Here is a 144,179-nt window from a genome sequence, read left to right as displayed (position 1 = left end):
AATTTTTTCCAGGCTTCTCTAAGGCTATAAAAATCATCTGTTGCATTTTTGGATCAAAAAATGACATTTTTATTTTTTACTGTAAAACATGAAAATACTAAAAGTACACAGAAGTATAAGAAGTATAATAATGAGGCACATACCAAGCGAGCGTCACTTTCAGATTGATCAGACTCACTTTCAGTTTTACTGTCCGTTTCAATTTCACTTCGCCATCACTGCTGATGAGAGGATCCTCACTATCGCTGCTCGTATCACTGACAAGAGTGTGCAACATTTGAACTGCTGAAAAACATTTTTTACAAGACACCATTTTTACTAGGCAAGCCAACAGGGGACAGGAGAAGACACGACTATACCATTGCCCATGTAATGCTCATGACTACCGCTTAGAGCAGTGTTTTTACAGCCCAAGTAATACTCAGGTCTAACACTACAGTGGCTAGGTGTCAGCGAATTTAATTCTAGGCTTATTTTCTTGATTGGAGTTTTCATTTAGAAAATTACTTTTATTTAACATTCTTTTCGACACCATTTTGTTTAGACTATGGGGCAGCCATTTTATGGTTTTAGTCACCATGTTGCAGGTCCTGGTTGCTAGGGGCGTGGCTTCTAGGGTTATGGCATTGGTGTAATTGGTGAGGGGTTAAAAGGTCATCTTGATGGCCATTTTGTATCTAAGATTGGTCCAAACTTAGTGAATCACTTTACTTGTTATTTTGATTACTAGATGTAAGCAGAATTGAAAAATAACTATTTGATAATTGTGATTTGTGATCTTAATTGTGTTAGTAGACATGCAGCTAGAAGTAAGGATGGGTTTTTTAGGCAGATATCTTGGTTGATTACAGCAGGCCTGACCTGATTCTGATTCTGATTCTCAGGCCTGATTCTGAGGAAAAAAATGAATTTAATCCATTTTGGAATAAGGCTGTAACATAACAAAATGTGGAAAAAGTGATGTGCTGTGAATACTTTCCGGATGCGCTGTATGTCACATACATGCACATGGGAGGCAGCTAAAGAGCTTGAATGATTGCAATTACATGCCAGAACAGGGGATGGTAGTGTTTGCTGATCCTTTCTCTCTTTCCTCTGCAGACCAGCCAAAGTCTAAGGACATCACTTCCATTTCCGGCCATTCCAATAAGATAATGACCCAAAACACAGTTCGAAATCTACAAGGGCATTCATGCAGAGGGAGAAGTTCAATGTTCTGGAATGGCCGTCACAGTCCCCTGACTTGAATATCATGGAAAATCTATGGGATGATTTGAAGCAGGCTGTCCATGCTCGGCAGCCATCAAATTTAACTGAACTGGAGAGATTTTGTATGGAAGAATGGTGAAAAATATCTCCATCCAGAATCCAGACACTCATCAAAGGCTATAGGAGGCGTCTCGTGGCTGTTAGTCTCAACTAAGTATTGATGTCATATCTCTGTTGGGGTGCCCACATTTATGCACCTGTCTAATTTTGTTATGATGCATATTGCATATTTTCTGTTAATCCAATAAACTTAATGTCATTGCTGAAATACTACTGTTTCCATAAGGCATGTCATATATTAAAAGGAAGTTGCTACTTTGAAAGCTCAGCCAATGATAAACAAAAATCCAAAGAATTAAGAGGGGTTCCCAAACTTTTTCATATGACTGTATATACAGTATATATATATATATATATATATATATATATATATATATATATATATATATATATATATATATATGGAGGCAAAGGTCTGTGACGTGGTTTGCATATTTGCTACAAAAAAAGAGAGGAAGTGAATCACATATCTTAAAATAATTTTTCACTCTGGAGGAAAATGATTAAACTTACAGGAACCCAATGCAATAAGGAGGGGAGGATACAGGTGGAAGAAATGATGAGGTGGGGTTTCAGAGAGTGTTGGTCATAAAGTCTTATTTATTATTTGCATTTTCTTCTTTTCAAGCCTGCATATGCTGGGTTCATGTCCAAATGTCTGTTAATGGTGTTTTCATTGGATAGCCACATTTCAGCCATTTAAATTTGTATTCGGTCAAACTTGTATGTGTGTATATCAGAGATCGTGGGACCTTTCTTCTTATGTTCTTGTGGCGAGAGTTTTTTTTTCTTTTTTTTTACAGGCTAGAAAAGAAGAACATCCATCCATCCATCCATCCATCCATTTTCCAACCCGCTGAATCCGAACACAGGGTCACGGGGGTCTGCTGGAACCAATCCCAGCCAACACAGGGCACAAGGCAGGAACCAATCCCGGGCAGGGTGCCAACCCACGGCAGGACACACACAAACACACCCACACACCAAGCACACACAAGAACATGCAAATAATAAATAAGACTTTATGACCAACAACTTCTGCTTCCTGTAAGTCTAATCATTTTCCTCTGATGATGATTCCTGGTAGGAACTGAAAGCTTAAGGATAAAAAGCTTATTTTAAGATTCCTGATTGATTTGCTCCTTTTGTGGATTTCTCTTTTTGTAGATTGTCTTAAAGCACCTTATTTCTCTCGTCTAACTATTTCCGTCATGGTTACTGAAGGGTATATATGCAGGTTCAAGTATGTCCTATGTCCTATCCCAGGAGGCAAGCGCCCTCTGCTGAAGACACCGGTTATTGAAACAAAGCTTTATCTTCTGATTCTGATATTTGGTTTATGATTTGGCTCTGACGTTCTTCCTTTCTGACTTTTGGTTTTGACCCTCGCCTTTGCCTTGACTCTCTACTTTCTCTGTTTCACTGTCCCTTTTTACAGACAGGACGCTTGCATTGATTATGTCACTCAGTGCAAAGCATCACTGGCGCCCATAATGAAAGCAAAATAATACAAAGGGGAGAACATGTTTACTTTTTAACACCATTTAAAGTGTGTCAGATTAAAAAAAACAATGAAATGATGAGATTCCTTGATCTGTAAAACCCCCAAAATGAAATGTCAATTACTTTTAAAGGCCAGGGACAACCAGTATAAAAGAAAGATAAACGCTACATCATGCCAATAGCGGTGTGGTTTCCTGTAACTCATTTTGTGAATGCTGCAGCTGTGGTTTTTCTTTTGAGAATGAGTCAGGTATTTAAGGTACGCTTTTCTCAGGATTTAGGCAAATAAGCTGTCATTTGTATCAATGAAATGGCCAACTATGGAGAAGCAGACAGTCAGTGTTGGTGCTAGACAGCTTCAGGCATTTACACGGTTCTGTTATTTTACTTCCTAATTTATGTGAAAACTCGATCCACAACAGTGGCAGTTAACAGGCAAGCGAACAGGAAATGTTCCTTACCTCAGGAAAAACAATGCCAGCAATGCGTGATCAAATTGATGACTTCCTTTTTCCTATTGTTTTCACAAACCTACAATACCTCTGAAATACAGAAGACAATTCTTCTGAAATCGAAACCTTTGCCACTTCAAAGTGGACATAGTCAGTAAGTTTTCAGGCTTTTGTTTTCACATTTGGGTCTGGTGAATCCCACTTTTAAACCAGAAGAAGACAAGTGGTATTTTTTTATTTTGCAACCATGGCAAATTAATTTATACCATAAATGTACCAAAAAAATACTTTAAAAAATATACCAAACTTATTCTTTAAATCTGAACGCATGGATCCTGATTGAAATATTAAAATTTTTATCAAAACCTTAGTTTCATATCTAGCTAATCTCAAAAGGTAGCTATCAGTGTTTTTATTGTGGAAGATGAGCATTTTGCTATAGTCAGAGAGATAATTCAAGAGAATCTCCATAATCAAGTGCACCGTATCAATGGCTCTTACATTAAAATGAGAGGTACTCAAAAAAAATCACTAAGGTACTTCTCGCGCAGTGATCACTTCATTTTCCATTATTGCTTTATCCGTCTACTGCCCGTATGGAAATGATTTGTAAAAATCAGTTTTGAACTCATCCCTAGCTTCATGTCCAAATTGAAAGCCAAGGAGAAACCTCAAAGATCACAGACCTTAATTTGTGCCTGCAGCTTCTTCCATTGATCGGACTTCCATTGATCATACTTCCGTTGATCAGACTTCCATTAATCGGATTGGCACGTCACTTTGATGATCTCTAGTCTCACACGTGAACAGTGATGGTGCAGGATAGTCACAAGCCAAAAAGAGAATCGCAAACCCAGGTACACAAGACCTTAGCTATGGAACATAACTTCTCTGGCAGAGAAGAAACCACAACTTGTGTGAAAATCTGAAAATATAGGCTGGATATATTCAGACTCAGCAATATGGACAACATTAGTTCTGAAACCAAACTTCTCAATTCAGAGTGGTCTTTCTGGAGTTTCCCCTATGGGGAAAAGTCCATTGGTGGATTTGAAGGCACTCACAAGCCCCTGGATGCTGTGCAGCCGGAGTTTGTCCTGAAAGAGTCACCTCCTTGAGATTCTAGCTACAATGAGAACAATGTCAGCTGTTTTTGTGTGGATGTATTGAATAGCTACTATAGGCAGACTTTTTGGATTTCTCAGTTCCTTCTTACACTGACATATTTTCTGTACCTTTGTCAATAAGTTATCCCAAGTTCTTCTGACCTTTGACTTTGAAGTTTCGTCTCTGCTATTTTCATTCAGAAAGAACACCCGGAGTAGTGTCAATGGGTGGAACGCCTGCCTTATTTGATTCTGAGTGGTAAAATGTTACTGGATTTTTATGTGAGTCATGGATTGCCTTTAACGAACTTCTTATCTGAACACAAGGTTACTGTTAAGAGTAACTTGGGCTAAACGTCAGTGGTCAACTTACTGACAACTTATGTTGTCTGATCTGAGACCCTGTGTTCTGGACACACAGGAAGTCAGTTGATCACTGCTTGGCAGACTTGGATTGATAGAGCACCTGCTAGAAGACCAATACTGATAGTGATGGTCAGCTGGGAATGACTTATTATTGCCTCTGGTCAGATGAATTTAACTTCCACCACCAGAAGAACCTTTACATATTGGGAATGGTCAGGGGAGTACAGAACAAATGGACTTTGTTCAAGACCTCAGTAGTGAAGACATTTGCAAGAAGCAGCAAAAGGCTGTTTGTGCCTGTCATGGCAGAAACCCTAGGGCAGTCATCCATGTGTCTAGCTGAAGAAAGTGGGCCTTCATCCATTGCTAGTAAGGGACCTTTCAGATTCTATATAGGCATGTTGATGGGGTTTGGTGAGTCCATGGAGAACAATTTTCAGATAGTCTTGAAGATGTTTGGGCAAAAAATTGGACTCTTCAGGAAGGGTAGGCTGTAGACACACTGATGATGAAAATAACCAGAAGATGGCTGCATGAGATAAGAATGAAAGTCAGAAACAAGTCAAGGCCATAAAAAGACAAACAAGGAAAAATCAGGAATCAGAAGTCAAAGTCAAAAATGGAGATCAAAGCAAATACAATACCTGACACATATCCTACTTTTAGTTGAAACTAACTATGCTGGAGTTCATGAACAAGGTGTTTTATCCACTGACGGATAAAGTATAATGGAACTGCAGCCATATTTGTGGTGTTGAATCCTATGATATAATTGAAGTGATGATCACAGTTGCTTGATACATTTAGCCACATCTCATAAACAAATACATAAAACAGAATAAAATTCACTTCAAAATGATCAATCTTATGAATGGATACTACAGGGTAAAAAATAAATGTGTGAAGTGTGTTAATTGTTACATAGATGAGATATCGCAGGCTATTTTCTGCTAAAGGTTTTACCTCTGCTGGAGGTATTGCAGATAGATGAAAGGAGCGCTGTGAGAAACTCATAAGCCCACTTTGTAGATAACAGTGCCAAAATCACAGCTTGGACTTGTGTCCAGTTCTGTCACTGAGGTTGGCAATGGTGATTAAAAAGTTCTATAATGACAAGACTGCAGGGGTGGATGAGAGTCGACTGGAAACGCAGAAAGCTTTGGCTGCTGTGGCAGTGTTTTGGCTAATGCACCTGATGTAATCTAAATTTTTGAAATTTCCAATTCTTGTTTTCTACTTTTTGTGTATTTGTGGTTTGTTTATTCCCCTTTTTAAATTTTAATATTGCTGTTGTTTTGTATTCCGCTTTTGGATGGTCCCCACCATATTGTGATGATTTTCGCATTGCCACAGCCATATTGTTTATGATTACTACTCTCGTTGTGTGTCATCATGACTTTCCTATAAGAGATTTGACTTCTGCCTGAATTAGGACTACACTCTCTTCCTAGTGTTTCTATCATACTATGGTTACAGATCCATGTTCCTATCTCTGTGCAGTCTTCTTCAGTTCCCTATTTCGTGCATCCAAGGAAGCTGAAAGACACTTCCCAGCAGACTCCAGCTTAGGGTTTTCTTGATCGATATTCCTTTCCTGTTTCAGGTATTCCATATCTCCAACTTGATCTTGTGCAGAACACAAAAGATACATGGATCCTGCCACGGAGGTGGTTTGGTCATTATTGGAGCAAATGCAAACTGAACAGCTTCAATTGCCACGTCAGCTGGGGGCTCAGGCTACTTGTGTTGACCACTGGTGTGGTGAAAATGCCAATCTGTCCCAGCAGCTCTAATCTCTACATGAACTTCCATGAAGTGGACAACAGGAAATGTTTAAGCTTGTGTGTCCAGTGTGGTAACTCCAGTCATATTGTTGTGACATGCCAGACATTGTAGACAAAAGAAAAGAATACCCAGTTGGTGTGAGTTGTGCTAAAAAGCTCCATGTGTCAAATAAATTTAATACAACAACAGTTTTATGGTGTCTACGTATCTGAAGTATACCACTGATTTATTAGCATGAATCGATTTTGGCGCTGTGGAGAACTTTATTAGCTCTGATCTTTTGCAGTAATCTATCCATCCATTGTCCAACCCGCTGAATCCGAACACAGGGTCACGGGGGTCTACTGGAGCCAATCCTAGCCAACACAGGGCACAAGGCAGGAACCAATCCCGGGCAGGGCGCCAACCCACCACGGGACACACACATTACAAAAAATCTGTTACAGTTAAAACCTTGGGTCAGCTCTCTAGATGGGGATTCCAGTCATATAGGCACAGTAGACTAAATCTACATTTATACTACAGACAGAGTATCTGCACAGAGAAGAGACTTCCCTGTAAACTATTGGAACATCAGAGCTCAAAATAATCTTGGGATATCCTTCATTTTGCATTACCTCTCTTCATTGATCTATGGAACAGAGCACTTGGGTTTACCTTGCCACCTTCCAGGTTTTCCTTGCTACCTATTTCTTACAATTTAATGAAGGCATTGCCAGAAGAATATGAACCATTGTCAGGTATTGTTAGCACACAAAAGTCACTAGAATTACCCTCACATTGTCCTTATGATTGAAAGGGTAACATTTATGTACTTTCACATGTAAAAAGTAAAGCCATGGATGAGCATGTTTGTAAAAGAAAAGCATGGACCTTGATGGAGAAGTGACATTAAGGTGTGCTTTGGCCAGTAACTTGCACTAAAAACCACACTAGGAAAAGAATTTGTCCTGCCTCAGAGTAGGATATAAGGAGCATTTACGAAGCATCGTAGTCCCATTCCCAGCAGCAAGTAGGAGGCAACATCTGAGAGTAAATGATGCCTTGACGTCCCCACACCCCAAGTCATATTTTTGGAAGTCACAATGATGTTTTCTCATGCAGTGAGGTGTCACCACAAATATAATAGTAATAATGACAATAATAGAAATAGCAATCAAAGCAGAAAGTAGGAGTTTGCATTAAGCTGCACATAATTGTTGGCACTTTGCAATATTATGAAAAATATTGTAATGAACACTGAGATGCAAAGACGGACACACACACATAACCAAGGAGAATAAAACCAGATAACAGATACTTTGATTCAACAACAAATGCTCAATTTTAATTTCATGCCTTGCACCCCATACTTGCTGCCAGCTGCCCCCCAACTCTGCTTAAAAGTAAAGCGGGTTTAGAAAATGAATGGATGAATGACTGATTAATCACCTACCCACTCTTATGAAACATCTTGTAAAGTGACAGTGTTACAGAAACTAGCCATACCTATTCGTCTGCTGTTTCTGAAGCCACCTTTTCTATTCCAGTGTCCTTAGCATCTTCCACTGTGCTGTGCCCTTCCTCTTTTGGAAATTTTATATTGTTATTCTATCAAGACAGTTTTGTGTTTTGTTTTTGGATGTTCATTATTATATGTCCATTGCCTGCCATGTAATGCCAGGGTCACGTGACAGTGTGTATCATCATGACCCACTTATAATAGACACTGGCACACAGCTGCAGGCACCCGTGTATTGGGTTTAATTTCAAAACAACAATCTCTAATAGCGTGATAGGTGTAACAGCAATAATTAGTGCAAGGAACATTCGCAACACTTTCTTTGACTTCATTTTTGGTTTTCTGAGGTGGCTTTGGTGAAAAGTCACTAGAATTACCGTCACATTGTCCTTATGGTTGTCTCTTTTTTGATTTTTGACTCCAAACCTGATTTAAGAAGGGACTTCCACCTCCCAGTCACATTCATGTCAGTGGGCAGTCATCTTCGACTCTCTGCTTCCTAGAGAAGAGGAAGGTTAAAGGTGCTTCCAAGAAGACTCTAGTGTAGGGTTTCTGGTTTAGTATGTCTTTTCTTGGTCACCTATCTCCCTCTTCATCTTGGGCAGATTGTACAGTAATTGCATTGTGAATTTCCCCTTGGGATTAATAAAGTATCTATCTATCTATCTATCTATCTATCTATCTATCTATCTATCTATCTATCTATCTATCTATCTATCTATCTATCTATCTATCTATCTATCATCTGCATGGAAACAAGGAGCAGCAGACATTTCTATAAAGGGATCCAAGAAAGTGTGTTCTTGTTACCAAAGGATTAGCTTTCCAAGAAAAGCCCATTAGCTCAACCGCACATTCTGGAAGAGCAATGGACATTCTGTCCTGGCCATGAAACAACACACGGACCCTTTGCCATTTGACAATCCGGTCTACAGTACATGTGCTTTATGGATTTCATGAAAATAACTATGTAACTTGCAGTATTTGTCTGGAGGTGGGGCCATATTTATTAAGTATCTCGTCTTTGAGTCTTAGTAGTCTTTGAGTATTAATAATTCATCAGGGTTTAACACCAATTGCCTATGTAACCGACTGTAATCCGCCTTTCCCTGCATTGTGTAAATGATTGTCACGTAGGCACGTTGGGTTAAAACACATGCTTTTATTTTCCTGTTCCAGAAAATCTTTTCAAAACAAAAGGAAAGAAATAGACAGAGCGTCACATAAACGTCTTCTCCCCTCTGCCCCTACAGCGTCCACCGCACTTCTTGCGTTTTTATTTATACAAACATATTACATATAAAACTATTTACAAAAAAATTGCTCCAATTTTCCAAAGAGAACTATTTACAATACACATAGCTTTATACAAAAAAAATCCTAATTTTATAATTATATATTCTTAACAAATGAAAATAAAAGAAAATATATATATATAGCATACCTTTTCAAAACAAAAGGAAAGAAATAGTGCATCACATAAACGTCTTCTCCCCTCTGCCTATTAAATAATAAATTAAATTGATTATAAATTATTAACACAAAGTAAATGAAATAAAAAATCAGGAAAGAAACTGAAACCACAACCTACCCCTACAGCGTCCACCGTGCTTCTGGCGTTAGAGCCAAAAACGTGGTGCATGCAGGTTGTGAGGTGTGACGCTAATTAACGCCCGTACTACAACAGATTATATTGTTGGTATACTATTAACTCTTTTGGGGAAGTTCATAACAAAAAAAAAAATTAATAAAATTATAAATAACATTTTAATTCTAAATTGGCCCTAGTGTGTGCTTGGTGTGTGGGTGTGTTTGTGTGTGTCCTGTGGTGGGTTGGCACCCTGCCCAGGATTGATTCCTGCCTTGTGCCCTGTGTTGGCTGGGATTGGCTCCAGCAGACCCCCGTGACCCTGTGTTCGGATTCAGCGGGTTGGAAAATGGATGGATGGATAAATAACATTTTACACTTTGCTTCACCTACAGTTTTACTTTTCTGACAAACCCATCTAAAATGTCTGCCATATTGATTTGAATTTTAATTTGATGGCTTTTTATCACTGTTGAGTTCTCATCGACCATATTTAAAGCCTAACCTAACCCCAGCTAAGAAGTGAATGAATGCCTGAGGAAAGATAATGAAGTTGTGGGCAAAAGAATGATGGTGATGGAGGTACAGGTAAGGAAAGAGTGGGGGAGCCTGAGATGGAGGTGGCTGGCTGGATGAAATAAAAGATTTGAAGAAAAAGGGTCTGACCAGGAAAGGGGTGCAGGACTGAGCCAAACACATTGACCCAACAAAGAAGTGGGAACAGAAGAAGAAACAGAATGCGTGAGCTGATAATGGACTGCGTCATCTGAAACAGTGTCTGGTCAGTTTTAAATACTATAAACAGACATACTGGACATGGGGAACTGCTTGAATGGCAGGATGAAGGACTCAAAGGTTCAAACTTTATCATTCTGCATATTCCTCAGGCCTAACACAAAGAAGAGAACAACAAACTAACCAGTGCAGAAATGTTTTATTACATATGTAGGGCTAAAAGGTGAGCTCTTATTTCAGTTTATCAGAATGTAACAAATTGTAGAGTGAAATGAAAGGCTAATACTGTAAATTGTATGAACAATAATGGAGTGCTGCTGAAACATTTTTCAGACCTGCCCAAACCAATACAGTGGATTCAGGAAGTATTCAGACACCTTCACTTTTTTCCCATTTTGTTATGCTGCAGCCCACTGATAAAATCATTTACAATAGAATGACAAAGCAAAAACAGGATTTTATAAATTTTTGCAATTTTATTAAAAATAAAAAATTGAAATCTCACACTGAGACAACTATTTAGACCCTTTACTCGTTACTTTATAGAAGTCCCTTTGGCAGAGATTACACTCTGGAATCTTCTTAGATGTAATGTGCCAAGCTTCACACACCTGGCCTGACATTCTTCTCTGCAGATCCTCTCAAGCTCTGTCAGGTGGGATGGAGACATCGGTGGACGGTTATTTTCAGGTTTCTTCAGAGGTGTTTGATTGGGTTCAGTTTCCTGGCTCTGGCTAGGGGGCTCTTGGACATTCTCAGAGCTGTCCCTTAGCCACTTTGGCATTGTCTTTATTTTGTGCTTAGGGTCATTGTCCTCTTGGGAGGTAAAACTACAGCCAAGTCTGTCATCCAGATTACTCTGGAGCAGGTCTTCATTAAAGATTTCTCCGTACTTGGATCCATTCAGCTTTCCTTTGACCCCATCTACTTTCTCAATCCCTACCATTTAAAAACAACCCCACAGCATGATGTTGCCACCACCATACTTCATCGTTGAAATGGTATTGTACAGGTGATGAGCGGTGCCTGGTTTCCTCCAGACATGATTCTAGTCTTGACTTCCTAAGACCAGAGGATCTTGTTTCCCATAGTCCGAGAGTCCTTTAGATGTCTTTTCACAAACTCTAAATGGGCTTCCAAGTGTTTTTAACTGAGGAGAGGCTTCTGTCTGGCCACTCTGTTATAAAACCCAGATTGGTGCAGTGTTGCAATAATGGTTGTCATTTTGGAAGTTTCTCCCTTCCTTACAGAAGTTACCTTGATTACCAGGGTGACCATCTGGTTCTTGATCACTTACAGTCATATGAAACAGTTTGGGAACCCTTCTCAGCCTGCATAATAATTTACTTTCAACAAAAAAGATAACAGTGGTATGTCTTTTATTTCCTATGAACATCTGAGTACTGGGGTGTTTTCCAAAGAAAGATTTTTAGTGAAGCAGTATTTAGTTGTATGAAATTAAATGAAATGTGAAAAATTGGCTGTGCAGAAATGTGGGTCCCCTTGTAATTTTGCTGATTTGAATGCATGTAACTGCTCAATACTGATTACTTGCAACACCAAATTGGTTGGATTAGCTCATTAAGCCTTGAACTTCATAGACAGGTGTGTCCAATCATGAAGTATAAAGGTATTTAAGGTGGTCAATTGCAAGTTGTGCTTCCCTTTGACTCTCCTCTGAAGAGTGACAGCATAGGATCCTCAAAGCAACTCTCAAAAGATCTGAAAACAAAGATTGTTCAGTATCATGGTTTAGGGGAAGGCTACAAAAAGCTATCTCAGAGGTTTAAACTGTCAGTTTCAACTATAAGGAATGGAATCAGGAAATGGAAGGCCACAGGCACAGTTGCTGTTAAACCCAGCAGGTCTGGCAGGCCAAGAAAAATACAGGAGCGGCATATGAGCAGGATTATGAGAATGGTTACAGACAACCCACAGATCACCTCCAAAGACCTGCAAGAACATCTTGCTGCAGATGGTGTATCTGTACCTCGTTCTACAATTCAGCACAATTTGCACAAAGAACATCTGTATGGCAGGGTGATGAGAAAGAAGCCCTTTCTGCACTCACGCCACAAACAGAGTCACTTGTTATATACAAATGCTCATTTAGACAAGCCAGATTCATTTTGGAACAAAGTGCTTTGCACTGATGAGACAATAATTGAGTTATTTGGTCATAACAAAAAGCGCTTTGCATGGCAGAAGAGGAACACCACATTCCAAGAAAAACACCTGCTACCTACTGTCAAATTTGGTGGAGGTTCCATCATGCTGTGTGGCTGTGTGGCCAGTTCAGGGACTGGGGCCCTTGTTAAAGTCGAGGGTCGGATGAATTCAACCCAATATCAACAAATTCTTCAGGATAATGTTCAAGCATCAGTCACAAAGTTGAAGTTACGCAGGGGTTGGATATTCCAACAAGACAATGACCCAAAACACAGTTCGAAATATACAAAGGCATTCATGCAGAGGGAGAAGTACAATGTTCTGGAATGGCCATCACAGTCCCCTGACTTGAATATCATTGAAAATCTATGGGATGATTTGAAGCAGGCTGTCCATGCTCGGCAGACATAAAATTTAACTGAACTGGAGAGATTTTGTATGGAAGAATAGTCAAAAATACCTCCATCCAGAATCCAGACACTCATCAAGGGCTATAGGAGGCGTCTCGAGGCTGTTAGGCTCAACTAAGTATTGATGTCATATCTCTGTTGAGGTGCCCACATTTATGCACCTGTCTAATTTTGTTATGATGAATATTGCATATTTTCTGTTAATTCAATAAACTTAATGTCACTACTGAAATACTACTGTTTCCATAAGGCATGTCATATACTGTATTAAAAGGAAGTTGCTACTTTGAAAGCTCAGCAAATGATAAACAAAAATCCAAAGAATTAAGAGGGGCTCCCAAACTTTTTCATATGACTGTATCTTGTCATGGCCCTTCTCTTCCAATTGCCTGTTTTGGCTTGTTATTATAAATTACTTCCATTTAAGAATTATGGAGGACACTGTGCTCTTGGGAACCTTCAATGCTGCTGAAACCTTTTTTGTGCACAATCCTGTCTTGAAGCTTTGCCGGCAATCTTTTCAATGTCATTGTTTCGGTTTTTGGTTTTCTGATACACACTGTCAACTGTGGGTCCTTCTGAAGACAGGTGTGTGCCTCTCCAAATTGTGTCCAATCTATTGAACTGACCACAGGTGCGCTCCAAAGGTTTAGAAACATCTCATGGATGATCAATAGAATGGAATAGATCCGAGTCAAATTTCAAGTGTCATGGTGATATTTCACTTTTTTATTTTAAATAAATTTGCAAATATTTCTAAAATCCTGTTTTCTCTTTGTCATTCCAGGTTCTTGAGAGTTGCTTGATGAAAGAAACAAATGAATTGAAAATGGTTTTAGAGCAAGGCTGCAACCTAACAAAATGTGAAGAAAGTGGAGGGTCGAAATACTTTTTGAATCTTCTGAAGATGGTTCACTTCTTCAAATGTCAAAACTCTGATGTGCCAAACAGTTACCTGCAAGTCTTTGGGATGTGTTAGGACATCAGAGTGTCCAGAGAAAGCCCACACACATATACAAGCTCCACATTGTCAGAGTCCAGGTGGGGATTATCTCCTGGAACTGTGAGGTAGCAAAGGTATCCACAACAAACACAATGGATGCTGTGGCATTCAATCACCCCACATTTGAAATATTTCAGTATTCTCATAACAAAGTCACTGACACAAGTTTTAAACACAGCCTGAAATGTGAAACCTGGTGACTTATAAATCAAAGCACATGAAGAAGCTCATTGTCATGCTACTTCCTAAATCCAAACTCTTGCCTATATGTGACACCACACATTCCCACCGATTTGAATTGGGTTTAATCGAGGTACTCTGGTTTTCCTCCTACATTCCAAAGACATGGATGTTAGCTTAACTGGCAACTCTCATTTTGGCTCAATGAAGGGGTGTATGTATATGGATGGTCAGATTTCCGATACTTGGGTGGTTCTTGTCTTGTTAATTATGCTGCTAGCGATACGTTCCAGCTGCCCATAACACTAAAGTTAAATTAAATGGATTCAATAAATGGACATATTGTTTTATATGACAGTGCAGAATGACATGGTGGCACAGTGATCAGTGCTGCTGTCTCACAGTCAGCTCATTTCACTCCCTGTATGTTTCAGCTTACACATTCTCCCCTTCTCTGTGTATGTTTTCCAGCCGCTCCAGTTGTCTCCTGTGTCCCAGTTATTTGCAGATCAAGTTGATGATTGACTCTGAGTTGAGTTCAACTGTTATACCAGTCACGGTATCTAAACAGGATCTGCTGGACCATAGCACAGGCAAAGTCTACCAATTCTTTCAATTCCTGCCAACCTCTCTGAATTTCCAGCTGACAAAAAGGTACTATGGGCAACTGCGAGAATTGGCATTAAGTGGAGCAGAAGGTGTTTACACATTTAAGAAACTGGGATGAGTGTCCACGTCTAAAATTCAGAGAGGGTGCTTCCAAAAACAAAAAATCTGAACTGTAGGCAAAGTCAGAACAAGAGTTTAAGGAATAGTTAACTAAAAGACATGTTGTCACCAGAACAGAGACTCTAAAAACCACAAACCAAGGTGAGATGCAGAATGCTTTTAGTCATGAACCTCAAGATATAAACTACTAAAAGCACAAGACTGAAACTTTTTGAGGGATGAATCCGTAACCTCGGATGCTGTACTGCATGGAATTAATCATACTAACATTGGGCAACACACATAGACAAAAATAAATAATTAGTTGCTTAGATGGAAAGTTAATGGAGAAAATGGGTGGACTAAGAAAAAACGAAAACCTAGAGGTATAACATTAGGGCGGAGTGGTGGCTCTGAGGCTAAGGATCTGTGCTGGTATCCAGAAGGTTGCCAGTTCGAATCCCCGTCACTGCCAAAAGAGATCCTACTCTGCTGGGCCCTTGAGCAAGGCCCTTAACCTGTAATGCCAGGGGCACTGTACAATGGCTGACCCTGCGCTCTGACCCCAAGGGGTATGCGAAAACTAACAAATTCTTAATACAAGAAATTGTATAAGGCGAAATAAAGAACAAAAAAAAACATTAGGACATATCAACAAGCCGTGCACTCACACTTTGTACAATAGTACCAGGAAATCAAAGTAGACCATTGCACACTTGTGAATTAGAAAGTATTCAGACCCCTTCACTATCCGCACACTTTATTTTGTTGTAGATTTAATTTGAAATAAATACATTTTCCATTTTTGCCTATCAATCTACTCTCAATAATTCAAATACTGAAATCTCACCTTCATGTAGATATTCAGATGCATTTCTGTGACGCTCCAAATTGTGGTCAGGTGCATCCTGTTCACTTTAATTATCTTTCAGATGCTTCTAGAACTTGATTGGAGTCCACCTGTAATAACTGAATTGATTGGACATCATTTACAAAAACACTCACCTGTGTATATAGGGTCCCACAATTGACACTGCATGTCAGGAGAAATACCAAGCCATGAAGTCCAGGGAACTCTCTGTGGACCTTCGTGATGAAATTGTGAATTGTGAAATAGATCAGGGCAAGCACATATATCCATTCATAAAACTTTGAGTGTTCCCAGGAGAACAGTGGATTCAATACTTGTGAAATGAAATAAGTTTGGAAACACCAGGACACTTTCTAGACTTGCCCACCCAGACAAAGTGATTAATCGGGTAAAAAGGGCCTTGGTCAGGGAGGTGACCAAGAACTCAATTGTCATTCAACCAGAGCTTCAGAAGTCATTTACTAAGATGGGTGAACCAGTTGGTAGGACAAGTACAGTATCTCAGCAGCACTCCATCAGCCAGGTATTTATGATTGAGTGGCTAGATCTTTCTTGTGTAAAAGGCAAATGGCAGTATAAAGGACTCTGAGAGCACGAAGCCAAGAATTACTGTAAGTCTTTGGGCAAAACTCCAAACACTATGTCTAGAGAAGATCAGGCACTGTGCATCACCGGCCTAACACCATCCCCACGGTAAAACATGGTGGTGGCAGCATTATGCTATGAGCATACTTTTTTTGCAGCAGGGACAGAGAGACCGGTCAGACTTGAGGGAAGGACAAATGCAGCCAAATACAGTGAGGTCCTTGAAGAAATCCTGCTCCAGAGGTCAAACTGCCTCAGACTGGAGTGATGGTTCAAATTTCAAAATGACAATGTCATGAATAATTCAGCCATGAAAACCCTGGAGTGGCTTCAAGACAAGTCTCTGACTGCTCTTGGGTCACCCAGCCAAGCCCAGACTTACATGACATGTAACATTTGTGGAGAGACCTGAAGATGGTAGTCTACAGAAGCATCCCATCCATTGTAACAGAGCTTGAGGGGATATGCCAGGACGACTCGGATAAACTTCCCAAATCCAGCTGTGTGAATCTTGTAGAGACCTTCCCAAGAACATTCAAAGCAGGAATTGCTGTCAAAGGGTCTTCAACAAAGTACTCCATTAAGGGCCTGCATACGTCTATAAATGAGAGATTTCAGATTCTGACTTTTAATAAACCCTGCGGTGGGCTAGCGCCCTTCCCGGGGTTTGTTTCCTGCCTTGTGCCCTGTGTTGGCTGGGATTGGCTCCAGCAGACCCCCGTGACCCTGTAGTTAGGATATAGCGGGTTGGATAATGGATGGATGGATGGATGGACATTTTATAAATTTGCAGACCTCTCTGAAAACACATTTTCACTTTGTCATTATGGGTCGTTGAGTATAGATTGATGGGCAAAAGAGGCAGCTGTATCCATTTAAAACTGAATCTACAACACAATAAAGTGTGTAGAAAATGAAGGGGTCTGAATACTTTCTGAGTCCACTTTAGTTTAATTAATCTTGAAAGGTGGACTTTCCTTTATTTTTATAGAGACAAATCAAGTGTGTAAATGATATTAAAATATCCTTTGATTTACAGTAGTCTCACAAAAAGAAGTCATCACTAACCACAAGAAGAAGACTTGCTGTCTTACAGAACTTCATGCAGAAGCTACAACTTTGATTTTCTCCTTTAATAAAAAAATAAAATACTGTATTATAATAATAACAATTAAATATTTTCACACACAACATATGACATTATAAATATGAAATAGCAATGTATCGTGCTGAACAAAGCAAAACCTAATTCTACAAACGGGTTAGGACGTCACGTCCCGTATGTACACGTCAATAAAATTACAATATCAAAACACTTTCTTTTCCCCCTTCCCATTACGCCCTGTGTGTTTGAAGCATGGCTTTATCATTTTTTTGTGAATTAAAAGTCAAGACAGATATTTTGGGTGAGTTGCTTTATGTCTAAGAACAGAAATGAGATGCTGCCCTTAATGAATCACAGTGAGGTACAGTTCACATGTATTACCATTTTCAGAATTTTTGACCAAATCTGGAGTACTGACATCAGATATGCACATCAGGTTGTGTATTTCTTAAGAAGAATTTCCTGCTTTGGCTTTTCTGAAAACCAAACACAGTTCCTCTGTCTTGCTGTCAGTTTTTCTACTGTGCGGATTTGGCAGATAAGGAAACATTATGCAGACTCATGGTGAATGATTTCCCTTACAAGTTGAGATTTAAAATATTCCATATCTGTAAAGAAATGATTCAAGCAATGAAATAATTTGTTTTATTTAATTCTGTTTTAATTGATGAAATGACGAATGTATGATTTGAGAGAGGAAGCTTACAATTACCAGAAGTGTTCAGCTAACATTTTGTGATGTTTGGAGCTCTAAATTTCAAAGTTCTGTCATCCTTTCTAAAGCCGTGGACATGTTGTCTCCTTTATAGCAGCTTGACCGATGGATCATTCCTTTTTGGTACATTTAATAAACATTCCAGTCATAGTCAAAGGTTTAATGTCACTTTTTTGGTTGTAAGAAACCTAAGATATTAACAGTAACTCTGGGCACACCACTATGTCACTTTGAGCATATCACTTTAGAAGTCCAGGATTCCTGGAGGGTAAGCATCTTCGTCATTAGTCAGTTCTATAGGCTTTGGGCTACTGGAAAGCCTGATGGAGCAGCACAGCAGTATTGGGCCTCATATGTCCAAGGATCAGGGTTCATATCCTGGCCTGATTCTTGTCTGTGTGGATTCTGCTAGTGTCCATATTTCTTTTATTATTCTGGTACTTAATTATTTTATCCCCAACCCAGGATAGATTGCCTAACATATATGAACTGGACAGAATCAGTATGTGTGAGAAAGACTTTGTCCTAGGATGGTCCCTACTCCTTTCTTATACCCGATACACCTGTAATAGGTTCTCCACAATTTCATAATTCAATATGTGGGTCCAAATATAAAAGAAGTGGTCCAATTAACTCACACGGTGGCCCAGCATCCCCTTAACTTACTATTGTCTGTTATGCCTTCTCCTGGCATATAAGAGTAGCAACAAAGGTCTTCCATCGTTGTCTGTCTTGGGTCAGTCCTCAATGGTGCCCCAGCTGCGGTTCATAGACATCAGCTCTGCCTTGACAGTATGCCACCATGAGTTCCTAGGCTGGCCTTGTTTGCATTTCTCTTCAGGGGTTCAATACATGGTAGTCTGATGATAGAACTTCCTTCGCTTCTGATGACATGAACAATCCATCAACACTGTGTTTTCATTGCAATGGTGGCCAGATTCACTAGATGGTATCATTCCAGCAGATCTTCATTAGAGATGGTTCTTGACTAGAAAATGCGCAGGATTCATCTCAGATGTTTTTGTGTGGAATATAATCATCTTGTTCAAGTCGTTCACTCTCATCCTCCAGGCATTCAGATTCATAAAGAAGGGTCCCCTCTCAATGGGGTGCTGTTTCTGCTGTTATGCTACAGAAACAGCAATAAAACGGGTTCTTGTTGGTATCTCCACCTTAGACTTTGATGTCTAACTGGGGAAAAGCAGGATCCAAAAATACACAGAGGCGAGTGTAAGGATTTGTATGAATCTTAACATTTTCTATGATTAAATGGATTCATATTATGAGTGGACTGAAATTTTGTCTTTTTATATAGCGATATGTTTGTTGTATTACAACTCTTATTGTAATGCACGCATTTGAAACTAAATCCAATTAAATTATAAATAAATAAATAAATGGAGGCCCTGTGAGGGACTGCTACCCCAATCAGAGCTGTTTCCTGCCTTGTGCCCAGTGCTGCCAGGATAGAATGTACTCATAAATGTGTTTGAATAAGATAAGCAGAGAAAAGAAATGGATAGATGAAAACACTACTAAAGTCATGGTCATGTGGATTGATGGGCACTGGCATACTTTGTTCTTATTCTGATCACACATATTATTCTCCTGTCTTTGCAGTGTACATATCGCATTGCTACAGCAGGTTCAGTTCTTGACCAGGCCCGCATTTCTCAAACATCTCAGAGTAGGTAAATTGTCCTAACAGCCTCAAAAATCTCAGAGTCATGCTAATTTGGTCCTGTTCTTAGGAGTAGTAGTTAGAAGTCAAGCAAAATTACTCCTTTTATTGGCTAACTAAAAAGATTACAATATGCAAACTTTCCAGCTTCACTTTACCTGAAGAAGGGGCCTGAGTTGCCTCGAAAGCTTGCATATTGTAATCTTTGTAGTTAGCCAATAAAAGTTCTCATTTTGCTTGACTTCTCACTACATTCATACTGGCTAACACGGTACAACCCCCTAGTACTATAGGATTAGCAGTAAAAGCATTTTATCAGTTTTCCAAATTTATGGAACTATTTCTAACTTCACCGGGATTTAGGAGAACTCATGAGCTGTCGTAATATACTAGGAGCTGCCAGATGATGGTGTTCAGGCAAAGATCAGCACATGCATTTTGGGAAAGGATGAATGTTTTGGAAATGCTGGGCAACAATGAATTTGTAAAAAGATATCGATTTGACAGAGATGGAACAATATTCGTAATAAATATTGAAAATTACATGACCACTACGTCTTGTAAGAGGCCATGGGCTACCTAATATAATGAAAGTGTCGTAACATCCATCCATCCATTATCCAACCCGCTATATCCTAACTACAGGGTCACGGGGGTCTGCTGGAGCCAATCCCAGCCAACACAGGGCGAAGGGCAGGAAACAAACCCCGGGCATTGCGCTAGCCTACCACAGAGTGTTGTAACATTACATGTAAAATGCAACTATGCCTTAGCAATTTTGTTGCATCATAGTCAACAACTTCTGTCATTTTTGCACCAAACTGGCCATTATAACATATGAATTAATATGCAGATTCATATGTTTTCCCACCTCTTCATGTGAGGTAATGTTAAAGCAAGCTGAGTTTGTGAAAATCGGCCTGTAAATAGATCATTGCCCCAAGCGTGAATGAGCACCATATGTGAATCACAAGTAGCATCACAGGTGATCATGGATGCAAACTGTATCGTAATAACTAGCATATTACCTTGAAGAGAAACAGGGCAGAATGTGTGATAGACTGTGAAATGTCACCCAGGTACGCTGAGCTCTGCAATCAAATAACCCCAAGAACATTGGCGTTACACTTCACAAGTCCAGAAAGACTCGAGAAGACAGGTGGAAGCTCCCGGGGCACTGGCTAAATACAGCCTTGCAGAAGATCAGAGGGGAGCACAGAGAGAGGCATGGCACTCGACTCTAGAAGATGATTGAGAATACTTGAAGAGTGAATGTGAGTTCAGAAACAGAGTAGGAATAGCCGTGGCGAGTCTCAGTAACTGTTACTTTACGAGGCATTTCCCGATGACATAACAGTGGAAGCTGATTAAAGAGTACATCTAAGGATCATTCATTGTTAAATAAACACACGCCTTATAGGACTAAACTCCCATCCAGTGCGTGTGTGTCAGGGTTGCCATTTTTGTACTTGTTACACCATGTTGTTGTGAAGTGGCAACGATTATGCACAGCTTTGTGCAATATACTACCTTATTAAGTTTTCCTTCTTTTTCTTCTATTTTGAATATTATTGCTATTATTATTATTATGATTATTATTATCTTTGTGGTGAAGATAAACTACATATGAAGAAATGATAAAACGTTATCATGAGTGGCAATTTGCAGCTCAGGGTGCCATAAAATTGAGATGTCATTCATTCTCAAACACGGCCCTCTACTCTTTGCTGGGGTTGAGTGTAGGGCACTTCATCACTATTTCTCATGTTCTACTCTGGGTTAGGACAAATTCTTATCCTAGTCAGACTTTTAGTAATTCTGAGATGTTTGATAAATACGTCAATTGGTCACTGTCTGTGTTGAACTTCACATTTGTCCCTTCTCCATAGCTTCGCTTCCTGCACTTATCGAAAGTAAAGTTGATAGGAGACTCTAAGATGGCCTGGCTGACATAGTTGTGTTCTGTCTGCTGTGGGCTCCTGCTTAACACCAACTTTCAGTGAAAAAAGCAGGTTTGAAAAATTGAGTAATAAATACCCCTTGGCTTCACATTAGCACATATAGCCAATGGTACAACAGAATCTCTGGCTGTTTTTAGTCTTCATTGTAATTTACAAAATGGTAAAACTAAAATATGCAGAAATGATTTGAAAGTTCTCTGTTATTTTTGGTTTAATGATTGGGGGGGATTCTCTCCAAATCAGTTCCATAACCTGGGCCATAATGAGGCAGAACCATTTAATGTGGTAGTGTGTACGAGGTAGGAGCAGCCCTGGACAGGAAAGAAATGGACGTGAGTGACAGGCTACACTCACATCCACTGGACCAATTTTAAAATGATCAATCATTATAACGTAAGAGCAATTCTGTGACATGGGAGGAAAGAGAAGTACACAGTGGGAGAAAACTAAGTGGCCCATGGGGAGAACATGTAGAACGAACCTGCGTGTCTCGAGCTCTGAGGCAGTACCTCTAATCTTTGTGTTACTTATATTTATACAATATCATAACATTATTAAAATAATAGAGTCCAGTGTCATGGGGGGCCGAAACTTATACTGGCAGCACAGAGAGCAGGAACTGGAATAGCTGACAAAAACTTTGGGGACAAATGCAAACTCTTCAAAGGTAGTGATAAATGATAAAACAAGAAATCCATGAAGATTATAGTATAATATAATACATGGATCAGCCACGACATTAAAACAACCTGCTTAATATTGTGTAGACCTCCCTCGTGCCACCAAAACAGCTCTGACCTATTGAGGCATTGTCTCCACAAGACCTCAGAAGGTGTCTTGTCATATTTGGCACCAAATCATAAGCAGCAGGTCCTTAAAGTCCTATAAGTTGCGAGGTGGACTTGTTTTTCTAGCACATCCCACAGATGCACAATTGGACTGAGTCCTTGGAATTTGGAGGCCACATCAATACCTTGAACTCATTTTCATGCTCCTAAAACAATTCCATCTATCCATCCATCCATTTTCTAACCCGCTGAATCCGAACACAGGGTCACGGGGGTCTGCTGGAGCCAATCCCAGCCAACACAGGGCACAAGGCAGGAAACAATCCTGGGCAGGGTGCCAACCCACCGCAGGACACACACACAAACACACCCACACACCAAGCACACACTAAGGCCAATTTAGAAATTGCCAATCCACCTAACCTGCATGACTTTGGACTGTGGGAGGAAACCAGAGCGCCCGGAGGAAACTCACGCAGATACGGGGAGAACATGCAAACTCCACGTAGGGAGGACCCGGGAAGCGAACCCAGGTCTCCTAACTACGAGGCAGCAGCGCTACCACTGCGCCACCGTGCTGCCCCTTCCTGAATTCCTGAATATTTTTTTCAGTGTGGTAGGACACATTATCCTATTGAAACAGGCCACTGGAAACAGGGAATACCATTGCCTTGAAAGGGAGTACGTGGTCTGCAACAGTCTTTAGGTAGGTGGTATTTGTCAAAACTTCATCTACATGAATGCCTGGAACCAAGATTCCTCAGATCAGGCCAACTTCTTCCATTGCTCCATGATCCAGTTCTGACACTCACTCACATGGCCGTTGCAGGAGCTTTTGGTGGTCGACAGGGGTCAGTATGGGTACTCTGACTGGTCTGCGGCTACACAGCCCCATATGCAACAAGCTGTGAAGCACTGTGTGTTCTGAGACCTTTCTCTCATGGCCAGCTTTAAGTCTTTAAGCAGTTTGTGCTGCTCTAGATCTTCTGTGGGATCATACGAGACGGGTAAGCCTTCACTCACCAAGTGCATCAGTGAGCCTTGGTTGCCCGTGACCCTGTTGCCAGTTCACCAGTTGTCCTTCCCTGGACCACTTTTGGTAGGTACTAACCACTGCATACCAGGAACATCTCTCATCACCTGCTGTTCTGGGCATAGTCTGGCACAGTCATTTAGCCATCACAATTTGGCCCTTGTGAAAGTTGCTCAGATTATTATTCTTGCCAATTTTAAGGCTTCCAACACCTTTAAGCAGTGACTGTTCACTTGCTGCCTAATATATCCCATCCTTGACAGGTGCCATTGTAGCGAGATAATCAATGCTTTTCACATCACCTGTCAGTGGTTTTAATATTGTGGCTGACTGGTGTATAATATAATATAATATAATATAATATAATATAATATAATATAATATAATATAATATAATATAATATAATATCCACCCATCCATTATCAAGCTCACTTAATGTAGTTCAGTACACTTGAACCAGCTCTGTAAGGAATACCAGTTAATTATAACCTGATACATTGCAAAATGCAGTGCAATAAGTACGTAAGTATAAGTACAAGACTATCAGGTTGGAAAAAGGATGGATGGCTATGCATATGTGTCTACAGACCGACTCCCGCAGGGTGGCACAGTGATTAGCACTGTTTTCTTTTTATCTTCAATGACCCAGATTACTTTCCCAGCTTCGTCACTCCTTCTGCCCATTTCTTTCCTTCTCCTATCATGAGGGTATGGTGTAGTGACTAAGCTTTGGACTTCAATCCCAGAGGTCTGAGCACATACTATAAAAATGGTTTACAAAGCCTTAAATAATCTCCCTTGTCCCATATTTTGGAATGTTTGTCTCCTTACACTCCAAGTCATAACCTTAGATCTTCAAATGAAGGTCTGCTTACTGTATAATTCCAAGAGCCAACCTGAAAAGAAGCAGTGAGGCGGCTTTTTTGCTGTTATACACCTAAAATCTGGAATACTGTACCAATAGAAATTCACCAGACTAATACTGTAGCACAATTTTAAAAAACTGCTAAAAGCCCATTATTTTAAAATGGCTTTTTCATAGCAACATTTTAGTTGTATTCCTGTTAGTCCATACGGGCACTGAATTATCGTTTTCCTCTAGTTTCTGCAATTCCCTACTAATCTGCACTATTCTCTGCTGTCTTTTCTGGTTCTTCTGTGGTGGTGGTACCATGCTGCCCCTTGTGTTTATGGATTGACTGGCGGTTGTCCCAAATGTCTACATGACCATCATCATCTTCAATTTCTTCCATGTGAAGCCTGAAAACAATAAGGACTGATTTAGACCGTCTACGTTAGGTAGAATGTCCAGTGGGGCCTTGGAACCCCTGCAGATTTTGTTTTTTTTCCAGCCTAACTGTAGTTTTTTTAATTGTTGTTTTTTTGTTTTTTCTGTCCCTCTGGCCATTCAACCGTACCTTTTTCTTTGTTATATACTTAATCTTATTCATGTTTTATATTAACTTTTTTTTATTTCATTTTGTAAAGCACTTTGAGCTACATTATTTGTATGAAAACGTGCTAGATAAATAAATGTCGTTGTTGTGGGTTCAGATCCTGCTACTGACAATGTGTGACCTGCCTGTGATCCAGTTGATATAATCAAAGAAATGCAAACCATTGTATCTCAAATGTTGGAAGTCACCTTGGATAAAATATCACAGTGAGATTGATTGGAGACTGGTGTGAGTGTGATTGGGTCCTGCCATATCCCCAGTGCTTTTGGGGTAGCCTCCCTGTGAGCACTGAGACCCTGAATTGGATTTAGCAAGTAAAAAAATTAAAGGGGGAAAAAAAATGCACATTAAGTTTGCAGTACATATTTGTTAGTTAATGTAAAGTACCTTCATGAAGTTCAGGCCAAGTTCGAATTAAAATCCAAATCAATTATAACAAGAACTGAAAAGACAAGTCACCAACCGAATAAGGAGGCTATTTCTCCATAAGCTGTGCAATTTCTTGATTTAAACAATAAATGAACAGATGAGATGCTTCACAGAGAATTAAAGCATAATGATAGTTAAAGTTGCCTAATGACACGTCATTTTATTTTCTGTGTGTGTTAGACATGAGAGAGTTTCAGAGCTGACTGTTGTATATCTTTGCTATGTCACCATATTCTGTACTAGCAATAACTTCATAATAAATCTTTATTTTTTTAATCAATATGTTAATTTCTTTCTATGCTTGTAATGGGTAACTTATACGCATATTTGGGAACAGAGTAAGAATTATTTGGGTGATAATCAGTTCTTGACATCAGCATTTTTTATCTTTGAGATAAGAGACCACAAACCATCCTTTAAACTGCACAGGTCAAAATTACTAGGGAAGAGTGAAGCACCAACAAAGAAAAGCGACAAAATCTCTCATCGGTGCCACCATCAAATTTGGTTATTCACCCAAGTTTCCTTCCTATGTTACGTTTGACACAGCTAGTGGGGTTCCGAGATTTTAGAAATGTGGTTTGTGATTAAGTGATGGAGTTTTTCAATTGCCCAAAATGATGTGTAGGATTTTGTGAATTTCCTTGTAGTTTCCTTAGCTAGGACATCGGCCCCTATATATATCCAAGAGGTAACCAGTCTAGATCATCACTGACCTTCAGACAAGACGTGCTGCTCACCTCGAGGAGAAGACTCCAGTAACCATGTTCAAGCTACTCGTGTGCTCCTTCCTTATGATGCTGCTGCGTGAATTTGCCACTGGAACCCCAATTAAAAACCTAGAAAAAGAAATCATAGAAAATATTAAAATTGTGATCGAATCCAAGGTAAGACTTCATTTTTGTACTTTTTGATTACGCTTTATGCTGTGTGTGTTTGTACACTTTAAAGGTATATTACTATGTACTTGTCATATCCACCTGCTGCTGCCCTACTTTATTATTGTAAATCCACACCACTGAGAGGGCTCAGTATAACTGACGTCTGTCTTTTCTTTGTAGAAATGTGCCGAAAGAACTGTTCCTCAAGCTTTCTCAAACTGCGAGGTAAATTTATCTTCCTTAATAATTTCAGTAATCTTGTCAGTCAGCTGATCTAATATACTTAATGAATAGCAAAGGAGTGACTGCTGCTGTCTCACAACTCCAATTTGGGGGATTAACATCTCAACCCAGGCACCTAAAATGTCTACCTTGGTTTGCATGGCCTTTCTCTATGCACTCTGGTTTTTCCTCTCATGTCAAACATCAGGCGGACCGGAGACTCTAAATTCACACGAAATGAGTGATTGTGCTCTTGGATGCACTAGAATTTTGTCCTGGCAAGCCCTGAAACTTCCAGAACAGGCTCCAGCGCCATACTGGAATAACCACATTTGGATGTTTCTCCCTGTGTCTGAGTGAGTTTTCCTTCCGTTAGTCCAAGGTTTCCACCCATATCCGCAAAAACATGCAGGTTAGGGTTAATTGGCAACTCCAAATTGACCCTGTGTGTGTTTGTGTGAGTAGGCCCTGTCTAAGACTGCTTCCTACGTCGTGTTCAGTTGCTGCCAGGACAGGCTCCAGGCTCCTGTGCTCCTGAATTGGTTAAACAAGTTAAGGAATGTTCTGTCAAAGCGCCCCACCAAGCCAAGCCAAGGCCCATGAAAGGGGTTAGGAAAGACCTCAGCGTTTTAGCACCAGCTTTTTTGAGCTGCTTTATTACTCGTGTAAGATGTTGCAGTCTCTACTGTTCATTGTCACAAAGGAACGTGGTGAACCTGATGGCGGGGAGTTGTCCATGGTAATTTCTCAAAGAGAATGGGAGAATCTTGATGCCATGTACATAACACAAGTGAAAAACTGTTTCCTAGTAAATCAAGTCATTCAGCCGGTGAATTAAGTGGGCATAGTGTTAGCAAGAAACCGAAGGTAGCCAGTGTGCTGGTGCCACACTGTCTAATATCGGAGTCGAGACTCTGTCTGATTTTGTGAATATGCCAATGTTTGCACACCTTCAGTGTATGACCCCAGCCCTCCGTGTATTAAAACTGTGCAACTAAATCTGTGAAGGCCTAATATAAAAAACAAATCTTAAATCTAATGCTCTGTTCTCTTGCAGATGTTTAAAAGCTTTTGTCAAGTACAGAAGGCTCTGGAATCCTTGCACGATTGTGGACCTGAAATGAACACACTGCTTAGGCTCTTGAGGGACAACCAGGTGTGTATCTCTAAACACATGAACAACACATTGTGGATATATGGATTAAAAAACACGAAGAGGGAATTATGATTTTAATCTACATATCTGCATGAATAAGAAGGAACAGTGATGAGCCCAGCTGCCTCACAGCTCCTTGGTTCAAATCCCAGCTTGGCCATCATCTGGGTGCAGTTTGCATGTTCTCCTTATGTCGGTGTGGGTGTCTCTCCAGATAACATCCCAAAGAGATGCATGTCAAAGCTATTGGCAGCCCATGTCAGTGTGCCCATGAATCAGAGTTGGTTTCCAGATTGCTCCTAATGCTTGAGGGTCTCTAACTAATGGCTGATTAATGAATACTTAGAGGACTCCTCCAATAATCAGTCTATACCAGCAGCGTCAAGCATAAGACAGAAACCAGCCTGGCATGTGGCATTCAGTTTAGACTCACCAAATACACTAAGAGGCACATCTACGGAATGGAGTAACCGGAGTGTCATCAGATGTTTCAGGTAGCATCTTACCTGCAACACATCGCTACCTTGGGGTGTGAAAGATTACCTGGAGTAAAATGAATCCAGGCCCAGGGGAAAACATGCAAACGCCACACAGACAACAACTGGGCATGAGACAAAAACCCAGCATACATGACAGATGCAATATACACTACAGTTCTTGGGGGTGGCAGGATGGTGTAGTGGGTAGCGCTGTGGCCTCTCGGTTTCAGAACCTGAATCCTGGCTCTCTGTGTGGGTTTTGCACATTCTCTGTGCCTTCATGGGTTTTCCTACTATAATGAGAAGACTGCCATGTTAGGTTAATTGGTGATTCTGCACAGACAATAGAAGAGTGTTCTGCTATGTTGTGGCATCCCATCCAGGGGTGGTCCTGAATGATGCAGACTCCAGATTTCTGAATTCTGATCTTCAGGTTTGTTAACACAGCAGTCAGACGTTTGGAAGACCCCCTTAGAGATGAGGATTACAGGCTCAGCTGAATTTCAAGCAAATGCACAAGATGAACCTCAGCCTAAACAGAACTAGCAGGAATCATTCAGTTGTTGTCTTTGACAGTGAGGGAAGCTAAATGTGGCCATTTTCAGTCGACGTTCAGTAAAGTGCAACTGGCCACGCTATTCAGGATTGTCCAGTAAAGAGTTTGATGTGCTTTTCAAAAGCTTCTTTTATTATATTTATTACACGGCACCCCAGTGCACTCAGCAACATGCAGGATATCTACATGAGCCTTCAATTATCCTTGCATTATATTGGATTATTTTCTATGGTTGATTATTTTAAACAACAACAGAGTCGTCTTGTTTATTAGGCTAAAATGTGATTTTTTTTTTTATTTCTCTTCTAGAGCTGCACCATCAATTCTGACAGTAAAGTTGGGGTACATGAATTTCTGGCCCTGGCCCGCCGCTGCATCCAGAAGTCATTTTTCGGCTAATTTAAAGCTCATCTATTATTTAATTATAGTGTATCAAAGCTACATTTTTCTATAGTATTTATTATTTGAGATGTTATATTTTTAAAAAATTATAATATTGTAATTTATAAACAACTGCAAAACTTGAATTTTAGAAATGTGTTTTTCTGAAACATTAAAATAAAAATGTTTACACTGAATACTTGTCATGTTGGTATCCATTGCAAGGCCCAGTGTCTCAGAGATTGTCCAGCGGGGAGCGTCAGCTCCACAAATGGGTCGAGTCAGTGGTGGAAAAAAAGTAATGCTACTGACAGTAGCACCTCAAAGCCACAACAAAAACAAGACAAATAATCTGTTTATACTTTGTGGAAGATCAGCCCGACTTCAGGCAGACACCAGGACACACAGAAGTCCAAACACACGCTTTTATGTTATTCTTCAATACGCAGTCCTTTCACAGCACACACAGTGCACAACCCACCAGCACTATTACTCACAGTCTTCTCCTTTTCTTTCCTTCTTCTCTGCCGCCCTCACTCCTCCCCTTGCAAACTCCGTCCTCTGCCTCCCGACTCCGGCTCCCCGAATGGCATGAGGCGGCCTCTTTTATAATTCACCTGGATATGCTCCAGGTGTTCCTTGATGACCTTCCTGCAGTACTTCAAGTGCTGCAGTCCATGTCTCTGGAACTATCCAGGTGCCCCCTGGCGGTGGCCATGGACCCCCACAGGGTTGAGCTTCCAAGCTTCCAAGTTCCGTGGCCCCAAAGCAAACCATGGCGGCTGCCATCTCGTGTCCCCTGGTATTGTCCTTCCATCCGGTCCTTCCATCCTCCAGGTGTCCCGGGTGGGAAGTAGCCCCAGCCATCCACCACAACTTGTTGTACTCAATAATCATTATTATATACACTGTGTATGTCGTGACACAGTAGTGCAGTGGTCAATTAATGGGTCGAGCATTCTGGGCTTGAATTCTGTACCCACCAGGTATTGTCTATCTGAATATTCTCCCAAAGTCTGCAAGGGGTTTCCTTTAACTATTCTGGCATCCGTCTCAAAGGTTAGGGTAATGGTGGACTCCAGATTGGTTCAGGGTATGCATGAGTAGGCCCAGAGATGGACTGGCACCCTGTCTTCTGCAGAAGTGCCTATCAAAAGAATTCACCCCCTTGGAACTTTTCACATTGTATTGTTATACAACATTGAATCACAGTGCATCACATTTCTATCCATCCATCCATCCTCTTCCGCTTATCCGAGGTCGGGTCGCGGGGGCAGCAGCTTGAGCAGAGATGCCCAGACTTCCCTCTCCCCTGCCACTTCTTCTAGCTCTTCCGGGAGAATCCCGAGGCGTTTCCAGGCCAGCCAGAAGACATAGTCCCTCCAGCGTGTCCTGGGTCTTCCCCGGGGCCTCCTCCTGGTTGGACGTGCCCGGAACACCTCACCAGGGAGGCGTCCAGGAGGCATCCTGATCAGATGCCCGAGCCACCTCATCTGACTCCTCTCGATGCGGAGGAGCAGCGGCTCTACTCTGATCCCCTCCCAGATGACTGAGCTTCTCACCCTATCTTTAAGGGAGAGCCCAGACACCCTGTGGAGGAAACTCATTTCAGCCGCTTGTATTCGCGATCTCGTTCTTTCGGTCACTACCCATAGCTCATGACTATAGGTGAGGGTAGGAATCACATTTCTAATCAACAGAAAAACATTCTTTAAAGTCACAGTGAAAACAGATCTCTGAAAATTAGTGTAAATGATTTACAAATATAAAGCACAAAATAATTGATTACAGGAGTAGTCACCCCCTTTATTATGACACCCTTAGATAATCACTGGTCAGGCCAATTGGCTTTAAAAAGCGCCCAATTAATTCAATGGAGATCACCCGTCTGGGGTTTCTGTTGATTGGGGTCTCTAACTACGTGTGGTGAGTCAGTATGGCGGGCTAACCTACACAATGAAGACAACAAGAACATTCCAGGGAACTCTCTGAAAAGGTGATTGAAAAGGACAAGTAAGGGGAAGGAGACAAGAAAATGTTAAATATTAAATTAAACAGTAAGAAATACAAAGAGTCTGCCACTGCTGTAAATCTGATAGAACAGGCTGTCTAAAAAAATAAAAATAAATAAACTGTGTGATCCTGTAAGAAGAAGACAAGTGAAGAAGGTCACCAAGAGACTCTGAAGGAGTCACAAGCCACAGTGACTGAGAGTGCAGAGACTGTACTCATGACCACTGTTGGCTGGGTGCTTCGCCAGTCACAACTTTATGGGAGAGTGGCAGAGAGGAAAAATGCACACGGTATCATGGCTACAGTTTCACTGAAGGCACATGGGAGTTTTTTCGGCGCTCAGACTAAAATGTCTGAACATTGCACATTATCAAAAACACATCATCTCCACCATGAAGCATGGTGGTTTGAGCCTCATACTTTGGGGATGCTTCTCTGTGGCAGACCCTGGGAGGCTAGTGAGGGTAAAATGAATGCAGCAAAATACAGAGAAATCCTGGAAGAGAACCTGATGTCATCTACTAGAACCTTGAGACAAGATTTGTTCTCCAGCAAAACAACAGCAAGCTTGAAGCCAGAGCTGAACAGAAATGGCTTTGAAACAGTCCTGGAGATCTCAACCCAACTGAGAATTTGTGCCTGGACTTGACAAAGGCTGTTCACTCATAATCACCATGCAGTCTGACAGAGCTTGAGCTGTTTTACAAAGAAGACTTAGGGAACAATGGTAGCGCACATAAAGAGAGACCAGTGCACACAGAGTAGATGTATCTACTAAATACTGACCTGAATGGTAAATACTGACATGATCAATTATTTAGTGTTTCATAGCTGTAATTAATTTAGATCAATTTTCAGAGATCTGTTTTCACTTTGACATTAGACTATTTTTTTCTGTTGACCAGTTTCAAAAAAGGCTAAATAATCCACTGTGATTTCAGTGTTGTGTATTAACAGAATGTGAAAATTTCCTTTAATTACTTTTAATATGCACTGTAAATCATCCATCCATTATCCAACCCGCTATATCCTAACTACAGGGTCATGGGGGTCTGCTGGAGCCAATCCCAGCCAGCACAGGGCGCAAGGCAGGAAACAAACCCTGGGCAGAGTGCCAGCCCACCGCAGGGCACACACACTAAGGACAATTTAGAATCACCAATGCACCTAACCTGCATGTCTTTGGACTGTGGGAGGAAACATTACTTTTTATTTCAGTGCCTTGCCTTATTTTACTCAGGGCATAAGTCTGGAGTAATCGGTAAACACAATCATAAAGCTGCTAAGTCAGAAACTAAGATCAGAAAACTCATTATGAAAGTACGGGTATGAAAGTACTGGCTGTTTGCTTTAAAAAGCGATAAGATTGTTGGGGGCACACGCAGAAAGTAGTTAGGGGAAGATGTCAGACAAACCTTTTATTCACTTTCCAAACATGTGTACTCCAGTTCCAGTTTGTGGGTACTCGAAGTGTAACGCTGGATGGTGGTGCACATCCACAGGAGGACACCAGAGAAGCTGTTATGGGACAGGACTCTTGGCCAATGAATGAGAGGGAGGGACAGATCATCAATTCAAAAGTACAGAATTATGGGAATGCCTTTCCTGTTTATGTTGTACTCTGAATTTCCCAAAAGTAACTATTAATACAATTTCAGCAAAAATGCATGTGTTTTGCACATTTTGAACATACAACTGGATAATGTACATGTGTATTTTATGACATGAGTAATGTGAGACTATTTTTGTTTTTTCCATGGACGTTTTTCATATCATTTGTCATTGCATATTGCTGGTCACCATTAAGTTCCATTATGCCATAAACATTTTTTTTTCTTTGCATGAATACATGAGATTATTTTTTCTCAGTCATCACTACAAACTAAATTGGGTGAGCATCATTTAAAAAAATCACCTTTAGATGGAGTATTCCTTTAAGATTACTTATAAAAAAAGACAGCTGGAACACCTTCCAGGCTTGTCTGAGGTATGCATTAGGGGTAATGAGGGGGGCACTATCACTAATGGCCTTGTTCCCTCACAGCATAGGAAAGCTGCCCACTGAGGACAATGGAGCCTGAGAAGCCCCCCTTTTTCCGGTCCAGATGGTATAAAGGTGGTGTCGCATTTTGGACAAGAGCATCCGAATGACTGAAGCTCCCCAAAACCTGACGCATTCACTTTTGACACCACTAGAGGGCGAACTTGAGCCAATTGCCTGTTACTTTAGTTTTCCTTTTTGAATTAAACGGGGTTGGTACCCCAACTACATCTGGAACTTGTTCTGCCTTTGACACTGATGCCACAATAAATAGATAGAAAGATATATATAGAGAGATCTTTATTTGTCCCAAAAGAGAAATTTAGCTTTATATAGAAGCTCAAGAAATATTATAACTAACAACAACAGTCCCCATTCAAATATACACAAAGAGTTACAAAAAAAAGAAAAAACTTCTGAGTTGGCTAACAATTAGGGAGCAGTCATAGTGAGGTGCTCCAGTAGTGTTTCTTCTCACACTTCTGCTGAGTAATTTGTTGGCTGAAAGATATTCCAGCATTTTAGTTAATTATAAGAAACTTCCCTTATCAGAGGTAGATGTACAATTGGAGGAATAAAAACTCGTATTTTAATTATTCCAGTGGATTGGTGGTGGCGGTGTTGTTTATTCCATGGCCACAACTGCTGGTCACCTTCAACAACAACAACAACATAGCTCAAAATCACACAAGGAATGCCTCAGGAATGTCTCACTATCTACACATTCTACTTCACCAAGGATGGTCCCAAGCCCGGCTGAAAAAGGAGGTGGGTAGTCACTGTGCCGTGGTGACTGAAACTGGGAAATCATGGAAAATAGTCTGGAAACTACATGGATACAAACAAAATGAATTTATCAAAAAATACTACCGTATCCAGGGGAGCCGATGCATCAGCATCAGGTACCCACGGTGCTGGAGAGAAGAGGACTACTGGTCAAAGCAGAAACAAACTTATACAACTGAATTTGAAACTTTGTATTGCTGGATTTCAACACCTGCATCGGAGAGGACAGATCTGGATGGGAAGAAGCGGTGGGTAATTTCAGCAATGGACAGCATCTTTTGTCCTTTGCCTTGTCTAACAAGTTGATTGTTGGTAACAGCTTCTTTTGTCATCCCCAGAAGCAACAACTTATGTGGAGGAACCCATCCTGTAAAGACACAGAGGATCTGGACTACATCCTGATCAACTTCTGCTTCCAATCATTGCTCCAAGATGTTTTAGTAATGAGGAGACCAGAGTGTGGCTCTGACCACTGTCTCCTCTGCGGCAAACTCTGGCTATGACTAAAATGGGCGAGGCCAAAAATCCGCCTCTCTGTCAAGCGAGACTGGGCACGACTGAGTGTCTTAGCCACCAGCCAGTTATTCCAGATCGCCCTATCCAACAAGTTTGCATTGCTCGATCTGTCTGATGACGTTGAAGTAGAAGAAAAGTGGATATCATCAATCATTCTGGAATGCGCTGTCCCCATATGCCCGCTGATATTCTACCACTCGCAGCCTTGGATCTTGACCTGGTGCTAGAATGGAAGAGAGTCAAATGTTAGTTTCGAAAGGTACCAAAGATTTAACCAACAAATTAGACAGATTATGAAAGTCAATCGCAAAGAATACTAGAACAAAATCACAGCTGACCTCAATGAAGCAGTGCCTTGGAATGAATATTGCTTCCTCTATCAAACCATCAGACAGCTGAGTGGCCGAAGAAAGACAGCCAACGATAACATCAGGAAAGTGGACAGAACCTTCGTAAAGTCAACTAATGAATGCCCACAGAGATGGAAGGAATTATTCCAAGAGCTGCATCCATCATCATGACCACTGTCAGAGCCGTTGTCTATCATTCAACCCAATCTACCATTTCCCAACGACAGATAAGCTGAGAAGAACAAGCTGGCTTTAGACTGAATATTGGAAGCTGCAACCACATTTTTTCAATTCGTCAACTTATGAAGAAAGAATCAGATGTGTTAAGCAAACGATTATCGTCTTTATTGACTTCAAGTCCTCCTTCGATTATGTCAACTGACCCGCCCTCTGGCGAACGTTGGAGGGCGAGAAGATCATCCACCTCTTACAAACCTCTAATGATGGCTCAGTGAGCTGTATTTGAATCCAAAATGAACTGTCTGAAGAATTCCCTGTGCAAACAGGTGTCCAGGAAGGAGACATTATTTCTTCCCTACTATTCAACACAAGGCGTTCTCTGGAAAAGCGGGGGTCCAGTACGATGATCAAAACTATGTGACAGACTTGTTGTTCGCGAACAGTAGCACCTTTTCCACTGAGAAGGAAGCCACCGAACCCATCAAACCGTATGGTATGAAGATCAACTCAGATAAGACCAAAATCCTTCCCACCAATGGATCACCTGCAACTATTCACCTAGATGTGATCCATATTGAAAAAGTAAAAGAATTTAAATATCTGGGTTCAATCATCCAAGAAAACAAGGTAGTAGCCACGGCTGTGGTACACAACAGGATCAGCCAAGCTATTGCAGCATTCACTGCTTTGAAGTGGTGGCTGTGGAAGAAAGCAAATATTTCCATTCAATCTAAAATACACCTCTTCTGAACGCTGATTCTACTGATCCTCCTATATGGATCTGAAACTTGGAATATGCTTAAATCTGAGCTGAAAACACTCAAAGTCTTTCAAATGCGCTGTCTACACCAGATTCTGGGCATTTCCTTCATTGATCGGCTTTGAAACGAGACCATACTAGCACAATGAGACAACCAACTGATGGTAGAAGTGGTAATCCAGCGAAGGTTTGGCCACGGCTGCAGAATCGACAACAAGCAGACGCCGTTTAAACTCTTATGGCGAGAACAACCTTGCACTTGGAAGGTGCAAAGGGCGGCACCAAAAAAATATGGCTAAAACAAATTGAAGATGAGCCAAAGAACCATTGTATTAGCCTTCTGGATGCCAAAGCCATCGCAATGGACTATCCAGCATGGACAAAAGTCATCAAGGAAGTTCAATCCCCTGTGGCACCCACAGCAGTGTACAGACTAGGGAGGAAACCCTGATCCATCGCCAGCTAGGGACATGAGAGACCCACACATTCACACCACCCGCTTCACCTCACACTACTTATTTGGGGTTAGGATCCTGAAGAAGACTTCCCGTTGGCAACTCAGCTGAGAAAAGGCTCCAGAGTGTTTGCAGGTCAGTGCTCTCTATCTGCACCTCATCTTCCACACTCTGCACTGTCTCTTCTCTTGGCTAGGTGCTAATCCCAATGTTTCTGCTACATGGTATTTCTTTTCTGTAGCTTCTACCTTCATTATAATTTGCATTTTAGTTTCTAAGGATATTTTTGTATGTATGTTTGTGACATAATTGGTAAATTATATTCATTACTTTATAAAAATATTCAAATAAATTCAGTACATGCAAGGAGGTTACATAATGACCACCATATCACTCTACAGGATTGGTACATGAATTTGCATGTGCACCATACTGTGTTGTTTGCTAGTTTTGCCATATAGGAGCTTCGTTCTCAAAGGGATTCATTACCTGAGGTATAACTGTAGTCATGCACGTCCGTTCTATAACAGATTGTGTGTCTTTCACACTTTCATTTTTGTGGTTTACCCATTATCATCTGAAAGAAAGATTATACAAGTTACCTGTAATGTACTGAACTTAACTACAATGTTAACAATCAGGTTTACTACCAAGGCATCAACCATCATGCAGATCATTACCCTGCAGTCTGTTTCCCACAATACAATTTGATAAAACAAAAGAATTGTGGGTTGAGCTGGGCCACCTCGCAACCACAGTTAGTCAGATACATTTGAGCATCACATATTCATTGTATATTACTTGAATGAAACTGCCTTCTGTTTACAAAAGCAAATTCATTCTGTGATGGTGCTTTTATCGCAGGGGCGTAGCCAGGAACTGATTTTAGGGTGGGCCTGTGTAAAAATGGGTGTTTTAGTTTTTAGTAGGATATAAAAGGGCACTTTTCTAAAAATACATCTATTCATACTGTGGTGCATTCACTTAAATGAATTATAAGAACCATGTAAAAGCTAAGCAAAAATTACCAAGGCCTTCAAATGCTGTGCCATGGCGGACACACACACAAAATCAGTCCCTTCCTGTCCTGTAATGTTGCATGCCAAATGCAGGTGTCAGGGCCTTAGATTGAACTGGTCGAAGATTTCATCATTATCTAGATTTTCAGCATGATCGTGTTCAAATGATAAGAGAGTCAAGCTGCTGAGACGAACTGACAACACTGATAATCTCAAACACGTCTTGGTTTGATTTATTGATGAAAAAACTCAGCAACACTGCAAGTTGTACTTGGAAGTGTTACCACTGAAGCATTAATATTAGGAAAAATGTCCACAGGACAGTTGTCAAACACCTCAAAAAGAGATGACAATTTCTGCAGTCTTGTTTCCACTTTTCTGTTAATTTGTTGGACAAACATTGTGTATTCTGCACCCTGGACATTTTTTCCATATAGCTAAATGAAGCTTTTTTAAAAACCTTGATATTTCCGATTAATTTGCCATGTCAGAAATAATCCTTCAAAATAAGAAGCTCTTGGTGTTTGTTGACAATACTCAATTAAGCAATTTAAGGTTCTGTCAACTGTCTAATGACTACTACCACTCAGATTGCACGTACACCATAACATTGCCCCATTTATTTATTTACTGAAAATTCAATAAGCCAATGGGATTTCACATAATTCTTTGAAAACGAAGGAAAGATAAATACAATGAACTGATTGGTTGGGCCTATGGCCAATCAGGGAGCACCCTTCCCTGCACCACTGCTTTATCACCACATGTGTGCAATCAACTGCACTGATTATAATGAGAATCAGTAATTGCTGCAAATTGTGTTTTAATCTTGGCCTGCTGACCCAAAAGGTAAGGATATTGCATGTATCTGGGTAGTGTTTTCATATTACCATCCCATACAGATGGCATGACACAGGTCGGGGATGACTGTGAGATTCCAGTCCATGCTGAAATGTGCCCATCACTAAATACCCTACAGTTGTTAAAACCTGTAACGGAACAGGGATTGTGTTATTTCTGTGTGATGGTGTCTGTAATGTAGGCTCTTTAATTCAGAACACAACTCCAAAAGGACGTCTCTAAGAAGTTAAAATTGGCTTAAAAAAAATCGTCACAATTCCTGAAAGCTCACCTCTTGTGTATCCTGCCATTGGTGACATCCTTTAAAAACGGCATTGCCAGTTATGTTGTACAACTTACGGCACATCCCTTTTATTGACAAAACCGTCAGGCTACACACTAAAGCAACTAACGTTAAGAGTACGCATTAAGCGTTACTACCAACACTGAAGACTGATGTATTGAGAGAACATGTCACATACAGTAACCGTGATACAAGAATATTGGAATATGACTAACATGCCAGTGAAACAAGATTTTATGTTCATTTTGTAGCAGAGCTACAAAAAAACGTCAATTGAGTTTGTTCAATGAGTATAAGTGCTGTGTTCGTTTAACCTTTTTGTCATATATTTAAAAAATACCTGAAGAAGTTTCACTCTGGCCTCTGGACATCACCAATCACAACACTTGACCTTTTTTGGTGGTGGGGCGGAGTTCTTTTTGTTAGGTTTTGGGTTGCACCAATTAAAAGAAAGAACCGCACGTTTAAAAGGAAGAAGAGAAAATGAGGTATCAGCAAAGATCGTGATCTAACCTAACAAACGCTGCTATACTTTTAATCAAAAGGAACGACAGATCATCACTTGTTCACCCAATTATGTACGGCAGTAAGCTGTTTTGGCTGTCAGAGTATTATTTGTACTCACCGATGAGATTGTTTTGGTTCACATTTTGGCAGTAGTAGGTTGTTACACCATGTTAGCCATTATGGATGCAATGAAAAGCTAAACAAAATGACACCTTTTATTGGCTAACTGAACAGATTACAATATGGAAGCTTTACGAGGGAACTCCGGCCTCTTCTGATTATTACAACCTTCCTGAAGAAGAGGCCTAAGCTGCCTCAAATGCTGGCATATTGTTATCTGTTCAGTTAGCCAATAAAAGGTGTTGTTTTGCTTGACTTTTCATTGTTCACCTTTCAGAAAGCCCCGTTTAAACTATGTTTCCACTGTCACTTCATCATTTGGGATTTTACCAGCTTCCATCCGTTTCCTAGTCTTTACAGTTACAGTGATTTCATGGTGGACTTTGTGTGTATGTGGGTGTCTGTTATTTGCCTTGTAAATATTTAGATTTCATGGTTAAGACCAGGGAGGGCTGGTTCGGTTTTGTGTTTTCTTTTCTATTGGCATAAATGTTTGTGTTTACATCGGGATCAGGGAATTTGGGGTGTGTGTAACATTTCATCTTTTTCTGATATATTCATTTTAAGTTTACATAATCTGTTATCTCTAACATTTTTTACTTTCTCATATACGAAGCATAGGGAAAGTATTGTAATCATCCAAAGATTCGATGTTGAGATTTTGATGAATCTTGATGTTTTAGACCTCCCTGACTTTCTCGTATATGAAGTATAGGGAAAGTATTGGAATCCTCCAAAAATTCTATTTCGAGATTTTGACGAATCTCAATGTTTTAGACCTTCCCAAGTACAAAAATACCATTTTTGGAATTACGTTTGTGTGTCTGTGTGTGTATGTAAACACGATAACTTGAGTACGCTTTCACTTAGGTCATCCAAATTTTGCAAACAAGTATTAGGTACAAAAACATAGATTTCTATCAACTTTTGGGCTAATTCCGTTGAGTGGAGGGATGGTGAGAAATTGATGAGCAAGTACGGCTTGGCATCACCCGAGTCTGTGTAACCTGCTCCATCCGAACATGAGAGCAGTTGTTAGAATTCACTGCCCTGGAGCTGCTGAAATACCAACACCAAAAACATCTGCATAGGACTTATGTAATTTGCCATAAGGTTAAGAAAGTTTTCATGTCAAGTTCCACCCCTAGACTCCTAGTCTTTCATTAATTCCACCAATAAGTGTGTGCTCTGGCTTTGACTCATACTCATAACACTGCTAATGTCTCCTACAAAGCAGGAAGCAACCCTTGGTGAGGCACCAGGCCATTGCAGGGAACACTCTCTTATACAGGTGCTGGTCATAAAATTAGAATATCATGACAAAGTTGATTTATTTCAGTAATTCCATTCAAAAAGTGAAACTTGTATATTAGATTCATTCATTACACACAGACTGATGTATTTCAAATGTTTATTTCTTTTAATTTTGATGATTATAACTGACAACTAATGAAAGTCCCAAATTCAGTATCTCGGAAAATTAGAATATCAATTAAGACCAATGCAAAAAAAAGGATTTTTAGAAATGTTGGCCAACTGAAAGGTATGAACATGAAAAGTATGAGCATGTAGAGCACTCAATATTTAGTTGGGGCTCCTTTGGCCTGGATTACTGCAGCAATGAGGCGTGGCATGGAGTCGATCAGTCTGTGGCACTGCTCAGGTGTTATGAGAGCCCATGTTGCTCTGATAGTGGCCTTCAGCTCTTCTGAATTGTTGGGTCTGGCGTATTGCATCTTCCTCTTCACAATACCCCATAGATTTTCTATGGGGTTTAGGTCAGGCGAGTTTGCTGGCCAACCAAGAACAGGGATACCATGGTCCTTAAACCAGGTACTGGTAACTTTGGCACTGTGTGCAGGTGCCAGGTCCTGTTGGAAAATGAAATCTGCATCTCCATAATGTTCGTCAGCAGCAGGAAGCATGAAGTGCTCTAAAACTTCCTGGTAGACGGCTGCGTTGACCTTGGACCTCAGAAAACACAATGGACCAACACCAGCAGATGACATGGCACCCCAAACCATCACCGACTGTGGAAACTTTACACTGGACCTCAAGCAACGTGGATTCTGTGCCTCTCCTCTCTTCCTCCAGACTCTGGGACCTTGATTTCCAAAGGAAATGCAAAATTTACTTTCATCAGAGAACATAACTTTGGACCACTCAGCAGCAGTCCAGTCCTTTTTGTCTTTAGCCCAGGCGAGGCGCTTCTGACACTGTCTCTTGTTCAAGAGTGGCTTGACACAAGGAATGCGACAGCTGAAACCCATGTCTTGCATACGTCTGTGCGTGGTGGTTCTTGAAGCACTGACTCCAGCTGCAGTCCACTCTTTGTGAATCTCCCCCACATTTTTGAATGGGTTTTGTTTCACAATCCTCTCCAGGGTGCAGTTATCCCTATTGCTTGTACACTTTTTTCTACCACATCTTGTCCTTCCCTTCGCCTCTCTATTAATGTGCTTGGACACAGAGCTCTGTGAACAGCCAGCCTCTTTAGCAATGTCCTTTTGTGTCTTGCCCTCCTTGTGCAAGGTGTCAATGGTCGTCTTTTGGACAACTGTCAAGTCAGCAGTCTTCCCCATGATTGTGTAGCCTACAGAACTAGACTGAGAGACCATTTAAAGGCTTCTGCAGGTGTTTTGAGTTAATTAGCTGATTAGAGTGTGGCACCAGGTGTCTTCAATATTGAACCTTTTCACAATATTCTAATTTTCCGAGATACTGAATTTGGGACTTTCATTAGTTGTTAGTTATAATCATCAAAATTAAAAGAAATAAACATTTGAAATACATCAGTCTGTGTGTAATGAATGAATCTAATATACAAGTTTCACTTTTTGAATGGAATTACTGAAATAAATCAACTTTGTCATGATATTCTAATTTTATGACCAGTACCTTTAGTGGGATGTGGGAGGAAAACTGTCCGATGAAACCCTGACACAGACAGAGGGATAGTGCAAAATGTCCACAAGGACACAGCGACCCACCCAGGATTTAAATAGTGCCGGTGAGGCAGAAGTGCAAACGACTGGGTCATACTACTGTAGATGTAAGAGTAAATTTGTCTCCAACCCCAAACCTACATCTCAGTTCTTGGTTCTGTTGTATTCAGTTGTGCTCTTTGCAATTTGTCCCTGTAATCTCATGGGTGGCCCCCTTAATCCAATGCTGTTAGGATGACTGGATATTCAGATTTGATCTGTACTCACACGCACACACTACAAGCGTCCCTGAGTTTGAATCCTCTTCCTACCAGATGTTGCTTTCTACCTTGCAAGGCACATGTTGGTACTAAAATAGGCTTTGGCTCAGCCCAGTATGGAGGAAACAATTTGAGAAGATGGCTGGAGGAACACATGGATTGTTCAAGCCTGTTGCATACTTCAGCAAGCCATACATTAGCAGTTCTTTTTGTAAACTTTTACAATTCATTACCATAAAAAAGTACTTGGGATCTGATGGATGCTTTAAATAGGGTGCAAATTAACTTTATGGAGTGCATACCATGGTGTTCTTCATGAATGTCAAGCAGTGTAGCTGTTGATCAAGCGGAAATAAATATCTGAATTATAGATCACTGCAACCACCATAAAAAGGATATGTCTTTACATCACATACTGCTAGCAGCAATTTGAACAGAGCTCAGCAGATAAGAGTCTGAAATGCTTTCTTATATCTCTGAAAGCCATCAAATCATGAAAAGGTTAAGCTAATGATGTTAAATAAATGCTGAAAATGTGTTTCAATTTTACAGACTCAGGAAGTGCACATGCTTACAGCAAACTAAGTGGTTTGGCCTTGGATGGTTTTGGAGGACGCAAGGCCTAAAAGGTGCTGTTATGAGAAGGCCGTACATTGCACTCACATCAGATCGTCATCAAGTGTCATTAAAGGGGAGGACGGGGGTCTGGAGAGTTGTCCAAGTAGCATATGGTGCACTATTAGCTGTGGGGGGCACTCCATGTAGAAGGTTACATTAGTCTCAAAATCGCATGGTACAGCAACTCTGAAAGGTATTCAGTCCTTTGAAACTGATCAACAGAAAAAGACCCTAATGCCAATGTGAAAGCAGATCTCTGCAATGTTGTATATCATCCATTTTCCAAACCCGCTATGTCCTCAGCGTGGCTGCAGGGACCGTCTGTTATTACTTTTGAAAATGATATTTCAGTGCCTCTTCTTTTTTTTACTCAAGAACTGCAGAAAGCCTAGCGCAAGCGGTAAACACAAAGCATATAAATCAGAAACCAAGATCAGAAAAGTCATTATGAAAGTATGGTAAGCACCAGCTGTTTACTTTAAAATCGATAAGATTATAGGGGGCACAAACAGAAAGTAGTGAGGAGAAAATGTCACACAGACCTTGCCTTCATTTTCCAAGCATCTTTACTCTAATTCTGGGTTGTGGGTAGTCAAAGCATAATGCTGTATGGAGCATCAATCACATTGTCCATCTTTGAATGTGGGAGGACATTAGAAAAGTTGATGTGAGGAGAACATGTAAACCACAAGCCAGGATCTCTTCTCTGCCTTTGACACAATCAGCCGCCAGATCCTCCCTGCCACCCACTCTGACCTTGGCATCAGTATGACTGCCTTGAGCGGTTTGTCTTGCCTCTTGGGCAGACCCTACCGTGTGTCCTGGTATGGAGAGATGTCAAGGTTGCACCAGGCAAGCAGAGTGGTGCCTCTTCTCCCTATAAACCTCTTTAGTAGGCCCCATGGTTTATCTTATCAGTGCTGTGCTGATGATTATATACAGTGGGTACGGAAAGTATTCAGACCCCTTTCAATTTTTCACTCTTTGTCATATTGCAGCCATTTGCTAAAATCATTTAAATTAATTTTTTCCCTCATTAATGTACACACAGCACCCCATATTGACAGACAAAAAAAAGAATTTTTGAAATTGTTGCAGATTTATTAAAAAAGAAAAACTGAAATATCACATGGTCCTAAGTATTCAGACCCCTTGCTCAGTATTTAGTAGAAGCACCCTTTTGAGCTAATACAGCCATGAGTCTTCTTGGGAAAGATGCAACAAGTTTTTCACACCTGGATTTAGGGATCCTCTGCCATTCCTACTTGCAGATCCTCTCCAGTTCTGTCAGGTTGGATGGTAAACGTTGGTGGACAGCCATTTTTAGGTCTCTCCAGAGATGCTCAATTGGGTTTAAGTCAGGGCTCTGGCTGGGCCATTCAAGAACAGTCACAGAGTTGTTGTGAAGCCACTCCTTCGTTATTTTAGCTGTGTGCTTAGGGTCATTGTCTTGTTGGAAGGTAAACCTTCGGCCCAGTCTGAGGTCCTTAGCACTCTGGAGAAGGTTTTTGTCCAGGATATCCCTGTACTTGGCCGCATTCATCTTTCCCTCGATTGCAACCAGTCGTCCTGTCCCTGCAACTGAAAAACACCCCCACAGCATGATGCTGCCACCGCCATGCTTCACTGTGGGGACTGTATTGGACAAGTGATGATCAGTGCCTGGTTGTCTCCACACATACCTCAGTGCAAGACACATGACAGCCCGCATGGAGTTTGCTAAAAGACAGCTGAAGGACTCTGAGATGGTGATGAAATAAGATTCTCTGGTCTGATGAGACCAAGATAGAACTTTCTGGCCTTAATTCTAAACGGTATGTGTGGAGACAACCAGGCACTGCTCATCACTTGTCCAATACAGTCCCCCCAGTGAAGCATGGCGGTGGCAGCATCATGCTGTGGGGGTGTTTTTCAGCTGCAGGGACAGGACGACTGGTTGCAATTGAGGGAAAGATGAAAGCGGCCAAGTACAGGGATATCCTGGACAAAAACCTTCTCCAGAGTGCTAAGGACCTCAGACTGGGCCGAAGGTTTGTTTACCTTCCAACAAGACAATGACCCTAAGCACACAGCTAAAATAACGAAGGAGTGGCTTCACAACATCTCTGTGACTGTTCTTGAATGGCCCAGCCAGAGCCCTGACTTAAACCCAATTGAGCATCTCTGGAGAGACCTAAAAATGGCTGTCCACCAACGTTTACCATCCAACCTGACAGAACTGGAGAGGATCTGCAAGGAGGAATGGCAGAGGATCCCCAAATCCAGGTGTGAAAAACTTGTTGCATCTTTCCCAAGAAGACTCATGGCTGTATTAGCTCAAAAGGGTGCTTCTACTAAATAATGAGCAAAGGGTCTGAATACTTAGGACCATGTGATATTTCAGTTTTTCTTTTTTAATAAATCTGCAACAATTTCAAAAATTCTTTTTTTTGTCTGTCAATATGGGGTGTTGTGTGTATATTAATGAGGGAAAAAATTTATTTAAATGATTTTAGCAAATGGCTGCAATATGACAAAGAGTGAAAAATTGAAGGGGGTCCGAATACTTTCCGTACCCACTGTACATCTTTTATCAGTCGTTCCTTCCAGAGGACCTCACAGTGTCATAAAATCTCTGCACGTCTCACTAATTTTTGCAAATCTCGATATAGGAGCACCATCATCAGCTCAAGCTGGCAAAGACAGACCTTATTTTTCCAGCTTGTCCATCTGTTTGGCACCCCATCTCTGTGTAGCTTGGTTCATTATAGCCAACAACTCCCAAGTTGCTACGCATCCTTGGGGTGGTGATTGATAACAAGCTGTCCTTGAGGGAGCATGTTGTTATGGTCTTTCTGTCTTGTACTTCCTCCCTGTACAATATTCACAAGATCAGACAGTATCTGACAAAGTATGCAGCACAACATCGGTTCAGGCTTTGGTCTTATCACGGCTGGACTACAGCGTATCTCTCCAGGCAGGAGTATCGGTGAGAGTCACCAAGTCATTGCAGAGGACTCAAACCACAGCAGAGTGTCAGGTGTACAACATGCCAAGGCGGTCACGTGTCACTCCTGTCTTCAGATCACTACACTGGCTTCCTGTAGGGACTTGTATTAAGATTAAACTCCTTGATGGCTGTCTGTCTACAGAGTAGTCGGCAGGTCTGCACCTATATATATGGACACTCTCGTGAGGTTCTAAGCTCCTTCTTGTTCACCTCTGTGTGGTATCTAATCTCATTTGAGACTCTTCATGTGTAGTTCCTGGCTGGTGGAACAGGCTGCACTCTTCCATTAGAAACTCTGCCTCTCTCAATGTGTTCAAGAAACTTGTGAAGACTCTCTTGTTTGGTGAGTTTTTGTCCAACTGATAGCTGTTTGTAGATCTGGGAATTGTAAATAGCATATACTTTGAGCTTTTAATCAATTTTCTACCCTTGACCTGTAATAACTGTTCCCAAACGGTCCCCAGACTGACATTGATCAATTATGTTGGCCTCTTATGTAAGTTGCTTAATATAAAAATGTCAGCCAAGTAAATACATGTAAAAATGCTGTGGTTTGAACATAATGATCCCTCATTCATTGATTTCACACAAATGTGAGCAACTGTTTAGAATGTTGGGGTCCTTCACATTTTGACATTTTTTAGGACACAACAGATAAACAGGTATTGGACTATGAGAAGTGTAATGGCCTGTTCTCATCTTATTGTCTCATATATAATGTACTAGATAGATTCTTTCTAAGTGGAAATGGGACAGTAAGCACTACTTGGCTGGCACTGACCATCTACTTTGACTTGACAAATTACATCTTGTGAATTTCCCATTGGGATTAATAAAGTATCTATCTATCTATCTTAGTGTCAGCCATACAGAAGCCAACACAAAGCTGTGCCAACATGAACCTCTCCACAACCAGGCCAATAAAGAAAGAGAACCGCACACACTAACAACACTCATTTAGATGTACCCTTCACTTCTTGAGCTGTGACCTGCTATAGACCATTCTTGTTTATCATGGCACCAGAAAGTGGCAACGTGACAACACTTGACAATACTACTGCTGCTACACTATCATTTTCAATGTCATCATGCCAATGTGGGAGAATGTATACCACTCAAGGGTGCAATGTCCTGTTAGTGTACTGGTCATCTTGAAAGGGCCTTAATTAGGGCATCTGGGGTCAGGTTTATAAATCATATGAACACGCAAAAAGAGGCTTGGAACGTGCGCATGCAGTTTTCAGTACAAATGTTGGGATTTATAAATGAAAACTTGATGGAAGAACATACTGCATTTACAGCAACTTTGACCCATCCGTACACATCATTTTGGAGAAACTGAGAAATGACAACATACTTGATAACATGGGGATAGGAAGCCAGACCAGCTAAATAACAACACATGCACATAATTCATATCATTGAACCGTCATTACCTATTCACTGTAGCAGCAATCCTGTCATTTACAGGTGACAGTGGCTACTCAGTCAGACACTGTTGCCTTAATCCTTTCTGAACTCTAGAGCACAGAAGAGAGGAGCTACAATGCTGCACATGCTCTTGACAGACTTTATTGGAGAGCACAGCATGATGGGTATGGAGGGAGGTTGTGCTACCAGTCAATGATGGTTGTGATTGCATATGTATGAGGTCTATTACCATAGTCCATGCATGGTTGTTAAAGTGTGGCAACAAGGCAGAGTCTGAGGTGCACTCGCATGCACACATTTACCAAATAACTGATTTATAAAGGTAAATTGCGTAGAGAAGTGCGTACATTAGGTTTAATGAAACATTTGCCTTTTTTTTTTTTTAGAGTGAGCATATTTTCATACTCAGATTCATGCAAACTGTTATAAATGAGATCCCTGAAGAGAGAAAATATGTGATCTATATGGAAACACACATTGTCCTTCCATGACACTGGAGGGCATGCGGCTGAGTAAGGATGAGGAATGTCTCACTGTTACTTTGAAGAAGTAGGAACAGCAAACAAATTACTGGCTGAAGACTGGCATGGGACAGGACCATCTCACACTTTTGAAAGAAGATAGATAGATAGATAGATAGATAGATAGATAGATAGATAGATAGATAGATAGATAGATAGATAGATAGATAGATAGATAGATAGATAGATAGATAGATAGATAGATAGATAGATAGATTTTGAAAGAAGGCCAATTGTTACCATTCACCTTGTTGGGTAGCAGCATGGGGTTTTTGATTGGACAAAGTAGCCTTCTTGAGCAAGCAGTTTGGATGCTGGCACTTAAAGGATTCTTCCAGAGGGCTTTAAAGTTTTGAGGAAATGCTTACTAGTTAGTCATTTCCAAAGTACCCACAAACACCCAGCACTGAAATACTGCATGTCCATCGGCCCTGGGAAGGCTCTTTAATGATGGTAACTTTCCTGCCAGTGAAGACAGAATGATCTGATGGCATGGATATTGTGTCTGCTTTAGCCGAGCCAAGTGCCCCTCACTGAACTGCCCCTTTGGGATTAGTACCAGCCATTATAAACTGAGTACTTAGCACCAGTGTTGCCAGATTGGTACACACCTCACCACCAGTTGAGCTATTTTTGAGGTTTTGTGTATTATTTCTGTTTTTGTTCATCTAAGGTTTTGGACTTTGTTTGAAAGGTCAAACAGCTTAGTCAGTATAACATAACAGTCACTTTTAATTGCAAATAAAGTAATTAAAAAAAGGAATGCCTATTTTGCACATGAAATGTTATAGTCAGTCAGTCACAGGTAACCCTTAACAACACTGCCACGTGGTTGGTTCTCTCCACCCACATGGGCTATGTCTTAGGTAAAGTAAGTTGGTAATACAGACGTATAATAGCAAAGGACATTCAAAAGGCACTTGGAGGACCAGAATATACCACCAACACCACTTCTTGCCATGTGGGAGATCATATCTCATTTAATATGTTAAAAATAAGTTTTGTTTTTTTTAATCTACAATGGAACCTCGGGTCACGAACGTCTCGGACCATGTACAAATCGGGTTACAACCAAAAAGTTCGCCAAACTTTTGCATTTGTTCACGACCACACACTCGGGTGACGAACAAGCCAGTTTCCCTTCCGGTTCGTACGCGCCGATGATTTCCGCACGTGTTCAGTCTCTCCTTGTGCATTCCCTGTGCACCGAGAGAGAGAGAGAGAGAGAGAGAGAGAGAGAGAGAGAGAGAGAGAGCTGGCCGTGTAAGGCTGAGAAGGCAGTTAAAGAATGCACAGGGTTTGTTTTTAAAGAGACTGATTCCAGCATTGTTTTAACCTCGTATTTAATGAAGACTTTTTCTATTGGATTTTAACCTCCACTTCACTTCTGTTTACAGCGATTGGTTCGTAGTGTGCATTGTTGCAATGTTACTTTTCTTGGTTGTTTATTAAATTACGGATTTTAAACTCATTAAAAAAAAAGTGTTTACAGTGAGCGTTCGTAAGGCTATAGTGTGAATTCTGGCAATGTTACTTTTCTCTGTTCAAGGTTTTCTCAGTGTTATCCAATGTTTTTACATTTAGTTTACTATTATGCTGTGCATTCTATGGTATAATTAACTATTTTTGTGCTTAAAAATGTTTTAAAAAATATATTTACATACGGGCGGCACGGTGGCGCAGTGGGTAGCGCTGCTGCCTCGCAGTTGGGAGATCTGGGGACCTGGGTTCGCTTCCAGGGTCCTCCCTGTGTGGAGTTTGCATGTTCTCCCTGTGTCTGCGTGGGTTTCCTCCGAGCACTCCGGTTTCCTCCCACAGTCCAAAGACATGCAGGTTAGGTGGATTGGCGATTCTAAATTGGCCCTAGTGTGTGCTTGGTGTGTGGGTGTGTTTGTGTGTGTCCTGCGGTGGGTTGGCACCCTGCCCGGGATTGGTTCCTGCCTTGTGCCCTGTGTTGGCTGGGATTGGCTCCAGCAGACCCCCGTGACCCTGTGTTCGGATTCAGCGGGTTGGAAAATGGATGGATGGATGGATGGATGGATGGATATTTACATACAGTTCGTATGGTCTGGAACGGATTAATTGTATTTACATACAATCCTATGGGGGAAATTACTTCGGGTTCCACTGTATTTGTAGCCCATCCAACGCTGACTCGTGACCTGTGCCTATTGCTCCAAGGAAAGATCCGAGCCCCTATGTCTGAGGAAGTGGGTTTAACAAAGTGGATGGAAGTTCTATTTTGATTAGTAAATAATACTTCATTGTCACATACATTGAGCACTAGTGAAAGCTGCAGAATTTATAGTATGCTATTTATGAAATCCAAAAGAATAGTAGTTAAAAAAAAAAAAAAAGTTGATGTAGAATAGACCCAAAGTATTCAGTGCTTATAAACTTTCACCTTCAGTAAGGGGTTAATGTAGTGGAAAGTAAGTTCCTGATTTTTGGAAATGTTAATACCAGTAATCAAATAAACCTCAAGTGTCTGAAAAATATGAAAGACCAGAATTTAAGGGTGCATAGAGAAAAACAAAAGCAAAAAGTGTGATTAAATAAATAATGCTAAAGAAATACTGAAGACAAAAAAAGTCAATCTTGCTGCTTGCAGTTAAAATATCTCACATTCAATTTAAACCCCACAGATTTCTCACAAAGAGAGTGAAACTCCTTCAGTCACTTGATGTAACAGATATACAGTAAAATCTGCTAGTGCTGCCTCCAGCTTTGTTCTTTGTGTACTCTAAATTATGATATTAAACAAAAATATACGCCTAAAAATGCAATCTTAACCATAGGTAATATATTTGCATTTTTTAAACTGTACAAAATAATTGAAAAAAAAATATATAGACAAAAACTGATCCTTACATTTATTAAATCTGATAATCAAGAGCAAAGATTTCATACTGAAGAATGAATTTACATCATATTTTTGTTTCAATGCAACATAATATAATAATGGAGGAAAGTATAAAATGACCTTACTGTATAAGAAATACCTTTGGAAGCACCTTGAACATGGGAAAGATACTATATAAATAAAATGTATTATTATTATTATGTATTAAATATAAACTCTAGAAATTATATATGTATAACTTTATTAAAAAACAAAAACACAAATAAATGTGACATATTAGATCTTTTCTAGGAAATGTTTAGTACTATATTTATATAATATATATATATATTATATATACATACATACGTACATATACAGTAGTTAGGTATATTAGTTATGAATAAGCAGATTCATGGAAATGTGCAGAAATTCTGTTTACAATGACTGTTACATCCCATCCAGCATTGAACTACTTGTTAATGAGTTTATTCCTTTATGATAAAGTGGATTATCACACTTATAGAGAATAACAATAAATGTACTGTAGAGGTGACATAGTAACCTAAACTTAGACAATTCATAACTATACAGCAGTTGAAGTTAGTATTATACTGCAAAACTCTACAGTATGTGGTTATTTCCTAGACCCAGTCACCATCTGTGCCGAGTTTACACATTCTCCCATAGCATTTCTCCAGGTAATAATAATAATAATTCATTACATTTATATAGCGCTTTTCTCAGTACCCCAGTTTCCTTCCACATACCAAAGCTGTGCATGTTAGATTAAATGTTGACAGGCATAACCATGTATAACTTCACACAAGTGAACATTCCTTCCAGAAGTTCTCGTGGAATGCCGTCTCAACAAGCACATTGTGTCAAATGTCCTCCCAGACTGTCAAGCTCCTTACCCCGTGACAAACAGTATGAACCATAACATGAGAAAAAAAATCTTACTTCATCAGAGGCAAAGACCACAGGTGGTTTGGTCACCAGGTGACCTATGTGGTCCAGCAGGGTTCAGGCTAAAGCACCACATGAAATTCAGAAAAAGATCCACACAGATTACACTCTGGAAATGGATTGTAGCAAGTAATGGACTATTCAGTATGACACCTTCATAGTTCCCATATTCCGGCATTTTCTAACAGATATATTTACAGAAAGCTAATCTTTCCTTCATGCAGCACCCAATATTTATTTTACACAGATACAGAATTGTTTAGACAATTCCAGCCTACACAGGATGCTGCTATTTTCAGAATTAAACATCTTTATCATACAACATGGATTCATAGTTTTCAAGAAATGAAACAAAATAACACAAGAAACAGAACAGCTCAAGTATGAGAAAGGTTAAGATTCACGTAACATAAAAAATTGCAAAATTTTTAATTTAGTGCTGCTACTGGCAAAATGCTATGCTCGTAAATAAACAAATTTAAAAACAAATTAATTTTGAGCACCTGAAAAAAGTGACAATTACTATTTAACTTTAACAAATAACTGTGGAATCAAAAGTAAATTCTAGGACAAAAGTGACAGCCTTAATAATACTTTACACAAAATTACAATTTAAACATTTTCTTAAATCTCTTAACAAGAGATGCTTGTTTTCACTTGAGTACCGCAATGAGATGTTATCATGCTTTTCATGCCATATATTTATTTCAGTACAATGCAGACAAGAGAATGATCACAATCAGACAGTTTCTGTTCAATCCATAAATTACTTTAAAACTGGTAATTGTATTATGTTACAAAAAGAGAGTGAAATGCTGGTATGATACTTAAATGTTATCATCTTGGAAAGTGCAAAAAATATGTTGTGTATAAATGCAAAGAAAGAAAAAAAAAAATAAAGATGACAGTATAAAACTCTTGCACTCACTCTCTCTCATTTTCAGTTTCGATGCAAAAAAAAAATCAGTTTGAACATACCAATTTGCAAAAATACATTGAAAACCACAAAATTATTATCACTGTGTCACTTTTCAATTGCAACAATAAGAAAATTAATAAATAAAAAATCTAAAAGTATTACAAACTCTACAGTTGCGATCATGCAGTTACCACTAATTTGTTTATATTCTTACCGCATCTATAGATGGTCTCCAAATTGAGTGTTTTCTTGCATGTTAGAGGAATGTTCATAATAGAAGTCAGATCTATAGTTTCAGGATAAGGACTGGCTTAAAATGCTGGCTTTATTGAGCAAGGGCACACACATCAGCTGGCCGAAGTACCACAAATGGCCCTCCACTCCCATTAGATTCATGTGAATCACTGCAGTGCTACTATAAGCAGGTGTTTAACTGCAGTTGACAGAGGTAATTACTGTACATTATGACAATAAACAGTTTTAACATTAAACAAATGCCTTAAAGAGTGAATCTGCATACAGAACCCTTGGACAGCAATACCTCTGTGTAAAAATATTGAACAGTGCTTCTTGAAAAATCTTAAGTTACTAGCCGACGCCCGCCGTAGCATACGTCAGTGTATATAGAAATAGGAACGGAAAACGGTGAGAAAGGAATTCAGAAATCAAGAAGAAATAAATACTTTTTGAAAGACGCAGTTGTGAACAGGTGTTTTGGTGAAAGACCTAACCCTAGAAAACATTAACAACACCAAAATGATGTTGTTGTAAAAGGTCTCTTAAGTAATTCCTTAAACTTAATCCAAAAGACTCGTACTACAATATCAGGTCCGTGCTCTGGTCTTTGGGTATCCGACAGTGCATGTAGAATTAACCGGCCAAGCAGGATAACATGTGAAAGTGATAAATAAATCAGGCTTTCCGAATTTATGTACTATGGCCATGGCATCCTGATAGTTTTGTTGCATGTATCTTGGACTTCCTGGAAATGTGGACGGTCATTATGCCAATGATCAATATGATCATTTTGCCTACACGTACGTTGTTATTTTCAGTGTTTGCTTGCAGTGCATCTGACAGTCCTTTGTATTGTTCCACGCGCAGATCTTGTTGATGTAATCTGAGATAGTTGAGACGTGCGTCCTCTGTTTTAACATATGCATCTATGACGTACTGTTGGAATAGTTTGCCGCTGGAGTGCAAAATACTAAATGTATTCCTCATTGCTAATCTGTACGCGTAAAGTTGGCATTGAGTAAGCCTTATTTGCTTGGAGGTTCTTTTATCGGGAACATGTTGTAAATCTTTGTCCCAGCCAATGTCTCCGTAAGGGAATAAAAGTGGGTAAACAACACAAGATCGCAATTCATATTGAGCGTGGAAATCTGTTTACAGGAGTTGTGTATGGGATAGATGCAAATGTCCCTTTTGGCAGGCGGTTCGCCATCTTCTCCAACGAAAATCGCTGCAACATCGGTGTGACATGTCGGGGGGCACTGTATCGTCGAAAATCCTGCCTAGGGTTTTCCTTGAAAACCATTCGTACAGATGCTGTTGGATTGGACTGAGCGATTTCATGCATGTGTTTGTATGATTTAGCGAAGCAGTTGATGGTTCTGAGCATAGAATCTAGCTGGAGAAGAAAATTTTCGCTACATGCAGAGTTTGATTTATTTTATAAGCGTACTTCAGTAGCTTGCGCGGTGTCAAAAACATACAACTGTCCAGGCAGCGTGGGGAAGGGTTTGGAAGAGGATGAATAGGAATCAAGAAATGCTGTGTCGGCTGCGTGTGGACAGGACCGGTTTTGAAGTGGAAGCAGGACTAACTAGAAGAGAAATGTATATAAGAAATTAGCCTATTGAAAGAAGCCGCTGAATCTCTTTTAAAATCCAGATATTATTGGCTTAGTACACAGACATAAAAACAAAATATTGATAAATAAGCATGGGGTCAGTTATACTTAAATGTCACTAAGTAAGGGACAAAATGAAATACCTTTTTTATTTGTTTAAATAAAAATAAATACAACACAATACAGTAATTGTAGTGGCTGTTCAACAATGATTTACAATGCAATTTTACAATAGCAATATATTTTATAAGTCTACAAAAAAAAAAAAACAAATCTACAAGAACATTTAGTTAAGACAGAAATTCTGAAAATTAAAAGAACTGAGAAGCTTATAATCAATGTATACTATTTACTTAATGAAGACAAAACAGTGGTAGTGTAAAAAAATACGTTTAAGATGTTTTCAAGTGGGTTAATCTAAAACTCCCAAAACAATCAAGATGGAGTGTAGTGTGTAAGTGACTCAACTAATATCATTGTGACTCCCTAAACAATCTAAAATATTATATCAGGCAGTTCTCAGTAAAATGGGCCAAAGCACATTATAGGTTATATGATTGTGATGGATTGGTATTTGACAAAAAGTCAAACTACAGGTCATACATGTATGTCCCTATAATTTAAAAATTATTTTCTAATGACAAAAAAAAATATTTTCTACTTTGTTAACAGTAAGTGACAATTCTATTTGTTATCTTTTACAGAATTTACAGGGCACAAATGAAGCTGGCATCTCAAACTGTGATATTTGAAGTGTGCCTAGCAGGTTTTATAAAGTTAATAGCTACAGATATGCGAATAGAAGCAGCCTATCACAGGCGTCCTTTAGCTAATCATAGTTCTTGAAACTATGTTGTCTGTAGTAATGAGAAGACGGATACCTGTTAGAGATTGCACTTTGCATTCATTTCCCTTGAATGTCTTTAATGAGCACAACATAAACATTTTCTTCAAGTTAACTTGAAGGATAATGAGATCCTATTGCAGAAGGGACTCAATTACAGCTTCTGGTTTTGATGAGCGTTTTCTGCAGTTAAAAATATGAAAAAGACAGTACGTAAATATTAGAAATACACATAAAATTATGATTTTTATGAAGCCAGTAAAAAAGAAGATAACAAGGAAATCAACCAATCATCGCATGCAAAAAATTATGGGAAAAACCTATTAAGATAAATTCCCTTAGCAAGAATATAAAGTCTGTAAATAACAGGTGACTTTTTTATTCCATTTAATCCATGCAAAGTTAAAAATAATATTTTCATTTTTTCAGTATATCACTATAGCACCCTCTGAAGCATTGCAAAGACACACTGCCAAGAGACAGTCAGCGTTTCCCTGTGGTTATGGCCCACTTTTAGGAGTTGGCAGACTGCATTGCAGATTTTTATTTGAATGTTAACTGTCAAGAGAGAGTTATGCATTCAAAGATTACATCTGACTGTTCATCAGCATCCAGGTTATGGAAGCAGGAAAAAAGAGTGTCAATTTTCATTGCTCTTACCTACCTCTTAGCACCATAAAAAAAAGCTTAAAGCAGCTAAATCCCAAATAAAAAGGCAGCTGAATCATATTAGGTTGATTGCCAATTATGATTGAGAATTAGCACTCTGGTATGTGAGGTTTCAAACCAACATGAGGCAACTAACAAAGTTCCAACGAGGTTAAATAGTCATAGAGCCGAAATTTCAGGTGAATCAGTCACAAAAAATGAAAAATTATTCAAGGGAAATCTCTCAAAACTAAGGAAAGCATTTGCCAAACATGGACAAACTGGGGTAGCAAAGAGAAACAGTAGTCACATGTCAAAGCTCACCGAGAGATATAGATAGATACTACGCAGGATAACTGCCAAATTCCACAAAGGTACAGAATCAAAAATGACCCCAGAATTGAATTAGCATTTCCATGACCTAACATTAATAAACCTTCTACATCATGAACCTTACAATGCTAGAATTTATGACAAGCTTGTCATTGAGCAATCACTTGTATCCAATGCCAATGAAAAGGGATGCTTAACCTGGTGTAAACTGCACCAAATGTAGGTCTCTGTACAATGGAAAAAAAGTACAATGATGATTCAGTTTTCATTAATTTTCTACATAGGGACAGGATTATGCTTGAAGAAAGACACAGGATGCCGTCGACTCAAAATTTCAACTGTTTCCAACTGATAAACACGGTGGAGAATTCAAAATGGTATTGCCTTCCATCTCACAGGAATCGTTAGGTCAGATGATTGCTCTGCATGGTCCTATAACAAAGAAATCAGAGGCCATTTTGCAGGTGCAGACACTGTTCCCTTGTGACATTTCCCCTTTACCAGGATGATAATGTCCCACTAGCAGCGCTAAAACTACTGAAGAGTGTTTTCATGAAAACCAGGATTAACATATTTACATTCCATGGCCTCTAAACATCATTGAATCTTTAAGGAAAGCTCTGAAGCAGAGAGTGTAAGAACATATGAAGAATGGTTCAGTGTCCTACAATTCATGATTTGTATGACAGCATTCACTGAAGGAATTAAGCTGTTCTGAAGGCAAATGATAGCTCTTGATACTAATATACTGGTTGGGGTTTCTGTTTTTTTTTTTCACCAACTTATATTTGTACTTATAAATGGCTTGTGATTGAAACTAATAGGGCTAGACTGTTATACTGTACAGTATATTCCAAGAAGAAAAAATAACGGGTAATTATCTGATTTTCCCAATTACCTAGCAAAGCATTTCTTGATTCTGAACAGGTTAGCTGTCCATTGCAGTGCACACTTAATGCATACACACAGACACCCACACCATGGCCAATGTAGAGTCTCCAATTACACTATTAAGCATATCTTTGGGATACAAGGGTAAACTGAAGTACCTGGTGAAGACAGTGTAAACAGACAGGAATCATGGGCAAAATGCACACAGTGACTGGGAACTGAAGATATTAATATGTCCATTCACACACTCAAGCACATGTTGAAACACTCTTAATGTAATTACCGTCTTCCTGTTTTAGGCCGTGACTTTCCTCCTTTGGAAGTTCTAGGTCTTTCTAACTTCATTAAGGACTGTCTTAGACTCTCTTCAGTGTATGCCAAGTAAACATGAGACAGGTCCACCTCAAATGGCTTTGAAATAGATTAGTGTTAGACCAAAGGAAAAAAAAAACACACATTTTAAATATAAATAGTACTTAAATGTCTTGAAAAAATACTTCAAGCCAAATAATTTTTTCTTTTACTTCTATATTCCAAAGAAATGGCAAATCCATGGTCATAAAACTATGCTTTCTCCTTCTTGTTCTCTCTAAAATGGATTCATTTCTTTAATCATCCTTTACACAAAAAAATTTAAAAAAAAAATCAAGGAAGACTAATCCTTCAGAATAAATCAGTTAGTCAGTCATTGTCCAGCCCGCTATATCCTAACACAGAGTCATGGGTCTGCTGGAGCCAATCCCAGCCAACACAGGGCGCAAGGCAGGAACAAATTGCGGGCAGGGCACACACACACACCCACACACCAAGCACAAACACTAGGGACAATTTAGGATCACTAATGCACCTAACCTGCATGTCTTTGGACTATGGGAGGAAACCGGAGCACCCAGAGGTAACCCACGCAGACTCGGGGAGAACATGCAAACTCCACACGGAGGACCTGGGAAGTGAACCCAGGTCTCCTTACTGCGAGGCAGAAGTGCTACCACTGTGCCACCATGCCACCTTCGGAATAAATAAATAAAGTAAAATCTACAGCAAGGAATAGGTAAAACAGAGATGGTATTTGCTATTCAAAACTTTTATTAACTTCTGATAATCTAATTTGTTCAGTCATCAATCCTTACCACAGTAATTTCTAATTTATCTGAATAGTTTACACATGCAAAAGTTACTTAACAATACTGCCATTCAAGACATTAACTTCTTTTGTTATACATTGGTTGTTTAAGTAATAATAATTCAAGTAATTCTTTGAGGACTTAGTAAGTTATTGTGTATACTTACATCCTTTTCTTTATTGTCTGCAAGCGGGGCTTGTTTTCTCATATTATTTCCAGTGTATGCAACACATTTCTAAAGTAAAAAAAATGAAAGGTCAAAGAAAAATGGAAAGAATTACATTTGTCCTCTTGAACTTCTTGGAATAACTGCAAACTTTGGAAAATACATGCTATTGAAATAATCTAGTACTGGCAGAAACATTGTGTTTCGGGGAATGTGGAATTATATTTACTATTATGAAAACAAGAATTAACATCCGGAATTGGTTCTGTGCTATATGTTACCAGGACTAAAAGTTATGTAAATCTGCCTTATCAATGGAAAAAAAGTTAATAAAAGGATTTTTTTTTTTTTTATAAGAATTTGGTGTAAAACTGGGTTTTCTTTATAGAATTAAAAAGATTATTTATTACGTTACTATTTTTTCCACCTTCTTTTACAGAAATTGAATAAGTACCATACTTACTAATTGCCACTCTCCTATGTCTTCATTCCAGTGAACATAGTTTTCTATCATTTCCTAAAAATAAAGAAAGCTAAGCATTAGAGCAGCTTGTCATTCCACAGGCTGTGTTAACATCTTTTGAATGTAGCTACAGGACTTTTGATACCTTCCCCAATTTACTGGATGTGTACATCTTGCATCTTCTGCTACTGAAGTAAACTGGGTATTTATATGATTGTGACAAATATGACAATATATTCTATATAATTGTGAAACACTTTGGTTCCAGAATGTATAAAAAGAAGGAAGCAATGATTAAATAATATTAACATATTTCAGGAAACAGCAAAGTAATGATTCTGCTCCCTGTTAAATATGCGTATAAGCAAACACACTTTGCCCAGAAACAAAGCAGTAGTTGACCAAGTAGAAATTAAATACATGCAGAGTAGCAAAAGGTAATATATACAATTATTTATATTTTTTTTACCTGGTACTCTTGTGGTATAAAGCTGTCAATAATTAACATCTGAAGCCGGAGCTCTCGACTGAGCTGTCTTATATTTTCCAACAGCCCTTCTATTTCTCTTTGATGTTCCTGCTGTAAATCTGCCATCTGGAAGTATTTAATGCAAAAAAAAAAAATTAGGCAGGCAGAGTGGTGTACTGGTTAAGGCTTTGGACTGCAAACCCTGAGTTGGTACTGATACTCAATAACTAAGAGCATGTAACTTCACCAGCCTGTGCTCCAACTAGTAAAATAAAAAAAATGTAACAAATGATACATCTCAGATGTTGCAAGATGGCTTGGATAAAGGTGTCAGACAAGTAACAAGTCTTCTAATTTTATTGAAAACATACAGTATATAGATTTTTACGTAAATGTATCATCACACATTCAGGGCTTTGAAAATGCACCCAGTATCCTGGATTTCTGCATAATTTTTCATTTTTTTTTTTTTTTACCATTTTTCTTGTTATTGGCTGTAGTAACATATTGAGGAGATCTGAACAGCCAAATAAAGGAGAGACACTAGTGTTAATTGATGTATATTTCATTTATTTGATGTAAAGTAATCAAAAATGCATTTTCCAGCAGTGAAGCATAAAATCAGCTCAAATAATGGTAAAATTAGCATTAGCTGATGATAGCAATGTTGATAGCGCTCAGTTTCTATAGTCACAACACGCCATTTTTACAGCTCTGTTGTTCTTAACAGTGGGTGCTATATTATCACAATGGTGAAGGCTTAAAACACCAGTTAATCTTTGTAGAAGAGACCATTACAAGAATGTGTAGGTTATACTATAATTTGGTTAGTTCAGATAAATAGAACTTTCTTTGTCCCCAGGGGGAAAACTGGCTTTTTACAGAAGCTCTTTATATAAATAAATACATAAACAGACAGATAAATATATACACACATACACACAACATAAGGTCTGAACACACACCTGAATGACTGGAAAGAATTTTCCAGGGAGGCATCATGCAGGCATAATGCTGTTGGTATAAAGGATATCCTGTAGTGTTTCTTCAAACACTTCTGCTGAATAATTTGTAGGCTGAAAGTCCTTAATGTTAGTGTGTTAGAGAGAGAGGATGTGCAGCTTCGTTCATAATGGTACTCAGTTTTGTTTTAATTCCCTCCTTTGCTACTACCTCCAGTGGGGTCCAGAGTGTGTCCCATATTTCAGCCAGCCCTTTTAATTAGCTTGATGATTTGGAGAACCTCTCTAGAAGTGATGTTACCAGCTCACCTCACCGCAGCAAAGAAAACTGCACTGGTCATCACCGAGTCCAGTTTGAAATATCAGTAAGATACAGAACAGAAGGCATATGCTAGTGTTAGAGTGACAAGTAAAATAAAAAAAAGCAATTACCACAGAGCATTTCAGACCAGCTTACTGCATTCTCAACAGCATCATGAGAATAATTAATAATTTAAAAAATTTAAAAATTGGAGATCACATTCACATCTTCTACACTATCTTCTGTCGCTTAAAGAAAGGCCTACTGAATCAACAAACCAATTGATGTGATGTGGATCTCGTGGAGGAAGTAGCGAACGAGACAATGAAAACAGAACTGAGTGCCATTATAAAACAATGCTTCACATCCTCTCTGACATACTAACATTGAGAACTTTAAGCCAAAAAATTATTTAGCACAAGTGTGTCAAGAAACATTACTGGGGCTCCTTTATACCAACAGCAATATGTCTGCAAAGTGCCTCATTGGGACTGGGACTGGCAAGTCAGAAGTTTTCTTTCTTTTTAATTTTCTTGGGCACAAGGCAGGAACCAATCCCGGGCAGGGTGCCAACCCACCGCAGGACACACACAAACACACCCACACACCAAGCACACACTAGGGCCAATTTAGAATCGCCAATCCACCTAACCTGCATGTCTTTGGACTGTGGGAGGAAACCGGAGCGCCGGGAGGAAACCCACGCAGACACGGGGAGAACATGCAAACTCCACGCAGGGAGGACCCGGAAAGCGAACCCAGGTCCCTAGATCTCCCAACTGCGAGGCAGCAGCACTACCCGCTGCGCCACCGTGCCGCCCTTCATTTATTATTTATATGTTTATTTATGTTTTATTTATTTTTACTTTTTTTTTATTATTTCACCTGGGGTCAAATAAAGTCATCTGGAACACCTACATTAAAATACTAGTATAAAGATCTCCAAACAGAATAAATATTAAAAGTTATGACTAAAATGTGTGGAATTTTTATTCACATACAAACATTTGATTTTAGCCAATTTTGTTTTGTAGATAACTAGGGGGCTCAGCCCCCTGCTCGCTTCGCTTGCCAACCCCCTGGCGGGCATTGCTCACATATGGGTAAGCCGATTACAATTTAAACAGATTGTTATTTTCTTGGGAACTTTTATACAGTGGAACCTCGATTATCCGGTCTTCAATTAACCGTGCATTTGGTTATCCGGGATCGCCTAGAAAAAAAGTGTGAGACATCACAAGACCGCCAAGATTTCGCCGCCAAGAATTCCGACTACAGGAATGTACACTACGTGTGTCACAGCTTAAGTTTTCTTTGTCGATGGGTTTCTGAGAATTATTCTAAAAGGATTGAAAGTACAGTATAGCATCTGTGCACCAGCGAGGCGATCCCCTGCTATGAAAAACCATTAGATTTAATCCGATGCAGAGAACTCGTTCCGAACACTCTCCCTCCTCTTTTTCCAAATTCAGACGACTGCCATTCGTCAACAACTTTTGTATGGGTCGCACGGTCCGTGTAGGCGACGCCTTGTTCCGGGTTCATTCAGTTGGCGTCCACACCTCGAGGTTAGAAAGCGGTTTTGCGTAAGTTTGTGCCGAAATGCCGGGGTCCAGTGCGGGAGCAAAAAGAAAAAGAGTTGTTTTGTTAATTGCTACGAAACTGCAAATTGTTGAACGTGCTGAAAAGGGGGAATCAATTGCTAAGCTTTCATCAGAATTTAACATAGGAAATCAAACAGTGCGTGATATTGTTCGGAAGAAAGATGAACTCTACAAGTTCGTAACTTCATCCGATACATTTAACGGGACAAGTGCGTGCAAGACAATAAAGGGTTCAAAATTTGACAATCTGGATAGAGCTGTGTTCAAATGGTTCAAGCAAAAACGCGCCGAGGGATGTCCTGTGTCCAGACCATTGCTGCTCGAAAAAGCAAAATGGTTTCACTGGGAGATGAAGATTCCTGAACCATTTGCTGCGTCTCAAGGATGGCTGCAATGTTTCAAATCTTGCCACAGAATTAGACAGTTGGATATCCAAGGTGAGAAACTAAGCGGTGATTCTGACGCTGCAGCACTATACGTAACGGAATTTAAACGTCTTGTCGAGGCTTTCTTGAGCAGGAAGCGGATTCAAATTTTAGTGACATTCTAACACTTTGCAAGCTCCGCACATCAATAAAACTGAAGCGCTGTAAGAACACAAAGCAGCGTCTCCTGTCTGATTTTGTCAAGAAAACTTCATAAACAACACAAGAAAGGTAAGAATTTCACTGTACAGCACCTATTCTAGCATTTGCGAATTTTTATAATTATTTTTGATTATCCAGATGACGGGCGCCGGTCATTAAACTGGATAATTGAGGTTGTACTGTATATGCATAATAGAACTATTTTACATTACAGTGAGCAATTAACCATAGTTAAAAATAGTAAAACATAATAAATTGAAATAAAATTGTTTAATGTTGCATTAGAGGTATTCGTTGAGTTATATGTTTTCATTCTGTTTGTCTTTAAAATTAACATGCAAATACTTTTTAAAACTTCTTTGATATCTCTATCTTTTGAAACTATTATCGCTGACAATTCATCACATGTTGGTTTATTATAAATGGGACTGTGATCTTTTAAATTCATATAGAAAACTTCTTTGTCTGTATTTTGCAGATAAATTTCACATAAAGTGCGATACTTTTGGGCGTATGGATTTGTATCCATTACTGGCTGTAAAATTTCTAATACGTCCAATCGTTTAACTCTTTCGATTCTATGTTGCATCGCTCCTCTGTGATCATAAATATAAACCTGACCGAATTGTGGTCTCTTCGAAATTAAACTTGTAGTAGCTTTAATTGTTGTCGGACCACAGATTCTCATATCGTATGGTGCATAATCGTGTAAATCTATGTTTTGAGCATTTAATGATGCTAACACAAACAGATTATTATAGATTCAGAAATTCTGCAAGGTAGTGTTTGTAGATTTTACTTTCATCAAACAACAAATCTTTTAATTCTTGCAGATACGCCTCTTCATTGGGAAGAAACAGTACTTTTCGCTGATGGCAACACAAATTAGACGATCTACAAGTCTCCGACTTAAACTTAAACCCGAACAATACCTACATACTTCTGTCATATCACCTATGTCCATATATTCGATCTCTTTTCGCTGTTCTGTTATTTCACAGAGTAATAATTTCTGTTTGTTAGCACTAATGTGATCTTTACTATTAGTTTGAGACTTTCGAATTTTAATACTTTCATAATCTCTAATCTGCTCTGCATGTGTATCGCGTCAACCTCTTTACAGCATTCTACTTTGTCTTCTACTCTTTGCCTTTTATTTCCAACCCCGCTTGGACCTGCTAGGTTTTCAATTCCACTTGGTCTGGGCTGATTATTACTTTCCTTATTTTCCGAATTTGCACTTAGATTATTATTGTTCTTTTTTGAATTCTTTTCTCTCCAACGCTTTTGGGCCTCTTTTCGACGCTCTGCCCTTTCTTCTTCACTTAGTCGTTGATGTGTCATCTAGAACATATACAATTATTGTCCAGAAAAGGAGTACATTGAAGGAAACAAATAGACTGTATGTCTAAAAATACTATCCAGAAAAGCTTCTTTAAAGGATGAAACTGAGGACTTTTCATAAACAACTTAAAATAAGGAAAACATAAAAATTTATAAGAGCTGAGAGCACAGGAACTGTGTCTGACAAAAGCATTCACACGAATAAGAGTTGAGTGGACCATGGGCATGTTTGAAAATGGTTGACAGGAAGGTGGGACTTGGCAATATCTCTTGGCAAAAGTTTTGTCTCAAGATTTTCTTTAATAATAGATATATAAAATTTTAAAAAGTTGGCAAAGAAAATAGTGTCTGTACAGCAATAAAGTTTTTGCTTTACTAGGTCAGTTGCCCATACAGAGGCATATACAGTGGATATAAAATGTATTCACACCCCTTCATTTTCTGCACACTTTATTGTGTTGTTGAGTTACTTTAAATAAATAAATTTGCTATATTTGCCCATCAATCTACGCTCAATAAGACAGAATGACAAATTGAAAACTTGATTTGTTAAAAATCAAAAACGAGTATACTCCATCAATAAGATGTTCATGGTAGAGTAGCTAGACAGAAGGCATTCCTCAGTAAAATGCACATGTTAGTTAAAGGGACCCTGAAAGCATGAAGGAAAAGATTCTCTGGCCTGATGAGACAAAAACTGAACTCTTTGGAATGAATAAATACTGTATCTGGCAAAGACCGGAAACTGCTCATCACCTGCCCAATACCATACCTATAGTGATGCATGGTGATGGTAGCATCTTGCTATGGGTGAGCTGTTCAGCAGCAGGGACAGGGAGATTTGTCAAACACAACATCATTGAAGAAAACCCGCTCCAGAGAGCACACAACCTCAGATTGGGGTGACACTTCACCTCCCAACACAAAAATGACCTGAAGCATACAGCCATGGCAACACTGAAGTGGCTTTGGGACAAGTCTCCAACCTTTCTTAAGTGGTCCAGCCAAAACCCACACATAAAACCCATAGAACATGTGTGGAGAGACCTGAAGATAGCAGCTTACAGATGCTTCCCATCTAATCTAACAGAGCTTGAGAAGATCTGCTATGAAGAATGGGTAAACTGCCTAAATCCAGTTGTGCAAAGCTTATACATATGAATGAAAAATGCAAAGATGAAATGACATCTTACCTTTGTCATTCTTCTCCATAGCCACATTTCTAGTTCTTATAATGTTTTACTTTTAATTTTCTCAATCTACATGTCTTGCACATATACAGTGCCAGATATCCATCATTGCTTTTTGAAGTATCTTATATTATATATATATATATATATATATATATATATATATATATATATATATATATATATATATATGGGTGCTGTGTGTCAGGTATTCCATTAAATTATTCTTTTTCCAGTGCTACTTCTATTTCTTTTTCTTATCTTCTAAGATAACTGTCTGGATACTTAAAATGCATTCTACCTGTTTACATCTCTTGAAAGTCTACATTCTGCTTCAACAGAGGTACTGTTATGGAGGCCAACTAAACTGCAGTAGTGATCAGTAGTTTTACACTAAGTCTTACAGCCTGATTAAGAGTATCATAGTGGGAAATATGCAGTTGGATAAATTTCTTATTTTTGTAAAAATACAACTCACATGAATAAAGCTAGATATTTTCCTAGTAGTGGACACTACTTTATACAAAGCAGCCCATTATCTGTTTTGTACTTACTTCTGATTTTGCTGCCATCAACATAGTCCAAACTTTCTTCAGCTTCTTGGTCTTTCCTTGAGCTTCTTCCTGTAAACTAGTGTACTTCTCTTCAATATCCAAGCGTTCTTGCTATTTAAAAAACGCACAAGCAAATAATACATTTCTATAATGAAATAAACTGAAGGTTTATATAAATGAAGCCTGTAACAGACAGCGCTTTAGCAATTCCCTGACAAAGGAGACTATCCTCAGTGACTCCTCACCTCTTTCTCTTCAAGTTCTTTACGTAGTTGCTCTGCCCTCTTTCGTCGCTCCTCCAGCTCATTATTAGATTCTTCCAGAAGTTTCTCCTGTTCTTCAGCTTTAGCCAACAAGTCAACACCTCCAACAATTACTTTCTTTTCAAGAGCAGAAAGCTTCTCTAGAAGTACGTGATGCTCCTGTCTATTAAAGGACAACAAACACCAAAAGATAAGTAGTACCCTTTTATCTATGCCAGCCAAAGTACTGACCAAAAGTACTATCCAAAAATGTTTTGCACAGAAGGTACAGCATAATTTTTTATCTAAGCAAGCAGAGCACACATAAAAAAAGTAATCCATGAATCACCGTTAAGAGACTTACAAGAACATATCTGAGCAACACCATGAAACTATTCCGCATTGCCTGTTTTATGAATTGGAATTTTGTTGAGTTTATTTTTTTAGTATTTCTTTTAGGTTAACAGTGTTACAAACATGGCATCAAAAATAAATAAATAAATAAATGAATTTCCCATCGGGATTAATAAAGTATCTATCTATCTATCTATCTATCTATCTATCTATTCTAACACCACTGTGGACTTGACCAAGTTACTCTCTCTAAATATACAAAAAGAATAAAAATGTGGAAACCTCTAAATGAAAACTTATTTAGAACTTCAAATGTCAACTTTAAATGTACCAGTTTTGTTTATTTATATCTCTGTGACCTTAAGTTAGAATAAGTTCATCACCCCTTTTAAACATTGTACAGTATAAAGTGAATAAAGGAAGTTGGTATGAGGAAGAGCACTAGTCATGTTGGCAACCCAGCCAACATGGGTAAATCTGTTGAAAGTGGCCTTAAACTGGCAAAGAGAGTTTAATTATTAATTATCAGATAAAGGCAGGATGTATGCGGGCCAATGAAATGCAGCACAATACTAAGCACAACAAAGTTAAATGTTTTCTCTCTACTCAGCAACAGCACTGAAATTTTAACAAAACACTCCTTTCTTAAATTAGTTATTAGTAAGACAAGCCATTGTAAACAGGTAAACTAAAATGTCAAAATGTGCAAACAATAAAGTATGACAATTCTCAATTACATAAACTGAACAGATGCATAATTAGTGTATATGCAGCACACATTTTAGTAACTGTATTTCCTAGAATTTTTTGGAAATACACTTTTGATGTCATTTATGTCCTGTCCAATGTAATTAATCATAGCAGTCAAATAAAAAATATATCTACTCACTGAGCTTTGAGCAAATCTTTTTCTCGTTTTTCCAGTTCTGCTCGTGCTTTGTTCCTTTCTTCCTCTTCCATATCACGTTTGGCTTCAAGAGCTCTTCGTTCCTCCTCAATTTTTGCTTGCATCTCCATCATTTTGTCAGGAGATACTTTCTTTTTACCTTAAATGTATTAAAATGAACAATCTATTGATTATCTGTAAACTCTCATTATGCTTTATACATAACAAAACATTACTGAACCCACGTAAACCACTTCAATGTCACAGTGGACCAGAGCCTATCCTGAAAATACGGGATGCAAAATTGGTAACAAACCTTGTTAAGGCAGCACTATATCACAAACTCATGCTCAAAAATTATTCACAGCCAATTTGTAATCACCAATTTACTTAATTCACACATCCTTAGGGATATGGGAGGAAATCCCATATAGACACTTTGAGAATGTGCAAACTCCAAAACAGACACTCATCTGAACCAAGACACTAGATCAATAAATACTGAAATAGGCAACAAACTTGTTTAAAAAATAAAGAGGAAAAAAACAACACAATGTTGTAATGTTGTACAACTGCACCAGTGTTTTTTTTTATCTAAACAAACCATACTTTTGACTTGTATATATCCAGATATATGTGAGAATTCTATAATAATAATAATAATAATAATAATAATAAACTACTCTCACAGCTCCACACGAGCTGTATGGCCACTGCATTTTCTTTCCATGTACTTCAGATTTGGCTGACTGACATCTTTACACTGACCTTATGTGAGTATAGGGATTAAATGTGATCTCTAATAAGGTGATATTCTATCATCATTTGTTCCCACATTACACCCTGTGGTGACAGGATTGGTTCTAGCTTCCCTTTTGAAAAAAGTAACGAAAAAAATTGTTATTCTAAGGAGATGATCTGAGAAATATCTACTGTAATGTTTCCATTACTTTAAAACTTTCATTTTTAAAATGTCTTCTACAGTCTGACCAATTTCTATACCTTTGAGTTTTAAATTAAGGCATATTTTGCTGTTGTAGCTGAAGTCTGCATTTATTACATTAAGAAATGGCAAAAGTTCAATATCTTTGCTTGTACACCAAACTATATTAAGTTTTTTCTTGTTTACGGTTCTGGAGAACCAGAGACTATATTGCTGGTAACGGAAGAAAGTAGGAACTATTCCAAGACAGGATATTGGTGCACACAAGAGCATTATGAGTGTTTAGTGTAAGGAATGCATTTGTACTGTGGGGGTTAAGAGGAATAATTCAAGAGAACCTATTTGAAGTGACACAGAAGACATCTAGCTGAGAATTGAAATATGGACCAAAAAAAAATAAATCTTTGATCCTTTCCACCTTGCCTAATCCATTTTCCCTTTCTGTCTGAAAAATGGCCTTGTTCAGTCAAGACCAGGCCTAAAAAATTCGATATTGAAGTTGTGATATGAATGTACTTAACATCTTGACCTTAAGTATCATCCACTGTACACTCATTTGTGGAATAACCTTAACTGTGTTTCTTGATACACTGGCTGCTTTGTGGGCTGTTGGGGAGTGATTCTTACTGTCGACTGTCATTCTTTTTATGTATGTTTTACTTTGATGCTGTATCTGCATAGCATCAACAAATTAAATTCCACGCAACTGATGTTATTGCGGTTATAAAGTAATTTGTTTTTTATAGGCTCTCAATGGTGATAACAATACCTCCTACAGCAATAATCTCACAATCAGAATCTTTTGTTGAAGCAAGCAATGGCAATGTTCACATTCCCTCAGTTTAAAATTTTGGATTGTACTGTGGAAAAATATATGTATATAAATTGTCTATTTAACATGCAACTGGTTCAAACATTATTTCAAATAGAGGAGACTAATATATTTTTCAGAGTTCATGACCATCTTTTTCATTGTCTTCATTGCCTCTCTTACTATTGTTGTTATCTTACTAAATACTTTTGTCTTTTTTTCAAATGATACTTCTGATTCAAAGTCATAAGATACATGACTAACTGAATTTCCCATGCAGTGAATACAAAGTTCTTTGTGTGCTTCACTTGTTTATTCCATTTGGGCATGATAAGTGCTAAAGAAGATACTTAAATGTATTCTTATACATCTTCTACAATTACAAAATTATTCTGATGGTACTATTAGAAACCATCTACTTAAAATCTAGGTTTAGTTGACCAAACACTATTATTAAGATTTGGTAACTCCAGTAACAACTCTAATTGAACTACCAAATATTATTACATTCTCAATAAGCAATGCTTCAAATATAATTTTCTTACATGCGTAAAATAGACCATTAAGCTATGTTTTCAGTTACTGGTAACTGCTCACCTTATCAACTCCTAAATTAAAAAAAAAAGATTATTGTGTAGAAATAACAAATAATTAGGTAACTGAATCTTGAAATCATTAGATAAAAGTCAACCTCAAGATAATTAAACCTAAACCCAATATGTATCATAAATATGGTATAACCTATAAATAGGTAAAATAAAAATTAAATGACATTAACTTGAAAAGTTCGAATTGTATTTCCATTGTATAAAGCAATGGTAAAAATGTTAAAACCAACCTGTTTGATCTTGATTTAAGTAGAAGAAATTAGCAAGTCAAAGGCAGCATTTGTATCAAGATCAGAGAAAAATAAGAGAACAATATATTATTTTGTGATTATTACTTAAAATGTTATTATAGAGGGGAAAAGTAAATTTTAAGAAGTGTTTTTGCGGAAGAGAAGGAAAGTGTCAAATACACAGAACACAACATCACTATAAAATAAAAAATGGGTAAAGACAACACCACATATTGAACAATGTCAAATAACAAGGGTGATTAAATGATATACAGAAAGGATTGAAAGAGGTCTAAGAGCTAGAATAACTCAAAGTGACTGCATTCCTTTTCAGACCCTATACAAAAATTGAAAATAAATTGAAGAGATGCCCATAGGGTAGCAGCACAGAAACATGCACACGTACAACAGAATTTACAGAAAAACATGATTTGGTTTTACTTGCCAGATATTTACCTAACCAAAACTGATTAAAACAGGTGCTGCTGAAAATTAATTATAAATAATAACTAGGACAATGTTACAAAACATTTTGGTGTCATGCAGATGTTTAGAAAAGGGCAGTCACTTTATTGCAAAAATCAAGATCTTTATTAAAAAAAATGATGAGACAAATGAGAGAACATCAATGATCCATCATGCAATGAAACTGATAAAATAAATGATAACAATGTTATAAGATGATTTGGTGGGGAAACATCTTTTTTATAATTTGTGTTTAAAAAATTTATTTCTGTGAATTAATTTTAATATATAAGGTGATTTAGCATCATTTATTGTACCACTTCTAGCTCTAATAGCTTAACATGTACTACTTTACTCAGCATTTGAGAAGTATTATTAGTTTTTAATTTCTGTTTAAGCTAATTATTTTAAGAATTATAATTAAACTTAAGCTTAGCCACGTTAAAATAAGTAAAATCTGTTTATATGTAAATATATCTTAGACACTAAGGCTATTTTAATATAATGCATACTTTTATTATAAAAGCAATGATATAATTAGTCACCTTTAGTTACATTGTCTTTGGCAGGCACAAATCAACTGTAGTGATCACAGTACCTTGCAAAGATTATGAGCAAATATGTACTAAGGCATGTAAAGCCTTATAATGGAGTTCATTTTAAGAAGATATAATATTGAGTGATTAATAATTCATGGTAATAATGCATTGAATTTTGTTAAAAAACATTATTGTGCCAAAGATATATCTTACAGATTCAAGGATAAAAATAGTTATTATAACTACCATATTTGCATATTGTGAATATATTATTGTCATATCACAGCAAAACACAAAAGTATATCACCTGATGCATTATTGAGTGCAATGACTTCAGGCTTGTGTATGATACGTCACATATGCAGCACACAAACACAGCAAAACCAAGTATCCTTATTATCCTTCAGTGGGTTTCAGTTATAAAAAAAGCGTCATGTTTCCATTTGAATATGCATTTTTTTTCTACTTCTTAAACTTCTCTTAATTATTGATACTTACCACAACACATTGTGTGTTTACAAGTGGGTTACGCACGCAGAGAAACAAATGAAGCATGTTTAGAATCTAAAGCATGAAATATTACTTCTTTCCGTGAATCCTTTTTAGGTTCTTTCTCTTAAGTGTTGTTTTCTATTCATGCATAATTTGGGATTTTTGATTCATTTATGTGGAAACTGCAACAAAATATGGAAATCAATCAGGCTTTATGTTTGGGTGCAAGATTTGGTTACAGGCATTTGAAGGACAGATCAAAAAATAATACAACTTGACAACTGAAAGGGGCTTTCGAGATGTAGAAAATTATGTCAAAGTAGAAAAGTACTGGCAAGATACAGTGAGAGGCACACACTACACTAGACCTGGGGCTCTTCACAATTGGGGCAGTCTTTCTGCAAGTGTAGAGTTGATCCACAGGAGAGACCTTGGTGGAAGTAGATGTGGGAATACTCAGACAACCCTGGCCATGTGATATATAATTTCAAACGTGTACTAGTAAACAAGTGGGTTACCTCAATGTTTCCTTTCACAGAAGATAGTATTCGTCCATTAGAGGAAACGGATTTGGCTTTGAAATGGGTGACACCTACTGTATTGGCTGTATACATTTTTCTGAAAGACTTCAATGCTAATGTGGGGAATTATGGTGAAAGTTCAGCAGGCATGACTGGAAGATAAAATGTTACTGGATTTCTGGACTGTGTGTGTGTTTTCCATTGCAAACACTACAAGACTAGGGACTAGTGTTTTACACTGACCTATATAGCACATGCTACTGCAACCCTTCCTTGCATAAGTGGATTGACCAGGCGTGAGAGAGTGAATGAGTGATTAAGATAAAATGTTAGTATTATTATGCCTACATATTTCACTAATTACTTTTGTTAATACATTCTGCTATCCAAAATATCACTGATATTATACTTGTTTGTATAATCATATTTAGTAGAATTTGTCAGGTTTTACTGATAAATCAATTTACGAGACTCTTCTGCATTTGTAGTAGTAGATAGTTTTTCCTGCAAAATTCGTGTATGTCCTAACTATGACAATTCACCACTGAAATGCATATGAAAGGAAGGGTAAGAGAAGAGATGAGCTTTGCTGTTGAAAATATATTATGTTAAAATCATAACCTTAACTTCCCTGATTTTCAGTAATTCAGTAGCTGAATATGCAAACATTGTAAATTTAGCTCCTAACAACTTTACAATATATGTGAGTTTTTTTATTCTCAAGGAGAAAATATCAAATGTGTGCATCATACAATATTCTACTTTTTTTAGTACAGCTTATAATTGTATACTTATTTTACTTTCTTATTAGTGAATACAGTTTAAAACCCTATTATGACTTTTGGTAGAATGGTCAAACTCAATACAGTATAATTATTTCCATTGATAGACCCAAAGTAATTATTTTTATTTATAAAACAATATATTGCTCCACACCTGCTTATAAAATGCAATATAATATAAATCTTAACACATAACTAAGTAATATTAAACAATTTTCTGTACCTGACAGCCTTAAAACTTTTAATTGCCCTACAAGCAAGCTAATGATGATGATGATAGTAATAATAATAATTATAATTGCTCTTAATCTCATTGCTGACGCAGAACACACCAAGGCTGTACATTTTACTCCATGTGAGAACCACGGAAATGTTATGGATCATCTTATATATATACTAGTCATTAAGCCCGTTACAATAACGGGTGCTAGAACAGTAGTGCATAAACATTAGTAGGAACAGTCTATATTAAATGGCAAGGGACCTTGACCTCATTCTGTTTGTTGGTGGTATTTTTCTTTGTCTTTCAGCCTTTCTTTTGTTGATGTTTACTTGCTGAGCTGACCGTTCTTTGTGGGCTGCCGCCGTGTACTGTGTGTCTTTAATTTTCTGTGACAGTAATACTGTCTTGTACGTCCGCTGGCTTGTACGTCCGTAATATACCTTTAATTTTCTCTGGCCATAATACAGGCGTGCGCATCGGTAATATGCCTTTAATTTTCTCTGACAGTAATAGTGGCTTGTATGTGGCTATAATATGCGTCACTGTATTGTGTACCTTTAATCTCCTCTCGTAGTAATACTGGTTTGTATTTCCGTAAAACGCCTGTAACTTTCTCTGACAGTAATATCGCGCATCGCACCGTGCCCCGCGCATGTGCACTTCACCAGAAGACACACACACACGGACACCTGGACGCACACAGGGATTTTATTAAAGAGGATTAGACAAATCCCTGTTTAAGTATTAGGCCACATCTGTTTAGTATTGGCTTTTATAGCTAAGTTAGGCCTAGGATCCATCACAGTAACAACAAAGTAAATAAAGAGCTTTAAAGTAATCTATTATGAATAAGCACAAGGAAAGTATATAAAGTCACATGTTTTACTAAAAGTGTCATTCTTGTTCTAAAGTTGAATATCTTATAGTATTAAGCAAGACCATTCTAAAAATTCACCAAAATGCTAAAATGATTTACTTGGGAGTATCGGGGAAAAAATCGTGATATGTAATTTATTTTGTTTTACAACATGTACAATTTATACATCTTTTTCCTCTTTCAGCATTACTTCATATAGCTCATATATGCATATTTTAGTTTTCTGTTCTAAAAACAGTGCAGTAAAAAGCAAAACAAAACAAATTAAAACAAAAAAGGCTGTAGAATTTTAATTTCAGATAAATTGTTTAGAAATTACTTAACATCATTGCTTTAAAAAGTATGATCTGCAAAATGTGGCTCCTCATTTAAGCTGTGAATGCTAATTATAATCATTATGTCTTTTCAGTAGTGCAAGGTGCAAGCATTAAAGTGATGAGCACATGCATTTCTAATTGTTGCTTAAAACGATTACTTCAAACACAAAATATATATTTTTTTCTTTTTAAGCAAGACTATAAAGGGAAAAAGCATTGGTATTAAAAAGATGACCAAAGCAGGAAAGGAATGTGAAGAAGGAAGCTAATGTGAAACCAGGTCTCTTTACAAACAGTCCCAACTCACTGGTGTGGGATTTATCCAGAGGTTTCTCAATAACAGAACACGCAGATTCTGAGCTACTGCTGCTGCTACTGCCTAAAAAAGAAAAAGAGACATACCCCAAGGAAAACCCATTGAAGGAGACAGGAGAGAATAGAGTGTTTAGACTATTGACTCACTAAAGACATTAAAGAAAATAACTTGATGGTGTAGAACTATCTTTCACAAAGACATGCTGTATGTTATTTCATATACATGCACATTAGACTAGGTTAAAACCAGAATGTCTACCACCAGTCACAAATACATACAGACCACATACTTTTATACATGTGATATTACTTCTGTTTTAATATCTAATTACCTCACACACAAAAAGTTACAGGACTACTTCCTTTAGCAGTACACAATCAGAAAAGTTAGTATACATATTTAGCTTCAATACCTGTTTTATACCATTGAGATTGTCAAGGAGCAGAAGCAAAACCATGGAGCAATGACTGAAATTTTGCCCTTAATGATATTCCAGTCAGATGCAGAGCTTAGGGGAAGTATAAATAATTCTAGAGAACCTGTGTCTCATTCTTTTCTAAGAGACGTCCAAATTTGAAATTAAGCAAGAGGATTGGTCATTGGCTCTGGTCAACGGTCATTTATTTATTTTCAATTCTGTTGAAATTATAACATTTTCAATTCTGTTAAGAAACTAACATAACATCTAGATGTAAAATGAGTTTAAAAAATGTCAAGTTTCAAACACAAAAAGAGATGATGAGTATCACAGAAAATAAAAGTACACAAGAACAGTAATGGGAATTTGGAAGACCGCAGTATGGTGCATGGAGATAAGGAACAGAGAGAAACAGAAAAAGAGTAGTACATTGGATTAAGCCCTTTGAAGATATGGACTAGAGGAAACCAAAATGGAATAATTTGGAAAAACTCAGCATTTTATGTAAAAATGAGGGGTGAAGAATACAAAAAAAGACTAAAACATTACATTAAATTAAATGTGGGCAGAAATCCAAGTAAGCATGTAATCAATATTTATGGAATAAAAATCACATAATTGTTAGGCCTTGTTTTAATTTTTAAGAAAACTAGTAACTAGACTGAAACATCAGCAAACTATGAAATGAAAATTGCAAAATCTCCAAAAACCTCCAAAATGATTCTCAAGAACACTATGCTTTAAAGGAGATTCAGATAGGCCACTGCATTGAATTCTTTTACTGTAATAAGCAAGAAACTTTGAGCCCTTCAGGTCAGTAACTGTGCTGTATACAATAAGCATTACAACAGACTAAGTAACTAAAATTGTTAAAAATGTAAATTTTACAGTTAGAAATGTGCACTTTTTAGGTTTACTTTTATTACTTTTTAAATCATTGAACTACTTGGCGGGCGGCACGGTGGCGCAGTGGGTAGCGCTGCTGTCTCACAGTTGGGAGACCTGGGTTCGATTCCCGGGTCCTCCCTGCGTGGAGTTTGCATGTTCTCCCCGTGTCTGCGTGGGTTTCCTCCGGGCGCTCCGGTTTCCTCTCACAGTCCAAAGACATGCAGGTTAGGTGGATTGGTGATTCTAAATTGGCCCTAGTGTGTGCTTGGTGTGTGGGTGTGTTTGTGTGTGTGTCCTGCGGTGGGTTGGCACCCTGCCCAGGATTGTTTCCTGTGTTGGCTGGGATTGGCTCCAGCAGACCCCCCGTGACCCTGTGTTTGGATTCAGCGGGTTGGAAAATGGATGGATGGATGGAACTACTTGGCAAGTTGAGGAAAAGTATGTGAGCTAGTAATATAACAAAGGTTAATTTAAAGTATCTAACCTTAAATGATCAGAAATTAATTTAAATAGCACACTGATTCTGTCGTATTGATAATCTTACCTGTTAAACAGATAATGAAGAAAGACATTTTGTGGTAAGATAGTTACAGTCAATAATCATGGGACTGGAGAAATCGATATATTGTACGTTGATTACTGCATGCAAGTAAGAATTTTACTGTACTCTATACATGTCACAAAAATGAGTCTGCCAACAAAGATAACTGTTAAAAAAAAAGTAAGAGACAAAAGGCAACGCTTGAAATTGAAATTCATATTAATATTACTTGAATGTGACATAGTCATGAGTAGGTTAAATTTAAGATGATTACTTTTCATTTTAGAAAAGAGTATGGTGTAATAATTACAAAAAAAACATGTCTACTTCTATTCACAGTGGATAAGCTGTTTATGAAGCTTTATCATTTATCAGGGATAGGAAAATCCAAAAATTTTAAAACAAGCAACTGCCAAACCAGGTATTCAATCAATTATTACAGATTTTATTCAAGAGATATATATACTGTGCCAATTTTAATTTATTCTATACTTCAGAAAAAAGGTAGAAATAAAACTGGTTGAAATATGAAAACTAAAGTCAACAAATATGCAATATTAATTAAAACGGGCAGCATACAACAGCAATATGATTCACTAAGACATTACTGATGATGTTAAAAGGCCTTCATCATGTCACTGAATATTTTTTAAAAGCAGGCTATATAGTAAAGTCAAGCCTGATTGTGAAAAAGCCAGCTCATCAGTATAAAATGAAAATACAAGTGAACTAAGTTTTCATAGTGCTTTAGAGTATGGTTGTTCAAGTTGTCAAGTGAAACCAAGCACCAGAATTAGGGGAATGGCCTGGGTTGAGATTTTTTTTCCAAAACAAGCAAACATTCATTTGTTTCTGTACTGCTAACATCAAGTACTGTCAAAGTATGTGAACCCTTTAGAATTATCTGGTTTACTGCATGCATTGGTCATAAAAAGTGATCTGATTTTCATCTAAGTCACAGGTACTGATATACACAATGAGCTTAAGCCAATGACACACAAAAAATTCTACTCTTTCATGTCTTTATTTTACAAACACATTCAATGTTCACAGTGGTAGTGAAAAAAGTAAGTGAACCTTGGGATTTAATAACTGGTTGACCCTCCTCTGGCAGCAATGACCTGAACCAGGCGCTTCCTGTAACTGCAGATCAGACCTGCACATCGTGCGGGGGGAATTTTAGCCCATTCTTCCCTGCAGAACTGCCTTAACTCTTCCATATTCTTTGGTTGTCTTCTGTGTATGGCTCTCTTCAAGTCATTCCACAGCATCTCAATTGATTGAGATCTGGGCTATGACTGGGCCACTCCAAAAGGCGGAGTTTGTTCTTCTGAAGCCTTTGTGCTATGGATTTGCTGCGATGTTTGGGGTCATTGTCCTGTTGCATCAACCAGCCTCTTTTGAGCTTAAGTTGACGGACAAACACCCTCACATTATCCTGGAGAATTTGTTGATAAACTTGTGAATTCATTTTCCCCTCAATGATGGCAAGCTATCCAGGCCCTGATGCAGCAAAGCAGGCCCAAACCATGATATTCCTTCCACCATACTTTAGTGTAGGGATGATGTTTTGATGTTGATATGCAGTGCCCTTTTTACGCCAAATGAAGTTCTGCTTTTTCCTCCCAAATAGTTCAACTTTGGTTTCATCACTCCACAAAACATTTTCCCAGTACCGCTGTGGAGTGTCCAAGTGCTCTTTCGCAAACTTCAGGCGTTCCACAATGTTCTTTTTTGACAGCAGTGGCTTCCTTCTTGGTATCCTGCCATGGACTCCTTTCTTGTTCAATGTTTTGTGTATAGTTGACTCATGAACAGAGATGTTAGCCAGTTGTAATGACTTCTTCAAGTGCTTTGCTGTCACTCTAGGGTTCTTCTTTACCTCATTGCTGACTTTGCGTTGTGCTCTTAGGGTCATCTTGGCAGGGTGCCCACTTCTAGGCAGAGTAGCCACAATACCAAATTGTCTCCATTTATAGACAACTTGCCTAACAGTAAACTGATGAATATCTAAAATCTTTGAGATGACTTTGTAACCCTTTCTAGCCTTATGTAGATTAACAATTCTCGATCGTAGCTCTTCAGACAGCTCTTTTGTGTGAGACATGATTCCCATCTGGATATGCTTCTTGTCAAAAGCTCAAACTCAAACTTTATAGTGTTTTTTTATCAATCAAAGTAATTCTAGGCCACACCTCTGAACTCGTTTCATTAAATGGACTCCAGGTGTGCTAAATTCTGACTGTATGAGCTTCTTAAAAAGTCATTAGCTTAGGGTTCACTTACTTTTTCCAACCTTCAGTTTCACAGTTTGAATGATTTATTCAATATGGTCAAAAATTTTCTGAAAATCTGTGTATCTTTAGTTATAGGAGACTGTATATGTTCATTATTGTGACTGACATGAAGATTCAACCATGTTTTATATGGGAATTAGACATAAATATAGATAATTCCTCGGGGTTCACATACTTTTTACTTTGACTGTATATGTCACCAATATCTGGAGATTTATTTACATAGAAAACAGAGCACATGCCTTCAGTATTGATAGTTCTCTTTTGCTGTTTTGTTATACTTTGTTTCCATTTTTACTACTCTTTGCCCTATTTTACACTGCACGTAACAAAGGTTTCTTCTATCTTCCTTAAAATTTGTCTACATATCTTTCATATTACATATTCAAGTTTCAAAATTGTTGACAATGACTGTCATCCACCCAAACTTATGTTATCACTGCATCTGTTTGCAATGTATTGGTCTTCAGTTGGGCATACTCTAATCCATGATACTGAATTGATTGGCATTACTAAAATGACAGTGCCAGCATGACTGCAAATTTTCAGTGTGGGTGTGTGTGTGTTAAGAAATCCTGGTAGCGAAGAACTTGAAGGGTAGTTTTATTTAGCTGTTACTGCTCCTAAGGCACATTACAAATATTTTCGGTTGCTGGTGCTAAAAATAAGATTATCACAGAATCATATTAGCATGATCAATAATCCCAAAGATAGAAAAGAAATACTACTGAAAATATTTTTCAGATTTAACACCTTAAAGTATCTGTTATACAGAATCCAAATTCACATCAGCAACTCCAGTTTAAAATTTAATTTTTTTTCTACTGATCAACTGCTCATGCATTTTAGTATACCTATGCAAGTCTGGTAAAAGTAACAGCAGCATCAGAAAGTTTAACATTCAGATCATTAACTTGACATTTTGTGTAACTGATTTTTTGATGGAAAAAAAGTCAGCTAAGATTGGATCGCAAGAAAATACATACAATAAGCTTTTGAACTTGTAATTTAACAGTGGATTTGGTGGATGAGGAAAATGCCTATTAGTTAAAAATATATTTACTGTGTGAAATAGAGCATAAAAAATCAAACTGCTACAATATGCATCATGCATTTGATCAAACCACTTGACCTTTTCTAGACCTAGTTATTGAAAAAAAAATCAAAGATTACACAATAAAATACCCTAGTATCAGTATGTATCAAAATACTTTGTTTCTTTTTGATTGTGCATTGTATAAAAGAACAAAAGGGTCAAAATAAATAGCTATTTCAAATGAAGAAGTTGCAGTTTACTTGGCAATTAAATTTTACACCTCACTGTTAACAGTGTATTTGGTATAAAAGGTCTTGTCTTGTACATTAAAATTTTGCAAGAGGTAAAAATAAAAAAGTTAAACTATAAGCATTCTACTATCCCCACTTCATAGGTTTTTATAGAAAAATTATATAACCATGAAATGTAACCTAAACTAATAAATGTTAAAACTAAGAGGGAGCGGAATCAGATTAACATATGCAAAAATTATTGAGATGTAAAGCTAATTATTTACTAAACCAAGCAAATACCTTTTCACTGTACAATGAAAGTACTGTTTTCTGAATTATAATTATCATGTTGAAAAGAGCAATTAAACAAAAAATTTAACATGACAAATGGGAAATAATGAATTGATAGTAGTAGTTACAAACTCTAAACTCAAAATAGGAAACAACCAAAAATTAATTCTGGTTACAGCTGAGTGACAAAATGTGGTATGGCAGCTGTGAATAATTCAATAAATAATTTCACAGCTTCTAAGAGTGCATATATTATATATATATATATATATATATATATATATATATATATATATATATATATATATATATATATATATATATACACACACACACAAACACACCAGAGTGTGCAGTACTTAAGAGTTTTATATCTGAATAGTGTTTAAACAGACAAAAAAAAAAAGGTTTCCGAGTATCACAAATGTACACAACATATCACTTGACACAGTACTTTTAAGAATTAATTAGAAATTATGTCCTAAAGAGCTATAGGACAAATCTGAAAAATATTTCAGTAAAGTAATAGGCTGAAAAGAAATGAAGACTGGACCTTTCAGACAACTCAGTTTGATCAACATAAGCCACAACTACCAGCGCTGTATACACAGCAAACAATACCTTTTGAGGTACAGTGGAACCTCGGGTCACGAACGTCTCGGACCATGTACAAATTGGGTTATGACCAAAAAGTTCGCCAAACTTTTGCATCTGTTTACGACCACACACTCGGGTGACGAACAACCCAGTTTCCCTTCCGGTTCGTACGCGCTGATGATTTCCGCATGTGTTCAGTCTCTCCCTGTACAGTACATTGTTCTTGGTCAGACGTGCATCGCGCAGAGGGAATTTACCTCAAAACTGTAATCTCCTCTCCACCCAGTTCCTCCTCACTTCCTTCATGCCAGAACTCGACTCATGCAAGGTTAGTTTTCTTGGCTGTTTATGGTTAGTTTTTGTATAAATTACGGATTTTTCAAATGTTCACTTTTTCCCTTTGCTTAAAACTCATAAAAAAAAAAAGTGTTTACAGCGATCAGTTCATAAGGCTATAGCGTGAACTCCTGAAATGTTACTTTTCTTGGTTGTTTATGGTTAGTTTTTGTATAAATTACAGAATTTTCAAACGTTCATTTTTTTCCCTGTGCTTAAACCTCATTAGAAAAAAGTGTTTACAGAGAGCGGTTCGTAAAGGCTATTAGCGTGAACTCCTGCAATATTAGTTTTCTCTGTTCAAGGTTTTCTCAGTGTTATTCAATGTTTTTACATTTAGTTTACTATTACACTGTGCATTCTATGGTATAAGTAACTATTTTTGTGCTTAAAAATCTTTAAAAAAATATATTTACATACAGCTCGTATGGTCCGGAATGGATTAATGGATTTCCTATGGGGGAAATTACTTCAGGTCACGACCAAATTGAGTTTTGGAATGAATTACGGTCATGACCCGAGGTTCCACTGTACTTTTGCAATGTGTTAATAACCATATATGCATTGTGTCACACACGTGAAAGTAGGAGGCAGCTAAAGGGCTTGAGTAACTGTAATACTATATCAGACCAGGGGGTGTCGGAGTGTGTTGACTGTCTGTCTCTTACACACTGTTCCCGGGAAATCCTGGCAGGTTCCGGTGCCTCTGATGATGTCACTTCCGGTTCTGACACAGATGATATTATTTCCTTTTCTAGCCCTTAAAACCGCCATCTTACCTCCACTTAATCAGTTCTGTTGTGGACTCTGTACTATGCACATTGTGCTACTAAAAAATCAACTTTTGCAGCTGGGAAAACAATATATACAGGTGGCTGCCCCAAATCTTTATGATGTCTTGGTCTAATTCTTATCACAATTGCCATTCTCAAATGTCAAGTGAAAAGATTTATTGACAAAATATAAAGAACACATACTAAATTTAGCAATAAACAATGCAGAGTTCAGGGCTGTACCAGAAAAAAAAAACAGACTATTTTTTTTTGTACTTCAAGCCAACTGGTGTGTTGGAGGATTAGAAATCCTGCAGTTTTCCAGTGTACAAATATATTCAAAACACAGAATCCAACCAGATAGAACACGTGTGTAGTGTAGTCTGTTACTGTCCAAGATAAACCAGTAAATCTGTACTCCATTAAGCAGGGTAACATTGCAACGTTTAATGCAGCAGAGTGTCAACTTGCAGGAATGGGTGTGAAAATTGTATGTTATTTTATCGTCTCATTGTTCCCAAAAGGTCTTCATTCCTCTAAAAAAAATTACCAGGATAGTATTCTAAAAAAGACAACTGTTAATATATAGTGGATGTTCCTCATGTCTAGCAGGGGACTTATAAACACATCTTTCACTTTGTGCTAAATGAATGCCTACCAGTTAACAGATATAGAACAGAAATCTTCATGAATATTCTGTTGTAAAAATTCATAGTCTTTACTTTTATAAAGTGCATATTAGCAGTTTCCTTCCAGCCCTGAAGTCTCTTGAAAATTTAGATTACAACAACATCTTGGTAAACAAACTATTGAAATTAGAAGTGTGACTTTCAGTTGGGATTTAATTTAGCAGGAAGACAAATGATAAAGGCAAATTATAAATTGGTTAATCGCTTGAAAGTAAAACTATAGTACATTCAGTGCTGCAATTGACTTTCCTTACAGTGTAATATTGCTTATTCATGCTTATGTGCATAACAATGCTTAGACCTTCTAAAAGAGTGTGTACGAGGTTCACAACACACAATACTCAATGGGAGAGTCCATGACACAACTCAAATCCACCCCACAGTGTTTCACCATGCTAAACGGAAAGTACCACCTCTTAAGTTATTCACAGCCACTCATCAGTTAAAAAAATATAATAAAGACGACACTGGTTGTGCAGTAAGTTTGCAGTTTTTCATAAACTTAAAAAACATGAATGCTTTCTATTGGGTCTGTGCATGGCTTCAGCTTTTGGTGTGCTCTTGTTTTGGCCCTATCCACTTTTTTTAATCTCTGTGTGATGCTGGCTTAAGGTATAATTAAGAAAAAAAAACTATTAGTGTTCTATGTCGCATTGCTTCACTTATAGATTCAGGGTATGTCAGACCTTCCAATTGCAGTTACCAATCTTTAATGTAAAATTTAATGACTGTGTGATGACTTTTCAGCACAGTCAAGCTCACACCTTTTTCTGACATCCAAAAGTGTGCTGCTTGGCACAGTCAGGGCTGTAGGAAAGGTTAACATGTAAGGCAAGTTTAGCCACAATCTCTGCCTTATTTTTTTTTTTACATTTTGTAGTGGTACAGAAAATATCAAACAGGTGCTGTTCTCTTTTATTTGTGAAGTCCAAAACACCCAAGTTCCTTATTCCTCATTGCTGCATTATATGCAATGTACTTCTAGATGAACATTAATTTGTTTTCAACTCTCATGCCCCTTCCTGTGTGGTCATGTGGGAGCAAGTCATGGACTAGTTGGAGTGAGTCACTGGGTATGTCTTACTAAGTGAATGGTTTCATTGGAGCACACGGCCTTTGATTTGCTAAGATTATGTAAATAAAGACTAGGACTGAAAATCGCTGAAAAACTCATCAAATGTGGTAAGACATTAACTCTATTTTGTCTGTATGACTGAAAACAATGGTTTATAACTGTATTACACCTTAGCTTTATTCATGTATTTTAGAAAATGTAAAATAAACTAATTTATGTAAACTGATTAAACTGAAAATGTAACTATTCAAGCACGGACATAATTGAGCCATAAATTAAAAAAACAAGAAAAATACAGATTTTATTCATTTTCACATTAATCACCAGAAGTTTACATTTAGATTCTAAGTATCTGAAACTGAGTTGCTCATTCCTTTCAGAAAATGTTGAAATTTAAACTGAATTAAATATTAATGAGACAATTTTCTTTTATCATTTAAGGAGGTAAAATTTCATAATCTAGCAAAATTGTGAATTAAAAATTTGTAGGGGAAAAAAATGTGTATACCTCTGCGTTTCTTTCGCTTTTCTCCATCTCCACTTTCTCCTTCTTCATCTTCATCTTCGTCGGATCCACTTCCATCTGACCCTGAAATTTCTTCTCCTAGAAAGTTTTCAGATATAGGCTTTCAATTTGCTCAATTCGGAATACACTTAATACATACCACTTTTGACATATGTGACACATCTTTATTAACATTGGTACCACTTCAAAAACCATAAATTAAACTAATCTGCACCAAACTCCAACCATGCGAAAAAAAAAAAAAAGGGTGTACTTCATAAATGTATTTGCACCGAGTCCATTTCTGAAATTGGAATTTCCCTACCACAAACTGTTTCCACAAGATACCAAATTTAGGAAAAACATAGTTTTGAAGAAAATTCTACCGTATACAAAGTAAAACTAACCCAAGGCAGATACTGCAAGGTATCAGATATACAAAGGCCAACGAATAACAACTGCACTCACCGTTAGGAAAGTTGAACTCAATGAGCCCTATAAAGAATTGCTGTAAATTTTTATTATAATAAAAATACATGCATTAAAATGTATATAAATATATAAAAATGTTTAAGAATTTGTGTTGGGTGCAAACGTCTAAATTTTGAGGACTGATCATCATCACATTCCACAATGGTACCGACAATGTCTTGAGTATTTGAATCATTTTCAAAAGAACAATGCCATCTGCAGTACAAACAAGATAGAGGAAACTGGTGAGATGTAAGGTTGTCACTAAAGGAGACAGGCAATGAGGTGAACAGCACAGTAAGACTTCTCTTAAACTGGCAGGAGGTAGCTGGTGACAATGGTTAAACTGGTAGGAGGAAAAAAGTTCATAGGGCTGGTTTGAATGATTTCTAGTGTAAACACCAAGAGTGAAACAACCACCCCAAGGGGTACACAGGTACTTTGTTGCATAGGAAGGGCATGCAACAAGGGAAGGTTTTATCTCCTTCCTTCTGTAATTTATTGTTGTTTGTTAATAAATTTATTTGTTTTTATACCCTTGGATTGTCTGGTTACCATTTGGCTTCAGGTATAGCTCTTGAGTATCCCCAACCAGTTTACAATGGCGTCTATTATTTTACTGCTCAAGATGTTTAGGAAATTGTTTTCTTTTTCTAGTCCGACCATTATTTCCAGTTAAAGGGCAGTATTGTTGCCTTCTCTATGATCAAACCAGCCGTTTTACTTTTGTGTCTACACTGCTTGAAATACTGTGTATTTTATTTTTTTGCATTTAAAATAGTATTTTACTTTAACAAGTACAAGATACCATCCCACAGTCCCAAAAAATAACTATGGAGTGAGTACATTGTATTTATTCTGTCGTTAGACTACAGCAGTATAGTTGGCCATGGTGATAGCAATGAAGAACTAGTGCCTGGTCATTATTAGCCCAAACGAGTCACTATAAAATTTTGAGATACATGAACACTGAGTGAGAAATTTACAAATCAGTCAATTAGTTTTAATTCAAAGTGTAAACATATTTTGTGTTAAAAGTCTCAATTATCAAATGTATCTTATAAAATCTAAATTAAAATCACTGCTCATAACCACCGCTTCTTGGATTGAGGCCTTGCCGTGGCAGAAGGGCTTGCGCAGTCTAGTGACCCTTGGAGCTATGTTGTCGGGAGCTACATGCTCCTGGTAGGGTTTCCCAAGGCAAACAGGTCTGAGGTGAAGATCCAAACTAACTCAATCATGAGACCCCACATTAATTTAAATCAAGGATCGGCATTTCCCTTGCCCAGGAATGGGGACCTGGGGCCAGCCCTGGAGCCAGGCCCGGGGGAGGGGCTCACTGGCGAGTGCCTAGTGGCTGAACCTTTGACCACGGGGCCCAGCCAGGCTCCGCCTGAAGGAGCAATGTGGTTCCGCTCTCTTGTGGGCCGACCACCTGCAAGAGAGGCCATAGGGGTCGGGTGCAATGTGATATGGGTGGTGGCCAAAGGTGGGAGCCCTGGCGTTCCGACCCTCAGTTACTGAAACTGGCTCTTGGGACATGGAATGTTACCTCTCTAGCGGGGAAGGAGCCTGAACTGGTGTGAGAGGCTGAGAGGTACCAGTTAGATATAGTCGGGCTCACCTCTACGCACGGTCTGGGCTCTGGAACCATTCCTTTTCAGAGAGGCTGGACTTTGTTCCACTCTGGAGTTACTGTGGGTGAAAAGTGTCGGCCAGAAGTGGGCTTGCTTCTGGCCCCCTGGCTTGAGGCTTGCACATTGGGGTTCTCTCCGTTTGACGAGAGGGTTGCTTCCTTGCGGCTTCGAGTTGGGGGAAGGACTCTGACTGTTTGCGCTTATGTGCAGAACGGCAGTTCAGAGTACCCAGCCTTCTTGGAGTCCCTGGAGGAAGCGCTGCAAAGTGCACCTCCTGGGGACTCTATCTTCCTGCTGAGAGACTTAAATGCTCACATCGGCAGCGACAGTGAAACCTGGAGAGGTGTGATTGGGAGGAACGGCCTCCCTGATCTAAACTCGAGTGGTGTTCAGTTGTTGGACTTCTGTGCTGGCCATGGATTGTCCACAACGAACACCATGTTTGAGCATAAGGGTGTCCATAAGTGCATTTGGAGCAAGGATGCCCGAGGTCGCAGCTCGATGATCGACTTTGTAATCGTGTCATCGGATCTGCAACTTTATGTCTTGGACACTCGGGTGAAGAGAGGGGCTGAGCTGTCAACTGATCACCACCTAGTGGTAAGTTGGATCAGATGGCGGGAGAGGCTGCCGGACAAACCAGGCAGACCCAAATGTATAGCGAGGGTCTGCTGGGAACGTCTGGCAGAGGAACCGGTCAGAAAGATCTTTAACTGCCACCTCCGGCAGAACATCAACCTCATTCCGAGGGAAGCGAAGGACACCGAGTCTGAACGGGCCATGTTCCAAGCCTCCATTGTTGAAGCAGTAGAATGGAGCTGTGGCCGCAAGGTTGTCAGTGCCTCTTGTGGTGGCAATCCACAAACCTGGTGATGGACACCTAAGGTTCGAGAGGCCGTCAAGTTGAAGAAAGAGTCCTATCGGGTCTGGTTGACCAGTGGGACTCCAGAGGCAGCTGAGGGGTACCGGCGGGCCAAGCGTGTGGCGGCATTGGCTGTTGCTAAGGCAATAACTTGGGCATGGGAGGAGTTTGGGGAAGCCATGGAAAACGACTTTCGGTCAGCACCGAGAAGGTTCTGGCAAACCGTCAAGTGCCTCAGGAGGGGAAAGTGGTGCTCCACCAACACTGTGTACAGTGGAGACGGGGCCCTGCTGACTTCAACTGCAGACGTTATTGACCGGTGGAAGGAATACTTCGAGGATCTTCTCAATCCCACCAGCATGTCTTCCTTAGAGGAAGCAGAGCTGGAGGACTCCGGGAGGGGCCCGTCCATATCAGGGGCCGAGGTCACTGAGGTAGTTAAAAAGCTCCGAGGTGACAGGGCCGTCCACCCTGGGTTCCTCAAGGCTCTGAATGTTGTGGGGCTGTCCTGGTTGACACATCTCTGCAGCATCGAATGGACATCGGGGGCAGTGCCTCTAGATTGGCAAACTGGGGTGGTATTTCCCCTTTTTAAGAAGTGTGATCAGAGGATGTACTTCAACTATAGGGGGATCACACTCCTCAGCCTCCCCTGTAAGGTCTATTCAGGGGAGCTGGAGAAGGGAGTTCGTTCGATATTCGAATCACAGATTCAAGAGGAACAATGCGGATTCCGCCCCGGCCATGGAACACTGGACCAGCTCTACACCCTGGCCAGGATCCTGGAGGGGGCATGGGAGTTTGCCCAACCAGTCCACATGTATTTTGTGAATTTGGAGAAGGCATTCGACCATGTCTCTCGAAGCATCCTGTGGGGTATGCTCCAAGAGTACGGGGTACAAGGCTCGTTGTTACGAGCCTTTCAGTCGCTGTACAGGAGGAACAGGAGCTTGGTCCGCATTGCGGGTAATAAGTCAATTTCATTTCCTGTTGAGGTTGGACTCCGCCAGGGCTGCCCTTTGTCACCGATTCTGTTCATAAGTTTTATGGACAGAATTTCTAGGTGCAGCCAAGGAGTGGAGGGGGTCTGGTTCAGTGACCTCAGAATTTCGTCTCTGCTATTTGCGGATGATGTGGTTCTGTTGGCTTCATCGGACAGTGACCTCCAGCTCTCACTGAAGCGGTTTGCAGCCGAGTGTGAAGAGGCGGGGATGAGAGTCAGCACCTCTAAATCCGAGGCCATGGTTCTCTGCCGGAAAAGGGTGTAATGCTCTCTCCGGGTTGGGAACACATTACTGCCTCAAGTTGAGGAGTTCAAGTATCTCGGACACGAGTGAGGGAAGAGTGGAGCGGGAGGTTAACAGATGGATCGGTGCGACATCCGCAGTAATGCAGGCTCTGCAACGGTCCATCGTGGTGAAGAGAGGTGAGCCTGTCGATTTAAGAGTCGATCTACGTTCCTACCCTCACCTATGGCCACGAGCTTTGGGTAGTGACCGAAACAGCAAGATCGCGGATACAAGCGGCTGAAGTGAGTTTTCTTCGCTGGGTGGCTGGACTTTCCCTTAGAGATAGGGTGAGGAGTTCAGTTATCCAGGAGAGACTCGGAATAGAGTCACTGCTCCTCCACATTGAGAGGAGTCAGTTGATGTGGTTTGGGCATCTGGTCAGGATGCCCCCTGGACACCTCCCTAGGGAGGTGTTCCGGGCATGTCCCACTGGGAGAAGGCCACGGGGCAGACCCAGGACACACTGAAGGGATTATATCTCCTGGCTGGCCTGGGAACGCATCGGGGTCCCCCCAGAGGAGCTGGAGGAGGTGGCCGGGGAGAGGGAGGTCTGAGCTTCCCTGCTTAGGCTGCTGCCCCCATGACCTGACTTTGGATAAGTGGTGGACAATGGATGGATGGATGGATGCTCACAACCACCTTTTAGAATTCAGAATATAAGAAACAGTTTATGCTATTACAAAATCGAGATAATTATGGTGATAAGATTTATTCATTGGAAAAGATACAGGCTAAATAGTTATAGAAATTGTATTTGGTGTCAACACTAAAATCTAGTAAATCAAGCTATAAAAGAAACACTTTAAATATACAGTTAGGTCCATAAATATTTAGAAAGAGACAACTTTTTTCTAATTTTGGTTCTGTACATTACCACAATGAATTTTAAATGAAACAACTCAGATGCAGTTGAAGTGCAGACTTTCAGCTTTAATTCAGTGGGGTGAACAAAACGATTGCATAAAAATGTGAGGCAACTAAAGCATTTTTTAACACAATCCCTTCATTTCAGTGGCTCAAAAGTACTTGGACAATTGACTCAAAGGCTATTTCATGGGCAGGTGTGGGCAAGTCCGTCGTTATGTCATTATCAATTAAGCAGATAAAAGGCCTGGATTTGATTTGAGGTGTGGTGCTTGCATGTGGAAGATTTTGCTGTGAACAGACAAAATGCAGTCAAAGGAGCTCTCCATGCAGGTGAAAGAAGCCATCCTTAAGCTGCGAAAACAGAGAAAACCCATCCGAGAAATTGCTACAATATTACGAGTGGCAAAATCTACAGTTTGGTACATCCTGAGAAAGAAAGCAAGCACCAGTGAACTCAGCAACGCAAAAAGACTTCGACGTCCACGAAAGACAACAGTGGTGGATGATCGCAGAATCATTTCCATGGTGAAGAGAAACCCCTTCACAACAGCCAACCAAGTGAACAACACTCTCCAGGGGGTAGGCGTATCGATATCCAAGTCTACCATAAAGAAAAGACTGCATGAAAGTAAATACAGAGGGTGCACTGCAAGGTGCAAGCCACTCATAAGCCTCAAGAATAGAAAGGCTAGATTGGACTTTGCTAAAGAACATCTAAAAAGCCAACACAGTTCTGGAAAACATTCTTTGGACAGATGAAACCAAGATCAACCTCTACCAGAATGATGGCAAGAAAAAAGTATGGAGAAGGCGTGGAACAGCTCATTATCCAAAGCATACCACATCATCTGTAAAACATGGTAGAGGCAGTGTGATGGCTTGGGCGTGCATGGTTGCCAGTGGCACTGGGACACTAGTGTTTATTGATGATGTGACACAGGACAGAAGCAGCCAAATGAATTCTGAGGTGTTCAGAGACATACTGTCTGCTCAAATCCAGCTAAATGCAGTCAAATTGATTGGGCGGCGTTTCATGATACAGATGGACAATGACCCAAAACATACAGCCAAAGCAACCCAGGAGTTTATTAAAGCAAAGAAGTGGAAAATTCTTGAATGGCCAAGTCAGTCACCTGATCTTAACCCAACTGAGCATGCATTTCACTTGTTGAAGACTAAACTTCAAACAGAAAGGCCCACAAACTAACAACAACTGAAAGCCGCTGCAGTAAAGGCCTGGCAGAGCATTAAAAAGGAGGAAACCCAGCATCTGGTGATGTCCATGAGTTCAAAACTTCAGGCTGTCATTGCCAGCAAAGGGTTTTCAACCAAGTATTAGAAAATGAACATTTTATTTCCAGTTATTTAATTTGTCCAATTACATTTGAGCCCCTGAAATGAAGGGATTGTGTTAAAAAAATGCTTTAGCTGCCTCACACTTTTATGCAATGGTTTTGTTCAGCACACTGAATTAAAGCTGAAAGTCTGCACTTCAACTGCATTTGAGTTCTTTCATTTAAAATTCATTGTGGTAATGTACAGAACCAAAATTAGAAAAAAGTTGTCTCTGTCCAAATATTTATGGACCTAACTGTATATCATTAACTACTAACCTTAAAAATAAATGAGAAAAACATTTCAAATATTGAATATACATAAAATATATAGATGCACGGTTCAATTTAATGCTGCAAAAATATTTTACTTAGCTCAAGAGTGCCACCAAGCAGCTATATGAAAGAAACACTTGAAATATGAAATTTTTTAACTTCTTTACCTTCTTCCAACTTTTTCTTCAGGTCTTCTATTTCTTTTTGGAACTGGCGAAGAAGAGCATCTTTGGGGTCCTCATTAATCCTAGCTTTATTCTTTATATTCTTAGCACGATTTGCATATCTCAAGGTGCTAATGGTTTCATCATAGTTGTAGTCTGCTGGTCCAATGTTTGCACACTGAGCAAAGAATGAAATTAACAATAGCAGTGAAATAAATCAGTCTTCTGAATGTAAATACAAATGTAAGTTAGAAAATATTTCCTCATGCCTTAAAACAGTTGTCTATTACATTTCAGCTAATTTAATGAGCTATCAAATGCCATGAATGATGGTAATTCTAATTCATCTTTCCAATTAATATTGCATACTAAATTGTACACTTCGTGATCAAAATATGCAAAAAAGTCACTTAATTAATGGCATTCAATTACTGGGGCACCATTTAAACACTTTTAGCAGTTAGTGCTTCTCATAAAGTTTACAGCCTTACAAATTCTGTTCAGACTTAAACAGTGATCCCATCCAACTAGATACTGCAGTTCATTTTTAAGTGAGTTACTAGACATTCTGAAACAGCATGGGTTAGGTTTATCATGCTAATGGAAAACGTCATACCATCATAGTCTTTGAGTTTCCTCCTAGTGAATCTTGGAGAAGTCGGGTAAGTTTTGAATTCCTGTAAGGAACATGAGTGCTTTTTCCATCAACCAATGCAGAGATTACATTTCCCAGTGTGGAGAGTGACAGGTTTATTTTTGTGGCCTCTTTCAGCCTCTGTCCTGTAGCCCCAGTTTTTCCTTGTCGCTCTGAGCCCTGGAAATCACAAATTGCACATACCAAAAATGAAAAATTGTCAGAATACACAAATAATCAATACATATAAATAAAAATTATGGACTTAGGATTACATTTATACATTTGCAGAAGATGCAGCAACAATTTCAACAAAATAGTGGTCAATGCAGCATTCAAAAGGCATTACTAAATACCCTAAGTTCTTGTCTATAAGCCGCGGCTTATCTAAGGAAAAAAGTTGTGAAAATGAAAAAATAGAATATCGGCTTATACATAAGTCCGGCTTATACATCCATCGCGGGGGTTGCGTTCCAGAGCCACCCGCGAAATAAGAATATCCGCGAAGTAGAAACCATATGCTTATATGGTTATTTTTATATTGTCATGCTTGGGTCACAGATTTGCGCAGAAACACAGGAGGTTGTAGAGAGACAGGAACGTTATTCAAACACTGCAAACAAACATTTGTCTCTTTTTCAAAAGTTTAAACTGTGCTCCATGACAAGACAGAGATGACAGTTCCATCTCACAATTAAAAGAATGCAAACATATCTTCCTTTTCAAAGGAGTGAAGCAAACAAATCAATATGTCTGTTTGGCTTTTAAGTATGCGAAGCACCATGGCACAAAGCTGTTGAAGGCGGCAGCTCACACCCCCTCCGTCAGGAGCAGACAAAGAGAGAGAGAGGGAGAGTTTGTTTTTCAGTCAAAAATCAATACGTGCCCTTCGAGCTTTTAAGTATGCGAAGCACTGTGCAGCATGTCTTTTCAGGAATCAGCTTTACAAAAGATAGCAACGTGAAGATAATCTTTCAGCATTTTTAGACGAGCGTCCGTATCGTCTAGGTGTGCAAACAGCCCCCCTGCTCAATCCCCATACGTCAGGATCACAGATAGTCAGCGCAAGAGAGACAGAAAAGTAAGCCGGGTAGCTTCTCAGCCATCTGCCAATAGCGTCCCTTGTATGAAATCAACTGGGCAAACCAACTGAGGAAGCATGTACCAGAAATTAAAAGACCCATTGTCCGCAGAAATCCGCGATATATATTTAAATATGCTTACATATAAAATCACAATTTAAATGACCGCTACGCGCTCGTGTTGACTCGGCGACGCCCAGAGCAGAAAGAACGCGCTCCGGCCGCTCCAACCGCGCCATGCGGGGAGTGAGAGAGACGCCAATATCTCACACTCTCTCCCCCCTTAAAGAAATTAAATGGGCGCGAGTGAGACCACTGACCTCCCTCCCTTCTATTAGTTATAGGTTATAGTACGTTCGGCTTATCCATGAGTCCGGCTTATCTATGATATGATTTTATTTTAAAAATTCGTATGATTTTTGGTCTCCGGCTAATACATGAGTCCGGCTTATAGACAAGAACTTAGGGTACTTGCTTACCATAATTAAAACATTACTTACAGCAAGGTCCACAAGATGTAATTTGCCCATTCTCACATGTTGGTTTCCATCAACTCCTTTCTCACTACATTCAATAGTAATTGTGAAAATTGCATGAGAACGCGAGCTGTGTTCATTCATATTTGTGGCACCAACAGAGCCTATAATGCAGGAAAGGTTAAACAAAAACAAATAAATGTTAAGAAGTCAGAAATCTGCAATAATTAACATGCATGACCAGCAACAAGTTTATTACCTGAATATCAACTTACATACTGTATGAGGTTGTTAATAAGATTAAATAACTTCCCCTACAAACAGGACAGTACAGAAAAAAAGAAAGCTACTACTGTACATAATCACACAGCTACAAATTTCTCAAATGTCACATTACTGAGGCAAGAAGAAAAGTAGGATTAAGGGAAGGGGTAGCACAACAGGATTAACAATTACACAACTTCTACTGCAAAAATGAAACTCCTACACAATACTGTATATTATTCTATGCACCATATATATGTACTTTAGGTGTCAAATGAAATTTTAATAACAAATGGTGGGAATTCACCTAACAATGACCACAAGGAAAGTATTTTTGGAGAACAAAACACTAATCCATACCCATACATTCATCTCTGCCACTAGAGGTCATAAAATATGCATTTTACTTAACATTAGATGGGAGTAAATGTAATGAGAAATATCTTCACAGTTCAAAATAAAAATATATATTTTTCTGAATACTTGTGTAAAAACTCTTGCATTTCAACTAACAATTTTTCACTGTGTTAGCGATTTTTATGTAAAACTAGATTATCAAAACAGCAAACTCAACAATGGAATGCAACAATTATCAGCGCAACACCTTAACTATTTTCACTGCATGCACTAATGAGACCATATTCAGGGAACAAAAGTAACTTTTATCCTTTAAATTGGATTGGAACTCTCAGTCTCATTCATGAAGTGAGACTGTGGCCAGTCTACTATATAATAAAATGCTAAGGTCTATGTGTGTGTTCAGTTCCTGCAAGAAATTGGTGTGATTTGTCAGTTTGGCTTTGGTGATGCAATCAAAACAAGTGAGAGTGTGAGACACATGGAGAAGAATAAAAGCATAGTAGGCACTCTAAGAGTCACCTTCAAAGATGGAAAGTACAAAAGCAGACAGAAGGTGAGCAAAGCACCTTGAAGTTATAAGAGTTTGAGAAGCAGGTTTTATAGGAATGTAATTGAGAGTAGGCTCCTGGCAAGAGAGGTTCAGATTCACAAAGATACAGAGGAAAGGCACTGAGGGTACATGTAGGGCAGGAGATATCAAATATATTTTTAATTGATTCTATTACCAGTCTTCAACGAGGCTAGACTAAAATTTAAAAAAAAAAAAAAAAAACACTGAGCTGCAGCAAAGTATATTCGAGTAAGTTGTAATTAGTATACATGGTATGTGTATGAGAAATAAAATTACTTTGGACTACAGTATTTCAACAAGAGTTGTTAGAAGTCTACATGACTTGTGCCCAATAATTATCCAGTACATATGGGAAACAGTGTCATCTAATGTACATATACAGTAAATGCAATAATTGCCTTTTACTGTTCTTATTTTTTCAACATACACTTAAAGCCTTCTGCCAAAAGGCAAAATATAATGCTTTGTGATTTTAGCAATCAGTTTTTTAATTGGCAATTTTTTTTGCAGATTTCATCAGATTACTAAAAAGTAAAAAGCATAATAATCAAACTAAAGAAATGTTAATTGTCTGACAGGATTAATGCAACTGCTGAAAGGAAATAAGCACCATTACCTTATTTTGGATTTACTAATTTTTTCACATTTAACACATCACATTACTTCTGTATGATAAATGTGTTATAAAAAAGTGGGTCTCCAGTATGAATTTAAACAGGTATTATTAAGTATATAACAAAATCTATTGTACTTACATGCTTTAAAAATTCTTGGCTTTAGTTATTTTACATACAATACATGAAGAGAGCTTTGATTATTTTGTACAGAGTTTGTCTGTATATATAATAATAATAATACATTTTATTTATATAGCGCCTTTCCCATGCTCAAGGCTCTTACAGAATATAATAAAGAACGGCAGCGTATATAGTATATAGCATTGTACAAACCAAATACATAAATAATGAAGATTAAGACAGTGAATTCTGAAAAAAAAACAGACAACATAACTGATGGTCTAGCACACACATACAGGTTACATGAGCATCTTGACAGAGAAGTAAACAGAGAAGGGTAAAAAAGTCAAGTAGAGCTAAAAGCCTTCCTGAACAGATGAGTTCTGAGTTGTTTTTTAAATATATATGAAAAATACATTTTGAATTATTAGGCAGAAATGTCACAACCATTATGCTGAAACATAGTCATACATTTTATCTTTCCTAATGGCAAAAAACTCACATAGTATGTTTGACTATGTACTTTAGGAGAAGAATCTACAAAAAAACAGTGAAAATTAGTCATGTCCACAAGACAGACTATGTGCCGGGACATTTATTCTTGTGACCCAGCTACAGTTATTATAGTTAGAAAATGTCCTAATTGTTGGCTTCAACATGTGGTATAGTAATGGAAAATGTATACAATATATACAGAAAGCAGAAAGGCCTCTCAAAGCTTTGTAATCTGCAGTAACACTTAAATTTCCCCTTGGAATCTATAAAGTATATTATATATATTGTGTATTGTGACAAGACGTTATCTTTGGAAGAGAGATCTATTGAACAGAGATCTGAAGAGAGACACTTTCACGTCCCGCAAGATGGACAAGACACGTCATACTTACAACCTTTGGAAGTAAGTCCCATGATACACATGCAAAGCAGTAGATCTAAAAAAATTGTAATACTCATACCTAGGTAGACACTGAAATAAACAAGCAATTGGCAAAACTAGAAGGGTGAAGACATGCATAAAGATGTCTAGTAAACTGAAAAACGTTATGCTTTACAATATTTTCAAATAATTGATTACCTTGAAAAATGAAAACAAAAATAATTATTCCTAGTAATTAACAAATTCTTGATTACTTGGATACAGGTTTAATAAAGAAAAAACAAAATATTATTGGTTCTCACGATTTTTATGTCCCAATGTCATGATCCTGTCCATATCATCTGCATTGTTTACCACATAGCCAGATAGATCCTTGATATAAACTCCAACATCAGGTCTTTCCTTAACCTATATAAGAAAACAACTTTCAATTTAGATGGCTTTCATATTAGAGAAATGCTTTCCCCATATTTCAGGTTATTATTATTTTTTTAATTTAAAATAAATGTCTATTGCAGAGAGGAAACCATGCTTTTTGTCTGGTTTAAATCGTTTATCACTATCTCATAGATTAGTCATAAAGGAAACACGAGACTGTGTTTACAAACCTTTTAGCAACATCAAGTCATAAGGAGCTGTGCAGGGTAATAAACTAGTAAAACAAAACACCTAATTTCCATACTCAAAATTTGTTTGAAATACAGTTACCTTTTCTCTAAACAGATTCAGACATGTTTAGTTAAATGAGAGGACAGATACAGATGCCTTATGTTGGAAGTTGACTAATAATAGGTAACATTCACAATGTTTTTTCTAATAATCATTGTGACACCTTTTTATATCATTTATATCACAATTTCTTGCACATATGAAAAGAAAATTAGAAATATTAAAAAAGTGATGGCAGTTTTAATTTCAATTTCTTTAATGATAAAAGTAATCTTTATGGCAGCCCTAATCAACATTTAGATATATCCTGAAAAACATCATACATATCTGACAATGTGTATTTTAAGCTATCTTAAATAAATTTCAAAATATCTTAAAATGACATCATGATCACTTGTAGATATCTGCAATGCATTTTAAGAGAAACAATTCAAGATGTCTTGAAATAATTCTGCTCATTTTCAGATAAGTGACTAGTAATTCAATAGGTCTTCTAATTAATTACTGTAAAATTGAATAGGTTTTTAATACAACTTACTGTTATTTTGAGCTTTTAGATATCTCAAAATTCTTTTCAGATGTCTGAGAATGGCCAAAATATCATTTCAGAATATCTAAACATGTTATGCATTTCAGGAATCTTCAAATTTACTCACTTTTGAAATATCTAAAATACAAATTTTTGGGTTTCTTCTCCATTTCAGCTAACCTTAAAATATATTTCAAGATATAAAATTTGAGTTATCTAAAATGCCTCCAAGTGCCTTTCTACTTATCTCTATATACCTTCCTGCCCATGTTGAGATATGTAAAACACACTTCAAAATATCTCGGAATTACTTCCTATATTTTTATATATATATATATATATATATATATACACACACACACATACAGTGAGGAACATAAGTATTTGAACACCCTGCAATTTTGCAAGTTCTCCCACTTAGAAATCATGGAGGGGTCTGAAATTCACATTGTAGGTGCATTCCCACTGTGAGAGACAGAATGTAAAAAAAAAAATTCAGGAAATCACATTGTATGATTTGTACAGAATTTATTTGTATTGCACTGCTGCACATAAGTATTTGAACACCTGAGAAAATCAGTGTTAATATTTGGTACAGAAGCCTTTGTTTGCAATTACAGAGGTCAACATAAACATGAATCCATTCTTGCCATAAAGAGCTTGCAACACCTTCTAAAAAATGTGATGGTGCAATTTAAGGCCAATAATCAGTTAAAAAATAAGTAATGATGCAAGTAGAAACAGATGATTTTCAACAGGTGATTACAGTTACACTTTGGAATAAACAAAACTGTACCCAGGAAAGGCCTATTCGTTTAGGAGTAAAGGTGGGCTGAGGACTGCCAATTTTCCTACAAATGCGTAAGAAAATCATTTAAAAAATTTTAAAAACCAATGTTTATCAAATTATAGATCAGAATGAATTGTTGTATTTCACTCTCAACAGATGCATAATATACTTAAAAGATTCAAGGACTCAGGATTTTAGTGCGTAGGGTAAGAGCACAAGTCTAAGCAGACTGCCTGTGACCTCTGATCTCTCAGATGTCACTGTAGCAATCATTAATGAATAAATAATATAACCACATGGGCTCAGGAGCACTTTGGCAAACCCTGATCTAGTAACAAAATACTAATTTACATCAACAATTGTTGGTTACAATTGTTGTCTGCAACAAGGAAGTCATATGTTAACAGTGTCTAGAAGTGCCATCAAATTCTCTGAGCTCTGATACACCACCACACATGTATTGTGGTCGGATGTTAACAATACAAACTTATTGTGGTCGGAGGAATCAATATTTCAGGTCTTTTTCGCAAGAAACTCATGTCGTGTCCTCCAGACCAAAGAAGAACAGGACCACCCAGACAGTTAACCAACTACAACTTAGCAATCACAAGCCAGTCTCTCTCCTTCCCTTTCTTTCCAAAACACTTGAACGTGCTGTTTCTAATCAAGTCTCTTCTTTCCTTGTACAGAATGAATTGTTCGATACCAACCAGACTGACTTCAAGAGGAACCACTCGACTGAGATGGATGTACGTACTATGGTTGACCAGCTATGATTTGCTAGAGCTACCAACATGTCATTGTTTCCGATCCTTCTAGATCTCTCCTCTGCCTTTGACGTGGTCAACCACAACATCCTTATTGCCACCCTCACTAACCTTGGCATCACTGGGACTGCTCTCAGATAGTTTGAGTCCTACATCACGGGCAGATCCTACTGTGTGTCCCGGCTAGGAGAATTGCCAAGGGTGCATCAGACATGCACAGGGGTGCCCCAAGGATCAGTGTTAGGTCTTCAACTTTTCTCTCTTTACATCACCTCACTGGGCCCCCATCACCCAATCCCATGAGTTCTCTTATCAGTGCTATGCTGATGATACATAGCTGTATCCTCCTAAGGACAACACATTATCAGCTAGAGTCTCTGCATGTCTTACTGATATCTCAATCTGGATGAAGGACCACTATATACAACTTAAACTGAAAAAAACAATCAAGCTTCTTGTGATGCCAGAAATCCAGTAAACTCCCCACAGTTGTACAGCTTGGCTCACTGTCACTAACATTCAACCTTGGGTTGGAGACTGATAAACAGGTATCTTTTTCTGACCGCATTTCTAATGATTTTCTTTCATGCAGGTTAACACTGTACAGCATCTGCAAGATCAGATCTTATCTGATGGAATATGCAGGACAACGTCTGGTCCAAGCTTTGGTCTTGTCAATCTGGACTATTGCAACTTCTGGCAGGAGTACCCGCATGTGCAATTACCCTACTGCAGATGGCCCAGAACAAGCGGCCTATCTTGTGTTTAACAAGACAAGACGGGCACGTCACTCCTCTCTTGCTTGTGACGGTGCGGGTCCACTCCTTGATCCCTCTTCAATAATGGGTGCCTCTTGAACCTGACACTGCCGATAACGTAACCGGATGAGCTGAGCTGATGAGGACAAAACACACCAAGCAAGGGGATGGTGAAAAGTGCAAGGGCTTTTATTATAAAAAACAAATAAATTTAAATACTGCCCAAAGTGCAGTTCTCAAAAAAAAATCAATAAATAAATCCATAAAATGAGTTTAGTGGAGGCTAAAATTATCAAATAAATAAATCCTATAAAAACAAGGTTAAAATTCAGGCAATAGTGTTTAAAATTCCCAATCTCGATGCTTCCCTATTAAAACTGATGCCTCTCCAGCTTACCCTGCTCGGACCTTGCAACATGGAAAGAAGTCCACGAAAAGGGGCAGAGATCCTTCAAAACTGGCCTGTGTCCCCACTGCCCGATCCATAGCATTCCATGGGGAGCCACTGGACCCTGCACGTCCAACGCTGTCAATCCAGGCTCCTTCCGGTGAAAGTGTGCCGTCCTCCCACCTCTGCCAGTCACAGGTACCACCCAGTGAGAAGATCCTCCTGAATGTAACAATCACTCCTGCTCCTGGCTGCTCAGCAGGAGTGATCCTCATGCCCTCTCCTGAGCACTGGCCACATGCTACCTCCTAGGGCACCATTCCCTTCCACTTGCTTCCACTCTAAACACCGGCTCACTGCTGCTACTGCCTTTTTCTATGTCCTTTAATCTCTGATCCTCTTTTGTTCTGTTTCTTTTTCTTTTCTTCCTCCTCCCTGATCTTGCACTCCCCCTTTATAGGCTGGGGGAGCAGTTGCAGGTGGGATCGCCCGATTACCGGCCTGTGCTGATAACAAGGCAATCAGACAGCCTGCATGTCCCGGCAAGGTAATGCACAGATGGAAGACCGCCTCGCACCAACATGGAGATGGGGCTTCTTCCCGGCAGATCGCTCGCATCTGCTCCCACTCCCCAGCGCGAGTGCATTCATTACTTATTTATTAATTAAAACAACCACACTTTTTGAGCTGCGGACCCACTAAACCACATTGTTACATTGTAGTCAGTACCTGCATATATGGTGACACTGATGAGGTGCTATGCTCCTTCCCTCCCACTGAGGTCTGCCAGTGAACAGTGTCTGGTGATAGCGCCTCTGTGTGGCATTAAGTCACAATCCAGATTGGTGGAATAAGCGGTCCACCTCCATCTGAACTGCTGAAATACAATCTGTTCTAAGAATATCTATCTAATTGATTGAAAAGGAAAAAAAAAACTGCTCTATGATCTTTCATATTGTTGGTTGATTTCTTGTTACATTATATTTAATTGCTTCATCAATTGTTAATCTATGATTGTAAATGCATTAGTTAGTACATCTTTTCACTTGTGGCAATCAACTTTTTTTCCCTGGCCTACCACACTTGCTAAATAATAAGGCCATAGCCTAATGTCACTTGATTACCTTTAATAAACGTAAGTGCAAAATGTAAATGTACAAGTCCAAAAGCCAGTGTCTTTGATGGTATTGGGTTGTGTCAGTGCCATGGGCAAGAGTAACTTGCGCCTCTGTTAATGCCGAAAAGTACATACAGATCTTGGAGCAATATATGCTGCCTTTAAGACAACATCTCTTCCATGGACACACATGCATATTTCTGAAAAGCAATGCAAAATCACATTTTGCATACATAACAAATACATGGCTGGACAAGAAGACTGTGCAGGTGCTCAGATGGCCTGCCTGCAGCCCTGATCCATCCCCAGTTGAGAATGTGTGGTGCAATTCAAAATGCAAAATGTAACAATGATGACCCCTAAGTGTTCCACACCTTAAGACCTGTTTGCAAGGCAAATGGGACAAAAGTACACCTGAACCACTCAATAAACTGGTATCTACAGTACCTAAATGTTTATTAAATGTTGTGAGAAGGAAAGGCAATGTTACAAAGTGGTAAATTCTTCACTGTCTAAACTTACTTGGAATAAATTGCAAGTGGTCAAAATCAATATAAGTGCTCATTAAAAAAAAATTAATTTGTTGCGGCTTTAAATAATAAGCTGTTATATTTTTTCTGGTCAAAGATCAATTAATAATAAATGCTTTGTGTTTATTATTTGCATTTTCCATACAGACCCAATTTTTCTGAGATCAGTCCATTTAATTTTGTATTTGCATGTTTTACCTGTCATGGATAATATTCATGCATCTATAATAAAAGTCTCCCATCATTTTTGTAATGTGCTTACTGCAGTTTGAGGTTGCAGGTGAACCAAAGCCTAACCAAGCACCACTAGAACAAGGAATGAGCAAACACTGAAAATGGTGTCAGTTCATCACAGGGAACAAAAAACAACCCCATCCTGCCTATAATCATACATGTTCTTCTTTATAATACCTTCAGAGTAATGTTACCACCTTGAAATTACTCTTCCTAGATTATAATACTCGTTTCATGTTACAGTAGGTATGATACAGTGCATCTTTCTAAATGACTTGACTTCTAAAGGTGCAGTGTGGACATTTTTGTTATTCTAATAAACTCTACAATGTGATTATTGCCACACATTCTAAAATCATTTCATGACATTTACTAATTTATTTAACAAAAATATCTGAAAATTGCTAATGCAGTTTTTATTTTCAAAGAGTGGACACAAATTCCAAATTGTTATTAAACCTTACCACACTGTTCTCCACTTGGAGGCAAATACAAGATAATATATGGCATGTTAAATAACAAACCATCATCTTTAACACATCAAAACTGTTTAAAATAATTTATTGATAAAATAAAGTGACAGTAAATCACACTGTAATATGGTTATTACTATTTTTCACTTACCTCTAATCGTTGCATTTGATCTTTTCCCAAAAGGTCTCGGACCTCCTCATTGTAAATTTCCAAGTAGGACACTCTGACCAAGAATCTAAATTAACATATACCGTTGGTTACATGGCAGCATTAACAAAGAAGCTTGCTTCTCCAAAAATTGCTATTGTGGAGGACATATGAAAAACAAACAAATTTCTATTTGGTTATCAACCATCTTCATTAGAAATTAAACTACCAAGTACATTCCATGTTGTTTACAACAAAATATAATCATGTAACCTAAAAATAAATGTACAATACTATAGGGATGTTTTTAAGAGACCCTCATATCTGCAGATAAGATAAAACAACTAATGTGAGCCCACATATCAGGATAATTGATAGTATGATAGTCTTGACAAAAGTACAACATTTTATTAATCAACGACTGCTATGACAGAAACTGGAGGTGATGTAGAATTTGTTTTTTGTGCACTAATTTGCTCTTAAATCAAACAGAAAATCAGATTTGGATTGTAACTTAATGTAGAGTTGCAGACCATATCGATTGCTAACTGATGCAATATGCTAACTGATGTTACGTTGAAAAACCTGCTATGTTTATTTGCAAAATATGTAATTAGTAGCAAGCTGCAATGCCATGTTAGCCTGTTTGTTGTTCAATACAGATATAAGTATGCAAATATGACAAACTCAGTGTACTACAAGATGGATTCTGTTATTTGATTGACTAAATGCAGTTCTCATTCTAGTGTTGTATTAAAACAGTACATTACAACAATGTTCTTGTAAAAATGTAGAACATGTCAGAAAATATTCCAACAAGACCTGCACATCATAGACTAACAGAACAGATTTCCTTGAAATTATTAGCATCTATCATGTGTGTTGCCTATGGCTTTCCCAGCCTGGCTGAAATGTACCAGTTAAACCTTACTCATAAAAACTAGCTGGACTACTAATCCTCTAACAGCTCTATTTGGGGACATTCCCACTTAATGAACTGTATATTCACAGAACTGCTCTGCTTGCATGCCACCTTATTCTGCTCACTTGGAAGATTCCTAACTCAGTTACTAAACACAATGAGAAAAGGATGACCTGTTTTACTTAGAATTAGGAAAAACTATTAAAGTCACTTGACAAGAAACAATTTAAAAGTTCTTTAGAATGTGGAAGGCATACTTATCAATGTGGTCTCTAAATAATTAACCATAATGGACAATTCCTAACACTTTGGGCATCTGATCTGCTTTGTACCTGTATATGATGCAGTATAGTACCGTATCATTTAAAAAGCTTATTTACTATAATTAAATTCTTAAAATAAATGGATTTTAAAAAGTTGGGAGGTCACGGTTTAGAATAGATTTTAATTGCAAATAAATAAATAATATTACGCAATGTCTGTCTAGTCTATAATAAAACAATTCAGACTATCATTTCTAAAGATAAATGGAACTTATCCTAAAAGGAGGATGCTATTTTCATACTAGCTTCTTACAAAAAATTAAATACTGTATTTTATAAAGAATCCTAGAATAAGCTTTTCAGACTACAAAATATTAATTAGAGGTTTTTGTTGTTGCAGATGTTGTCTGATGTGTATGCAGCGCACTCAAAAATCACAATCATACAAATAAATAGATCTGCAGAGCTACTATTCCAATTATACAAAGAAAACAGTTCTCAGAAGGGACTTATATAATACATTAATAACATACAAGGTATCTAGGGTAGAAGTCAAACCAGGACCCCATTCTTGGCAGTAGTCACTACTACCCTGTAGAGGCAATGTGCGGCCACATATACACCCTTACATTGTAACAAAGCATTATATGAATAATATGCAACAATGAATGTCCTATATAAGCAATATACTCAAAATTTTCCTGTGGCCATAATAGATTACCATCTCTGTTATACTGTGGAGAAATAAATAAATAAATCTTTATAAATAAATTTTATACAGTGATAATAAAAATAAATTGGTTTACCTAGTGTCTCCTTCTGCTTTTGCAATATGACCAAATACATGAGCAAAGGAATTTGGTATAATTCCTCTGAGCTCTGGTACAGCTCGTACACCCTCCATGGTAAAGGTTTTTCCTGTTCCAGTCTGTCCATAAGCAAAAATAGTTCCTATTTAAAAAATAAAAAATGAAAAAACTAAAATCAGATGATTATAAATCATGGTAAATTACATACAGTAATTTGCTTTTTTCCTTTTTTTGATATACAGTACTTTATTATTATGAAATTATAAATATTTTGTCATGGATTAACATAACATTCATCTTATTCCGTAAAGCTTAGTCCTCATAAGAACTGCTATGATATCATAATGTGCAGGGCAGACCAGGCATTTTATTCTACATCTAACACCTCATAGCTTCTCATGGTAATTCCTACACTAGTCCATTCTGTCACAAACTGTCACTGTATCTCCTCTTAGGGTCCTCTGCCTAATGTATCTTTAATGGAATTTACATCCTTACAAGATGCCTGTACCACAATACCCATGATCCACTGCAGCAGGTTCTTTACTCGTAAGTCCTACCAAACCTGCAGTAACACCATTAAAGTAGCTCGTTTTGATGTCTTATTCCCTATAACTAATTTCTTCAATCACTTCCCAAGTTAACAACCACAAGAAATGATGTGGATGCACAGTAATAATCTAAATTTAATGTGCTGTCTGAGAGATTAATTCTCATTTGAACCACTATCCTAAATGACACTGATGAACTGCAACTTTTACAACAATCTTTGGTTGATCTCACAGTTCTCTTATTTGCAGATACAAAGATCAATTAACTACAATCCAGTAAAGTATTAAGATTTAGGAATGGAAATGGAAATTCCAGATCTAGACATAAAACAATAGGCAAAGTATTGCAATGAATGCAGGAGAACAGCATTTGATGAGGCAAAAAAGACAGCTTCCACAAACAGAAACACCCACTTGCATAAAATGAATACTCTTCAAATCTTGTTATAATGTGCATCAAAATCATGAACAAGAAGGCTTATTAGATGCACTATCAAAGGCGAATCATGTCTACCTATAGACCAAAAATGCAGATACAGCTCTTTTCCAGCAAATAATTAGTGAACTGACAGGCACACGAAAGCAACTTCAGAAGTCCATACTTTCAAACGTTTGTGATTATATGCCTTCTCATATTGTACAAAAGGCAAGCGGACAAGATCTGGAAATTACCAAACACCTAAAATACCTGTGCAAGGTTCAACAATTTTTCCAATCAGTAGGGAATCGGCATTTCACATTTCAAAATGTGAAGTTTAACTATCAATCATAATGTCCATTACAGATCTCCAGAAGAACCCTTATGGCCCATTTTTTGTAAATGGTAACAACCTTTTTCGGTCCGCCAGTCCAAAGGTATTTCATCCACTCTCCTTAATGGATAAGTTTGGTATGTTTCAAGTTAAATTATTTCATCACAAACATGGTATATATGTATTTACCACACAAAATTGTGTCCTAAAGTTAAGCGCTTTCTTTAAATTTAAAAAAACATCTTGGACCCTCTGACACTTTACAATGGAGGGTATGGGGCATGGAGGAAAAGCTTAAAATCTATTAAATGCAACCCTTTTTCAAAACAAAACAGTTGTCAAGTACTGATCTATGCCTTCCATATTTCTGATGCATGCCTGGAACAACAAAAGGGATCTAGAAATAATCAATTTATCACCTATTCCTGGTACTGTTTTTCTCAGACAAAGAGTATGTTTTCTATTGTCCCATGCAAATTGTCACATAAATACAGAAGTTTACCAAAATAAAACCAACCACGTGGCAAAAAACATTTACTGTGATTTGGTCTGTAAAAGGTTGGTGTGCAGGAAGACTAAGTGCTGACCTATCAAGCATGCCTGGCCTTCTTTTAAAATGGCTGAATCTCATAATAGTGGTGTTTTTCTTGAAAAATGACATGTATAAACTATTTTACACTATGTGTGCAATTGCAAGACACAGATCAATACTCAAAACTATCTTGGCTTGAAAAATTGACATGCAGTATTTGTTAAGTTTTTAAGCTTTTCACCCTTTCCACATAGATTACAATGTAAATCATTAGTGTGGGCTAGATATTTTTTTAATTTCTAGAAAGTGAAAGTGAGTAACTTTAACTTTAAACTTTAAAACACAGTTACCCAATGTAATGCCTACACATTCTGCAGTTGTCTTCATCCTAGCCAGTTATAATACTCATTGGCACAGGAAAAATGTTTGTTTATAGTATATTAGTAGTAATATATTATATATATATATATATATACACACACATACACAGTAGCTCTAGTCTGGCTTTTTTTTTTAACTATCTAGCACTATATAGTATTTGTTTGTTCCATATTGCTGTTGGAGCTACCAACAACAAAACTGACTCTTTGTGAGTGGGCCCTTAAATGGCCCTATAATGTACAACCAAAAAAAAAAAACAAAAAAAACAAAAAACAACAAAACATTAAGGGGATTGAGAATGGTTTGGTAGCTTATGAAGAAATAAGGAACTATTTATCTACTCATTGGTCAGTAAGGTTACCTGAAAATTGTTGCAAATAGCTTCAAACTTCCACATCACTAGAATTTGCTTCAGCTGTACCTCATTTGCCACACTTCTGACTTGTTAATACCCCTAGTCAGGTCTGGAGGACCTCTTTCTTCATTCAGCTAGCATCCACCAACATTAGTGGTCATCAGCACAGCACATAAGCACCTACGGATCAGAAGTGGGTAGAGTAGCCAAAAATTGTACTCAAGTAAGAGTAGTGTTACTTCAAAATAATATTACTCAAGTAGAAGTAAAAAGTAGTCATCCAAAAAATTACTCAAGTAAGAGTAAAAAAGTATTTGGTGAAAAGACTACTCAAGTACTGAGTAACTGTTTGATCATAATAAATTATTTATTTTTTAGAAATGTTGTAATATGACAGACAAAAATATAAAATAATGTGCAAATTCTGCTATTTCCAAATAATAAAATAAAAAATGAGTAAAAATAAATAACATCTTTACAAAATAAAGATGCACAAATAACACAAAGTTCCAAATCTCACTTTTTCACAACAAAGCTTTTGAAGCCAATACCTACAGTAGATAACATGTATGTTTGAACAGTACAAACTACTTTCAGTGACAAGATATATTGTACACTGACAGTATAATACTGCATGTTCACTTGCCCTCCAAATAGCACAGCTGATAGAACATAACATTAGAACAAGGCAGCTTGTGCACGTACAAGAAGTTTCACTTTACCTTGACTGTCTGTGTCTGTGCATGTTTGGTTAAAACGTGCTTGTTCTTCACTCAGTGAAGTGATGGTTAAGCTTCAGCAGGAGTTGGCTCTCATTTTTCATGTATTCTTTCTTTCCCTGTCCACTGTCTGTGAGGAGTTTGTGCCGCTATGCCGCCATAGTTTGTGTGTGGTCATGTGACTGCATGGCTACGTCTGATTTGTGAAACAGAGCCATGTGATTATTTTTGCTACGTCTGATTGGTGAAACGGAGTCTTGTGATTATTGTTGCTACGTCCGATTGGTGAAACAGTCATGCAGTAAATCCACTGGCGGCTTCTCTCTGGCAAAAATATAGCGTACATAATGGAAAAAAAGTAACGATTTGAGTGTTGCCCAATGTAACGGATTAAGAGTAGGGTTTCTTCTTCACAAATGTACTCAAGTAAAAGTAAAACGTATGGTGCAGTAAAACTACTCTTAGAAGTACAATTTTTTTAAAAAGTTACTCAAGTAAATGTAACGGAGTAAATGTAACTCGTTACTACCCACTGCTATCGATGCAGTATTCAATCTCAGTGCATTTCCACAAAGTATTTGGAGTTGGATCAGAAGGCATGAAGCACATTATTTAATATTTGAAATATTAGGAAAAAAGGGCAACATGCCCTTAAAACAAAGGACTTCAAAACTCTTAACCATATCAATCGTTTTAACTCTATTAAAGGTGTAGCACACCTCTGACTCCTAGCAAGTGCGGAGGATGCCACCATATTTACGTAGCAAAAAAGCCACTATGCTTTTAAAATGAGGGATGGATAGAACACCTAATCCCTATAGTATTTCCACCCTGACACCCGAATATTAACAATACCCCAAGAAAAAGCCCACATGGATTAAACACATCCAACAAACACATATATAAATATTCCTTATTTACTATACTAATTACTTTCCAACATGGTAAAGAAAAATGATGACAAAAGTACTAAACAAACACCATGAACAAACCATCATACGATGATATTTACAGTCCTGGAAAAAGTCTTTACGGTAGATGATACAAGTGGTTCTGGAAACATAAACAATGGTTAAAGCATGGAAAGATGTGGTGGAATACTCCCTTTTAATAAACAGCTTCCTGGAACTTTGATAGTGAATACAGTACTACCACCCAAGTCCAGAAGAATAGTCTCTGAAGGCGCGCTTCATCTTAAAGAGCATTGGTGGACTGGATTGGGAGGAAAAAGAACCCACCACCATCCTTAAATCCGGTAGCCAAGCACCATCTTTCTCCACTACAAATGCCCATTTAACAAAAGGTTTAGTAGCTGCTGCTGATTAAGTTGATTGGAAAAGGGTACAATAAAAAAAGTCCTCGCCACATCCTTCTCTTCCAGTTTAACAGTACAGTGCATAAAAATCACAAACTACAAATCCCACAACAATCACTCAACAGGACATACCTTTGTAGCTGGGCTGCATAGGGGGTTTAATTACTTCGGTTTTAATGACAAATTCACAGAATGTTTAAAATTTAGGCAGCTTGTCTTTTTCTGCAAAATGATTATCTCATTTAAAAAAATATACTGAATAATCTGAAGCTCGGAGGATATTTGTTGATGTAAGTATACAATGTGCAATCAATGTCGCCAAAGCATAACATAACTTTGATATGCACTTCAGACGATGCAGTTAGCATGTGAAGAAAACCCAACAGAGATGTATTTCTTGCCTCTACTGTATTAACTTTTCAGTATAGCTCACAGGAGTCAGTATTAAGAGCTTTATCATATTGCATTCTAAAACTGCCATTACTTCCAAAAGCAGCCCACAGCAATACGTAAGCATTACTGCATCTCTGCTGAAGATGGTCTCCTCAGACAGGATGTAGTCTGGATCTCTTACACAAAACATACATAGAAATACTTCTGCATTTGTCAAATAACAGGGTGATGGCGTTAGTAAAAGAAGTAATCGTAGTATTGTCATTTGCAAAGAGTGCTTTAAAATACTAACTTGCATGTTGGTTGTTGCTGGTACTGTAATAAATGAAGATTATTATTATTATTATTGTTATTATATATATATATATATATATATATATATATATATATATATATATATATATATATTTATTATTATTATTGTGAATTTCCCCTTGGGATTATTAAAGTATCGTTTATCTATTAAAATACTGTACATAACTTCATTATATTCTACTACTTATATTATGTTCCAGTACCTATGAAGAAAAGGATTACTTAGCCAAAAAGCCTGCTTGATTTTAAAAATTACGACATGAGCGGTTCTGAGGAAACTGGGAAACATTTGCTCTCACTACTGTGCTGTCATGGACTTTATACTAGCTGAGCAACTTGGTGTTGTGTGGGTGAGAAAGTTGTTAGATAAAAGTAATTATGAATTATTTGGCATACCTTGGTCACATAATACTGCCAACAAAATAAACTTGCACTTACCATTGTATCCTTCAAGAACTGAATCAATGATTGGCCTAGCTGTTAAATTATAAACATCAAGCTGATTGCTGTCTGGACCAAAAACCGTGTCAAAGGTGAATGTTTTTGGGGGTTCATTCATTGAATCAACTTTATGGACGGTGATAGTCCCCCGGATTTCATCAACGTTGACTGCCTGTTTATATCCCATGGTTTTTTCTTTTTGATTTAACGGTCGACATCTCACAACCACTTTGACATTATCACTGATCTCAACCTTCTCTGTCTTGTTGCTCTGAAAGGAGACAGGAGTTTCGTTATTCATAATATGCCACATAACTCTTAACACAACACTAAATATACATGTTTCCCAACAGTTATCAAATTTTTGGGAAAAAAATTCAGATTGTTTCTTTATGGTTTATCTTTGAAATTAAATATAAATTTAGATACATATCCCCAGTTAACTTGCTGAGTGCTTTACCAAATAATACTGGCCACTTATAGAAAAGCTAATGAAAAATGGTTTTCACTAATAGACTGATCTCATGGCCCTGAGGCTCAGGAAGATCTAGCCTCACCCGAAATGTAATTTAATATTGAAGATTTGTAGAAAATAATAATAATGTCTCACATTTAATAGGCAAAAAGGGCAATTATAGTGTTTGTCTACAGCAGTTACAGAATTGTACATATTACTGTAGCATGTCCAACAGCAAGTCATTGGCATTGTGGTCCTACCTGTATCTTGTTGTTTTAATCTTGATCATATTTATGTTTTGTATGTAAAAATACAGTACATGCACAAAAATAATTTGTAAGACTACACAAATGATACCAAAAATCAATTGTTGCTCCATCCCATGCTGTTAACATGTTTTAAAAAGAACACATTTTAGGAATTTAACAAACATATTTAAAAGTACTATGATTTTCAAAACAATCATGCAATAGTAAAACTTGACTTATTTTTACCATGTTCCACAATAACCTATACAGTAGATTTCTTACATACCAACATGTGCATCTACTTTATTGTATGGGAGTATAATAACATTGCAATACCCACTGCTATTTTCTGTATCCTGTAATTTAAACTAATTAAGTCAGAACTGTTGGCCCTCAGTATCTACAATGTCCTGCATACTTTACAGGGTTATTATTTTCACATGAATGGAGTCCAGATCATTATTAGTTCACATGTCTGACTTGCTCCTACCCGCACAGTTGTTTTAAATGTTCACTCCAGCTCATTGATACCTCATTTCTAATCTATACATGTTTCTGGTACTATATGTACTATCAAGATAACTGATTTCCATTTAACAAGAAAAAATGCAAGCATTAATTGCTAATGGTAGAATGCATTTGTATACTTTAGAGCTGTAAGAAATCAGCAATTTCAAGGTCAGAATTTTTCTCTTCTACGGCTTGTCTCACTATAAACACAATACTGCAATATTTTATATTTACAAGTGGCATCAGTGCCATTGGATATACTGATAATCGCAGGCCCTGTTAAAAAAATCAGTACAACAAAACGACAGGTCATTTTATTGAAATAAACTGATAAAATATAAAGACAATGAAATAAACTGATAAAATATAAAGACAATGCATCACTCGCTGACGTATTCGACTGTCAAACTAAAATCATACTTTACGTACAGTTGGCTATATGGTCTTAATCACACTAAAATGCCTAAAGCATAATGTATAACATAGTCTATTAATACACGTTACGTAGAAGAATAAGCTGCACGCTTCAACAAATATTAGGGAATAATGACAAAAATATTAATAATACAAGGTGTCATTTGGGGGAGGGGGACAAAATGCATTCCGTCATACTCATCACGTGACACACCGAAAAGCAGGCGCCTCACGCAGCATCACGGCTGATGCTCTTAGGTGCCCAGAACATGCAGGATCCGGTAAATGTGCGTGTATTTTGTTTTGGTATTTTTAAATATTGCTTTCTCTTCTTTCTACATTAATCCCAAAATAACACTGCAATGGCCCACTTTTGTTAAAAAACGCGATAAATAACAGGTGCGATTAACTATACCAGTCCTCCTTAAACATTTCTGAGGCATGTAAAAAGTGCAAGGACGACCTCTGGTTTTTGTCATTTTTGAAATCATATTACTAGCAAGAGAGCATATTATCCCTGGCCTATGCTTTAACAGTTTATACACAAACAGCCTCCGCCCCGTTCCCTTGGCCCCTTAGCAACGGTACCGCATTGAGCAACGACCACAAGACACAGCTATATAGAAACAAATACAATAATCCTACCGGCATTTTGGTAGATTAAATCAGAGTCGCCCCTCAAACACCTGTCACTATATGTGTACATCCAGTGTTGAATATAACGAGTTAGCCTCTGAAGATACCAATCACAACAAAACAGAGCCTGAGTAGTACATTTGCTACACGAAATGTTTTTTTTCTTGCATCCACTGAGCATGTGCAGAAAGCTGTTTCTTGGTAGACAGTGGACTTGAAAGACAAGGCCTTCAACCAATTGTATTGTACCGAAAGGGCGGGGCTTCAGGAAACCTTCTGGCAGCTTAATTCCCCGTAGTCTGCATACTTTCAGACAGAGGCGTTCCCGTGGAGACCAATTGGTGAAGCTGAACAAGGATACTGAGGAAGATGTTTGTGAGTGACAAGTTGACAAGCCAATTGTAATGATGTGCGATTGCTCTCATGAGTATATCACGAAAGATTGCAGTATATAGCTATGTCCGTCTGCGAAGTAACCGATACATTATTTTAATGTTTATTATATTATCTTATTCTATTTCGTAAAACAGTGTGCTAATAGTGTTCAGTATTTAATGATGTGTACATGTTGTCGGCAGAACGGCAATTCATGTAAGGATGGAGCGAGCGAAGCGGCTTCTTTGCGATTTGTTATATATTGAAAAATGAGAACTCCCATTTACCCTTCTAATTCAAAATTCTGGTAAATGTAATTGAATTTATTTGAGGCTAAGATTGTCTCAGCAGCATTCAGCACTGGGATAGAAACGAGCATAGACTGGGCGTCAGACAGGAAATTATTAGTATTTTACTTAGCTTGCATATTAAAATAAGTATATAGTTAACAGAATAATGTTAACCAGAATATGATAAATGAAACTGCCAGACCAATTAGAAAAAACAACTAAATAATTAGTTTTATTTATGATCAAGTCACAGACTGGGAAAAATAAGACATATACAATGAAAAAAATGTTTTGAATATTTCATGAGAACATATATATATATATATATATATATATTGGGGGGCTGAATTTAAAAATGTTAAACTATTTTTCTTTATCAAGTACATTTTTTTACAAAACGAATTTTTTAGCTGTCAGTTATAGGCTTTTTATTATTTAAAACTGTATTTAATTAAATATTAGTATTTTATTTTTTTATTAAATGTAATATTTTTTAATATTAAAATCTATGTTTAAAACAAAGCAGGCTTTTTTAATTTAAACAGTTATTAACTACAATGAACACCATTAGTTCATATAAAATTCTCATGTCTTCTCTGTGAGTGGGACAGAAGAGCCAAAGATTGACAATGGGTTTAGAAGGAATGGCCAGCTTGAAAAAAGCTACATCTTGGTGCCAAAAATATCATCAGACCTAGCAGGGTGGATCCAGACAAAGCACTGCTACCAGCCCTTCATAACAAGTGTGGTTTAATGAAGAAGTCTGTCAAAGCATATCAAAAGATGGAGCCTGTCTGATGTATGGGTGCCAAAAGTTTCCTGGTTTGTCCGAAGCTAAATTGAAAGAGTGCATTTTTGCCAGACCTGATATTATAAGACAATGGTGCGATGAATGACCTGGAACAAGAGGCTTGGGTTCTCCATTCTTCATTCAAAGAAGTAATTTCAAAGTCTTTAAACAACAATAAAGTTCCAAATGATAATGAAATGGTGAAAGTGTAAGGAATTGAGTTGAAACATTAGTCCCACAGTCACCTTTTTGATTCAGATTTTAAAATTTTCCCTGAAAACCTTGGACCACTGAGTGTAGAGAAGAGTGGATATCAAGAGCTTGAAAGGAAGGTACCAGGGATGCTGGGATGTTGGCAAGATGGCACACTACTGCTGGATGGTTTATAGTGATACAATAATCCACCAAAAGAAAGTTTTGGATCACAAAAACTAAGAAGTGAAAAAAAAACAAGAAATGTGAAATATTAGCCAATGCATATGTATTGTTGTTTTATTTAGATGTATGTTTAAAATATTAGATTGACTAAATAATTTCATGGTAAATGAATTTAGAAGAAATTGTACATACGATTAACTTATGCAGTTTATTAAATTTTAATTAAATTTCCATTTCAAATTTTTACTTACATTTTTTGTGATGGAAACCTAATTATATATTTTTGTAGTGTTAAAGGATGTAAATAAATATAACTAGAGAATTAAAACAATTTTTTATGAGCTTAACTGTTTTATTTGTCCCAAAGGTTTGTGAATGCTAAGTTATCCAGATTTAAAATTTTGCAGTGAAAATGGTTTTAAATTTATGGTCACTACAAAACAGTCATAGGTCTTAAACGTAAACTCCTGCTCATTTTTTGTTTGATATTAATAGACCCTGGAATTATCAGGTTTTGAAAATTATGCAGTCGAGTTTCACACATTTGGTGAAATCACAGAAATCAGCATACCCAGAGTTAAATGGATATCCTTACCGTGGGAAAACAACTTTACAAATACATCACCATGGGTTCAAACACAATGCCTCATTGCTCACTGTGTAAAGTTTGCACATCACTGGAATTTTTTGGTACTGGACTAACTGAATGCTGTGTGTAAATTAGCGTGAGCTAGCGATGGACTAGTAATTCATCTTGGGTTGGTTTCATCCTTGCATCCAGTCCTGCTGACCCCCACATAACCTTCAACTGGATTAAGCAGGTTCAAGAATGTCATATTATTATTATTATTATTATTATTACCACAATATCAGGTAAACCGGTCCTTATGTGATTTGTGAAGATGGTACATTTGTATGTGTATAATCCAAATCATCTCAAATAGCCAGCCCAATTAAGAACCTGCCCTGGAAGGGATACCAGTCCAGCATATCCCTACTTGGAGCAGTTGTAGGGGGAGCCACCCGGTGGGCATTCTTATGCCCACCTCAACTGGCTCTTCTCGATCCAAATAAGCACCACCTCTATTCTGAGACTAATGAATCACTGAACTTCTCACTGTACCTTGGAGTGTGACAGCCTAGCCACCCTGCAAAGAAACCTCATTTCTGTCAGTTGTTCCCATGATCTAATTCAGTTTTATAGACAATTAACTTGTAATTCATTTTGTTCCCAGTTTTTCCTAATAACTGAATTAATCCAACAGTCACCAAAACATATAAAATATCTAGTCAGAGGTGGGAAAATATTCAGAAAGAGTTTCTCATTGCAGTGCAAAATTCACAGTAGAGTACAGGCGCTCTATAATACATATTGTGAGAGACCTCATATCAGATCTGGAGAACACTCACAAAAATACACCCACAACACTATGATGGAATTTGTTATGGAAGAAACTGGTAGCATCTTTTAATGCACACTTTCTGAACAAGCGGCAGAGTGGTTTCTTAATTAGGGACTCTGACTCTGTATCTTATTACTAAGAATGATGGTTAAATGTACAGTATATTAATCCATATTTTTCTATTCCTTATATCATGCAATATAAATATTTATATACATAAGTACATCACTTTGTCTGTGGCATTAAGTTACACATATTTGATTCAGTATCATGCTATACTTCAGTCCATATGTAAATATAACATATAGTTTCCATGGTTTGTTTGTGCTTTTTCATGTCTGTAACAGTCTGATGCCTGTAGAATTCATTTTATAACATTACCCAGCATACTAAGTCTATTAAACCTTCTTACTAGGAGGTCTAATTTAGTATTCAACTTTGTTGCCCCTTCTCATATTCCCAAAAGCACACTGCAACTGCACTTAGTCTTGGGCCGCTGCTAGTCTGTAGCTCTGGGGCTCACCGTGTAAAAATTATGACCAGTGGAGAATCATTCCATCAACTCCTTTCTCTGCAAGGCCCAACTCTTTCTCCAAAGCCCAACCACCTGGCCTTAAATACCTGCCACAACCCCAGTTAAGATACCCCTGGGTCCTAGTGTCACTGGGATATAATTTGTTTGTGTTAATATTGTTATTCATGTTGACTATTTGTATTAGTCTGTTTTTTTATTAGTTTTGAGTAATTAAATTCTTTATATCCATACTTCTGCTATATTCCATGTATTTTGTGGGTGATTCCCCAAGAGGTGAGGCCACCTGTTCATCTATATCAAAAGACTGCCCTCAAATCTATAAAGGCTGACAGATCACACAGTCCCTTGTGGTACCCTGTGTGCTTATGCCAGGTTCTGGTGAGTCCTCTTTCGATTATTGCTGTGTAGTGGATTTGACCTGTTTGCACTGTTTTCTGACATTGGGAATGCCACTAGATTGTCTATTTTTGAAGTCAATTCCTTTTGTACCATTTGTGCCCCTTAGAATGAGCTTCTTTGTCTACAGAGTATTTTTGTATAATAAAGTTTTCATTTTTATAAAGATTCTGCACTTATCTTTTTGTTACACAAGCCAGAAGTTAATGGTTCCTTTCACTTATGAGGCTTTTTGCAACAGTTTATTGGTTATTTGGGAAATGCATGCATTCAGGATTATTACGCTGAAAAGTAATTAAAAATTGCCTTTTTTAAAGAATGATAAAAAATGTAAAAAAAATGACAACATGATTTCTGATGTAAAAACAATTTTTAAAGTATACATTGTTTTGCAGGATATAATAGAATGGTAATGAACTACCATGTTCCAAGCTTTTTTTTTTTGGCTCGTCTTTGTTTAAAGACTCTGCTAATTGAGCTCTGGGACGCTGACATTTTGTCAGGCTTTTGTAAGGCTACAGTTGAGGTTTGATGATAAATTTGAAATTTTGCCCCAGGCTGTCTGCAGGGCCAAGGCCATAAATGTAGTAGCAGCATCTGCTGTGGGAGACCCGCAGGCCCTGTGTAGGCTATGAATTCTCTGCTCTTTCAAAGCCGAGGTGTAGCCTGTCTCTTCAAGGCCGCACCCTGACAGAAGGCGCAGTTGGTGTCCACATCAATGGAGAACTCCTACATTTCTCACTTTTGTATGCTCTTTTGATGTAGATTTCTGTGGGCTCATCCTTACTTTATAAAAAATGTCTAAATTTGCTCTTGATATGGTCAAAATACATATGCTTAATACAATCTATACTCGGGTAGACTTTATTATCTACCTGAGGGAAAATTGATGGCAGCAGGAAAGTACAAAAACAGAACACATTGTTACAGAAAGCCAAAGATAAACAAAGACACAACATTTGACAACCAATGTCACTACATAAACTGTATATATAATTATAATATGTATAATTTATTATGAAGTCTTTCTTTCTTTCTTTCTTCTGCTGACATTTTAAAAAGGCTTTTCAGGAGCAATAATAGAAGCATAAAATACATAGCAGAACAATGCTTCCGGCACGAGTCTATGAGTTGCATTTTAATTCTTTTCACTGGTTTGCATGAATTCTTAAAATATTTTCCCTTGATAATTAGAATAATATCAGTACCTTTAAATCAGTTTCTCTTTTCCTGCAGGCTTTTCAACTTCTGGCTTATTAAAGGGCTCTAATAAATAACGTACATACTTTAAATAATGTAACACTGCATGCAAGAATCATTTGAAGGGGAGCGGGTGGTCAAAATTCAGTTCATCATTGTGCAAACCTTATGTGACTAGTACTGATTTTAACAGCTTTTGATTTTATTTTATAATGCCACTTTAAATACACGTACAACACCTTTTCCCAGGCCAATGTTATTAGTTTAGTAGATTAGATTATATGATTATATGAGTTATTTTATCTCTTGCTCCAATTGCTGCTGCAATAGGCTCCAGCTCCCCATGACTGAAAAAGGTGTTTAGAAAATCTTTTAAATTCAAAGACAATGGGGACAACATCAGTTGAATTGTTTTTTAGCTGACATATTTCAGATTTCCTATGTTCATATTTTGTTATTTTATGTCACTCCATTTTTAAGACAAAGTAAACTCTTGGAACAATTTTTCTTACCTACCATGGTGTGTCTGTTGTTTGACACATATCCAGTTTTGGAATTGTATGCCACATGTTATAAGCATTTCTTTCTTCATTATTCCTCCCAGAATGTGCTCCCAATTTCTCTCTGAGGTTTTGTATTAGAGATGTTGGTTGATTTTGTTGTGTCTTCCTGTATATACAATAACCTGTCAACCATCAGTACCTACAAATGGATGTGCGACAGTTTTTATTTTTACTTTAAGATTGCAGTAATATATGTAAGAACCCTGAGCATAGGAAATGTGCTATATGAATAAAATGTATTATTATTATTTAACATTATGCAGGGACCACTAACTTGTCTTTTTTGCTAACTGATTCATTTGTAAGCTTTTGGTCCACATGGAATCTCTTTCCATAATGATATAGGTATCTGTGGAGACTATGCAACCTGATTGAAAATAAGAACATCACTGGAAATAATGGAACATTTTCAGGTTCCTGCTATCTACAAGTTATGAGAACTGGTTAATTTTGGCCACATGGAAAACTAGAGCACCTGTACTGCATTTGATTTCTTTGTTTATCTGAGCAGGTGGTAGATACAGATTTTTTGTCCCCCTTTTCATACCTGACTGGTTGGTGATGACACTGCTGAACTGAACTTAGACCAAGTGGGGAGGTTTTTTTTTTTTTTGATCTTCTTGTCATAAGGCATAGAGAAAAAAAGAAAGCCAGTCATAGTTTAGCTAATAAAGGAAATGAAACATCTCCATGATTTATAAGGAATATGCAAATTCACCTAATGATATACTATATAAAAAAAATGTCACTAAAAACATCATTTAACATTCTGACTACAAGACAAATATAGCCAATTAATCTTTAAGTCATGTCACTCTTATTATGAGCATGGAAAAAGCTACTAAGAATTTAGCTAAAGAATACATTAAAAGGAAATGTAAAACAGAATTACAAAGATAGGGTAAGAAGCACAGACACCCGGGAGAGTCCTAGAGTAGAGCCAGTGACTCTGCAACAAGAGGAGTCAGTTGAAGTGGTTTCGACATCTGATATGGATGTATCCCAGATGCCTCACTGTGGAGGTTTTACAGGCATGACCAGCTGGGGGGAGACCCCAGGGAAGACCAAGAGTTTGCTGGGAGGATTATATCTCCAAGATGGAATGGGAATGCTTTAGGATTCCACAGTATGAGGCTGGGGAAAGGAACACATGGGCTAAGACTGTTGCCCCGTGGTGACCCTGAGTAAGTTACTTAACCTACAAGTGCTCCAGTTGTAATATGTTATGTGAGCCTTGTCAATGTGATCTCTGCACATGCAGATTGCCCTAGATCAGTAAAGCCCTTAGGTGCCTCGTAAAGTTTATTTGTTTGAATTATAAGTATAATGACAAGCATCATGTACCATTCAAACTCTTTACTAACTAGCATCATCAAAGAAATGTCAACAAGTCTTATTTTTTCTGTAATACATGCAAAATACACAGTATATCTACACATGCACTCTTGCAAGTCTGTTCTATCCTACCCCAGTTCATAAGCATGGGCACAATTGAGCAAAACACGCCTTTCTGTCACAGCATTAAAATTGTATTTAACACTATTTCACCTTAGAACTGTTTTAGTGCAACATTATGATAAACAGCTCTTTGTTTTGTGTATTGGAGTGAACTGGGAATTGTTACTGTAGGATGATGTGCTCTTTAAATGATGCATTTACAGCTCTAGTGCATTTTGAAGAGTAAAAAAATTATTTGAAAAACAGGTTCTCTTTCCTGACAGCCTAATGCATATACATATACTACAGAATGGGCAGAAAATCTAATTTAATTTGGTGTTTATTTAACTTCTAAGTAACACAATTTTCCCACCCTCTTATCTGGGATGAAACTTAAATGTGTGAACATTTTTTAAAGAAGTCTCTGATATGCCTATTATACCCAGCATCTCTCCTCTGCACATGTCCAAACCAATGCAATCTCACCTCTCTTACTTTGTCTCCCAACCGTCCAACCTGAGCTGACCTTCTAATGTACTGTACTCATTTCTAATCCTGTCCATCCTCGTCACACCCAATGCAAATCTTAGCATCTTTAACTCTGCTACCTCCAGCTCTGTCTACTGTGTTTTGGTCAGTGCCACCGTCTCCAACACATATAACATAACTGGTCTTACTACCGTCCTGTAGGCCTTCCCTTTCACTCTTGCTGATACAAATTACTCCTGACATTCTTCTCCACCCATTCCACCTTGCCTGCACTCTCTTTTTCACCTCTCCTCCACAATCTCTGCTACCGTGTACTGTTGATCCCAAAGATTTAAACTCATCCACCTTCACCAACTCTACTCCCTGCATCCTCACCATTCCACTGACCTCCCTCTCATTCATACACATGTATTCTGTCTTGTTCCTACTGACCTTCATTCCTCTCCTCTCTAGAGCATATCTCCACCTCTCCAGGGTCTCCTCAACCTGCACTCTACTATCGCTACAGATCACAATGTCATCAGTAAATATCATAGTCTATGGGAACTCCTGTCTAATCTCATCTGTCAACCTGTCCATCATCATTGCAAATAAGAAAGGGCTCAGAGCCGATCCCTGATGTGATCCCACATCCACGTTGAATGCATCCATCACTCCTACCGTAAACTTCACCACTGTCACACGTCCCTCGTACATATCCTGTACCACTCTTACATACTTCTCTGTCACTCCCAACTTCCTCATACAATACCACAACTCATCTTGAGGCACCCTGTCATATGCTTTCTCCAGGTCCACAAAGACACAATGCAACTTCTTCTGGCCTTCTCTATACTTCTCCATCAATACCCTCAGAAAAAACATTGCATCTGTAGTGCTCTTTCCTGCCATGAAACCATACTGCTGTTTGCTAATCATCACCTCACTTCTTAACCTCGCTTCCACTATTTTTTCCCATAACTTCATGCTGTGGCTCATAAATTTTATCCCCCTCTAGTTGCTTCAGCTCTTCACATCCCCAATATTCTTAAATATTGATACCAGTGAACTTATTCTCCATTTCTCAGGCATCCTCTCACTTTCCAAGATTCCATTAAACAATCTGGTTAAAAACTCCAGTGCCATCTCTCCTAAACACCTCCCTGCTTCCACAGGTTTGTCATCTGGACCAACTGCTTTTCATTCTTCATCCTCTTCATAGCTGTCCTTACTTCTTCCTTGCTAATCTGTTGCACTATCGCCACATCATCCAGCCTTTTCTCTCTCTCATTCTCATCATTCATCAGCCTCTCAACGTATTCTTTCCATCTCCTCAACACACTCTCCTAACTTGTGAGTATGTTTCAATCTTTATCCTTTATCACTCTAACCTGCTGCACATATTTCCCAGCTCGGTCCCTCTGTGTAGCCAATCGGTACATTTAATTTTGTCCCTCTTTAGTGTCCAACCTCTCATACAACTCATCATACACCTTTTCTTTAGCCTTTGCCACCTCTCGTTTCACCTTATGCCTTATGTCCTTGTCTCTTGTCTGCATCTTTCTGACTATCCCACTTCTTCTTCATCATCCTCTTCCTCTGTATACTCTCCTGTACTTCCCCATTCCACCACCAGGTTTCCTTTTCCTCCTTCCTCTGTCCAGATGTCACACCAAGCACCCTTCTAGCTGTAACCCTTACTACATCTGCTGTAGTTGCCTAGCTGTCTGGTAACTCTTCACTGCCACCCAGTGCCTGTCTCACCTTCTCCCTAAACTCAACCTTGCAGTCTTCCTTTTTCAACTTCCACCATTTGATCCTTGGCTCTGCCCTCACTCTCTTTCTCTTCTTGATCTCTAATGTCATTCTACAGACCACCATCCTATGCTGCCTAACTACACTTTCCCCTGTCACCACTTTGCAGTCTTCATACTCCTTCAGATTGACCCTCCTGCATAGATTATAATCTACCTGTGTGCATCTTCCTCCACTCTTGTACGTAACCCTATGTTCCACCCTCTTCTTAAAATACATATTCACCACAGCCATGTCCATCCTTTTTGCAAAATCCACTATCATCTGACCTTCTTCGTTCCTCTCCATGACACCATACCTACCCATCACCTCCTCATCTCCTCTGTTCCATTCACCAACATGTCCATTGAAATCCGCTCCAATCACCACTTTCTGTCCCTTGGGTACACTGTTCACCACTTCATTAAACTCACTACAGAAATCTTCTTTCTCATCCATCACACACCCAACTTACAGGGCATATGCACTAACAGCATTCATCATCACACTTTCAGATTCCAGCTTTATAATCATTACTCTGTCAGACACTCTTTTCACACCTCCAAAACACTCTTGACATACTGTTCCTTCAGGATAACCCCTACCCATTTCTCCTACCATTCACACCATGATAGAACAATTTGAATCCACCATGGATCTATCTGGCCTTACTCCCCTTCCATTTAGTCTCTTGCATGCAAAATATATCAACCTTCCTTCTCTCCATCATATCGGCTAACTCTCTCCCCTTACCAGTCATACTGCCAACATTCAAAGTTCCTACCCTCAGTTTCACTCTCTTTACCTTCCCCCTCTCCTCCTGCCTCTGAACACATCTTCCCCCTCTTCTTCTCCTCCTTCGGCCAACAGTAACCCAATTTCCATCAACACCCTGTTTGCTAACAATAAAATACAATATAATACAATTTATTTTTGTATAGCCCAAAATCACACAAGAAGTGCCGCAATGGGCTTTAACAGGCCCTGCCTCTTGACAGCCCCCCAGCCTTGACTCTTTAAGAAGACAAGGAAAACTCCCAAAAAAAACCCTTGCAGGGAAAAAATGGAAGAAACCTTGGGAAAGGCATTTCAAAAAGAGACCCCTTTCCAGGTAGGTTGGGCGTGCAGTGGGTGTCAAAAAGAAGGGCGGCAATACAATACACAGAACAGAACAAATCCTCAATACAGTATAAAAATAAAATTTTTACAAGTACAGGGCAGAATTTAACAGTAGATGATATCACATAATATGATTTGGATTTGTTTAGAGTCCTGGATACCTCAGCCATCAAGCTGCCTCCCCCTGCTGGCCATTCCACAGCTGAAACAGGGTTGGGCCAGCCAATCTGATGAAAGGACCCCTCTACCCCACGATTCCTACGATCCTCCATCAGGGATGACTTTACCTTAGACAGGCAAAACAACTTGGCAAGTGGGCCGTGGCACCAAGTGCCACATTTGAGTACCGAGAAGAGAAACAGAATAAGTGAGGGTTAGTAACAAATTATAACTATCATGTTACTTATGTTTTAGTGCTAATGACTAACAACAGAGATGCAGTCTGTACAGTTAATCAGCAGCTCTAGTCAGGATATGCTAAACTTAAGTAATGAGTCTTCAGCCGGGATTTAAAAGCTGAGACCAAAGGGGCATCTCTTATAGTAGCTGGCAGACCATTCCATCATTTTAGGGGCCCTGTAACTAAAAGCTCAACCTCCCACTGTTATTTTATTAATTCTTGGAATCATAAGCAGACCGGCATCTTGAGATCTTAATGTGCACTCTGGTTTGTAAGTCATGATAAGTTCAGACAAGTAAGCTGGACCTTGGCCATTTAATGCTTTATATGTTAAAAGGAGTTTTTTGAAATCTGTCCTAAACTTAAGTGGGAGCCAGTGTAAGGATTTAAAAACTGGAGTTATGTGTTCGTATTTTCTTGTTCTTGTAATAATTCTTGCAGCATCATTTTGGATTAACTGGAGGCTGTATAAAGAACAGTTTGAACATCCAGTGAACACCGCATTGCAGTAGTCAATCCTACTAGAAATAAATGCATGAATTAATTTCTCAGAATCCTGTTTATTTAGAAAGCGCCTTAATTTCCCAACATTTTTCAGATGAAAGAAACATGATTTGGACAACTTTGTAACATGCACTTTAAATGACATGCTAAAGTCAAAAATAACTCCTAGATTGCAGGCTGATTCAGTAAAATTAATGGTGATTCCAACTGAATTAAATGATGACAAAATATTGTTGTGATCAGCATCATTCCCTCCAACAATTAACATCTCTGTTTTATCGGTGTTTAAAGACAAGTAGTTCTCATCCATCCACTCCTTTAATTCACTAACACAACTAATTAAAGACAACATTGGAGAAACTTCATTTGATCTAAATGAAATGTATAACTGGGTGTTATCTGTATACAAGTGAAAATGAACATTATGTTTCCTAATGATAGATCCCAGTGGAAGCATGTAAAGTGAAAACAGTAAAGGTCCCAGTACTGAGCCCTGCGGAACACCATATTGAACTTCTGTGTATAATGATGGAGTACTGTCAGCACATTTCTGTACATATTAGAATCGATTTGATAAATAAGAACTAAACCAAGCGAGCACAGTGCCTGTAAGCCCAACATCATTTTCTAGCTTGTGCAGTAAAATTGAATGGTCAATGGTGTCAAATGCTGCGCTTAAATTTAACAATATAATTGCAGTGGAGTTCCCTTCATCAGAGGATATCAGAATGTCGTTTACAACCCGCGTTAGTGCCGTTTCTGTACCATGACCAGTGCGGAAACCAGACTGGAATTTCTCAAATAAATTGTAATGCGTAAGGTGTGACTGAAGCTGATTGACGACTACTTTTTCTAGTATTTTAGAGAGAAAGGTAAATCTGAAATATGCCTATAATTATTTAATATGTGTGGGTCTAGGTCTGACTTTTTAAGTAATGGTTTAATGACTGACACTTTTAGTGTATCAGGTACTGTGCCATGCAATAATGAACTATTGATAATGTTTAGAATAGGCGCTGCAAGAACATCCATTGCACTTTTTACTAGTTTTGTTGGCACTGGATCTAGGAAATAAGTAGTAGGTTTCATTTTAGAAATTAAAGTTTAGACTTCTTGCTCAGTTACAGGATTAAAATTACTAAAGTGCTGAATGCAATGTGAGGCAGGGCCTGCTAAGCTACTATGCGGTTTGTACTGTGATGCTGAGATCTGGGATCTTATAATTTTAATTTTTTAATTGAAGAAGTTCATAAAGTCTGTACTGCTAATATCTGTTGGTATTTTGCACTGTAGATCTGAATTCCCATTTGTTACTTTAGCAACTGTTCTAAACAGTACCTGAGGATTATTATTATTGCTGTCAATTATTGTTGAATAGTATTCTGAGCGAGCTTTAAAGAGAGCTTTTTTATATTTTTTAACACCCTCTGTCCATGCAATTTGAAAGACATGTAGCTTTGTTTTCGACACTCTAATTTAAGAGCTCGAGTGTTTTCATTAAACCAGGGAGAGTTTCTATGTGCTTTGATCATTTTTGTTTTAAGGGGAGCCACTGCATCCAGTGCATCTCTCAAGGTCACATTATAATGTGATGTTAGCTGATCTAAATTGTTTTCCACGTTTACATTTGATGTTAACTGATCTAAATGGTTTTCCACAATTACACTTGACTTACTCAAAGTATCTATAAATTTTGAAGCAGAATTACAATCTAGATGTCGCACTGTCTTTGTTTTAATCTGTGAGTGCGTTGGCAAGGGCAGGACTAAATCAAATGTAATTAAGTAGTGATCGGAAATAACCTCATTTAATGGAGTAATATTTAAATTTAGAATTTCAACTTTGTAAGTTATAATTAAATCTAATGTGTGGTTATAATTATGAGTTAGACCATTGACAATCTGACAAAATCCTATAAAATTAACAAATAAGTAAAACATTTGCTAAAAATGTCAGTTTCTACATCAATGTGTACATTAAAATCCCCCATTAATACTATGTGATCATAATTTATAGCCAAATCAGATAAAAGGTTTCTAAATTCAGTCTTGAACACTGAATATGGCCCTGGTGGTCTGTAGACTATCACTATAATTGTGTTGGAATCTGTTTTAATATTTAAAATGAATGCCTCAAAGGATGTAAAGTCGCCTAAATTTTTAGACATAATTTGCATTTTGTTACAATGAATTATTCCAAGGCCTTCTCCTCGACCAGAATCTCTAGACTTATGAAGGAACGAGTATCCATCTGGTGATGCCTCAGCTAGGGGAACACTGTCACATTTACTAAGCCAGGTTTCAGTGAGAAGACACAGATTTTGTACTTAATATAATATCATTTACCAAAAGAGCTCTACTGCCAAGACGGTGAATGTTCAATAAGCAGCATTTAAAACTGAATGCTTCTTTCTGAACTGGTGATATATTTTTTGTTTTAATTTGAAGTAAATTTCTATTACAGATGCCCCTGGTGGAGGGTCTGGTTTTATCTCTTGGTCTAATTATACACCTTATTTTTTGGTTATCAAGTAATTTAAGGTTTGCATCAAGACTAAATTTACTGGATTCCCCACAACAGGGATTAGGGGTAACAGCTTCAGGATAGTAACAGGTGGGATAAACAACAGCCTGTGATTTAAGATCACATGACTGCGGCCGAGATGGTGCTCTAATCAGTCAGCCAGGCAGTTTTGCTGCCATATTTTGGGATAATACATAAGATCCCCTCCAGTTAGGATGAAGACCATCTCTTTTGAAAAATCCAGGCCTTTCCCAAAAATCATCCCAATTGTTCACAAACACTATGCTTTTATTTGCACACCAGGTTTCTAGCCAGCAGTGAAGGGAATGCAATCTGCTATAAATCACATCCCCTCTATATAATCTTGGTAAGGGACCAGATACAACTAAATTCCGACATTTTCTTTTAGCTTTGGTGCATAGAGAGTTGAAGTTCCTCTTTAATACCTCAGATTGCTGTAAATAAATATCATCAGTGTCGACATGCAGCAATAAGGTAGATACTTCATTGTCGGCGACATGGTCCAATGTGGCCTCTATGTCAGAAATCTTGGCCCCTGTGAGGCATTTAACATTAACAGTACTGGTGGCGGCTGTTTTTAACCAGGGTCTTGACCAATCCGGTATGGATATCTGTATTGTTGTCTGCATGATGGCTTGCGCCACCATCTACTCAAAGCACCATGATGTTCCAACAGTGATGGATGGATTAAAAGCCAGAAGTCTGTATGACCATCAGCATCAAGTGACTCCATGACAACCCTAACTACAAAGAGGACTATTTAATTTATGTTAGGTAGAATGACCTGAGGGGACTGGGCGGTCTTGTGGCCTGGAACCCCTACAGATTTTATTTTTTTCTCCAGCTTTCTGGAGTTTTTTTTTGTTTTTTCTGTCCACCCTGGCCATCGGACCTTACTCCTTTTCTATGTTAACTAATGTTGTCTTATTTTAATTTCTTATTTTGTCTTTTATATTTCTTTTCTTCATTATGTAAAGCACTTTGAGCTACTTTTTGTATGAAAATGTACTATATAAATAAATGTTGTTGTTGTTGTTGCATTGTGATGGCACACCTCCACACTGGAAGGAACGGGGGAGGAAGTGTGGCCAGAACATTACCTCCCCCGGAGCACTAGGTGGCAGCCCCAATGGGTTGCAGCGGTGCCTCGGACTCCCACAGAGCTCCATGGGAATTGGAGTTTGATACAACCCTGTTGGGATCTGTGGGCGCCACACCCGGAAGTGTTGCTGGAAATGTGTCAATGAGCATGTGGAGCACTTCCGGGTGAATTATAAAAGGGGCCAGCTGACACCACTCAGGGAGCCAGAGTCAGGAGGAGGGAGATGAAGCTTGCCTGGAGGAGTGGATGAGAAAAAAGGAAAAGAATTGTATTGTGTTATGCTTGGGGACTGTGCTGGGCTTGTGGGAAACAGGGAAGGCATTTCCCACAAGGGAAAAAGGAAAAAATAAAACCCGTGTGTGCATTGACCTTGTGTCACAGCATATTGATCTGGTATAATTTTACACCAGATGCCCTTCCTGACATAACCCTCCCCAATTGTCCGGGCTTGGGACCAGCACAAAAAAACTCACTGCTTTGGCATTCCCCTGTAGCTGGTTTTGCTGTTATGCACCAAAAATTTTTGATACTTTAACAATAGAGATAAGCTAGGCTAATACTGTGGATCATTTTTAAAAATTCCTGAAAACCCACATTTTTTATTTGTATTTTTTACAACTATATTTTATTTCTGCTCATAATTAATTAGACATGCGTAGAAGTATCACACTCTTCAATGAATTTGGTTTCATTATTAATCTGTACTTTGCTTTCTTTTCTGGTTCTTCCGCCTCATCAAAGTCCTGTGCAGCTGCCTGTGATGTTTGAATGAATGCAGAAGCCTCAACATCCCATGAAAACCACTGCATCAAATCCTCTAAAAAATATTCATTATAGATATTTTTTCTTTGTTCATATTCCTGTTTATTTACTTCTTGTTCCTTTTCATGATTACTATATTACTGAAATATTCCTGGCAGTCTAATCAGAGCAGTTAATCGAGCCTCCAAGAGCACAAGCAAGGCAAAGTTGGTGCCAGAGAGGGTTAGTGTCAAACTTTAGCCGAAATCATCAATGATGAAATAAGTCCAATCATCCATCCATCCATTTTCCAACCCGCTGAATCCAAACACAGGGTCACGGGGGTCCGCTGGAGCCAATCCCAGTCAACACAGGGCACAAGGCAGGAACCAATCCCGGGCAGGGTGCCAACCCACCACAGGACACACACAAACACACCCACACACCAAGCACACACTAGGGCCAATTTAGAATCACCAATCCACCTAACCTGCATGTCTTTGGACTGTGGGAGGAAACCGGAGCGCCTGGAGGAAACCCACGCAGACACAGGGAGAACATGCAAACTCCACACAGGGAAGCGAACCCGGGTCTCCTAACTGCGAGGCAGCAGCGCTACCACTGCGCCACCGTGCCGCCCTTAGTCCAATCAGCTTTAGAAAATACAAGGTCATATACCCCACAGGGATTGGTCTGGTAAAAGAAGTTAGTAGAAGTAGCAGGACGAAAAGATTTGGAAGAAGACAGAGATGGATAAGTTGAATGTAAGAGTGGGAAAAGAAGAGTGTTGGAAGATTTGATGAAGAGGAAGAAGGTGTGAGTGTTGTGTGTGCAGGAAACCAGTCGGAAGAGAAATACAGAAAGAGAATTGGGAGGAGAGTTATTGTACAGCGGAGTACAGCGGAGCGGAGGAGCAAGCAAGAAATGGTTTAATGTATGTTTAATTACAGGGTAGTTGAAAGCACTTTGAACATGGGACAGGTTCCTATATAAATAAAATGTATTATTATTATTATTATTATTATTACCATGCAGTCTCACCCTAAATCATATTAAACTGCCATTGCTTTTTGTAGCTCTTTAGAAAAACTTTTTACTCTAGGAACATAAACATTTTCTTTATTTCTTCCATACTCCGAGTTAGAGATAGGACTAACAACAAGCTATTAGCATTATCATTGTGTACTGCCATCTGCTGGCACCAAACTAGAGTATCTTTCACCAAATATATCATCCATTCTTTAAGAAACGGAATTATCTGATAGCTTTCCACCAAAAAGAATGTATGCTCCATCTGTACTCAGAAACCATTGTCTGATACAAGAGTTTCCACATCTAATGGTGTCTTATGGACACAAAGGCTGGTGCCCATCACAATCCAGAGCCCTGCTGAACAAGCGAAGAGACCTCTGCTGGTTTTTGGCAACCCATGTAACCCACTTTGTTATTTTTAGAACACTGGGCAGCAAAGGTTCTGTGTTCTGTTACTAAGAAGATCCATAGCAGCTGTTTATTTAAGCTGTTGAACTGAAGACAGAGAGCTCTTGACCTATGAATGAACTTTTGTTCATTACTGAAATGGAAACAGGATTTTAATTCTTGCATCAGTAAACTGTGTAATGAGTACTCACAACATTGAAATCTTTTCTTTCCTCCTTTAGGTGTTGCAGAAGTCAGAAGACACATATATTATACGTGATAAAATTAAGTGTCAAAGGCCTTATTTCTCTGTTTAGTGGGGGCAATGGCTATTAATCTTGGTTTATGGCAGAAAAATGAGATTAACTCCACTGTACAGTTCTGCATCTGCTTTCACATTGTATGTCTTCTGTGAGTTTTCCACTGCACAACACTTCAGTGTTGGCTTCTAGATCTCTTCTAATCATCATCTTTCCTCCAGCCCACTAAGAAAAGAAAGTCAAATCCTATGGAACAGATACATGTAAGAAACCTTCCCTTTTGAGGTTTCAATATCTCTACCTTAGTTATAGCACAAGACACTGAGGAATAGTAGACAAAGGGCCTGTATAGTGGATGGCACTGCTGCACTCATGGATCCAGCATCAAAGGTCAAAATCATGTACTGATTTCTTCACTGATTTTTCTCCATTTTCCCCAATATATTTTAAAGATGTGTGTGTTAAGAATAATTGAAGAGTCTAAATTAATTCAGCATGAGAACAAACATATAGGTCTGTGCATGAAGGGCCTTATGAATCAGAATTGCATTAGGTTGGACTGAAAAAAATTACTTATGTGATATTTAATTTACTGTGGTGGGCTGCCTGGGGTTTGTTTCCTGCCTTGTGCCCTGTGTTGGCTGGGATTGGCTCCAGCAGACCCCCATGACCCTGTAGTTAGGATATAGCAGGTTGGATAATGGATGGATATTTAATTTATATCATAAATAAATACAGTAGGTAAAAATGATTAGGTCTACGCCTATAGTCTCAAACCTAAACTTAAAAGCATAGTACTGAGCAGCTTATTTTTAGATGGTTGCCCTGTTTCTTCTCAAGGTCAGTTCTTTTCTAAATCAGACTATCCCCCATTTTATCATTGCAATGTCTGTCATTTGCTAGTAGTTACTGGTTGGAAGCCATCATTCTCTCAACTTGTCTCCAAATGTTTTAAAAACACACTAACTGCCACACATTCCAACTTAAACCTACCTGAAAGCATCCTTAAGTTATCTTCTATTTGTTGACTATATAAGGTAGTTACTTCTTTCTTTTTTAAGGTCTGATGTCTCCTTTACATTTGCAGTGTGTTTGGGTACATTTACATGCACATTAGTGAAAGGAATAAGACTGGACCTGAATACATGTGCACAGTTGGTTCAGAAATAGTTAGACCCCTTCACCTTCTACTGTACACACATTACTTTGTTTAAGATTTCATTTTAAATGGATAAATTGGCCCTTTTTGTCCATCAATCTGCACTCAGTAACTCATAATGACAAAGTGAAAAAATGTTTTCAGAAAGATCGACAAATTTATTCAAATCAGTAACATGAATCTTTCATTTTTATAAGTCTTCAGACCCATTGGTGTGGCACTCCAAACTGTGGTCAGGTGCTCCTGTTCACTTTAATTCCCCTTGAGATGTGTCCTGAACTTAATTGGAGTCCACCTGTGGCAAACTGAATTCATTGGGTGTAGTTTAGAAAAGCACACCCCTGTTTATATACAGTAAGGCCCCGCAATTAACACTGCATGTCAGGACAAAAACCAAGCCATAAAGTTTAACAAACTCTCTGTAGACCGTTGTGATAAAACTGCGGCGAGGCATACTGAAGAGCAAAATGCTTTCTTAAGCCTTGAGTGTTCCCCGGAGCGCGCTGGTCTCAATAATTCTGAAATGGAAGATGTCTGGAACCACCTGGACTCACCTGAGAGTTGGCTGTCTGGCCAAACTGAGTAACCTGGTAAGAAGCAGATTGGTCAGGGAAGAGACCTAGAATCCAATGGTCACTCTAACAGAGCTTTGGAAGTCCTTTACTGAGATGGGAATGCCTGTTGGAAGGATGACTGTCTTAATAGCTCTCCATTAATTAGGCATTTATGGTAGCCTGATTGCTGGAGGCACCCTTGAGTAAACTAAATATGTCAGCTCGCTTGGAGTTGGCTAAATGGCATTTAAAGGACTCTGAAAGCATGAGGAAAAAGATTTTCTGGTCTAATGAGGAAAAAACTGAACACTTTGGGTAGAACTCCAAGCAGTATGTCTAGAGAAGACCAGGCACTGCTCATCGCCTGCCTAATACCATCCCGACAGTGAAACATGGTGGGGTGGGGGGGGCATAATGCTATGGGGTGCTTCTCAGCTAAAGGGTCAAGAAGACTGGTCAGAATTGAGGGCAGGATGAATGCAGTCAAATACAGAGAGGTCCTTGAAGAAAGACAGCTCAAGATTGCACACAACCTCCAACTAGGGCTATGGCACACCTTTCAGTATGACAATTACTCAAAGCATAGAGCCAAGATAACACTGGAGTGGCTTCTGGGCAAGTCTTTGACTACCCCTGAGAAGTACCACCAAAGCCCAGACTTAAACCCCATAGAACTTCTGTGGAGAGACCTGAAAATGAAAGTTTACAGGTGCTTTCCATCCAGTCTCACGGAGCTCAAGAGGATCTGCCAGGAATATTAAAATAGAGCAGCTCAAATGCAAGTGTTCAAAGCTGGTAGAGACTTACCCAAGAAGACTCAAAGCTGTAATTGCTGCCAAAGGCGTTTCTACAAAGTACTGAATTAAGGGTCTATAACACTTATTTGAATGAGAAATTTCAGTTTTCATTTTTAATAAATTTGTAAGCCTTTCTGAAAACATGTTTTCTCTTTGTCATTATGGATTATTGAGTGTACTCAACTATGTGGAAGGGTTTGTTTATTAATGACATGGAAAAAAAGAAACAGCAATTGTGTACCAGAATTGATTCAGAAAACTGACCAAGATGATTTTTAGGATAGCCTTCTATGGGCTTTAATTAACTGGTGTGTCTGTGAATAGAAGCTTCAACCACTTTGATGGATTAATGTAAACAGGGTAGGTGGGATGAGTGGTCCTCTGCACAGAGTGATTATTTAATAAGTAATCGCATCCCCGTAAATGTGCAGGACTCCAATTGGGTGCCGGAGTGCATGAATGCATTTCGATCTGTGGTTAATTGAGGTACAGGCTGATCGCACCGCACACATGTGCATAGCAGGGTGGATCAGTCTGGAACCTCAATGGGGTCACAGAGGGACTGGCTTCTCGCACCTGCATCCAATTAGAGAGCAGAGCTAAAAGGAGCCTGCATGGGACAGAAGGAAAAACAAAAGGGGACAAGACAGATTAGAAGAAAGAGAAAAAGAAAAGAAGGTTAAAGGAATGAGAGAGAAGGCAACTGGCAGAGAAAGTCGATGCATGTGAATGAGAGGGAAAGAGAAAGCAGGCAGCTGGAAGGAAGTCCATCGGGATAACGTGCAGCTGACACTTGGAGGCTGGAGGAGGCCACTTCAGTTGAGTGATTTGGGAGCTGAAGTTACTGATCCTCTGCTCGGTTGGAGCGACTCCATGTAATACTGGGAAAAAGGCAGTGGGAGCTGCAGGGGTATCAGAAGGCTCAGTGTAGCGTCCTGTGGTAGAACTGTGGACCACAGCAGGAGTTAGAGGCTTGGCGTGGTGTTATGACCTGCAGGGGCCCGAGCCTAGAAGTTAGTGCAGAAGGTTGGCTGAACTGAATTAAGCGCCTCCTTTGCTGCAAGGATCCGTTTGGGGTTAAGCTAAGGAGACTTCCATTTTATGGGATTGCACCTGGGACTGAATTTTAAGGACAGCTTCCTGCATCGTGTTTTAACCTTGTTTTAATAGATTATTTGATTTTAACCTCCATGCTTGCACTGAGATTTTAATGGATTATTTATTTACAGGATTTATCATTTAATGCACTGCACCTTTTGAACGCTGTTTTTTTTATTTTAATTAAAACACAATTCACTTTGGAGATACCCCTTGCCTGGATGTATGTGTCCTCACCTGCTAGGCTCATTCTTGGTTACAGTATAGATGGTGGTGGTTCAAGAGGCTCCCGGAAGGACCTGGTAGTGTGGAACCGACCTGCTCTGTCACAGTGGGAAATAAATATATAAAAAAAAAAAACTCTCGGCCTCATTAAATGAAATATCTGAAGAGCAGAAACTTAAAAAGGCCCAAGATAATTAACAAGCTTTGCAGCATTAGGACCACAACATTCAGTGAGACTGACATGTGCCAGTCTCTCATATATGGAATCCTAGACATTCAAAATCAAAATATAAATGCATTTTAGCACAATATGATATTATTCTTAAAATCAAAGCTGCTCCAATGTTAAATATAATTAGTTTTATTAATGAGCGTTTAGCTTTTAAACTGTCAAGATGGTATATTTTGTTATTTTTTTCTTAACGGATGCTTGCACTTGTCTTGTTGCTTTTTCTGAATAGCTAGCCTCTGTCTATTCAGGTGTTTCAAATGTTCACCCTGATTCCAGTTCTTAAAAATCTGCTGCTAAATTTATAAATTTTCATACAGTATTTTAATCTTAACCAGAAGGTAAATCATTCATGTGGAAAAGGTCTACGGTATCCACAGCTGAAATACTGTGCTGTGTTTTTTATTTAACTTTTTATACTAAAGGTACCAAAATAAAACTGTTTTACACAAAATCAGCAGAACAAGAACAAAGGCTACACATTTTCAGAGGGACATACTGGATGGAAATCATGTCTGCCTGGATGGATTATTAAGAAGTTGTAACGTTAGTTTTATGATTTTCTAGCCTTTACAATGATAACACTGTGTCAGTGTGTTTGATTTGTTGCTGAGACATAATGTTTAAAATACATATTACATCCTTCAAGTGCAGTCTAGTCACACCATTTTAAACACATTTAATACAAGAAACAAACACTAGAGTGGAAAGGTAATTATGGGAAACTTTAATAGTAGTATCATCAAGGTTAACGGAGAGTGAAAGTGGGGGATAATTGTGCATGATATCTTAAAAGTTAATGAATAATCCTAAACCATGTATGCAAATAATATAATGAATGTGGAAATCCAGTAAACACATTTCCCACATCTATGAACATAAAATCCTGGGTCCTCCCTGAGTGGAGTTTGCATGTTCTCCCCGTGTCTGCGTGGGTTTCCTCCGGGTGCTCTGGTTTCCTCCCACAGTCCAAAGACATGTAGATTAGGTGCATTGGTGATCCTAAATTGGCCCTAGTGTGTGCTTGGTGTGTGTGTATGTGTGCGTGTGTCCTGCCCGGAATTTGTTCCTGCCTTGTGCCCTGTGCTGGCTGGGATTGGCTCCAGCAGACCCCCGTGACCCTGTGTTAGGATATAGCAGTTTGGACAATGACTGACTGAATTACTTATTTTGTTGCTTGCTTTTTATATTGTTTGTGTTGTTTGATGGCTAAAGTTGTTACATGGCTGTCCCAGCCCCTTCGATGAAGTCACTTCCAGTCCAGACGACGTCACATCCGGTCCCGGCCACTTCAATGACGTCACTTCCTATACGGGCCTTTAAAGCCACCATCTTATCATCAATGAATCAGTTCTGTTTTGGACACAGTCTTGTGAACAAATCTGTTCTTTTCAAAAAGCCTTTTGCAGCCAGGGATATTATACAGGTGGCTGCCCCAAACCTTTTCATGATGTCTGGTCTGTGTTTCTATCACAATCTTCAGTTCATTTTAGTGGTAATGCTGCTTTGCACCTGCCATATTGGAGTGGTCAAGATCTGCTTGCAAACTGAGAAGCGTGTGTGGAGACATGCTGAGATGAAACCTATGTTTAAATCAGTTGTAACTTTGATATTTTTCAACTTATTTTTACCATATTTGTTGTATTACAATTGTTAGACATGTCAGCATATGTATAGCCAGCTTTCCATTCTACATGGTGTATTATTTGTAAGACTTTTCTTATTAATAGCTGCAGGAAGCAGAGATGGTTTAAGCCACAATAAATAAATATCTAATATGTTCAGTTTTCTTCAAAGAAACATTCCAATAATGATTAATACTGTTCAGTATTCAGAATAGGGAGATTAAATACATAGCACACAAACTAATATTTTTTTAGATCAAGCTTTTATTGATAAAATGAAAAATAAATACAGTAAAAAGAAACCAACAACAATAACTGATTTTTGAGCTATATAAGAAGAACCCCCCCCCTCCATTCCATCCCCCACCCCCCCCCCCCCCACACACACAGCCCCCCGGCACCTAATAATGCCAAGCTTGTGGCATGTAACAAAATAAATAAATCCATCAATTAAAATAAACATTTCTTGAAATGATATTCTGATTCCCACATGTGGAAAACAATGTCACTTCAACCACAACAACATACAGTACAGTTGAATGAAAATTCTCTGTTTTACAGCAGCTTTTATTTATTTGTTTATGTATTTATCTATTCTGTGACCTAACACTTGCTTCGTACAGTAGAACCTCGGGTCACGACCGTAATTCGTTCCAAAACTCTGGTCGTAACACGATTTGGTCGTGACACGAAGTCATTTCTCCCATAGGATTGTATGTAAATACAATTAATCCATTCCAGACCATACAAACTGTATGTAAATATATTTTTTTAAAGATTTTTAAGCATACAAATAGTTAATTACACTATGGAATGCACAGCGTAATAGTAAACTAAATGTAAAAACATTGAATAACACTGAGAAAACTTTGAACAGAGAAAAGTAATGTTGCAAGAATTCACGCTATAGCCTTACGAACCCCTCGCTGTAAACACTTTTTTTAATTAGTTTTAAGCACAGGGAAAAAAATGAACATTTGAAAAATCCGTAAAACAACAACTAACCATAAACTAACCTTGCATGAGTCGAGTTCTGGCATGAAGGAAGTGAGGAGGAACTGGGTGGAGAGGAGATTACAGTTTTGAGGTAAAGTCTGTGACGATGCGGGTTTGCTGCATGCTCCCATCTTGCTTCTGGGAGCCCTTAAACCTGTCACCGTCGGTAATGTTACCGATGAGCATGACAGTGAGGCACTACTGTACAATGGAGCAAGGGGATAGTGCAAAAAGTGCCAAGTGCTTTTATTAAAATCAACAAAACAACAGTCAAAAACAAAGTCCAAATTAAATAAAGTTAAATGCTTTCAGAATCCTTCAATAAATAAATGATCCCATAAAAACAGAAGTGAAGTGGAGGTTAAAATCCAATAGAAAAAAGTCTTCATTAAATACGAGGTTAAAACAATGCTGGAAGCAGTCTCTTTAAAAAACAAGCCCGGTGCATTCTTTAACTGGTGACCCCTGCTGCTTTCTCTGCCTTACGTGGCCAGCCGTCCTTTTTCTGGTCACTCCAGCTCCTTGATTGCTCCTTCTGCCCCACCCCTGCTTGGACTCACTGTCCAGCTGCATGCCTGTGAGCATGCGCTCACTCGCTCACGCCGGTTCTTTCCACACTGCTTCCTGATTACTTCCTCACTCCGCAACCTCCGTCTTTCTTTTCTTTTTCCTCCCTTTAGCTGCCTCACGCTTCTATTTATGAACAGAACGTGGCAGCTGTAGTGTGGCAATTATTTATTTAAAACTGACCTCTTGACATGAGCTGTGGACCCGCTATACCACAAAGTCCCTCTGCGCAATGCACATCTGACTGAGAACAATGTACTGTACAGGGAGAGACTGAACATGTGCGTAAATCACCGGCGTGTACGAACCGGAAGGGAAATGAAATAGAGCACAAAGAGTTCACAGTGAATGCACAGGGCGAGTCTGAACACGTGCAGAAATCATCAGCGCGTACGAACCGGAAGGGAAACTGGCTTGTTCGTCACCCGAGTATGTGGTCGTGAACAGATGCAAAAGTTTGGCGAACTTTTTGGTCGTAACCTGATTTGTACATGGTCTGAGACGTTCGTGACCCGAGGTTCCACTGTATTATTATTATTATTATTATTATTATTATTTTCTTTGAAGTTTAGATAATATTCAAAAGAATTTCACAACTCATGCTGTTCCCTGATGTGTGCTACTTTATTTTGTACTTCTGCTTGTTAGCTAAGCCTAAATTTGAAAACATCTTTCATTGCACAGGACAATGTCAAGTAACAAGGATACATTGTGTACATGCTCTGTATCCAATTAATAAATAAAAACACAGTATGTTCTGTACCTAAACATCACAATACCATAAGAGAGCTGCTCATAGATTGAAAATGCCCATGTTTTTATTGCAAACTTGAGTATTAGATCAGTGTGGCAGTGACACACCTTCATAAATCAAGTACAAGTTGTCACTATCTTCTCAGGGGGTATGCTAACTGTACCACTGGCATGGCTACAATATTTGTACCTTTATGATAGCAGATGACTTTTTTTTACAAATATTGTACAAATATTAGTACAAATATTGCAGCCATACCAGTGTACACTTGCCATGTTCCCCAACTACACACTTTATAAATTTTTCCCTAATAGTTCACAAGGGAAGGTAAAGGAAGAGCAGGCTTGTCAAGGATCTGAGTCCATGCAAGTGATATGGGCACTTAGTAGGGGGGGCATCTTCCCTGTTTAGTTTTCATAATCCCAATATCCAGGCTAAATTGCCCTCCACGGCTTAGACATTCTGGCCCTCTAATCCCCTCTGTCTCTAATAGACTATTTCCCTCATGCTTTCACCACCTAACAGCTAATGTATGATGAGCATACTGGCACAAAATGGCTGCCGTTACATCATCACCATTGGTGGTAGTTGAAGTGGCTCCGCACTCTCTATGTAAAATGCATTGATTAGTGACAAAAGCGCTATATAAATGTAAAGAATTCTTGTTCTTGTTATTATTGTTCTTACTTCAGAAGAGGGAAGGCAGGAAGGAGGAGTGGCGGCTCTGAGGCAAGGCATCTGTGCTGGCAATTGGAAGGTTGCCAGTTCAAATCCTGTAAATGCCAGAAGTGATTCCACTCTGTTGAGCCCTGGAGCAAAGACCCTTAACCTACAATTGCTCCCTCCTGGGTATGATGTTAACCTGCATCCAGCCCTGGAAATAAGTCCTCCATCTTGCAGGGAAAATTTGTGGGTTGGTGGCAGGACTAGCACTCCAGCCACTGTAAAAAAAAACCTCACAATGTTCTAAGTGTGGTGCTGAGGTGCACTTGGGTCCTAAACTGGGATCCTGAGGTTATTCGTTGTGTGGTGGGTGTGGCAATGTGCAGTATCAGTGCATGCTCCAAACCTCTCTTTAAGGCAGGAGACATCAAGAACTGCAGCCCACCCTTGGTGGAATTCTATGAAGAAATACAACAGACTGCTTGGAAGAGCAATGACTGTGATTTTATAATGTAGTTAATATCCAGAATGCCTTTTATTTGCAAAGCAATGATCAAAACCTCAAAAGCTGTTGTGCCCAAAATAACTGGAACATTACATATAATATCTTAAGCACATTTTGTTGTCTTATCTATTTTATTTAACTGTACAGCTGTTATTGAATAATATAACATTGGCCAATAAGATTGTTGGCTCCAAACTTTGGATAGTAATTTAAATACAACCCCATCAAACCCCATACATATTAATAGCATTGAAACAATGCAACTTTGCACGTATTAATGATAATATATAAATATACATAAATTGGGGCACACAACTGTATCAGAACTTGAAAATAAAATATTATTTCTTATGTACAGACAACAAATAATGAATCTTTGATAAATATTTTGGCACGAATACATTTACACAAATCCAAATATTAATATACTATTAATATACTAGCTGTGCTACCTGACAAAGATGGGCCAAAATCTAAATAATCAATGTAAACCTTAACATTAACATTTGAAGTGCATCATGCAAAGCATATGTCTCTGTTATATGTCATTTGGTATGGCATTCAAAAAAGCAGAGTTAATGCTTATGATGCGCCATCTGTTGAAATGAAAAATGCAATTCATTTTATTACTACTTTTGGAACATCAGAGACATAGCAATGGGACTAACATACAGACAGAAACACACTTTTTATTTTATAAAGCTGGATTGCTGTTTTTGGCTGTATTTACAGTCTAAATTAGCTGCCTAGGGAATACTACTAATTGAAAATACCAACTAATAATAAAATGGAAACAAATATTAAAGAGCTCTCAGTTCTAAAGAGTGATCTTTCCTGCTTTGTCTGTAGGTTTCACCTATCCTTGCATTTACAGGTTTCTCAGCTTCAAAGCCTTTTGCCAAAGTCTCAGGTAAAACTTATGCACACTGTATGCCTATAAAATGAAATGTCGACCATTTCAAGATGATAACTCTGCTAATATACTTTGCTGAAGTGAATGCAACATTTATGTGTGGATGTCTATACTGTACATCAAAAATCTGTAAATTTCAGTGCAACAGGAAAAGAGTGTCTCCTTGAGCCTGGAAGGCACATCACACATACAGTAGTTATGAAGCCCTTCCATCCATACCAGTAAGTCATAGCCAGTGCTGGCTCAAGAGTACATGACACCTTTATGCTGTGGTGGGAGGGATGTTCCACCTTGGAGATCAATGCACTTTCATCTTTGTGTATGACCTCCAGCAGGCCACTGGTGTGAATGTGTCTGACCAAACAATCAGAAACAGACTTCATGAGGGTGGCCTGAGGGCCTGACGTCCTCTAGTGGGCCCTGTGCTCACTGCTTGATTGGCATTTGCCATAGAATACCAGAATTGGCAGGTCTACCACTGGTTCACCCCGAGCACATGTAACAGACATGAAAGGCTCTGGAGAAGCCATGGAGAATGTTATGCTGTGTATAACATTGTTCAGCATGACTGGTTTGTTGGTGGGTCAGTGATAGTCTGGGGAGGAATATCCATGGAGGGATGCACAGATCTCTACAGGCTAGAAAATGGCACCTTGACTGCCATTAAGTATCAGGATGAAATCCTTGGACCCATTGTCAGACCCTATGCTGGTGCAGTGAGTCCTGGGTTCCTCTTGGTGCACAACAATGCCCGGCCTCATGTGGCGAGAGTATGCAGGCACTTCCTGGTGGATGAAGGAATTGACACCATTGACCTACCCCCACGCTCACGTGACCTAAATCCAATAGAACACCTCTGGGACATTATGTTTTGGTCCATCCGACGCCACCAGGTTGCACCTCAGACTGTCCGGGAGCTCAGTGATGCTCTGGTCCAGATCTGGGAGGAGATCCCCCAGGACATATGCATAGAAGCATGTGGGGGCCATACAAACTACTGAGTACGATTTGGAGATGCTGCAATGAAATTTCAGCAAAATGGACTAGCCTGCGCATCATTTTTTCACTTTGATTTTTGGGGTGTCTTTGAATTCAGCCCTCAGTAGGTTGATAATTTTTATTTCCATCAAACAATGTGGCATCCTTTCGTTCCTAACACATCACCCAGTCCTTATCAGTAGAGATATCCAGCAGGATTTTTTTCTCATTGAGATCTGATGTGTTTTCAAAGTGTTCCTTTACTTTTTTGGGCAGTTTATTTGTTATTACAAAGACATCATTTGTGTTTTGGATCCCAGTGAAGGTGTTAGTTGTAGTAATATTGTGAAGTGTACAGAGTATAGTGAAATTCTCATTTGTATTTCCAATTAATATGCTCTGTTTATAAATTTTTCAAATAATATTAACAAAAACAAGCTAAAAAATTCTCATTTGACATACCTGCCTGGCTGTTTTCAAAATATCCTGCATTCATTACAAATTATTATTTATCTATATCACATTTATCCTTGGCCTAATTTATTTTGAAAAATGTTGGCAGAATTATGAAGGAGTACCAGGACTATTTGGCAGATTATTGAAATTAAATTTTTAATTCAAATACAGCTTTTTTAATAATTTTTCATGTGTATACAAAGTGGTAAAGTACAATTGTTTTCATATAACATTTTAACAGACTCCTATTATTTTGTTTATGCTAATTATTCATGTTAAAATGGCATAGACACTTCAGCCCAAGTGTCCTCGGGTATAATTTGAAGAGCTGAATCACATAAACGTCCATCACATTCCATCTTTGGGCTAAGTACTTGTCTGGTTTTATTGAAGCGCCACAAAATCCTACTCAGGATTAAATTATTGAAATAATCAACTTAGGAAAAGCAACGCTTCTATCAGTCAACGGCTAAATTTATACGTTGCATTGTGACAGAAGCCTGTCAAGCACTAGCACAGGTTCAAAGCTGCTATTTCACTTTCGTTCCTGGAGAAACTACATTCCTACCCTTCCAGAACTGGACAGGAATGTGTTTTTTCTGGCTTGTCCACCTTTGTGAAGCGTAAGCAGGAAGCGTACCTTTGACATTGAGTGGGCTTGCTCTCCAATTCTCATCCTACTGCTCCCAATAAATGCTCTCAGAGTTCACTGTTTACATGTACATGGTTTATGGCTACAGTCTACCCAGACTGGCATACAAAGGTGCTCTCCAACTGCCATTTGGGGTGTTTCATCTCTGTAGGGTTTCTGTCAGGATTCTCCTCTGTTTCCATTTCCTCATTGTCCTTGAAAAGCCAGACCATCCACATCAGCCTATTGGTACATTCCATTGTAATTCACTGTTCAAAAAAATGAAAAGAAATAAAAACTCATATTAAAAAATAAAATATTAATAAAGCAATGCTTGGATAAATAAAACAATATGTCATAATTTCAGATTTGTTCATGTTTGTTATCAGTCTAATATATAAGGGTGATCAGTGGTTATCAGGCCAATAAGGTGCCCTACTAAATGGCTTAAGATGTTCATAAGAATCAATTACATGACAGTTAAGAACTCTCATGCATATTAACAGGACTGAAGTATTTACAGAAGTGTAAAAGATCAGAATATAAATGTGATTATTGTCTTTGTGTAAGATACATAATAAAATATATGGTATACCAACCATAGCCCTAAATATATCAGTATTTGAAAATGTAATATAATTTATTGATGTATGCTTAAGTAAAAATGAAAATGAATGTAGACAGAATTTGTCTCAAAGGCATTTAGATCAAATGGCAAAAGCATTGGACTTTCAATTGTATGGAAACCATCTTAATTGATACCACTGATTTACCGTGTCAGTCTGAAGAAATCAGGAACTCTATTGGCTACCCAATTATAAATGAACCAAACCAATTGTAGATGATATGTAAAATAAATATTGTTTGATTTCTCCCATGCTGTACATTACAGCATTGCATTTGTTAATGGTGTGCTTAGAGTGTGATAAATAATGAAAGTTTGACTTTGACAGACTTGCCTCATACGTCTGGAGACGTTTGCTTAAAACTAAGTAGGATCGATCAGATGGTTCACAGTCACAATTTTAAAACCAATCCAACACCTCATGAAGGAGGTGCTCAAAGTGGAGCAGTGACTTTGAAATGCAAAGATCAGAGGTGCTCTTGTTAACCTGGTCCGACATGCAGCAAGCGTCTGTTTACAATAAACTGTCTACAGTCACCAAGTCTCTTAAAATGACTCCTTTTAAACATATGTGTGTGCCATGTGCAATAATCACACTGTATGTGTTAAAAATCATCATAACCTGTTACAAAACCTTTCTGTACACTCAGATTATACATTTGCATTCAAAGACACTAATGGACAAGTTGTAAAAGTGAATGACAGTGTCACACGTAGTGCTGTGTGTGCACTCTCTCTTTTGTTCAGTTTGTTTTGCTCTCTCCCTGAGCCCCAGCGGTTCAAAGTGCATGGACTGGAGGTCAGGTGGTTTAGGAAGAAGCCCTATAGGTGTAGTCTTTGTAGCACTGGATTTTGCCATTATTAACTGCAAACTTTTTAACAAGTTGTCCCCAGACATGTATTCTCATTTGAGAATCACATCTAGCCCTGCAAGACTACCTCAACAAAAATGTATATTTCCATAGCTGTTCCCTCACTGATATCTAAATCAGACACATGAATGTTTAAAAATGTTGAAAACTGTGAAGTTTTGGGTCACTGTGGGAAAACTTGGAGTCCCCTGGTGCTTTGAGGTAATAACGCTAACCACTGTGCCACCATATCATCTCTGAACAATGTTAACTTCATTATTCAGTCCTTTTGCAGATGCTGATGTCTTGTTAGTTGCCCTGGTAATAATCATCATTTATATTTTGTCAGGCTCCATAATCCACGATTTGACAGGCTA

At 38.3% G+C, this 144,179-nt stretch overlaps 1 protein-coding gene across 2 annotated transcripts; it reads right to left on the bottom strand.

Annotated features, from left to right (window-relative positions):
• Positions 1-54,504: 54,504 nt before the first annotated feature.
• Positions 54,505-112,638, bottom strand: kif3a (kinesin family member 3A). 2 transcript variants are annotated; one of them, XM_051933469.1, is made up of 19 exons: positions 112,468-112,638; positions 110,191-110,464; positions 104,437-104,581; positions 102,449-102,533; positions 96,345-96,450; positions 93,258-93,397; positions 91,658-91,855; positions 91,045-91,219; positions 84,145-84,240; positions 74,454-74,525; positions 69,931-69,939; positions 67,342-67,498; positions 66,102-66,282; positions 65,857-65,967; positions 59,315-59,440; positions 58,846-58,899; positions 58,383-58,451; positions 57,376-57,503; positions 54,505-55,403 (listed from the first exon to the last, which is right to left on the bottom strand). In XM_051933469.1, the coding sequence occupies exons 1-19, from the start codon at positions 112,471-112,473 to the stop codon at positions 55,355-55,357; spliced, it is 2,181 nt and encodes a 726-aa protein (XP_051789429.1). In that variant the 5' UTR covers positions 112,474-112,638; the 3' UTR covers positions 54,505-55,354. The 2 variants fall into 2 exon arrangements, with proteins under 2 accessions (XP_051789429.1, XP_028668625.1); XM_028812792.2 differs by lacking the exons at positions 69,931-69,939; positions 74,454-74,525.
• Between the last annotated feature and the right edge of the window lie 31,541 nt (positions 112,639-144,179).

Source organism: Erpetoichthys calabaricus, chromosome 11 (genome assembly GCF_900747795.2).
Source record: "Erpetoichthys calabaricus chromosome 11, fErpCal1.3, whole genome shotgun sequence".
In the NCBI taxonomy this organism is placed as follows: Eukaryota; Metazoa; Chordata; class Cladistia; order Polypteriformes; family Polypteridae; genus Erpetoichthys; species Erpetoichthys calabaricus.
The sequence above is the reverse complement of the archived record's forward strand: the minus strand, read 5'-3'. Positions and strand labels throughout refer to the sequence as shown.

Bases quoted from the DNA above. Each gene is read 5' to 3' on its own strand.
- kif3a (XM_051933469.1), bottom strand. The intron at 59,441-65,856 runs GTAAGTACAAAA...AAATACTTCCAG, and splicing joins TGATGGCAGCAAAATCAGAA to ATGGCAGATTTACAGCAGGA. The intron at 55,404-57,375 runs GTAATTACATTA...TTTTAACTGCAG, and splicing joins CGGCCTAAAACAGGAAGACG to AAAACGCTCATCAAAACCAG.